Genomic DNA, 142412 nt, shown 5'->3' with positions numbered 1-142412 from the left:
CAGGCGGGACAGTTACTAAGCCTGATCTAAGCGTGATTATACTTTCTGAAACCCCTCCAAGAGTGTGCAAGGACAGACTTGGGAGGGGAGAGAGTTCCCTGGCCCCCAAAGGCACCTCTTCCTTGTTTAGGAGGCAATGTTCTGGTTGTGAACCCCAAGCTCTCCCTGGGAAGCCCCAGCTCCGAGGTGTGGGCGGCTGCCAGCCTGACACAGAAGGTACTTGTGGGGGTGGGTTCAGGGCTTGGAGGGAGGGGCAGGAGGGACAGAGAGAGAGAGACATAAGCATAGAGAAACAGAGTCAGAGCGAGGGAGGGAAAGAGAGAGAGGAAGAGGAAGGCGGCGAAAGAATATGCCAAAGGCATGCTAAGTCACTTCAGTCATGTCCGACTCTTTGTGACCCCATGGACTATAGCCCGCCAGGCTCATCTGTCCATGGGATTCTCCAGGCAAGAATACTGGAGTGTGTGGCCATGTACTCCTCCAGGGGGTCTTCCCAACCCAGGGATCGAACCCACGTCTCTTATGTCTCCTGCATCGGCAGGGGGGCTCTTTACCACTAGTCCCACCTGGGAAGCCCATGCCAAAGGCGCTTCCCACAACATAGCCCCTGTGACTCCAGAGTTTGTCCCTCCATCTGTTTCTCCGTCTGTCTGTCCACGTACAGGTGGTTTACGTCCTAATCACAGGAATTCCTGTCGCCTGAGGAAATCCCACAAGCCCCCTCTTACACCTGCCCTATCACAGGACCAGGAGCCCCAAACCCAGAGAAAGCTCAGCAGGTCCTTCTCCGTATTGGGTCCTATGAGGTCCTGAGCAAAGTCACATGGATGCAATGAATTGTCTCCTTCTGTCTAAGGTGCCTAGTCGGCCCTGCACGGCAGGGACCCAAGATACATGGTGGGCTTAGTTCACAGGAAGCAGCATTTCTGCAACGTGTGTCAAGCACGCGGGCTTTGAGGGGTGCATCGAGCGCAGAGGGACCAGGGCCCTCCCTGGGGACATGCAAGCACCCACGAGTGGAAGCCTCTGAGGCTTCGGCAATGCAGAAAGCCTCGCAGTCTTCTGCCCCAGGTTTCTCCAGCCTCTTGTGCCGTGGCAATCACTTTTTCCCACATCACAGGCACTAAAGTCACAGGGACGTGTCCCATGAACCCACTAGACACAGGCATGTGCAGAAAACACCAGGACCCTGCTTTGTGGTTGTTCAGAACCTGCCAGAGTGGTTCATGGTTGGAATTTCCCTCTTGGGAATGCCTGCCCACTCGGGTTGCCTAACTGCCTCCAAGTGAAAGCATAGAAAACCTCCCAAGAGTGTCCCCAAACACATCCCGCCTAACTCTGATCCTGGCGGACCACCCCTCTCCCTTGTGTGTCCGCTTCTCTTTGGGGCTGTTCAGCTTAGAAGAGAGGCTTGTATCCCAACCATGACTGATGCTTTCTCCAGGAAAAGCTGGGAGTGGTGACAGATAAAGGGGAATTTGAAATGACAACTTCATGTTACAAGAGCATATCACTGAATCCCCTGGTTTTTCTATTAAACTCACCTGTTCCTTATGTGGACTGTTTAACCTTGATGGTTTTTAATAATTTAAAGACACACACACACACCTCAGGAATATGCCATGTGTTGGTATTTAATGCCTACTGTTCTAAAGATGTTTGCAAAGATCTCTGAGAACATAAGAGAATACTCAGCATGTGATGGTGAGTCTAGATGGACTTGGGAGGATCTGGAACGCTTGCACAGGGAGCAGAGCTGACCCTATACCATCTGCTCCTGGGCCAGGCCCCCTGCCAGGGCTGGGCTCCCACCAGACACCCAGCTGTGCGCCCATCAGTCTCCGACTCAACTGGAAAGAAGCACGTAAGGCTACCATTTCCAGCAAATGCAAGCTAGGATTCCATTTAAAAAGTGGTTTGATAAGAGGTCTCTTTAGGTTATTGAATAAGAGTTTGCTTTTATTATTTTTTTTTCAATTTTTAAAATTGTATTTACTTTTGACTGTGCGGGATCTTCATTGCTGGGAGGGCTTTCCCTTAGTTGTGGTGAGTGGACGGCTAACTGCCTGGTTGAGGGACATGAGCTTCTCACTGTGGTGACGGGCTCTGGTTGTAGCAGCCAGGCTTAGCTGCTCTGCAGCATATGGGATCTTCCCAGAGCAGGGATGGAACCCGTGTCCCCGGCACTGGCAGGTGGACTCTCAACCACTGGACTGCCAAGGACGTCCTAGAGTTTGCTTTTGTTCTTTGTGTAATTTTATTTATGTATTTACTTTGGGCTGTGTTGGGTCTTCGTTGCTGCCCAGCTTTTTCTCTAGTTGCGGTGCACAGGCTTCTCATTGCAGTGGCTTCTCTTGCGGACCACGGACTCTAACACCCAAGGGCTTCAGTAGCTGTGGCCCACGGGCTGTAGAGCCAGACTCAGTAGTCGTGGTGCACGCACTTAGTCACCCTGCCCAGCATGTGGGATCTTCCTAGACTAGGAATCGAACTCATGTCCCCTCTCTTGGCATGTGGACTCTCAATCACTGAGCCACCAGGGAAGCCCATGAGTTTGCTTTTCTCATCACAAGAAGCCTTCTTTGGATAGCAGGACTTCTAAAGGGCTGCTAAAGGATTCAGTTCAGTTCAGTTCAGTCGCTCAGTCGTGTCCGACTCTGCGACCCCATGAATCGCAGCACGCCAGGCCTCCCTGTCCATCACCAACTCCTGGAGTTCACTCAGACTCACGTCCACCGAGTCCGTGATGCCATCCAGCCATCTCATCCTCTGTCGTCCCCTTCTCCTCCTGCCCCCAATCCCTCCCAGCATCAGAGTCTTTTCCAATGAGTCAGCTCTTCGCATGAGGATTACTATGTGTATTTTCTCCCTATCACTTCTTTTTTGATGCTGTTGCGGGGAGTACTTTTTCATGCTTTGTCTTTTGCCAGGTATTTAAATTTTTTGTTTAGTGACACTCTCCTCAAGACGTTTGGGTCTTACAGGAATTTTTGATCTGTGTATGTGTGGCTCTCTTTTCCATTTGGTCTGTGGCCCAGAATATTTGGACTGCTATGAGTTGAACTCAGCTCCCAAGAAGCTGTTCTGCATGCATCATTATTAAACACCTCTCCTTTCCCACCATTTTGAAACATCGCATTTATGATGGATCAGGCTTCTCTACGGGGCGCCCTGGTGACTCAGATGGTAAAGAATCCACCTGCATCACAGGAGACTCAGATTCAATCCCTGGGTGCGGAAGATCCCCTGGAGAAAGGAATGGCAACCCACTCCAGCATTTTGCCTGGAGAATTCCATTAACAGAGGAGCCTAGTGGGCTACAGTCCATGGGGTTGCAAAGAGTCGGACACAACTGAGCAACTAACACACAGACACACACACAGAGGCTTCTCTATACACTCGGATCCATTCCACTGATCTCTGCTGTATTAATCTCTTTCTCTCTTTCCTTTACCAGAGTATTATTTTGACAACAGCATTTATAGCAAGTGTCCATACATACAGATAAAGGATATACGCACTAGTTTCCCCTTTTCGGGAATGCATTAGCAGTTCTTACGTATTTTCCCATATGAACTTCAAAACGATTGGTTCTAACCTCCACCTTCCAAATGAAATTTGAACAAATGAGCAAAAAGCATTAGGATTACCTATGGGAATGGCAACAAGTTTATAGATTAATCTTAGAATACAGGGCATTTTTATGACATGAAGTCTTCCCACCCAGGGATATGTATAGCTCTCTGTTTATCCCAATCTTGAATTAAAAGTATAGTTTTGACTGTAGAGGCCCTGCATTTATTCTGTAAAGTTATTTCTGTAAATCTTCTACACCTTTATTCACGATTTCATCACCATTTGTCACTGGCTATTGCTAGTATTAGGAAAATTTATTCATTTTTGTACAGTTATCTAGCAACCTTAAAGTTTAAGTCTTTTTTTTTTTTTATCTTATGAAAGTAGAAAACTTGGGGAGGTTGTTTTATTTTTTATTTTTATTTATTTTTTTGGCTGTGCACTGAGGCATGTGGGATTCCTGTTGCGCAGCCAGCAACTGAACTCACTCCCTCTGCATTAGAAGTACTAGTGTGCACTGGAGGCACCGCACAGAGTCTTTCCCACTGGACTGCAGGGAAGTCCCTACTAAGTGACTCCAGCATCTCTTGTTTTTCTACACAAACATTGTCTGCAAATGAAAGTAACGATGGCCCTTCTGTTTTAATATGTGCACTGTCTGTCTTCTTCTTTTATGGTATGAGCTAGAACCTTCAAAAAATGTTGGAAACAGTGACAATAAATAGCAGACTTTTCTTGTCCCCGTCCCTGAGTTCAATGGGAATCTCAGCGGGGCTTGCAAGCATCATCATATTAAAGAAATTTTCTTTTCTTTTACTTAGAAGAGGAAGGGCTGCTGCATTTTCTCAAATGCTGTTGCACCTCAATTGATATGATTTCACGTATTTTCTATCTTACATTTTCAGTGGAATTAATCGCAAGGTCTCTTGCTAATGCGGAATGATCCTTGCATTCCTGGGGTAAAGCACACAGAGCTGTGGTTTGTTTTCCCCTAATTCCCTGAAAGTTCCACCCAGTCTCTCACTTGGAGCACTTGCTTTCTTCCTCATATCCCTCTCTTCTCAGGCAGCCCCTGGATGCAGAAGGCACAGCCTGTACCTCTGTGCTGAGCATCAGGCTGTATTTGCCGTAGCTAACCTGAAATCCTTACTCCCTCAACACCCCCAACCAGCGTCTCAAAGGCACTGTTCCAACGCTCCCCACTCAGAGCCGGCTCCATCCTGGGTGTCGGCCACTACCCCAGAATTCCTCCTTGGCACATCCCTCAGGAAGCCCCACTGAGTTTACCCTCAAACACTCCTGCCCGCCTGCCCCCCGCCTTCCTGGCCAGCCACCCTTGCCCCACAGTGCCACTGCCCAGCTGCCTCCTGCTCCCTCAGGACCTCCTGCACCCGCCCATAATGGCCGCTGCAGAACCCAGCCCTGGCCCGGCTGCTCCCCCTTCACAGCTCCCGGGATAAAGAGAACATCCAGGGTGTGGCCTTCAGGCCTGGGGTCCAGCCCTGCCAGCACCCAGCTGCAGTTTCACGTGTCCACATACACGCCATACATGTCCAGGGGGTGCCTCCTCCTCCCAGGGGCTGTTCCAGGTGGGCTGCTCCCCGGCACTCCCACCCGTCTCCTGCGCCTCCCTGGCCTGACTAACCCCTCTGGGGAAGCGCCCCTGCAGGAGCCACTTCTTCGGGTTCAGTCACTCATTTGGGTGACCCTTTGAATGCCATCTGAAGTTCCAGCACCCAGACCATGCCTCGTAGGGCTCAGCCTTGCATCTTAGCATTCAAAAATGCATAATCAGGGACTGCCCTGATGGTCCAGTGGTCAACAATCTGCCTTCCAATGCAGAAGACTTGGTTTGGTTCCTGGTCTGGGAACTAAGATCCCACGTGATGTGGAGCAACTAAGCTCCATGAAACAACTACTGAGCCTGCGCTCTAGAGCTGGCACAGCACAACTAGAGAGAAGCCATGCACTGCAACGAGAGGTCCCGTGTGCCACAGCTGAGGCCCCGCACAGCCAGACAAATAAATAAATTACACACACACACAAAAAAACGCTCCAGGTTCCCCGAAGCTCTCCCGGCAGCTCACTCCACCAACGCTCACCGAGCTTGATGCCCCCGTGGCTGGCTCTTCCACCACACACCAGACGCCCCCACGCAGATTCCTGCCCGACAACAGAGGTGCCAGGAGAACCTGCAGGAGGGCTCTCCCTCTGGGGACTTGGGGTCAGAGTCACGAAAAGGAGATATTTGAGCCTGTCCTCCACCACAGTTCAATTTCTCTGAAGGACCCTGACTACCTCAGCTAAAGGAGTGCTTCTAAATTTATCTTCAAGACACACCTGAGGGTAGAGAGCAGAGCAAAAGAGGAGGAAGGGGAAGAAGAAGAGGAGCTGAGAGGTGAGGGTACTGTATGCTGACCCCTGTGCCTACAGGACTGCTTTTATTATGCTTATAACCTGGGGTTCTGGGTCATGTCACTTTAGCGGGGGGGCAGAGTCTCCTATATTAAAATTTAAGACTAGAAACCACTGTGGCAGGGAATTTCAATGCGATGTATTAATGTGTGTCCAGATGGTGGGGTCTTTTCTCAGTGGGCACCTCTATTCCCCAAGTGGGTTACAGCACACTTTAGGCGCCTGTCTACTGTTCCCTGTACCGTCCTGCCCTGTAACAGCACCCATGAGCCTCTAAAAGACTCTGGTATAGACCTCGCCCAGACAAACCTGTCCAAGGGTTCAGTGCCACTCAGTGTCACATCTGCGGTTCATGGAGGCCCTGGAAGTTTTCCTTTGAAGGTTCTGGGCCAAGTTTGCTGGAAATGTGGGCCCTTCCAGGAGGAGGGCAGGCAGGAGGCTGTCACCAGGAGACTGCCCAGAGCAGCTGCTGAGTTTCTGACACCACAACCCCCTGCCCCAATCCCAAGTGATTTTTTTCTAGCAGCATGTTTCCTGCTGGAGCAGCCAACTTTGGGGCTTCCCAGGTGGCTTAGTGGCAAAGAACCTGCCTGCCAATGTGGGAGACGTGAGAGACCTGTATTCGATCCCTGGGTCGGGAAGATCCCCCAGAGAAGGGCACAGCAACCCACTCCAGGAGTCTTGCCTGGAGAATCTGGTGGGCAGAGGAGCCTGGTGGGTCACAGTCCTTGGGGTCACAAAGAGTCAGACATGAATGAAGTGACTCAGCACGTACACAGCCATCTCTGAAGTCTCCGCTCGGTATGTTGGGACCAAATGTGGGGAGGGGATTGGGGATGGTTAAGAAGGGAGTGTGAGCCTACCTTTCCCCCTCCAGCACGCTCTTGGCTCATTTCAAATACCACAAGCTGCATTAATTTAATCGTTCGAGTTAGTCTTACTAACCATATATAAAAAGGGAGCAGACACAAACGTGGCCAACCAGCCAGGGCTTCTGCTTTGTGCCACTTCCGGAGCTGCTGTGCTCCACAGACAGAACAGGGACACAGGGAACCTCGGCGCGTCTGCCCATGTAGGGCCCGGGGCACCAGGCTGCTTCCTCTCCCCGGTTCACCGGGTCTGTCATTTCCAGCTGGCAGGGGGCACCAGTCCCCACCTCCAGGCTGAGCCCATCCTTGCCACACAAAGCATGTTCTTAAAATTCTTTACAGATTAACCCACATTAATCTAAACCCGATAAAAGCACAGGTTTTCCCTTCTGCTTGGAGCTGCACTGTAATTTCCCCCAACAACCTGCTGAAAAGACCAAGAAAAACTTAGCAGCCAGCAGCAGGGCCTGGAGGGGGGCTGCAATTAGGGGTGTGAGGCCTGTGGGGGGGCAGCGGCACCCACTTCAAAGGCCGGGGTGGGGGCGGGAGCAGGCAGAGCTGTAATTAGCGGCCGATGAGGAGCAAGAAAGCCCCGCGCGAGCACACGCAGAGCGGCTGGAACAAAGGCCCCACTGTTTGATGTGAATCACCCCAGTACTGGAGGGAGGCAACACCTCCACCTCCTGCCCTGCACCCAGGGACCCCTCAGGCCTCCTCCCTCTGCTTGTTCCATGCAAACTCAGGGGTGGGTGCAACAGGCCAGGCTTTGGGGAGACCAGCAAGACTCATTTGCTCCCTATCAATGTCAGCTGGGCACCCCAAAGCTGGATGGAGTTGGGCGTGGTCTGCTACCCACACGTGGAGGGGCATCTTCAGGGACAGGGCCAATCTGGGCACCCGCCTGCACCCTGTCAGGGCCCCAGCCACCCTCAGATGTACAGCTCAGAGCCTCCCTTGGCTGGGTGTCCCGGGCACCTGAAAAGCAGGCGTCCCACCCTCCCTGCCATGGGGCCTGGCCATGGGGACCTGGGCACCTGGGTATCTGGGCACCTGGGGAGGGAAGTCATTTCGGGGAGGCCTCCAGAAGGACCTATTCAGGGAGAAGAAAGCTTAGGGTTCTGGGCAACCATCCACTGACCACTTGCCTGATGGGCAGTTGGCCCCAGACTGGCCCCAAATCAGGTTTTTTGGCCTCTGTGTTGGTGTCCTGTCCATGCTCCCTGATGATATTTTTTTGTTTTTCTTCCATTTTGATGAACACTTGATAAGGCACAAAATGCACCGTCTTCTCTGGGGAACATTGGGCGCCTTTCTTCTCCATCACGCAGCACATAAATCTCGAGGGCTTTGTGTTTCTTCAAGAAAGAGGAAAACTCAAGGGTCCTGAGGTGCAGGACTGCCCGGTTCTCCCCTCGCCCAGACCTCGGGAAGATGTAAATGCTACTGCTGGTGACAATTTTAAAATCATGCCCCCAGGAAGCAGGGTGTGCGGATGCTAGCCCTGGGGCACTGTGTGCTCAGGTTAAATGGCTTTAGGCCAGTGACAGGGAGGTTCTATGAGCAGTGAAGGCAGTTTTTTTTTTGGCTTCAGTAGAAATGGAGTTAGTGGTGTTTGTGGATTCTTAACCCTGCATCGAGATTTTTTTGGCAAGATTTTCTCAGTCCTCTTGGCTAGATGGGCATGGATGTCCTCTGCCTGGTCAGCGAGATGGTCGGGGTCATGACCCAGCCTGCTTCAGTGGGGGCGTCAGCATCCACGTGGTCTCACCATCACTACCACCAACGCCGCCGTCTTCAGCCTCTTTCCTCCCCATGCGCAGAGATCATGTGCTCTCCCAGGGGCTCTCTGCAACCTCCTTCTCCCTCAGCTGAGTGACCTCACTCCACCCCACCCCACGCCTGCCCCTTTGCACTGCACCTGGGGCCACATTCATGGGCACAGCAGCCCCTGGGTGTCCAGCCCCTCCTTCTCTCCACTGCCCTCGTTCCTGAGGGTCCCCTCCCTCCTAGCCCCACCACCTCCCCCTCGAAGGGCCATTCACTCTGTCTGCTAAGGAGCAGTTCTCAAAGCTGGTGCCTGGGAACCCTCAATTTGGGGTGCGGGTTCCCGCGAGGCTCCTCCTCCCCGCTGGAGAGTTCACCAGGGGCTTCTTCCTCCCCACCCCCTCATTCTCCCGTTTCTGCACCTGCCTCTTAGCACAGACCTTGAGCTCTTTCTCCCCTAAGTTCTGGCTCCTTGGCCCCCAGCCCCCAGCACCCAGGAGGGGCTCAGCAAGTGGGATGTGCGCCTCTGTGATGGAGATCACAGAGGTTGGTGGCTGGCAGAGGACTTCCTGTCACAAGACCCCCTGGGTTTTCCCCGAAATGCTTCAGCATGGGGTGCTTTCCAGCAGAGCCACTGATAACCTCCTGAATCACCCATTGTTCACATGCTCTGTAAACGCTGATGGAGGACCCACCTCACTTCAGCCACCAACCAGGCGCTGGGCTGTGGCAACGCTGAGGGCCCCGGCTGTCCTCCTATGGTACTCCTGGGGTTTCCCTAGAGGGTGTCTGGGTCCTAATCTCTTATCCTAAGTCTCATCGGATAAGGGCCACCTCTACGACCTGTAACCCTGGTGGCTCAGATGGTAAAGAATCTTTCCCTGCAATGCAGGAGACCTGAGTTTGATCCCTGGGTCAGGAAGATCCCCTGGAGGAGGAAATGGCAACCTACTCAAGCATTCTTGCCTGGGAAATTCCATGGGTAGAGGAGCCTGGTGAGCTATAGTCCACAGGGTCGCCAAGAGTTGGACATGACTGAAGCGACTAACACATGTGACCAGAACCACCTCCCAATACAACCACAAGCTCTGATACTCCAGGGGTTTGGGCTTCAACAGATGAGTCTCAGGGACACAACTTGGCCCACAAAACCATCATTACAAAAGAGACACATCCATCCTTATTTATTTAAAATAAAACGCATGGATGGCCTTAGTCCTTTTCTCAGTTCCAGGAACCAAATCAGCAGCACGATAACTGATGTTTGTCTCCATGGAGCGATGCTTTCTGTGGGGGATGCTGGCTCCGTGTTAATCATCCTTACACACCCAGACGTTAACTCATCACATGTTGGTCAAATTGTGACTTGAGTAGCTGCTTTTTCTCAGGTGGAATTCTGAAGTTACAACAAGTTCAAAGCACAGGTACTTCCTGTGCCCCTGACGCAGCCCCGCCTTGTTTGAAAGCACGTGCTCACGTCTTACTTGTGTGATTTGTTAGAATAACAGTGACAGAGGCCGATGAGCTTTTACAAGTTTATTCCCGCTGACAGATACGAGGGCGCCATTGGTGGGGACCTCCAGCAGTCGTCTGGACCGTTGTGGTCCATTACTCCCAGTAAATACGATATAGTGCTTGGACACACAAGCCTTTAAAAGTAACTGCTGTGTTTATCACAAGTAAAGATTGGTTCACTGTTGAAGCTTCGTCACGTTCTGCTGACAAAGAGAGGGAAGCGAACGTCTTCCACGATCCTGCTCCAAGGACCACCTTGTGCATGGCAGCTGGGACCCCTGGTGTGAACTGAAGCCTCTCTCTGCTGTCTGCTCTCAGCCGGCAATGAGCTGACACGTGAGCCACCAGATCACTGAAGCCATCCCCGTACCCCTTCCCTAAGGAGACCAGGGAAGGAGCCTCCCTCGTGCCCAGGGCCGGGCCCCCTCAGGTGACTGGGATGCTGGGGCAGCGGGTCTGCGTGAGCCAGGGCCCCAGGCAGCCCCCCTCCAGGGCAGACAGGCAGAGGGTCAGGGTTCTCCCTTGAAGGCTGCCTCCCCCAGGGTGTGGCTGTCTGCCACTTCCTCCTTCAGGACTCTGGACCTGCACTCCTGGGCGAGAGCTGGGGGCACACCCCTGACTTCACTGAGCTCCATTTATTGGCCTGTACACTGGCAGGGCCGCTGCCCTGCCTCCCGAAGTTGGGGCAAAGCAGATGAGCTGGGGGTCTGTGCCCAGCCCCTACCCTGGGCCAGAGACGTGCAATTACCAAGAACAAACAGATGGATCTGGGAGAATGAACTTCAGGAAATTCTCTGAGGCCTTGGTCCCGGGGCCTCCCAGCTGCCGTTCTGGCTCCCTAGCAAAAGGTAGACCTCAGGGGTCCTTCCTCAGGGTGGAGCGGCTCTGCCACCCAGGATTCTCTCTGTGTGGTTCAGTTCAGTCCAGTTGCTCAGGCGTGTCTGACTCTTTGTGACCCCATGAACCGCAGCACTCCAGGCCTCCCTGTCCATCACCAATTCCTGGAGTCTACCCAAACTCATGTCCATTGAGTTGGTGATGCCATCCAACCATCTCATTCTCTGTCGCCCCTTCTCTTCCTGCCCTCAGTCTTTCCCAGCATCAGGGTCTTTTCTAATGAGTCAGCTCTTTGCATCAGGTGGCCAAAGTATTGGAGTTTCAGCTTCAGCATCAGTCCTTCCAATGAACACCCCAGACTGATCTCCTTTAGGATGGACTGGTTGGATCTCCTTGCAGTCCAAGGGACTCTCAAGAGTCTTCTCCAACACCACAGTTCAAAAACATCAATTCTTTGGTGCTCAGTTTCTTTATAGTCCAACTCTCACATCCACACGTGACCACTGGAAAAACCATGCATTGACTAGACGGACCTTTGTTAGCAAAATAATGTCTCTGCTTTTTACTATGCTGTCTAGGTTGGTCACAACTTTCCTTCCAAGGAGTAAGCATCTTTTAAGACTTACTGCCTAAATGGAGGGCTTCTGACCCACACATCAGGTGTAGGGCGTGACCCAGATCTTCAGAACCCACACGTTTCATCCTTGTGCTTCCCCACGCTGGGTGATTTGCCAGAAAACACAGCCCGTGTGTGAAGGGCAGCCACGCCACCTGTGGATTCCTGCCCTGTCCTGCCCCCACTCCACACCAGGGCCAGCCCCTGGCCTCCTCTCTCTGAGCACAGACAGGCCCTCCCCTGTGGGTGGACTTCTTGTTCCCAGACCTGGCTGGGCCGAGCGGGCACATGGTCCCGGCTTTCCAGGCCCTTCCTGGCAGTAGGGGCCCGGGACCTGCCTTGGGTCCTCCAACCCGGGCACCAAAGGGCAAAGGAGCCCCTCCAGAGCTGAAGGGCTGTGCGGACCGTGGAGCAGAGGTGCACTGGGGGCAAGGTGGGGGCGCGGGGTGCTCATGTCCTGGGGGCCCATGAGCTCCGTGTGAGAGGCCGGAGGCACTGGGGTGCATCCGAGGGGAGTCAGGCAGCACATCCAGTCTGTGCTGGGCAAGCGCCCTTCCCAGGGTTTACTGAGCCGAGGCCCTGCCTCTGATCGCACTGTGACCTGGAAGGCAGGGGACTGAGCCTGGCTCTGGCTCTGCTGACCCAGGACAGCCAGTACGGTGGGGCCGGCAGAGCACCCTGCCTTGAGATGCCTCCCCACACCCCATCACCAAGGTGCTTGCTAGTTTGGGGTGCAGGCTGGGAGGGGAGAGGACACAGTCAAGTTCAGGGTCTCCACCCTTGGGGTCCTGTGGAGTCCAAGCTCTTGGTCACATCTCTGCCCCTCGTCCCAGGCTCCTCCCTGAGTCTGTCTTCTCTTGGCTCCACTCAGAGATGCCCACTGTTGGGTAGGGCCCGCCTGCTCCAGCCAGGAAGGTGGGCCAGCTGGTGCTGCCATCCTGGCCCAGAGACGCCCCGCCTTCCTTGGGAACAGCCACCCCTCTGACCCAGCAAGTTCCTTCGGGGACACTTCACAGACTTGCTCCCCATCAGCACAAGGAAAGAGAACAAGGCTCTTGGTAGCACCCGATGGAGGGGGGAGGTGTCCTGACCATCAGTCAGAGGGGAGCCTTGAGTGGGGTGGGCAGGAGCGTGGCAGGGGCTCACGGCGGGAGGAGCATGGAGGACACGTCTTCATGTCTCCCCCAGCTGTCCGCCACCCGGGAGCCAGGACAGCTTGAGGACAGCGAGTGCCAGGCCACCCCCAGGTGACCGCACACCACGCTGGCAGCTGCACAGCAGGCAAGGGAGCTCATCACCACCCAGGCCCCAGAACTGCCTCTGGCCACTGCCTCTTGTCCCTCTACAGGACCCAGCCTGTGACCCCGGAGGCCCGACCAGTCTCCCCTCCCCCGGCCCCTGAGGAGGACCTTCCTATACCCAAGCTGTCCCCTCTCACAGAGCCCAGCCCAACCCCTGCATGGTGTAGGCCCCAGGGCCAGTGGGCAGCTGTCTGTGGGGCAAAGGTGAGGAGTGTGCCAAGGCCATGCAGGGCCCCTTGGAGGAGGCAGCCAAGATCCCCAAATCAGTGCAGGTGGCCCCAGGGTGCAGGCCTGGAGGTTCAGAGGGTAGACCCATTCTCTCTCTCTCTCCCTACCCCCGCTCCCTCTCAGAGCCCAGCTGCCAGGTAAAATAATCCAGGCCACCCCACTGAAGAGGCCACATGGCAGGGCACCCAGCTGACAATCAGCAGGATGAGGCCAGCCCTTGTGGGCGTGGACCCTCCAATGGTGGAACCCGGCGGACACCTTGACACCAGCCCCATGGGGGGCCCGACCAAGCGGGACCACCCGGCCGAGCGGCTGCAGGCTCCTGACCCTCAGAGACAGACAGGTCTTAGAGCCTCTGAGTTTGGGTGATGTGTCACAGAGCAGGCCCTCAGCCCGTCCTCTGCTGCTCGGACACAGCCTCCCTGCCGTCCCCTGCCGCCATCTCACGCATCCATCCAGCCCCGCTGTGTACTGATCTGATTCCGACCAAACTGACAGCAATGAAGTGTCAACTCCAACTCTCATGAGACACTGCCTGGGCTTCTGAGCGGCCTGGGGCAATGTCATCAATTCAGTGTTAATGCCCATCAAGCCTTGTTTGATCCTGCCGCTGTGGTTAGTCACTCAGTCATGTCCAACTCTTTGCAACCCCGTGGACTATAGCCTGCCAGGCTCCTCTGTCCATGCGGATTCTCCAGGCAAGAATACTGGAGTGGGTTGCCATACCCTCCTCCAGGGGATCTTCCCGACCCAGGAATCAAATCGGGGTCTCCTGCATTGCAGGCGGATTCTTTATCGACTGAGCTACCAGGGAAGCGATAAGTGAAGCACAGAAAAACCCAGACACCCATCTGAGCAAGAGATGCATTTTCAAAACAAACAAAAATGCCCACTGTGGTTTTACATATTTTTCAAAAATATAATTATAATATGTGCAGTTTTGTGCATTTTGTACTAAGATTAATTCAAGGGAAAATCCAGAAAAATCTAAAAGAAACTATTGAACACTGAGGACCTGATGTTCACAGAACTCCCTAGATGTTAGTTTCGATTGGCATTTGTTGCAGAGAAGTGTGATAGGATGGCCCACAAGAGCCTTTCCCAATAAAACTATAGGACCTCGGTTAATCATAAGCATGGGCAGTGGAGCCTGCCTTCGAGAAACCGGGTCCCCGCCCCGTGCTGTCCTCTGGGTGTCAGGCAGACAAGCCTGCTCTCGGCTGTGCCTCACGCAGGCCCCGCTCTGCCAGGGCCTGGCCAGACCTGAGTTAGAGGCGGGCAGCACCTGCAGGTGAGGCTCCCGGTGCCCAGGGCGGGAGAGCAGCCCCAGGGGCATCACCTGGGTACTCGTTAGAAAGGCAAATTCCCGGGCCTCACCCAGGCTCCAGGGCCCAGCTTGATTCAACAAGCCCTCTGGGTGGTGCTGATGCTGGGAACAGCTGTGGGGAGGGGGAAGGAGGGGCCTGAGGCTGGAGCAGGAAGGCCGGGGACCCTCAGACCCTCAGTGCGGGAGGCGTGGACCCGGGGTGCTGCTCGGCAGTAGGCGTCATGGTGCCAGAACGTCGGCGGGGAGGACAGAAACAAGGCAGAGCCCCAGGTTTCCCGACGGCCGCCCAGAGGCCCTGCTGGGCACTGACTTCCCCCCAGGCAGCTGCACTGTGGCTGGACCTCAAAGCCCCACGCTCCGCGGAGGCAGCCAGCCCCCAGAACGGCGGCAAAGAGCGGATCCCTGGGTGCTAGCAGAGGGCAGGAAGGCAGTGACGGCTGATGGGTGTGGGGTCATCTGCGGGGTCATGGGCGTGTTCTGGAACTGGGCAGAGGGGGTGGCGGCATGATGATGTGAACATGTTACATGCTGCTGGACGGTCGCTTTAAAACCAGTGATTTTATGTCATGTGAATTTTATCTGAAAAAAAAAAAACAAAACCACTCGGGACCACAGCCTGATTCCATCTGTCATACGCCCACCCTTTCCTGTCACTTAGGTCATGAGCTGTTCGAGGTCCTTCTCAGTCAGCATAGCTGTCCCATGCAAGTGCCCAAAGACCTCGCTGGTGAGCGGGCCGAGCGCCCGGGCCAGCCCCAGAGCCGAGCACCGACACAGCAGTACGCTGCTGCTGGGCTGTGCCTGGCCCTGCGGCCCCTGGAGTGTCCTGGACACAGAGACCCTCCTAAGGCTTTGTGTGGGGTGGGGGGCTGCCGGCTTCTGGGACAGGGCACGCGTGCAGAGTCCCCATCAGGTTGCCCTGAGGCCAGGGGTGCTCGGCGTGCGCTTAGCTTGGAAGCCTGAGCGTCGGGCGCCCTCACCCACTGAACGCTGTCACCCATGTCTCGCATCGGCCACCGCCTGCCACCCTCAATGGGGAGCAGGAAAGGCAAGCGCCAGCGCTCAGTTGTTAGCCAGGTTTTGGGGATCAGGGTGCCCGGGTCCCCTTCAAGTTGGGTGAACCTGGCCAGGGGTCTCCAGACACAGGACACTCACCACTGACCCAGCTGACCCCTGACTCCTCCCCGGCGGGTCCCAGGAGCCCCCACGAGAAGCATGGCCGCCATCCCAGTCTCCATGTGATGGCCTGGCCGGCTCCATCCTGCAGGGTCTGTGCTTACCTGGCTCTTCCACCAATCAGTGTCCACATGACCCTTGGGTGAAACAGTCCTGAGGTGTGGGGTCTGGGCCTTCAGAGCCTGTGTCCAGAGATAACATGGGCCGTCCAGCCCCTGCCCATGGTGTGAAACACTTGGCCACATCGTTCTAAGATGTGTGCAGTGGCCTTGCACTTAGTTATTCCCAGCACCACCAGACTGAGCAGCACACAGGTTCATACCAAGTGAATGAATCAGTGAACTGAGTCCCTGCCCCACTGATGGCTCATTGAGGTCCTGGCAGACACCTGGGGTGGACGGCCTACCTGCAGTGGGGGTAGGCCTCCCCTAAGCCCCACAAGACCTGGCTGCAGCCTGTCGCACCCCTGCACCACCCCCCATCCAGGACTCAGACCCCAGACCGGGGCACTAGCCAGCCCTCACCACCTCTGAGCAGCAGAGGGGCCCCATCAGAGCTCTGACATTTCCGGCTGTGGACGCGGACACTGAGCTGTGCCCTCTCCACGCTCTGTACCCTACCCATCCATCAGGTGGTGAGCTGATGCTCTTGCTCACAAACCAACACAAGCGGCTGGTTTCCTGCTGCGAAGGAGTGGGTTTTGGCAGGGTTAACCCCTCCTCCTCGGGGCTGGTGTGTGTGTGCAACAGGCAGAATTAAACACCAGGCATGTGTGTGCCAGACAGTCAAGCTGCGTCCACCAAGCAGGAGGGGTGAGGGCACGGGTGAGGGGGGACAGTGCCCCCACAGAATTCAGCAGAACACACAGACCAATCACAGGCAAGCAGCGCGGGCAGGAACGTCCCCTTGGAAGCACGGCCCTTTCCGACCTCAGCCGTTTCACTCCTGGGATTTGTGCTTCCAACCTGCTGTCGACCCCAGAGCTTGGGATAGGACGAGTGTGTCTCATGGTGAATGTTTCAGAGGCCCTGGTGGTGGGCTCCTTGGGGACGGAAGTGGGTGGGGGCTCCAGGGTCACAAGACCACAGGACGTCCATCCAGAGAGGACCTGTTTGCTCAGGATGTGTCTGTCCCAGGACTCTTGGTTCAGGCTCCCACCACCGAGGCACAGTCCCAGTGGCTGAAGAGTGGGTCACAGGCTCCTGGTCCCAACCATTGCACTCAGTGGAGGGAAGCAAATCCCAAGGGTAAATGGGGCGTGTGTGTGCTCAGTTGTTAAGTCGGGTCTGACCCTGTGACCCCATGGGTTGTAGCCCATCAGGCTCCTCTGTCCACGGGATTCTCCAGGCAAGAACACTGGACTTGGCTGCCTGGCCCTCCTCCAGGGATGAGACCCAGAGATGGAACCTGGGTCTCCTATGTCTCCTGCATCATAGTCCAATTCTTTTCTGCTGAGAAACTGGGAATTGGGGTGGGGGTATTGCCAAACTAGGGGAGAAGGGCCCAGGCCCCAAAGAAACATCTCTCAGTTTACACTGCCCCAGCACCCCTATCTCTTGGCCGCCCGACTTCAGCCAGCAGCCTTAGTCCCTCGCCTCTGCTCCTCCTCAGACCCACAGCAAATCCCATTGGTTCTTCTCTGAAATCAACCTTGAGTGCATCCAGTCACCATCTTCAGGGCTGCCCTCAGCACGGCTTCCAGCTGACCGGCCTCCTTATCTCCCGCCAACCTGCTCCCCACTAGCAGGAGAGGCCTGTGAAGATGCCACTCCACATGGGAGGCTCCTGGAACCTCGATGGCCCACTGCCTGCAGAGGGACAGTCATGCTGGACACACTGCCCAGAGGGCGCCATCTGGGCTGCTCCATCCAGCCTCATGAGGAAGTCTGTTCCCAGCTGTCTCTGTGCATGTCTGCATGTGTGCACGTATGTATGCGATTGCCTGTGTGTGTATGTGCACACGCGTGTGTGGCCGTCTAACCAGTAGGTACAACAGTCCCACGAGATTCCGAGGTTTGTGCGTCACCTTCCGCTGCAGGTGATGCGTGCCGGGGGCAGGCCTGCAGCTTCAATAGGATCTGGGCCGACCAGGTGAGTGACTGTATCTCCAGGTGGCTGAAGGGAGGAGACTGGATAGGTTCCGAGCGGGACTGTCGCCCGTTGCCATCGCTAATGAGGGGCTGGCAACTCGTCTGGACACGTGGTGCACGTGTAGACAAGGAGGGTGAGGTTCCCGTGCAGGCGATGCTCTGTCTGCAGTAGGGGCAGTGGCGGGCAGTGGGGGACGCTGGAAGGCAACCTAGTAGAAGGTGCCTGTTACTCCCGGCTCCACCCTGGAGGACCCCAGGAGGTCAGTGGCAGCAATGGTGATAAGTGACACAACAGTCACTGGTCCTATTTACCACGAGCCCCTGAGCACCAGGCTCTAGCTCCCGTGAGTAGGATCCAGGCCCAAACTCAGGTCTGGCTGCCCCCTCAAGTCATCAGGCGGCCCCTGGACAAGGACACGGGGCCTGACCACTGGACGAGTCCTCCTGGGCCAGTGAAACTCAGCTTCCAGCCTGGCTGAGCCCTCACATCAGACGGTGGCACCCAGGCTCCTGAAATGAGGTGGGAGCACCCCCAGGGGCTACACTCTCTGCGAGACCTCAGTCCTGACTGCGGAAGTCCAGGAAAGTGGTTCTCGACAGAGCTGAGCCGGGGAACCCCATCCTAGAGGGGCGGAGACATGGCCGGTGTGCAGCCTCATCTCAATGGCTGCTGGGCGCTCAGAACCCAAACCCAGGTGGTGCAGGCAGTTAGAGGAGAAAGGCAGACCCTCGCCCGGGGAAACGCTGGGCTATAGTGCCGGGAGCACTGTGAGCTAGCGCCAGGCCGGCAGAGCAGAGGTGGGGGCCGCAGACCCTAGGAGTGAACAGTAGTGGGCTGCGTTAGAACTGCGCTGGCAGGTGGGAGGCCACGATCACCTCCTGATGCCACCGTCACCTCCTAATGCCACCAGACACAGAGGGCCGGCAGGTCCCGGCTGAGGGCTCCTGGCTCCTCCACCCCAGACCTGGACACCCTTCCAGGGAGAGTCCACCTGGCGTGCACTCCAGCTTCCTGGGCAGACTTAGAGGTGGCTGGAGCAGTCACACTTACTTGTGCATTTACAAAACTTAAAAGGTAAAAAGTGGTTGTTTTTTTTTTTTAATTAAACATACAGCTGAGGGAAATCTTGGCAGGTGGGCTCCTCCCCAGGAGACATCACAGGCCCCAGGTGAGTCCTTGGGGGCAGGGAGTGGCGCCCGGTGAGGGAGGTGAGAGGGGAGACCTGACCTGAGAGCTGTGCTGGGAAGCTGTGTGGACACGGCCACCCCCCAGTATGTCCAGGCCTGGGAGGCCCTGGCCTTGTCCTGAGCCCTGTGTGTGACTGTTTCTGCTAGCAGGTGGCGAGCAAGGTGACCGCATCCCAGAAGGGTGGGTGGCAGGGGTGGCCCCGGGTGGCTGCAGCCCACACATCAGGTGCCTGCAGGCCACACACAGAACAACACACTCGCTGAAGACTAAAGACAGGGAGGTGACACCCACGAGGAAACTGGCCCTGCCCAGCGCAGCCTGTCCACCCAGGCCCCAGGCTCAGGACCACTACCCGGGAAGGGCTGGACCTGCAGCTAGTGAGGCTGCAGAGCTGGGCCTGGGCCCCCGTTGGATGGGAGGAAGAGACCAGGTGAGCTCATCTGTTCAGTCCTGGCTGCAGGGCCGAGCAGGCCAGCTCCCCTCCTGATGGACGGGTGGTCTCAGAGTCCTTAGGCTATGTGGGTTTGCAGCCCTTGTGGCTAGAATCCAGCCATGTGGATCCAGCAGGACCCCTGGTGCCCCCTTCTACTCAGCACTCAGATGGCAAGCCACTCCTTCAAAGCACCGTCAGTAAGATCTAACTGCATTTCCTGAAGAATTAGTTTCAAAAGCTTAATTTAAAAATTTTTTATTTCCATGTTATACTCATTATTTTTGTTTTTTTTGTAAATTATCATAATTTGCCATTTTACTTGTAATATATACCTTTGAGTATCTTAGAACAACACTTCTTGAAAACACAGAAAAGTATTTTGTTTGTTTCTTATACTTTAAAAAATGTTTATTTGTTTGGCTACATCGGGTCTTCACTGCAGCATGTAGGATCTTCCGTGTGGTGCACGGACTCTCGCTGTGGTTCAGGTTCAGTCAGTGCAGTCACTCAGTCGTGTCCCACTCTTTGAGACCCCCTGGACTGCAGCACGCCAGGCTTCCCTGTCCATCACCAACTCCTGGAGCTGCGTGTGGGCTTAGTTACTACTCCAAGGCACGTGGGGTCTTAATTCCCTGACCAGGGATTATCTCCGGTATTCCAAGGGGGATTCTTAATCACTGGACCACCAGGCAAGTCCCTTGTTTTTTATTTAACTTTATTTTTTGATGGAAATGTATTCACATTTTGTAAACTTTGAATACAATTGCAGAGCAGCACTGTTAACAGACACCAATTTAACGAAAATTGAATATAATGTAAAAGTGATTCCTTCAAATAAGGGTAAGGAATATAAATTTTACCAGATAAATGTAAAACAATGAGTGACTAACACATCTGTCTTTGTTACATGTCTGATGCCACCGGGTCATCAACAGAGGCCCAGACCCAAGTGGCCACAGCTGAGTTTTCATACTTTGCTGTTGGGTGTGGACCCGCCAGAGATATCTTCGCCGAGACGGGGACAGACCTGTCATTTCAGTTTGTTGTTGTGTCTGTTCTTTCCAGGTACAGAGCCCCCTCCCCTCCTGGAGGGTTCCCTGCAGGTGAGGAGCCCATGGCCGATGGATGGGGACAGGGACAGAGCTCGAGGAGCAGGCACACCCCTCCTGGCCGTCCTGGAGCCCCACGGCCATCTGAGCACAGCATGAGCAGCCGCCAAGGCCAGATCTGCTGACCCCACTGGGTCCCCACCGGAGGACGACCCTGGCTGGAGTGCTGGACAGAGGGGCCAGCCAGTGCCCACGGGCTGCGGGCAGGAGCCCGTCTCGATCACTGAGGCCGCCTGGGGCATGAGGACGGCAGCGCTCAGGGACCTCCTTTGCCACCTATGGTTGTCAAGGTGGCAGCAGGTGGGTGATGTGGGGCGGGGGTCGGGGGCCCAAGTCCTCCGAGGAGGCTGGGGCTCCTCCCCTGCAGCGGGCAGCTGTCTGCCCCGCGGTGACGATCACCTGGAGCCAGGCGTGTGCAGGCTGGCAAATCACAGGTGATTCATGTGGCTAATTTATTTATGACAATCAGGCTAAATTTAGGTTAATTACTTTTTAATCATTCTCTCGAGGGTACATGAAAATACTTGAAGCCAACCCACAAGCGCAGAGCGCTGCCGGGTAGGGGCGCTATCTGATGGAGAGGATGCCAGCCGGGGGGGACTCGGAGCAGGGCGGGCCTCTGCCCTGCCCTGAGGGGCCTGGGGGCTCCTCGCGGGGCGTCCAGGCACTTAGACGTGAATGTGTGCTCCAGCACTGTCTGCCTGCCCAGCCGTGCGGCCCCTCCCATGATAAGCCTGGACACCATCCCCATAGTGGGGCTCCCACCCCTGCTCCTCTGTCCTGGCCCCTCATCCCACCACCCTTTTCCACTTAGCCCCACCACAGAACTTTCCAGAAGGTCAACCTAAAAAACCCTGGGGTGCAGAGCCCTGCAGTCTCCCAGCATCCCCCACAGTGGGACTCAAAGCCCCGGTTTAGAACATGCTGACGCTTCCCTCACCCCATCCAGCCCCTTCTCCTGGCTCCCTCCCTTGAGACTTCAGCCTCCTCTGACCCTCACCCCTAGCCAGAGCCCCACTCTGGGCCACCTGCTGGCTCAGCCATCACTCTGGAATTTCTGGCCCCTCCAGCTGAGCAGAAGTGGGGGTTGGGGCGGGAGAAGCTGCCTCCCGCTGCAGAGGAGCTCGGGGAACACAGTCAGACAGACAGCACCAGCCTCAGCTGGCTCTTTCCACCATCAACTCAAACCCTCCAGCAGCTGAGGTGCCCCCGCTGCCCCAGAGCCACCCACCTTGCTCTCCACACCGTTGTGGCAGGAAACCTTGTCCTGTTCCCACAGCCACAACTCCTGGGGGGCTGCCCACAGACAGCGGACACCCTGATGCCCAGAGTCTGTTGCCCACTATGCCGACGGCCCACAGGCTTGTGCACAGCACCGTGGCCTTGCTGGGCCTGGGGTTCTTGTTCTTGCTGCTCTGCGTCTTCAGATGGGCCTGACAACCAAGGTCTATGCGGGGCCCCCACACAGAGTGTGGGCTACACAGAGGATGCTAAAACCACAAATAATGTGAAATATTTAAATATTAAAATAATCTCCTGGTGTCCAGGGGAGAGAGAAGTTAGCACAGAAAAGTGACTGGAGCAAGGACGGCGGACAACCGCTTCGCTCAGGAAAACGCTCTAATATGCACACTCACAAACTGTGACACCCAATAGGACAAACTGAACGGGGGCCCAGGCCGGACACACCCTGGTGTGAGAACCAGAGACGGAGGTCGGAGCCTGGAAGCCATCAGGAGGAGGAGAGTTCGGGGGACAGCAGTTCCAGCCTTTATGGTTCCTCACTGGACACAGAGGCAACAGGCAGTGGGACGCTGCATCTAGTTTCCCACGTGGAGTGCGATGTCTCCAGGAACACGGGCAAAACCAACAGGCATGGATGAAAGAAAAGAGGATGTAGCGCCCACAGGAAGTTCTCAAGGCAATTGTCAACAGGGGACGAGGCCCCACAGGCAGGGGCAGAAAACAAACAGTGAGCAACTCCACAAGTATAATATACTGCTTGCCTCCTTCAAAAGCTGGCCTAAAACTCAACATTCAGAAAACTAAGATCAGGGCATCTGGTCCTATCACGTCATGGCAAATAGATGGAGAGACAATGCAAACAGTGACAGACGGTATTTTGGGGGGCTTCAAAATCACTGCAGAAGGTGACTGCAGCTATGAAATTAAAAGATGCTTTTTTATCATTTTAATTTTTAATTTTTTAAACCTATTATATTTCCCTACATTTATTCCTTTGTTTCCCTTTCCTACTGTTCTTTTCTCCTTGCAGTTAATCTTTAATGTATATAAATCTTCTGCATCTACCTCTATTTAACTTTCCATATCTATTCTTTCTTTTTTCCCTCTGAACATATTTGTTAGTTTTGTTTCCATTGCTTTATTCCCCAATTGGCACCTTGCTTTAGTTTTGCTTTCCAGTTTGTGCTTTAGTTAGTTTTGTTCTTAACTGGTAAATATAATTTTTGATTTCTTGTTTTCCAGGTCAATCTACTGTACTTTATTTCTGTTGGACTGTTTTGACTTTGCTCATGGGTGTATATGTGTATGCGTATATTCCTTTAATTATTATTTGCCTAGTTTTGTAACTGTCATTTGTCATTTGTTCACCTTTGGTTTCTCGTTTGGGGATATTTGTTTTAATCTCACTTAATGCCATAACAAACCACTTGTGGAATCTTCGTTCCTGACCAGAGATCAAGCACTGAGCCTTTGGAGTGGAAGCACTGACTCCAAGACCCTAGACTAGCAGAGAACTAACCCTAGGGAGTATCAAATAGTGAGAACTCACACAGAGGAAGCCACTTGAATACAAGACCCGGCATCACCCAACCACCAATAGCACCCTGTGCAGGATGCCTCATCTAAACAACAAACAAAAGAAATACAAACCCAATCATCAGCCGACAGGATCACCACCTCACTCAGCCTTGCCCATCAGAGGAGAAACAAACTAACAAACAGACAAAAACTCAGCACAGATCTCACCCTATGAGAAGCTCACACAAACCACTGGACCAACCTTAGAGGGCAGAAACCAAAAGGAAGAAAGAATTCAACCTTGAAGCCTGGGAAAAGGAGACCTCAAACACAGTAAGTTTAAAAAAGAATAATGAAAAGGCAGAGAAACACTACAGAAATGAAGGAACAAACTAGAAACACAGAAGTTCGAATAAATGAAGAGGAAATAGGCAAACTCCCTGAAAAAGAATTCAGCATAATGATAATAAAGATGATCAAAATCCTTGAGAACAAAGTGGAGAAAATGCAAGAATCAATTAACAAAGACATAGAAGAATTAAAGAATAAACATACAGAGACAAACAACACAATTACTGAAATTAAAAATACTCTAGAAGGAATCAATATCAGAATATCTGAAGCAGAAGAAGGAATCAGTGAGCTGGAAGATGAAATGGTGGAAATAACTTCTGAAGAGTAGAATAAAGTAAAAAGAATGAAAAGAACTGAGGATAGTCCCAGAAGAAACATACTAGACACACACTAATCAAACTAACAAAGACTAATCACAAAGAAAGAATATTAAAAGCAGCAAGGGAGAAGCAACAGTAAGATACAAGGGAAACCCCATACACTTAACAGTTGATCTTTCAGCAGAAACTCTCCAGGCCAGAAGGGAATGGCAGGATATATTTATACTCGGCAATGATCTCATTCACAATTGATGGAGAAATAAAAAGCTTTTCAGAAAAGCAAAAGTTAGGAGAATTCAGTACCATCAAAACAGCTTTACAACAAATGTTAAAGGGACTTACATAGTCAAGAAATACAACAGAAGAAAAAAGATCTACAAAATCAACCCTAAACAATTAAGAAAATGGCAATAGGAACATATATATCAATAATTACTTTAAATGTAAATGGATTAAATGCTCCAACCAAAAGACACAGACTGGCTGAATGGATACAAAGATAAGAGCCATATATATGCTGTCTACAAGAAACCCATTCAGACCTCAAGACACTTATAGACTGAAAGTAAGAGGATGGAAAAATATACTCCATGCAAATGGGAAGCAAAAGAAACCCGGAATAGCAATCCTCATATCAGACAAAATAGACCTGAAAATAAAGATTACAAGAGTTAAGGAAGGACACTACATAATGATCAAGGGATCAAGCCAAGAGGAAGACATAACAATTATATATATCTATGCACCCAACACAGGAGCACCTCAATACATAAGACAAACACTAACAGACACAAAAGGAGAAATTGACAGTAACACAATAATAGTAGGAGACTTTAACACCCCTCTCACACCAATGGACAGATCATCAAAACAGAAAATTAATAAGGAAACACAAGTCTTAAATGATACATTAGATGAGATGGATCTCATTGATATCTTCAGGACATTCCATCCAAATCCAGGAGAATACAACTTCTTCTCAAGTGCACATGGAACATTCTCCAGGGTAGACCACATCTTGGGTCACAAATCAAACCTCAGTAAATTTAAGAAAATTGAAACCATATCGAGCATCTTCTCCAACCACAAAGCTATGAGACTAAGATATCAATTACAAGAAAAAAACTGTAAGAAACACAAACACATGGAGATTAAACAACATGTTTCTAAATAACCAACAGGTTACTAAAGAAATCAAAAGGGAAATCAAAAAATGTCTAGAAACAAATGACAATGAAAACACAACCTATGGGATGCAGTGAAAGCAGTTCTAAGAGGGAAGTTTACACAACACAATCCTACCTCAAGAAACAAGAAAAACATTGAATAGACAACCTAACTTTACACCTAAAACAACTGGAAAAAGGAGAAAAAAAAAATTAGCAGAAGGAATGAAATCATAAAGATCCAAGCAGAAATAAATGAAAAATAATAGTAAAGATTAATAAAACTAAAAGCTAGTTCTTTCAGAAGATAAACAAAATTGACAAACCTTTAGCCAGACTCCTTAAGAAAAAAAGAGAGAAGAATCAAATCAACAAAATTTGAAATGAAAAAGAGGTTACAACAGACAATGCAGAAATATAAAGGATTATAAGTGACTATTATGACCAACTATTTGGCAATAAAATGGATAACCTGGAATAAATGGAAACATTCTCAGAAAAGTTCAATCTTCCAAGACTGAACCAGGAAGAAACAGAAATTATGAACAACCCAATTACAAGCACTGAAATTGAAGCTGTGATCAAACATCTCCCAAAAAACAAAAGCCCAGGACCAGATGGCTTCACAAGAGAATTTTATCAAACATTTAGAGAAGAGCTAAAACTATCCTTCTAAAACTCTTTCAAAAAAATTGCAAAGGAAGGAACACTTCCAAACTCATTCTACGAAGCCACCATCACCCTGATACCAAAACCAGACAAAGATAACACAAAAAAAGAAAACTACAGGTTAATATCACTGATGAACATAGATGCAAAATTCCTCAACAAAATTTTAGCAAACAGAATTCAGCAACATGTCAAAAAGCTCATACACCATGATCAAGTTGGGTTTATTCCAGGAATGCAAGGATTCTTCAATATATGCAAATCAATCAATGTGATACACCATATTAACAAATTGAAAGATAAAAACCATATGATAGCTCTTTTTCATGGCGCCTCGGAGGCTGTTGGCCACTTCAGAATGAAGCTGAACATCTCTTTCCCGGCCACTGGCTGCCAGAAGCTCATTGAAGTGGACGATGAATGAAAACTTCGTACCTTCTAGAGAAGTGTATGGCCACAGAAGTTGCTGCTGACGCTCTAGGTGAAGAATGGAAGGGTTATGTGGTCCGAATCGATGGCAGGAACGATAAGCAGGGTTTCCCCACGAGACAGGGTGTCTTGACTCATGGCTGAGTTTGCCTGCTACTGAGTAAGGGGCATTCCTGTTATAGACCAAGGAGGACTGGAGAGAGAAAGCACAAATCTGTACGGGGTTGCACTGTGGATGCCAACCTGAGTGTTCTCAATTTCGTCATCATGAAAAAAGGGGAGAAGGATATTCCTGGACTCACTGATATGACAGTACCTCGTCGCCTGGGTCCCAAAAGAGCTAGCAGAATCTGCAAACTTTTCAGTCTCTCTAAAGAAGATGATGTCCACCAATATGTTGTGCAAAAGCCCCTAAACAAAGGCAGTAAGAAACCTAGGACTAAAGCACCCAAGATTCAGCATCTCGTGACTCCACAAGTTCTGCAACACAAACGCCGGCGTATTGCTCTGAAGAAACAGCGTACTAAGAAAAATAAAGAAGTCTGTTCTATACATCTGTGTCTCTTTTGCTGTCTCACATACAGGGTTATCGTTACCATCTTTCTAAATTCCATATATATGTGTTAGTATACTGTATTGGTATTTTTCTTTCTGGCTTACTTCACTCTGTATAATCGGCTCCAGTTTCATCCACCTCATTAGAATGGATTGAAATGTATTCTTTTTAATGGCTGAGTAATACTCCATTGTGTATATATACCACAGTTTTCTTATCCATTCATCTGCTGATGGACATCTAGGTTGCTTCCATGTCCTGACTACTATAAACAGTGCTGCAATGAACACTGGGGTACATATGTCTCTTTCAATTCTGGTTTCCTCGGTGTGTATACCTGTGGCAGATTCATGTTGATGTATGGCAAAACCAATACAATATTGTAAAGTAATTAACCTCCAATTAAAATAAATAAATTTATATTTTTAAAAAGTCTACAAACAGTAAATGCTGGAGAGGGTGTGAAGAAAAGGGAATGCTCTTGCAGTGTTGATGGGAATGTAAATTGATACAGCCACTATGAAGACGGTATGGAGATTCCTTAAAATACTAGGAATAAAACCACCATATGACCCAGCAATCCCATTCCTAGTAGTATACCCTGAGGAAACCAAAATTTAAAAAGACACATGTATCCCATTGTTCATTGCAGCACTATTTACAATAGCTAGAACATGGAAGCAACCTAGATGTCCATCAACAGATGAATGGATAAAGAAGTTGTGGCGCATATACCCAATGGGATATTACTCAGCCATAAAAAGGAACACATTTGAGTCAGTTCTGAGGTGGATGAACCTAGAACCTATTATACAGAGTAAAGTGAGTCAGAAAGAGAAAGATAAATATCGTATTCTAACCCATATATACAGAATCTAGAAGAATGGTACCAAAGAACTTATTTACAGGGCGGCAGTGGAGGAGCAAGCCATAGAGAATAGACTTACGGACATGGGGAGAGGGGAGGAGAGGGTGAGATGTATGGAAAGAGTAACATGGAAACTTGCATTCAGTTCAGTTCAGTTCAGTTCAGTCACTCAGTCGTGTCCGACTCTTTGCGACCCCTTGAATCGCAGCACGCCAGGCCTCCCTGTCCATCCATCTCCCAGAGTTCACTCAGACTCACATCCATCGAGTCCGTGATGCCAACCAGCCATCTCATCCTCTGTCGTCCCCTTCTCCTCCTGCCCCCAATCCCTCCCAGCATCAGGGTCTTTTCCAATGAGTCACCTCTTCGCATGAGGTGGCCAAAGTACTGGAGTTTCAGCTTTAGCATCATTCCTTCCAAAGAAATCCCAGGGTTGATCTCCTTCAGAATGGACAGGTTGGATCTCCTTGCAGTCCAAGGGACTCTCAAGAGTCTTCTCCAACACCACAGTTCAAAAGCATCAATTCTTCGGCGCTCAGCCTTCTTCACAGTCCAACTCTCACATCCATACATGACCACAGGAAAAACCATAGCCTTGACTAGACGGACCTTAGTCGACAAAGTACTATCTCTGCTTTTGAATATACTATCTAGGTTGCTCATCACTTTTCTTTCAAGGAGTAAGCGTCTTTTAATTTCATGGCTGCAATCACCATCTGCAGTGATTTTGGAGCCCCCCAAAATAAAGTCTGACACTGTTTCCACTGTTTCCCCATCTAGTTCCCATGAAATGATGGGACCAGATGCCATGATCTTTGTTTTCTGAATGTTGAGCTTTAAGTCAACTTTTTCACTCTCCTCTTTCACTTTGATCAAGAGGCTTTTTAGCTCCTGTTCACTTTCTGCCATAAGGGTGGTGTCATCTGCATATCTGAGGTTACTGAGATTTCTCCCAGCAATCTTGATTCCAGCTGTGTTTCTTCCAGTCCAGCATTTCTCATGATGTACTCTGCATAGAAGGTAAATAAGCAGGGTGACAATATACACCCTTGACGTACTCCTTTTCCTATTTGGAACCAGTTTTTGTTCCATGCCCAGTTCTAACTGTTGCTTCCTGACCTGCATACACATTTCTCAAGAGGCAGGTTAGGTGGTCTGGTATTCCCATCTCTTTCAGAATTTTCCACAGTTTATTGTGATCCACAAAGTCACTAGGCTTTGGCATAGTCAAGAAAGCAGAAATTGATGTTTTTCTGGAACTCTCTTCCTTTTTCCATGATCCAGCGGATGTTGGCAATTTGATCTCTGGTTCCTCTGCCTTCTCTAAAACCAGCTTAAACATCAGGGAATTCACAGTTCACGTATTGCTGCAGTCTGGCTTGGAGAATTTTGAGCATTACTTTACTAGCATGTGAGATGAGTGCAATTGTGCAGTAGTTTGAGCATTCTTTTGCATTGCCTTCCTTTGGGATTGGAATGAAAACTGACCTTTTCCAGTCCTGTGGCCACTGCTGAGTTTTCCAAACTTGCTGGCATATTGAGTGCAGCATTTTCACAGCATCATCTTTCAGGATTTGAAACAGCTCAACTGGAATTCCATCACCTCCACTAGCTTTGTTCATAGTGATGCTTTCTAAGGCCCACTTGACCTCACATTCCAAGATGTCTGGCTCTAGATTAGTGATCACATCATGATTATCTGGATCGTGAAGATCTTTTTTGTACAGTTCTTCTGTGTATTCTTGCCACCTCTTCTTAATAAAATAGATAACCAACAGGAATTTGCTGTGTGGCTCAGGAAACTCAAACAGGGGCTCTGTATCAACCTAGAGGGGTGGGATAGGGCAGGAGATGGGAGGGAGGTTCAAAAGAGAGGGGATATATGTATACCTATGGCTGGTTCGTGTTGAAGTTTGACAGAAAACAACAAAATTCTATAAAGCAATTATCCTTCACTTAAAAAAAAATAGAAAAAAAGAAAAGAAAAGAAAGATGCTTGCTTCTTGGAAGAAAAGCTATGACCAACCTAGACAGCATATTAAAAAGCAGAGACAGTACTTTGCCAACAAAGTCCATCTAGTCAAAGCTATGGTTTTTCCAGTAGTCATGTATGGATGTTAGAGTTGGACTATGAAGAAAGCTGAGCACTGAAGAATTGATGCTTCTGAACTGTGGTGTTGGAGAAGACTCTTGAGAGTCCCTTGGACTGCAAGGAGATCCAACCAGTCCATCCTAAAGGAAATCAGTCCTGAATATTCATTGGAAGGACTGATGCTGAAGCTGACACTCCCAATACTTTGGCCACTTGATGTGAAGAACTGACTTCTTGGAAAAGACCCTGATGCTGAGAAAGATTGAAGGCAGGAGAAGGGGACGACAGAGGATGAGATGGTTGGATGGCATCACCAACTGGATGGAAATGAGTAAGCTCCAGGAGTTGGTGATGGACAGGGAAGCCTGGCGTACTGCAGTCCATGGGGTTTGGAGACAAACTTCAGTTGGACACAACTGAGCAACTGAACTGAACTGCCTCCTTCAAAGCCTTTAAATAACTGACTCTTGAAAGCAAAAGCTAGAACATCATCTGGGTGATCCCTGTGGGCATGTTACTCAGTGACGAACGGGGGGTCTTGAACGGCTATAGGATTCTGGGTGTCCCTTAAATATTAACTTTTGTTGTTGCTGTCCAGTCGCCAACTCGAGTCCAGCTCTTTGCAACCCCAAGTACTTTAGCATACCAGGCTCCCCTGTCCTTCACTATCTCCTGGAGCTTGCTCGAACTCATGTCCATTGAATCTGTGATGCCATCCAACTATCTCATCCTCTGTCATCCCCTTTCCTCTTGTCCCCAGTCTTTCCCAGCATCAGGGTCTTTCGCATCTAGTGACCAAAATATTGACACTTCAGCTTCAGCAACAGTCCTTCCAATGAAGATTCACAAAGTCAGGTATACCTAGAGCAATCACTAAAAGATAATACAATAAATCTTTACACAAATCACACAATACATATATTTCAAAAGCTAATAAACTAAATGGAATACTGAAAAAAGTTCAAATAACCCCAAACAAGGCAGGAAAACAGAAACAAATACCCCAGCCAGAGGAGCAGACAGAAAGCATATAAAGCTGTAGACAGATCCAAGCACCTCAATGATTGTATTAAATGGAAATACACTAATTATTACGAGAGATAATTAGAAATAATAATTAGAAGAGAGACTGTCACACTGGATAAAGATAGTAAAACCATAAAAACAAGATCCCAGGATGTGCTATCTATAAGAAATCCACTTTTCAAAAATCATTTTGCGTCAACTTTACTTTTATTTAAAAACATTTGGTTGGGCTTTTTTGCTGTGGCACTCAGGCTTCTCCAGTTGCCGCGCACTGCTCCAGACTGTGTGAGCTCAGTAGTCTGGAGCATATCGGATCTTAGTTCCCTGACCAGGGATCAAACCTGTGTCCCCTGCACTGGAAGGCAGATTCTTAACCACTGGACTGCCAGGGAAGTCCCAAGAAAACCATTTTACATACAACACTATACATAGCTTCCATGTTAAAAACAACAACAAAAAATCCCCAAAGAAAACAGCAGGTCCAAGTAGTTTAACAGGTGAGTTCTAACCAACTTCCAAGAAACTGGTGATCCAGTAAGGAAACAGAGTGGAGATTCTTCAAACGATCCTTGAGGCCTTGACTCTGGTGCCAAAACCAAGACATTGGGAGAAGCCCGCTCCATGGCCTCACGAGCGCTGCCAGGCTGGCAGAGCAGATAATTTCAGGAAGAACTGCACCACAGGCTGATGGGATTACCCACAAACACCGGATGGTGTAATTACAGAAAATCTGGAAATGCAACTCCCTTGAGGGATTAACATGTAAACAGTGCTCGTGGGTGCAGGTAGGTGGCAGGGCGGGGCAGGCATCCTCAGAGTGAAGTCTAAGCAGCGTCCTGAAGACGACCCAGAGTGGCGGGGGGGGGGGGGGGGGGCCCCGCAGCATGGGGTCGGAGGGGTGGTGCCAGGCTCTCCCGAGACGGCCTGTCCTCCACTGACCAGGAGCCCTTGGGCTTCACAGCACAGGAGCAGCAGGACTTGGCCTGTGCTTCAAAAGGCGAGGGATCTGGGGGCAATAATTATCTTCCGGCAATGACCAGCTGGCCCCCTTCGTGTGTCCCCTCGGCCCTGGGTGGCACTGATGAACACCCAGCCGGCACCTCACTTGGCTCGCCCACACGGATTCCGCATCCACAGCGGGCAGAGCTGATGTGACGGGGTGGCCTGGCTGAAGGCAGGAAGAGGAGACAGAGGTGCCGATGTGGGTGGCAAGGCAGGCCCTCTCCCAAGTGGTTCCAAAGACCCAGGGCCCTGGTTCGAGAGCGTGTCCACTCTCTCGACCACCTGCGGGCCCCAGCGCAGAAGGCTGGCCCCGAGGGCTCCCTGCGGCCCCAGCGTTGAGGGTGCTGTAGGCTGAGGCCTGGTCCACCGCCTCCTCCCGCCACTAACCTGGCTCAGGCCCTGCTTTCGGGGGCATCTGTGCCCTCCAGTTTGGGGCCTGGTTTGGCCGAGGGAAGACTCGGTGTTTCCCCCCAGTCTGGGGAAGTGTAGACAGAAGGGGATTCACCCCACCCTCTCCCAACGAGGGGCTCTGGTTGGCTGGGGCTGATCCTGGCTGGCAGGGATCACAATCCGGTGATCTCAGCTCCGTGCAGTAGGCCTGGGACTCCCTCCCTCCCTCGTCCCTGCAGCCCAGGCCCAATGGTCCTTGTCAGCCCTCTGGGCACTGGGCAGCGCCCAGGGGGTGCAGGGGGTGGGGGACGTGAAGGCCGAGCTCCATGCCCACCATGTCCCACAGGGCCGGACCTCAGGTGGTCTCCTCCTCCCTGGATACTGGAGGGTCTGGTGGGTGGGGGCTGGCACTCACCCTCCACCAGCCCTCAAGGCTTCTTGCCCCGAGGAGCCCATGTGTGCACACGTGTGTAGGGGGGCACCCGCCCTGAGCAGAAAGGGCCGGGCTGGGCGAGGTGGCGCCCGGGGTCTGCAGGTGGGACTCCCTCCCATGCCGGCACCCGCAAAGCTGCCCCAGGAGGAGAACCCCGCGAGAATCCCTGAGACTGCTCTGCCCCGAAGCGCCAAGTGTTTCATGTGGTTCCAGCTCGTCGAGTACATCACCCAGCATTTCAAAGAGCCACCAGGAAGGCAGTTCTCCGTCCCTCCTCTCCCTCCAAGCTGGTTCCAACGTCAGGTCCTCTGCCAGGAAGGTAAGCCCACACCCGCACACACATGCTCACACCAACTTGAAAGGAATGTGTCACCACCGCTCCCTGGAGCCAGCCCAAGCCACAGGGTCGTCCAGTCGCTCACACACAGCTCGGCTGAGCCCCATGGGGTGGGGACAGGCTGTGGGCACGCACCCCTGCAGCCTGGCAGCTCCTGGGCTGAGGTCCACAGGCCCGGGTGGCCCCACTGTGCTGCTGCCAGGGCCCCGCGGGAGCTGCTCCAATAAGGCCTTCCCCAGCCACAACGGCAGCAACCTGTGCAGAGGGACAGAGGTGGTCAGGTCTCACCCGACCTCTGCTCCCCTCCCCAAGCTGCGGCCCCACATCCCCACCACCCCACCCACCCCGCTCCCTGCGCCCCTTGGAGGGCGGAGCTGAGCTGCCCTCATCTGGGATCCTGATCAGAGGCGCAAGTCTCGAGACCCCTGGGGACTCACGGGAGGAGAATGTTTGAGCAGGACCAGCTGAAGCTGCCCAGTCACTCCGGAGCCCCTGCAAGATCCCCCCAGCATGAGGTCCACCATGATGGACGGGTGCAGCATGCCGGCCAGGGGGGCTGCACCCCTGCTGCTCTGAGGGTCGCTCAGCCCAGCGCCCCTCAGTGTCACACCACACACTCCCGTCCGGGAACCTCCACGCTCCGTGCGTTTCACATGTTCCTTCACCCGACAAGTCCAGTCAACAAAGAGGTGAGGCTGAGGACGCCCTGGTGTTTTGTGTCTAGAGGACGACCGCCCCAGAGGAGCTGTGTCTGTGGGCACAGGTGGAACCTGCCTGGCCACACCCACAGGGGCCACATCAGCCCAGTCAGCCCCTGTTCAGTTGAGGAACCCAGGGTGCCGGGGCCTGACCGGCTCACCCGCCTGCTGAGGGCTGCCTGCATGCAGTGGTGAGCCCCAGGGCCCCACCCCTGCCAGGAAGGAGGGGAGAAGCCAGAGGGGGACACAGCAGGGCTCCCTGAGGCAGGGGTGGAGCGGACCGCAGTGTGGAGTCAGTGCCCCAGGAGGGAAGGTGTTGGTGGAGAGGGAGCCTGGGGGTGACGGTGGGCCCAGGTAGATGGCCTCGACAGGACAGAGGCTGGAAGGGCTGCCTCGGAAGTTGGGCTTCACTCCAGGGGAGGGTGGGGGCCCCAAGGCAAGTCCACACCCAGGAACCCTGGCTCGTGGGTGGGGAAGGCAGACTGTCCTGTCCTCTACCGGGGTGGAACCAGGGGTTCGAGCCCTCTACAAAGGCTGGTCCAGCATCCTGCTGTGCTCTGAGGCGCTGGGAAGACACCCAGGGCCCGGGCATAGCCTCCTGGCCACGTCATCTGTGTTCAGGCCTTAGGGTGGGGGGGGCAGTAGCAGGGGAGCCTGGGGTTACCAAGGTGGGTTCTGTCCTCCTCCCAGGGCCCCTGACTGACACACACGAGGGGTGCAGACACCAGCACGACCTCAGAGCAACCTGACTCTATAAAACCAGACAGGAAGCAGCCATGGCCACACACGGGAGGGAGTGGGGAACGGACCCTGTGGGCTCTTTTCTTCCAGTCACCCGGGCCAGAGCCCACAGAGACGTCCTTCCCAGGACACACCCAGGACAAGGCAGCGAGTAGGCTTCCACGCCCACAGCTCTGCTCACCATCCCCGGCACCAGGCAAATAGAACAAGGGTGGGCACTCACCCCAAACATCCTAACACCTGCGGAAGCCCAGTGCCACAAGAGAGGGGCACCAAACCAATAGAATCGTTCACAGAGCAACCAAACGTCCTGAAACAACCTAACTAAAAGCCCCACCAGGAAAAGCTCAGGATATGTGCACAGCAGGCCCGGGACGCCATCCTCAGGCAGGAGGGAAAGTGTGGCGAGGCATCTCACACTGGGGCCTCAACCGTCTGCACAACCGTGAGGTGTGCGCTGCACACCTGGCTCTTGCTCGGCGACTGGGGCCTTGGTGTCAGGCAGAGGGTGCCCATGTGGGCATCCCCTGATAAACTCCCTCAGTGCTTGTCTCCCAGGAAGCCTGTGTCTGGTGCCCCCTGACCTCTCCCCAGGCCATGTTTCTGGAGGTGCTGGAGCCCCTGGGCCTTTCGCTCTAAGAGCTGGCAGCTGTGAGGCCTCCCGAGCACCCCCTGAACCCAGGGTGGCATTAAGGACCCACCTCACTATCCTGTCTGAGATCAAAATAGTACAAAGTGGGACGAAAGCCCCTCAGCAAAGGGCAGAACGAGCGCTGCTGGGAAAGGGGCCGAGCCCCGACCATACACACGTGGAGCCGGGGAGGAGGGTGCAGAAGGACGTCACGGGGCCACACGGGAACAGTATGGCGGGTGAGCAGCTGGCCTCTGCACCAACACAGCCCGAGACCAGACTCATGTCAGCAGCCGAGCCGAGACCCGCAGCTGTGACGGGTGTGAGATTTGAGGGCAGAAGAGTAGCACCGTCTCAGCGCCTGCTGGTCTCCCCTTGCCCAGTGAGGTTGGTGAAAACATCCACAGACCCTGACGCGGACACCGGGAATCAGGGGAGACCAGAGGGTGGGAGGAACAGGAAGCCAGTGGAACTCGCCGAAGCTCAGGCGTCTTGGGGAGATGGGGCAGTGGGGGTTCCAGTGCCCGTGCTCCCCAGGGGGCCGCTCCGCTGTTCCCATACAATTACATTACACCACGACAAAGGAAAACACTGTCAGAATAGGGGGAAAATAGAACTTTATTTTTACCATAGGAATTAGACTCTGTCACAGAATAAGGACACTAAGGGACTCTCTCGTCTCATTTAATACAAATGAATAAAGACATTCTGCAGAGGGACCGCCTCTGCGCCGTCTCTGGGCTCGCTGCCCTGTGGCCAGCGTGCCCCGCAGTGCCCGCCCCTCACACCCAGCCCACGGCCACTTTCTCCTCTCCACGAAGGCGTTGCAGCCCCACACCGGCCTGTGAGCACCACCAGGTGCGACACCTCCATTCCCACCCCTTTCCCAGGACCAGTCCTCAGACTGAACTTCAACCTGTAAATGACCCCTTTCTGAGGAGGAGGACTTGGGTTCCCACAAAAGCCTCTTAGCCAGAACTACTGAACATCAAGCATCAGTGAGCTCGCAGGAAGCAGAACCCTGCCCACAGCACGCTGAGCAGGGCCAAGGACAGCACGATGTCGAGTGTCCTGTGCGTCTCGTAGATTGTCCCTTATTTCAAAAATAAAACTCCTATTTAAATCGAACCTGTTTGCAACAGGCCAGATGTGTGATTCTGCACGCAACAGATCTGTTATTGCTTGAAACGTAACCCCCAGGGCTGAGCTGCCCATGCCGGGGCACGCAGACCATCTCGAAATCACGAACCACAGCTGAGCGCCTGCCCACAACAGGGATCCGGGACCCGCACCATGCTTTTCGAAGGCGCCAATCAGGTCCAGGTAAGGCACGCTCTGTGCTCTGCGCTGAGGGGAGCCCTTCCCTTCCTTCCCCTCCCAAGCTGCAAAGAATGGTTTTGTCCCAACAGTCATAGTTGCTGCCACAGCCACTGTGTACACACGCTCAGAACCTCCTAGCCTTCAGACTGGAAAAGAAAACCTCCTGCACACCCAAAAGGTGCCTGGACTACAGCCTTGGCTTCACATGCTCGCACTCCAGGAAACGTACTAGTACCCAAGACTCAAGGGTGAGCTGCAGTGAACACCAGCAGGGAAGATGCTGGGCCTTACAGCCAGCACGGGACTTTTCCATGCACCCCCTTTCCATTAACCCACATTTTAAAAAAGTATTTCTTTCCTGACAGTATTTCTAAATGTGACTATGTGTAACATACAACAAATGAAAAATATGACTGGACTGCAAGAAAAAAAACCTGCTTGGGAAACAAGGTACTGAAACAAAGTCGTGTGCTCCTTGCTGGGGACAAGGGGACCAAGAGGGGCCCCAGAGACATCCAGCTGTAGCCCTCCGCCTGGGCAACAAGGCCCCAGATCCTCAGGGGGAGAGTCAGCGGCTCTAGTCACGGGGCTAGCACGCCCCCTCAGCGCTCCCACTCCAGGCAGTGCAGGGTGCACAGGTGTGCCAGCGGGAGAGGCAGTGGTGACAGCGCGCCCGGCCCCCAAATCCCTCGTAGGGCGCCCCAGCTGCGCCTGGCCGCCATCATCCTACGGAAGCCCGCATTTCAGAGAGAAGCCTGCCTGGGGTGGGGAAGGTACACAAAACACAGATGCTGTGGTTCTGCAAGCTCGCCTTTTTTGGTACCAGCACAGAGTGTCCCTGTCACTGAGTGTCCCAGAGGAAACCCGGCAAACCGCCTGGCAGTGCGTCTGCGCGCGGCTGTGCACGGGCATGGGAGGCTCAGAGCCCCAGCGACTTCTGCACAATCTGCTTGGCAACCTTGTAGAACTGCTCCCGGTCGTCCCGCCACATCTTGGAGGCATCTACGTTGGCACCACTCTCGTCGTTGGGCTCTGAAAGAGGGAGAATCTCCAGGTGAAAGGGGCTTGGCCAGGAAAGGACCTGGCACGACCCCCCACGTCCCGTAAGGGCACTGGGCATCTCCCCACGGAGGGAACCAGGCAGACCAGAAGCTGTGGGAGGCTGTCAGTTCTCTGGGGGGAAGAGCCCCTCCTGAGGGGCAAGGCGGAAGAGTGGTGCAAGCTGCCCCCAGGCTTCTCCACCCAGAGCGACAGCTTCACTTTAACACCAGCTGGCAGGCTGAGCGGCCGCAGGGCCCAGCCTGTCTATTCTGTGGAGGCACTCCCCCCACGACCAGGGTTGCAGGCCACTCCTCCCTCGGTTCCTCTGAGCCCCCTGTGTCCTGCCTACAGGAGTCCCTCCAAGCTGTGTCCCCTCCTGCCTCCTCCAGAGACAGCCCTGTACCTCACCTCCATGGCCAGGCCTTGGAGAGCCCCCGTCAAGGGTGGACACCCAAACTCTGCTCTTCCCCAGATCCTGCTCCCTCTGGACTCCCATCCCAAAGACAACGTCCCTCCACCCAGCGTCAGGGCAGGAGCAGGAGCCCCCTCACACCAGGCACTGAGCCTCCAGGGTCTTCCCAGCCTTGCCCTCCTCTCGGCTGGGACCTTCCCCACCTGCTTCAAGCACTTGGGCTGCAAGCACGATTCTTCTTCGGCACTGCCGTATGGTCTAACAGCCCCATGAGAGTCAGGCTCTGGGAGAGCACTTGTCCACAGGGCAACCCCCCAGGCTGGGCTCCAGCCACACCCAGTCCTGACAGGGCCACCATGAGGCTCAGTGCTCACCCCAAATGCCCCACCCCCCTCACCTTGTTAACTCCTCTGTGTTCTAAGCTGACCTCAGGGAGGGGCCCAAGCGCCCCGTGTCCTCACCTCAGATCAACCACTGTGGCTGCACCACTGGTGGGTGTGAAAGTGCCCTAGACTGTGGGGCCTCAGGTCTGGGGTCAGTGTCGCCTGAGCTTCACACCTAGGACACGGTGTCTATAACACAGCAGGACCCCCAGGTCAGGGCACAGCTAACCACAGCCAATGGCATGGCAGACAGACACAAGACCATCTCCACATCCCCAGTTATGAAAAGTGAGCTTACGCTTGGAGAAGAGCATGTGACTAACGCTAAATAAGAAAGCAGAGAATATACATCAACTACTCAGGGAGGAGGTTCATGACACTGTACAGGAGGCAGTGATCAAAACCACCCCTCAGAAGAAGAAAGGCAAAAAGGAGGCCTTACAAATAGCTGAGAAAAGAAGAGAAGTGAAAGGCAAAGGAGAAAAGGAAAGATATACCCATCTGAATGCAGAGTTCCAAAGAGTAACAAGGAGAGATAAGAAAGCCTTTCTAAGTGAATAATGCAAAGAAGTAGAGGAAAACAACAGAACGGGAAAGACTAGAGATCTCTTCAAGAAAGTCAGATACCAAGGGAACATTTCATGCAAAGACGGGCACAATAAAGGACAGAATGGTAGGGAAGCAGAAGATATTCAGAAGAGACAGCAAGAACACACAAAAGAACTATACAAAAAAGATCTTCGTGACCCAGTTATCCACGATGGTGTGATCACTCACCTAGAGCCAGACATCTTGGCGTGCGAAGTCAAGTGAACCTTAGGATCACTATGAACAAAGCCAGTGGAGGGAATGTTGCCCTCAATATGCCTACAAATATGGAAAACTCAGCAGTGGCCACGGGACTGGAAAAGATCAGTTTTCATTCCAATCCCAAAGGACAAAGCCAAAGAATGTTCAAACTACTGCACAACTGTACTCATTTTACATGCTAACAAAGTAATGCTCAAAATTCTCCAAGCCAGGCTTCAACAGTACATGAACCAAGAACTTCCAGATGTTCAAGCTGGATTTAGAAAGAGTAGAGGAATTGGAGATCAAATTGCCAATATCCACTGGATCATAGAAAAAGCAGGAGAATTCTAGAAAAACTTCACTGACTATGCTAAAGCCTTTGATTGTATGGATCACAACAAAGTGGAAAATTCTGAAAGAGATAGGAATACCAAACCACCTTACTTGCCTCCTAAGAAACTTGTATGCAGGTCAAGAAACAACAGTTAGAACCGGACATGAAACAATGGACTGGTTCCAAATTGGGAAAGGAGTATGTCAAGGCTATATATTGTCACCCTGCTTATTTAACTTATATGCAGAGTACATCATGCAAAATGCCAGGCTTGATGAAGCACAAGCTGGAATCAAGACTGTCAGGAGAAATATCAACAACCTCAGATATGCAGATGACACCACCCTTATGGCAGAAAGTGAAGAAAAACTAAAGAGCCTCTTGATGAAAGTGTAAGAGAATGAAAAAGCTAGCTTAAAACTCAACATTCAAAAAACTAAGATCATAGCATATGGCCCCATCACTTCATGGCAAATAGATGGGGAAAAATTGGAAACAGTGACAGACTTTATTTTCTTGGGCTCCAAAATCACTGCAGATGGTGACTGCATCCACGAAATTAAAAGACACTTGCTCCTTGGATGAAAAGCTATGACAAACCTAGACAGTGTATTAAAAAGTAGAGACATTACATTGCCAACAAAGGTCTGTATAGTCAAAGCTATGGTTTTTCCAGTACTCATGTATGGATATGAGAGTTGGACCAAAAGAAGGCTGAATGAATAAGAATGATGCTTTTGAGCTGCGGTGTTGGAGAAGACTCTTGAGAGTCCCCTGGACCGCAAGGAGATGAAACCAGTCAATCCTAAAGGAAATCAATCCTGAATATTCATTAGAAGGATTAATGCTGAAGCTGAAGCCCCAATACTTTGGCTACCTGATGCAAAGAGTTGACACATTAGAAAAGACCCTGATGCTGGGAAAGGTTGAGGGCAGGAGAAGGGGACGACAGAGGATAAGATGGTGGGATGGCATCACAGACTCAATGGACATGAGTTTGAGCAAGCTCCGGGAGCTGGTGATGGATAGGGCAGCCTGGCGTGCTGCAGTCCATGGAGTTGGAAAGAGTCGGACACGACTGAGCGACTGAACACCACCACTCAGGAAGGACCAGCGAGCTGCAAGACAAGGGTTAGTGAAGAAAGAGAAGCAGGCCCCAGTGTCAAACCTCTTCTCTGGACAAGAAATGCTACCGTCTTGGGGTGGCGGGGCGGCGTTACCTGCCAGCATGCTCACCACCGACAGGAGGATCTTCTCCACGCTCTGCACGGGGCTCCAGCGCTCGGCGCTGCTCTCGTAGCCCATGGGGTCGTCACCAGGAGCGTGCAGGATGGAGATGCAGACTCTGCCATCTGGGTAGACTGCGGGGCAGGACACACACGGTTAGCCGAGGGAACGCTGGTGCCAGGCCCGACAGGGACCAGTCGGACCATGGAGAAGAGGCACGAGCAGTGGCCACTGAAGGGAGCTGTCTGCACCATGACACAACCGTGGCCTGGGTGCCACACTAACATCCACACCCCGCCCACAGGCCCAGCGCGCTCCCAGGGCACTGCTCGATCATGAACACGGTGCTGGGCCGGCCTGCACAGCCCTAGTCCCCGTAGGGTGGCTCCATTTTCACATGGACTTTACAGGTATTACATCCAAGGGAATAAATGAAAGGCCATCTGGTCGTCAGATATTCTACCTGTGCGTCTCACGTAGTTAGGATCTTCACAACACTCTCATTACGAGCTTCTCAGATACTCCTCATTCTGCCATTAAACCTCTGAACTGGACTGTGTAAAACACAGGTCCCCGTGACTAGGAAAAAGGCTACAGGAATTACTTAACTGTCCAGAAAAACACAGGTACTGAGATTTCTCCTGGTAACTTACTCTAACAGAAAATGACCGCCTGAATTCTCTGGAAATCAGCTGTGCTTGAATTGAAATCCATCTTCCATCAACAGCACCACCAACTAGACCCTCGAGATGCACCTGCCATTTTCCTTTCACAGCTCTCAGATGAATCAGTACATGCTCAGATACCCAGGGATCAACTCGTCAACCTGTAAGGCTATTCAGTGGTACCAGTAACAGGCAGTTTTAAATAAACTGGCTGACTTCACCTCCACCATCTTGTGACCCTCTAGCAGAGGGAGCAGCTCTAAACAGCCTTTCCTCCACACCTCGCCCCTGGACCCCAACATCCAGCTCCAGCAGCTGCTGCGTGCTCACTGAAGGGTTAGAAGACCAAGTGCCATCTGTCCTGGACACTGGGATGTCCGTCCGAGGTCCACACGCACGGGACCCAGGCACCCAGGACACTCTGAACAGCTCTTCCTGCCACGGACAGAGAGGATACGTCCAATTTTCAACTCCAGCGTCACTTCCTCAGAGTGCGAGGACCATGCGATGGCACTGCTGCCCCAGAAACATCGGTAAGTAGCTGTGTCCCTGCCCCAGCCCCCTGCAGCCATTAGTGTGACCTCCTAAAGCCCACCCCACCCCACCCCGGGCCCACCCCCACCCCCACCCCCACCCACAGGGCTCCGTCCCCAGCACCCACCCCTGGTGCCAGGCTGGCAGTCTCTCTCCTCCAGCCACAGCAGAGCCCCAGCCTGTGCACTCACTCTGCCCTCTGCACTGCACACCGTGGCCCTTCCAAGACCACACTGGTCATGCAGGCCTCTCCACCCCTCACACCCTCTCCCAGCCCCTCAGCGGACCTCCATTGCTCCTCAGACAAACATCAGAATCCTTAGTGTTGACTACAGAGGCTCTTAGTTGGAGGTTTGCCCCCGCACTCCCAACATGGGGCCTCTGCACGGGCCAGATTCCCTCCTTGCCCCACACAGACCCTGGCCACCCCTGCTGCTCCTCCCACAGGAGGGGGGCTCCACACCCACCTCGCAGGTGCCCTCCTGGCCCCCATGGGGCCTCTTATCTGTACAACCCCGTGATCAGCGCCCATCGATGCCCTCAGATGGGAGCTCCTGCCCATCAAGCCCCCACCTCTGACTATCTGCTCACTGCGGCACCCCAGCGACCCACGGCGAATCTGCTGGGTTGCCCTCAGTGTTTATGGACTGACCAATCTTCATGATATTGTCACACAGTTCTCTCAAAAACAACTAACAAAATAAAAGTGGCATGCATACTCACTCACTGTAAGGCTAAATTTTAAAACTGTACTGATTATCTGAACATCAAATATATTATCAGACTATTAGCACCCCCATAACTCAACAACTTATTGGTCACATGTGTCTTTAAACTACATCACAGGTGTCATTGTAAAGACTGTATTTATTTTCAATGTAATCTTATTTTTAATTACGCACAGTCGTCTTCACAGTTGCATTTTACTGTTAATCACCTTGAACTTGCTGACTTCTTCAGTTGCCTCTACCAACCACAGTGAATGTCTAAACGTTGTATTATGGGAAATTCCAAACACACAGCAGAACCGCGCCATGCGACGCATGCCCGCCTGCACGCACCTCCAGGCGTCCCTGGAGCCAGTACGCTACTTCAGAAGCACTTACTGTTGGGGTGAAACATCTCGCAGGTAAATCTCATCTTTGGGGGACTTAATGGGTAATCAAGTGGGAAACTCAGGATGGCAGGAAACACCCCAAACTCAAAACAGGTGTCTTCTGGGCCCCTGGAAGATACAGAAAGAGAAACAGAAACAGGTAGATTTTCTTCAAAGTCTATCACATTTTAGACATAAGTACAGGATACTTCTACTGCTTTACAAATAAATGTAGGTGAAAAGATGATCTAAATAACACAATGAACTGGCTCTGGATGGGAAGCACTGTGTCGCTGTCCCCTTCCAATCTGGCTTAAACCATGAAGGGTGGGCCAGGCAGTTTCACAATAGCAAGGGTAAGAGTGAGGCCGCAGCACCTGTCAGAGGAGCAGATCAGAGGAGAGAGCCAGAGCCGGCATGCGGGCGCCCAAGATCCTGTCTGCCTGCGCAGTACAACTACATGCTACGATAAAGACACACACCAAGGCAGGTGTAAGAGCAGGCTCCACTGTACTGAATGAACAAGCGGCCACCAGCTATTATCTCGAAGGCTAGTTGTAGCTTTTGAAAGTGCCTGAGAAGTGACTCTGTAACTTCCAAGGGGCAGACCCAGAGCACACAGAGATGGCTGGCTGATGAGGCTCGAGCGCACGTGTGAGCCGCGAGCCCTGACCTGCAGGCCTGGGCTCGCATCACATCCTGGGCCAGCAGTCCCCTGGGTCCTCGCTGTCACCAGGCACGTGCCTGCCTGCCTGGGTTCACGTCCTCCTCGTGTGGAAAATGGCAGAAACGGGCCAAACCACTTTCAAAGTCCTGTCAAATTTTAAAAACACTATTCTGAATAACAGACAAGATGGAAGGCCAGCAGAGAGAGCGGGGAGCCACCCCGCTCACAGTGTGTCAGGGAGGAACCTTCTCCCCTCACAGATACAAACATCTTATAAAACAGGCCTGACACCTGGACCAGCTTTCCTAAGCAAACGTTTGTAAGGAGGCAGAACTGACGAATAACAGCTACACACAGTGACACAGCGCAACATTGTGGGAAGAGCAGTCAGTCCAACAAGGAGGAGGGATCCTGTTCTCTTCACAGGAGCGGAGAGGGCCTGAGGCCAAGGTAACACGCGGGCCCCAAAGACGGCAGGAGAGACAGCCTGCGCTACAGCAGAGGCTCCCAGTGCAGAGACACTTGACTTCTGGTGGAGGCACCCAGCGCAGCAGAGCTGGCACCGCGCCACTGCTGGGGGTGCAGGTGGAAATGGTCAAAACGAGATCAAGGCGACAGGGTTTGGTGGAGCCGTGTTTTCTCAATGGAAGACACACACGTGGATTCTGAAAGCTGTGTCCCTGCTACTCTGGGGGAGACCAGAGGGAAAAGCTGGTCAGTGTGGTGCCTGAGTGTCCAAGGCAGCGGTACCAGAGTCTGGGACAGGACGGCCACATAGGGGGCGAGGATGGGGGGCTCCCCGACAGCTGTCCCAAGCCTCCCCCTCTGAACGGGTCTGCACCCCGCCCCCTTCTCCAGTTGAGAGCTCACAGCAGAGGATGAACACCACTGCGGGGCTCCCCACGCATCCTCCCAGGGGAGGTGCCAAGAAGGAGGGCTGTGGCCTTGGCTAGGGTCCCCCCACCTCGAGCCAGGTCCCAGATTGGGTGGCTGAGGGGGCGCGGCGCAGAGCACAGCCCAGGCTGCTGACCCAGGAGCCTGCAGAGCAGGCCACAGGCATGCCAGGAAGGCTCGCAGCGCCTCACTGTCCCTGGCAGCTCCAAGCCAGAACAGAAAAGAACATCTAGGTAGGTTGTGTTTTTGGACTGAGCCAACTAGTATTTGCTCAAGACTTTGATAACAGGTCTTTGTTTCTCATAACAGGGCTTTCTTTAAAAAAAAACAAAATCCACTGTGTCATCCACAGCTTCAGAAGCAAGATCAAACATTTCCTAAAGTGCTCCCACATCTGAAATATCAAAGCTACTTGCAAATGCTCTGGTTCGCTACTGGTTGAAATGGGGGCTTCCTCTCTTCCAGGACACCCGGCGCCTTGGCCCAGCACGCGGGTGTGCCCACATGCACGGTGGCATACCGGCTGACTTCACGGAAAATGCTATCGAGTAAATTCCTGAGCTAAGATGGGAGACATAATTAGTGTTGTTTTTGGACAGCTTTCTTGCCACACTTTAGGACAGCTTCGCTCCTCCTCCACTAAAGAGGGCCTCACCTCAAAACCATATTTATCTGAGGCAAACACAGATTCTTCAAAGCCTACGAGTTATTTTCTACTGTAATTGATTAAAATGATGGCCTCAATTACTGCAGAGCTCTGAGAGATTTATTTCATTTCCTTTCTGAGACCAGCATTCAGAGCAGAGCAGAGCGGCCTTGGTCTCCTCTGTAAAAGCAGCAGTCCACTCTGCTCTCCCGGCTACCGAGGAGCGAGAGGCTGGGGCCAGCACCGTGAGCGCAGCACCTACGTCCCCGCCCGACCAGGCCCAGCAAGGCTTGGTCCTCTTGTAGGACAGTGGTTGCGGTCACTTGTAGAGCCAATAAACACTGGAGACATGCGGGGTTAATCTTCCAACATCACCCTCAAGGGAAGAACTGTGCTTTGCTTCTCATCTCTAAAACTGTAACATGAGATAACACAAGAAGCCCACGGCTGCATTCCGAAGGCGATGAGGAGGCCAGGGCACTCCACTGTGGAACCTGGGTGTGTCTGGGCTCGGTGAGCCATCTGCCCGCCAGGCATGTTCCAGGACCGCAGCCTGCCCGTCACTCCAGCTGCAACAGGTGTGGAAGAAGCTGTTTTTATGCTGTTCTCTTTTTCAAGTTTGTCACAGCACACAGATAAGATGTCTCAAATGTACATACAAGGCTTGAAGTAATGGAGAGACTGTAAACCCGTTCACTAGCACGCCCTTGAACTGGATCACCTAGGGACAATTACTCTCCAAAGTCAGGACCATAAAAAGCATAAAAAAGCATATGAAAGCATAGAAAAGAAGGGTACACGGCTTCACTGACACTCTCAGTCAGGGGAGCGCACCGCCCTTGCCCACACAAGAACCTCAGGGAGCACCCAGCTGGCGGGCAGGCGGGCAGCTCCAAGGGGTGCCAGAGCAGGGGCACCACCTCCTTCCAGTACCCTTGGCTCTGCTCTCAGTCAAAGCTTCAAGCCAAAGCCCCTGCCTCCCCTGCCCACATGGGCTGCATACACAGCCCCCAGGAGCCAGGACTCCAGCTCTGGGGTGCCCTGCTATGCTTCAAGGGCCCCAAGTCACTGAAGGCATGCTTGCTGCATGAGGGCCACCTGGCCAGCTTACATCTGTGGGACAGACAGGACAGGCCACAGGGAGCTGTCACCCGGGGGCCAGTGGGAGCCTGGTGGTCTTAGCTGGACTGAGTGTCTACAACCCCCTGGGACCAGCCCTCCTCAGCACTGTCTCTGGGATGGGCCCAGACAGCCGTGTGCCTCTGTTGTTGTGTTCTCAGCACCCCAGGTCCTGACATAGAGAACCAGTGCTGGTCACTCTGAGGAAGAAAAGCACCAGGCTTCCATTTCAGAAAAGCATGGCAGTAGCACATACAGCTCCCTTCCGTATAATTATTTTCATGATTAAATCTCTCTAAAGGTAGCCTACACTTATCCCCTAACTTTTCCTGTAACAGAAATTTCTGAAAACTTTACATCAAATATATTTGAACTATAGTTAAAGCTCACAAAATAAGTCCATCAGTTACAAGAACGTCATAGCGAATGCTGACATGGACAACAGCATCGACAACATGAACTCTGACTCTAGAGAAAACAGGTCTGTTAGAAAACATGCAGACACAGCAGCACACAAAATAAATGCAGACGCTCCCCTCCTGACCCAGCTCTGAGGCAGCCACTGCGGAGGCCGCTCACCCTCCAGGAGTCCCTCCACACGCGTCCACTCACACCTTTACCCACAAAACGGGGTCACTTTTCGTTAACAAGTACCATGGCACCACCGAGAGGAGCTTTTTAAGACCTGAATAAGTGGAGAGACATTCCACGTGCATAGACTGGAGCGCTTGTCAATATGCCTCCAACTGATCTAAAGACTGAGCACAATCCTGATCAAATCCCAACAGCTTCTTCACAGAAGCTGACAAGCTGATCCCCAGCTTCCAGTGGAAACACAAGGGGCCCAGAACAGGTAAAACACCTTGAAAAAGGAGAACAGAACACTCCCCAAGTTCCAAACATACTATCAAACTGCAGTGACGGAGAATGTGTGGCACTCACGGAGGGTTAGACACAGGTCAAGAGGACAGAATTCAGAACCTTCACACCAAGGGTCAACTCATTCTGACAAAGGTCCAAAGTGATTCAATACAGGAAAGATTTTCTTTTCAACAAATGATGTAAGACAAAGGGACAGCCACATGCAAAAGAATGAAGGTGCCCCTACCCAATGCTAAACCCCCAAATTATCCATAACAGGCCCAAAATCTAAATTTAATAACTTTAAATATAAAACTTCTAAAGGAAAACATAAGAGAAAATCTTTGTTACCTTGGATATATGACACTAAAAGGATAACCTACACAGAAAAACTGCTAAACTGCACTTTCAGTTCAGTTCAGTTGCTCAGTCGCGTGCGACCCCATGAAACTGCACTTTATCAGCAATAAAAACCTTTGCGTTTCAAAAGACTCTCTTAAGAAATTGAAAAGAAGGGACTTCCCTGGTGGTCCAGTGGTTAAGACTCCCAATGCAGGGGGCACAGGTTTGACCCCTGGTTGGGGAACTAAGATCCCAAATCCCATATGCCATACAGCATGACCTAAAAAATTTAAAAATGGAAAGAAAATATGCAGACTGGGAAAAAATACCTGAAAATTATACATCTGATAAAGGACTTGCATCCAAAATATATAAAGAATTCTTAGGACTAAATAAAAGATAACCCAATTAAAACTGGGCAAAAGTTTCTAAGTTCACCAAGAAAGACACCTGAATGGCTCTTTAGTCCACGTAAAGATGCTCAACAGCATCGGTCACCAGGGCAACGTAGACCAAACCCACACTGAGACCCACATCACACTCACCAGGACAGCTGGCATCAGACGACACAGAGAGGGTGAGGAAGTAAAGAAGTGCACACTCAGCACTCAGGTGGGAACGTGAAACGGTGGCTCCGTGAGTCTACTCCTGGGCATTCAGCCCAGGGGACGGGACACCTGTCTGCACACTCAGATCCAAAGTTCACAGCTGCACCGTCACAAGAGCCCAAGAGGGGAGCAGCCAGACAGCTGCCAGCGGGTGAGGAGATCCCTGCACAGGGGGTAAAGCTCACAGGCCGGAGCCGCTGCCCCAGGCTGCAAGGAGGAACCTCGAAGGCACCACGCCCAGAGAAGGAGCCAGAGGCCCTGTCCTGTGACTCCACTTGTGGAAAAGTCCAGAAAAGGCCAGTCAACAATCAGAGAGCAGATCGATGGTGCCGGTGGCTGAGGGCAGGAGTGGGGACTGCGAGCAAATGGGCATGAGCACTTTTCTGGAAATGCTCTAAAAATGACTGCAAAACTCTCCTTATTTAATGTACTAAAAAATCACTGACTTGGCACACTTGATCCAGGTAAAACTCTGCGTGTAGATCCTTTCTCAATAAAGCTGCTCAATGTACTTGGCCACACCAGGGTCTCTCAACCTCAACACCATTGCCACCTCGGGCATCCTGGGCACTGTGGGGCACTCAGCACTCTCTCACCCAAGACAGGGCAAGAGCTTCCCCTGCCACCCGGGGGTGTCAGCCATGGTGTCTCCAGACATGGCCCAACATCCCACAGGAGAGGCCCTACTCAAGGACAACACTGGTCTAGACTTGCCTTCCAACATCTGCCCGATCCATGACCGTGCCGTCGGCATCCTGCTCACTGGATGTCCATAACTTGGGCTGGACAATGACGTTTCCACTTTTTTTTTATGACCACAGTGAATGTTGCAATGAACGTCCTCACACACAGGTCTTCACAACACCTTTCTTTTCCTCAGGTTTTGTTTTTGGCTACGCTGGGTCTTCGACACTGTGTGGGCTTTCTCTAGCTGCAGAGAGGGGGGCTCCTCTCTCGATGCAGTGCAGAGCTTCTCATCATGCTGGCTTCTCTTGAGGAGCATGGGTGCCAGGCCCGTGGGCTTCCGCAGGTGTGGCTCGAGGGCCCTACAGCACGCGGGCTCCCATGGGTGTGGTGCAAGGGCTTAGCTGTCCTGCAGCCTGTGGGATCTTCCGGATCAGGGATGGAACCCATGTCCCCTGCACTGGCAGGCAGGTTCTCACCCACTGGACCACCAGTAAGTCCTTTCTAACGCTTCTGATGAAGGACCCCCAAGCGGCGAACTGCTGGGCCAGAGGACATGCAGTACAAATCATTCCATGTGCTGTAACAGCTCAGGTCCATCTCAGCAGCCACAGCACTAATGGGAGCCAGCTTCCGGACTCATCATGAAAGCCTGGTATAGAGGGCGGCACCATGCCAGTGGCCTTGGCACTCAGCATGGGCCAAGCACAGCCTAGGAAGGGCCTCAGTCCAGGAACCTGAGCCGCGGCCTAGGAGGGGCCTCGATCGGGGAAGCCTAACCACAGCGGGTGTGAACCAGCTGGGACCCGAGTGTGCCGGCAGACACAGGGATGGAGTCAGCCAAGGGCCCAGCTATTCAGGAAGGGGGGTGGGCCTGCTCGTTTCACCACAGCCTCAGGGCCCTGACCTGGAGATGGGACAGCAGCTCGACCTCGGCAGCTGCTTTAAGAAGCCTGAGACAGGACAGAAATTAGGCAGCGAGACACCAAGGCCTCCACGTCTTGTCCTGACACAGAAGCTAAACTACCACCCTGCATGGCGGGGCTCCTCCTATCCGGCAAAAGCACGTGTCCGCTCCCCAACCACTGCCACACGGCAGCCAAGGCCACTGAGGTTGCACAGGCCAGAGACCCTGGAGCTGGACAAGGTGGACGTGAAGCCATCTGTCAACAAAGGTTTTGATCCAGAGAGGCAGAGCGACTGCCCAAGACCATGAAGCCACTCAGACACACACAGCCCAGGGACCCACAGGCCTCAGCAGGACTGACCGGAAGCCCCAGTCCTTGCCCCCTGGGCCACAGGCTCAAACTCTACCTTAAGCTGAGCCGAGAGTCACTGAGTTCCTGTCTCCTTTAGTCAAAGAACAGGCTGTGGCAACTTTATTACTGTTTCTTAATTTGCTGGGTTTCCCATCCTAGGCCCTTACCCTTGTTTTTTCAGGGCAGAGCTGTGGGGTTACCTGGGACACGTCTGTATCCTCAGACGAGGGCCCCATATGACTAGCTCTCAGTATTTGCTGCTGGGACATCTGAACAGACGTTTTCCTCGCTGCACAGCTGAGGCCTTGTAGGTAAGCACTACAGCAAAGCCCAACAGTACCGGGCTCCCAGAAACAGGCACAGCGCTTTTTAGAAGCACAAGGGGATGGAGGAAACTCTGGAAACAATTAAAGAATAAAAAGAGGAAAGAGAAAACCTATCACACCAAAGAGCAAAACTCAGCCGTCTGCCAGAACAGCAGAGTGAGACAAATCAATGGGAGGACAGTTAATTCCTTAATAGATGTTTTCAGCACATTTGTAAACGGCCTCTTGTTTGTGGAAGGATCTGGAACGGGACCAAAACCCACAATCTCAGCAGATCCCGGGGCCGGGGAATTCCACGCTAACGCAAAAGCCTATTCAAACACAAAAGTACTCTACCTAAAAGTAGTTCTAATCACTTTTTAAGATAAGTTTTCAAAATATTGGTTTAATTTTATACTATTTACCTATAATTAGTAATATTTACTCTAACAGATTCATAACAGTAAATCCTTTAAAAAAACACACGCACTGGAAGGCTCAAGTGTCCCAGAAGGGCTTCTTATGTCCTGTTAAGTACGCCTCAGCCATAGCTTGGGAAGGCTGAAGGGCCATCAGGAGCTCGCTGACCCCTGTGCACCCGCAGACGGGCTGCCCTGGGTGGGACAGAAAGAATGCACGTGACCTGGCAGATGGAAAGGATGTATTACAGACCAAGTTCACGGGATTCGATCTCCTGTTTCCCCAAAGATAAAAAGCTTCCGCTGACCCGAGTGCCTCAAACGCAGACATGCTGACCAGGAGACGCACCCTCCAGTTTGGACCTGCTTTAGGGGGTAAAAGACAGTACCTGTTAGATACAAACACAGACTGTGAAGTCATCCTGCCAAAAGCACTTCCCCACAGGAAAGAAATGGGCATCACAGGCCCAAGCCACCGGCTATAACAAACGATGAGGCAATGCTAGGTGTGACTTATTTTCTTTGGATAGTTTATTGATGATTTTTAAAACAATTTGCTTATCAAAAAACCTCACTTTCACACCAATTTTCATGTATTAATCTAAGCTCTACAGACAACACTCAGCAGCAGTTGGTCTCTCAGACTAAACCTGACATGAGCACTGAGCAAACGCAGAGTGTCTCCTGACCCTAAGTGCACTGCAGACCCAGGCGCACACCTGCCCCGGCAAACCTCACACACCTCCCGGGCCGGCCCCGCCAGAGCGCGCCTCGACCCAGCAAACCCACCTGAAGAAGACCTGCTGGCTAACTGGAAGGTCTCATTTCACTAACAAGAACACTGAAACCGATTTTAATTTCAACTTCCTAAATTCTACCTACCCACATTTTGTTTAAAATACCACCTAAGAATGGTCAAGAATCACACACCTAAGGTCGATAGAAAACAAGGGACTGGGTCCCAGGGCCAAAGAACACTCTGGAGTCAGAAGTCCACTGCTCTTTCCAAGAAGCAACACTTAACAGTGAAATATGACATCCAGGCAGGACCTTTCTAGAATGAAGTCAGGAACCACACTGCTCACCTTAGAACTAAGCCATGTCTCTAAGTCAAGAACAAGGGAAGGCCAGACAAGGTACACAGAAAAGGAGCGGCAGCAGGGGACCGGAAGGACTGGGAAGGCCGGGAGAAGGGAACCAGGAGAAGGGGAGGGGGAGATGGATCCAGGCTGCACCCACAGACCTGGGGCCGCGCCCGCACCCTGGGGGTCCTCCCCACCACCAGGGCCCCAGGCTCACAGGGACTCTTCAAAGCCTGAGCCCATTCTGTTTGAGGCTAACCCAGAGTCCAAACTTCATTATTCTGAAACTCTACAAATACAAATACTTAACTAAGCCTTTCACTGGCTTTAAGGAAACACTCATTCCCTTTGGATGAATGTTCCTGCTGTTTGTGTTTTTTTTTTCTTTTCAAACTTTTTATTTTATATTGGGGTATAACTGATTAACAATATGACAGTTTCAAGTGGACAACAAGGGGACTCAGTCATACATATACATGTATCCTTGTCTCCCGAACTCCAGTCCCATCCAGGTTGCCACATATCATTGAGCAGAGTTCCAGTGCTACAGAGCAGGTCCCTGTTGGTTATCCATTTTAAATATAGCACTGTGTACACATCCATCCCAAACTCCCTAACTACCCCTTCCCCCATCCATCCCCCCAGGCAATCATAAATTTATTCTCTGAGTCTGTGCAACAGTTTCTGTTTTGTAAATTAGTTCAAATGTTCGTGCCATTTCTGCTTTCAGATCAGCAGACAGAGAAAAACTCAACAAAAGCGGTGCACTTGGCCTTTCTCCATTGACGCCTCCAAGCAGTCACACTGCTGAACGTTAGGCACAGTTCTAATTTCCAGTAAAGGCTTAAAACCAAACAACACATATGATGAACTCACATGATCAATGCCTCCCATTCAAAAAAATTCTCTTCATTCATGGGGCCTGCAGGGAAAGAAGAAATTCCAGAACTTTAATTCTGTAGGAAACTTTGGCAGTTAGGAGTAAATGATAAAGACTGAACTTCACAGAACCTTACCTGCCACAATTCCTTCTGGAGGATTCAGCGTTAATTCTGTAAGATAAAAGGTAAGGCCATTACGAAAAAGAATGCATATTACCTTGCATTTTAACAAAAAACTGTAAAACATATATAAAGCTATTCATACATGACATAGCATACATAGTAGCGAATGGAAATTCTGCTTGTCCCAAGTGAATGCCGGCTGCACTGACACTTCAGATCAAGACTGTGAGTAGTTCTTTCTGCCAGCAAAAAGGGAACTTTCAGAACTGCCAACACTTCCACTTTACAATGAAGAAACAAACAAACAAACTGGCTTAACTTTCCAAAATACTCCTGCTGGTTATTCTGACTTAAGCTCACAAATCAAACATGATATATTATATCCCAAATGAATGGGAATTCCTGTCATGTTGACAGTGGTCGTCAAAATGATAATGCTGCACTACGGACCTGCGGTCTCCTGAGTCCTCCCTGGGAGAGGACCGCAAAGGGCCCCACCATGCCCAGCACCTGCCGGTGTGGTGACCCAACCACTCTGCTCCTACGGAGGAGCCAGTGACCATGAAGCCCCAAGAAACCCTGGTGCCTTGCTGAACTCTGTGGGCCAGTGAAGCCGGGCAGAGGCAGGGGTGCAACTGCACAGCCGACTTGAACCACAGCGAGGATGTGTGCTGCTGAGCTGGAAAATCCCGCCAGAGAAACAGGTTTCAGAAGGATGAAAACAGTCTAGTTCTGAAACATCAAGTTAAAGATGCTTGCAAGTCATCCAAGTACAGACTGTCAAGGGGGAAATTGGGCCTGTGACTAGAGCCCTGAAGAGTAGTCCAGGCTGGACACATAAATCAGGGGTCCTGAACACAGGATGGCGCCTGAAAACAGGAATGGAGTAAAATTAAATAAAATGTAAAACATATGTGCCCACAGACTCATACAGGAATGTTCCCGGCATAGGAACATCATAAACAGCCTCACGCAGGAAACAACCCAAATGTCTATTTATGGTAAATGAACAAGGTACGATCCATCTACACCAGGGACACTGCTCAGCCACAGACACGTACTCTTGCCTGGGAAATCCCATGGACAGAGGAGCCTGGTGGGCTACAGTCCATGGGACTGCAAAAGAGTTAGACACGACTTAGCAACTGAACAACAATAAACATGACCCAGAAAGTCATCTCCAGAGTGTAAATTCAGGTATGTGTGCACACGGGCACCAAGAGACACGCTGAAGAATTTTTTTAACTGCTGATGTCATGACTTGGAAGACTAGCATCAGAATCTAGGTAGCAACAAAGATGCTTCTGTGCAGAGCAACTTGTAACAAATTATAACCACCACCACTATAAATCCACTTCTAGAAAAATATGAGGAAGTAGCAGGTGAGAAGTCACTGGATGTGACTAAGCAGTTTTACACGGTAACACATAGCATGCTCCCAAAAGGGACAGAGAATGTACCCTGATCAAGCACAGTAACTAAGAGTAAGGAGACTCTCTGGAATCATTCCTTCCAATGAATATCCAGGGTTGATTTCCTTTGAAACCATCAGTTCTTGGGTGCTCAGCCTTCTTTATGGTCCAACTCTCACATTCGTACGTGACTACTGGGAAAACCATAGCTTTGACTAGATGGATCTTTGCCAGCAGAGTGATGCCTCTGCTTTTTAATATGCTAAGTTTCTCAAAGCTTTCCTTCCAAGGAGCAAGTGTCTTTGACTTTCATGGCTGCAGTCACTGTCCACAGTGATTTTGGAGCTCAAGAAGATAAAATCTGTCACTGCTTCAACTGATTAGGGTAGATGAACTACAAAGAGCTAAAGAGGGGTGCGGGATATAATGTCGGTGGGAAAGGGAGTGAGGTGCCTGGGCATGGGGAGGAACTTGCACCCAAAAGAGCTGGCCTTTTTCCTCCTGCATCTGGGAACTACCACCCAACCCCCTCAATGACACCCTCCCTTCAGGGAGGGGCAAGGTCTAAACTCTGCAGCTGGAGAACTGCTACCTCCAGCAGCCTGCCCACCCTCATCCTTGGTCAACAGCGGCATCTACTGGTCAGCAAAGAATTACAGCAACCCTAAGAACCCACCTGCCGATGCAGGAGATGCAGGTTCAATCCCTGGGTTGGGAAGATCCCCTGAGGAGGAAATGGCTACCCACTCTAATATTCTCTTGCCTGGGAAATCCCATGGACAGAGGAGCCTGGCAGGCTACAGGCCGTGGGACTGCAAAGAGTTGGACACGACTGGGCGACTAAATAACAAACAACGCTCTGTTTACTTGTTCTGTTTTGTTTTTAAAACACAAACACACAACCATATTGTTTCATGTTTAATGATAAAAACAACTTCAAAAAGAGAAACAAAATCTTAATATCAGAGAAATTTGCAATGCCCATCCTTTGCCACTGATTCCTTGAGAATGATAACTGGTTAATAAAAACATCGTTTTAAGTAGTGACTTAAGAAACAGATACTGCACAAAATAAAATATACACTTTGACCAGCAGTGCTATTTCTTGGAATTTATCCCCTGGACACAAGGGTAAAAATAAGAAAAGACATGTGGGTAAAGTTAGTTATTTCAAGGCTTTTTGTAATAGCAAACAAACAAAAAAGTTGGCAACAACCCAAATGTCTATCAATAGGGGACCAGTCATATTATGACACCCCTACTGATGGGACACCTCTGTGTCCTCATACAGGATGAACTCCAGGATGCAGTAAGTGGCATAAAATGGAGAGAAGTGCATAACTGGGATCTTTAAAAAAGAATTAAAATTAAATGAGGTCATGGGGGTGGGCCCTAATCCAATCTAACAGGTGTCCTTTTAAGGAGATTTAGGGCACAGGCATGCAGAGGGATGGACATGTGAGGACAAGGGAGGAGACAGCTGTTTCCACGCCCAGGAGACAGGCTTCGGGGACCAGTGCTACCGCAACTGGATGTCTGATGTAAGGAAGCGGTTTCCGTGGCTTAAGCTCCTCATCCTGCGGCACTTTGTTACAGAGGCTCAGGCAAACTAATGCAGCACTCAAAAACTCAGAGAGCCATTTGGAAATCATCTGCAAATAAACGCTGATCTTTATCCCATACCACACACAAAACCTTGACATGAATCACAGATTGAAATGTGGAGGTAACAGTATGAAGAAATCACAGGAGAAACCCTTAGTGAGCTTATGTTAGGCAATGATTTTTTAAACATAACACAGGAAGCAAAAAATGGTTTAAAAGTCAATCAACTGGATGTCACTGAAAATTTTAAAACCTTTGCTCTTTTAAAGGCACTGTTATGAAAATTACAAGGCAAGCCGCAGGCACCGTCATTCAAGGGACAGAGGGAAGCCAAGCGAAGGAGCTAGAGTCCTGCCAAACAGCCAGTGCGCACAGCTCACACCGCACGGTGCGCTCCAGATGCCAGCCGGGCAGCAGCATCTGCTTCACCGCAGGCTTAAAGAGGCAAGCCAGTCCAAGCAAAAACACTTTCAAAATGTCCAACAAAAGACCTGCACCAGCATCATACAAAGAACTCTTCGGGTGTAATAAGGAAACAACTCAATTAAAACCTGAGCAAAAGACTCAGGACACATTATCAATAAAGATACAGGGATGGCGTATAAAAACAGGAACTAAAACCATAATGAGACACCACTACACACCCAGCAGAATGACTAAAACTTTAAACCTCATCACACCAAGTGTCAGCAAGTTGGTGGGCCTCCTGACACCCTGCTGGTGGGGAGGTAAATGGTACAACTGCTTGGGAAAACAGTTTGGCTATTTCTTTAAAAATCAAACACACATCTCACATGTGACCCAGGAATTTACTCAAAAGAAACGAAAGCGTATGTCCACAGAAAGACAGGGAGCCAGATGTTCACAGCAGGTTTACCTGTAACAGCCAAGAAAACTAGAAACAACCCAAAGGTCCGCTGACAGGTGAATGCAGTGACAAGCCGTGGCGGGTCTGCCCACACAGAGGGACGTCCCTCTGCAAGGACAGGGAGCGACAACTGGCCAAAGCAGCAACCTTGAGGAACTGCAACATGACTGCAGAGTGAAAGACCTCTGACAAAGAAAGTACAAACAACTAGGAGAGTGATCAACGTGGACCAAAGGTGGATTAGTCATTGCCTGGGTGCTGGAGGTGCAGGAAAGATAGGGCCCAGAGGATTACAAAGAGGCAGGAGGAGGCTGGGGAGGTGGGATGGCTGCACATACACCAAAGTCATCAATGAACCCTTTATATACCAGCTTACTGCAGTTCAATTATACCTCAATAAAACTGTTTACAAAAGGGTGGCTAGGAAAACAGACATCACAAAGGTTGAAAGACAAAGCACAAACAGGGATAAAACTCTTGTAACATATAACCACTACTCAGCAGTGAAAATGGACACAGCTCTAATAAATGAATCTCAGAAACAGTGCTGAGCAAAAATTCAATTTGCAGAATACATACTGTGCAATCCCATCTCCACTAAGTATAAAACCAGGCAAAAGTCAGTAAAACGTGTAAGAGGATATTACAGGCTTCCCGGGTGGCACTAGTGTAAAGAGCCCGCCTGCCAAAGCAGAAGACAGAAGAGGCGCGGGTTCAGTCCCTGGGAGGGGAAGAGCCCCTGGAGGAGGAAATGGCAGCCCACTCCAGTACTCTCTCCTGGAGAATCCCAGGGACAGAGGAGCCTGGTGGGCTACTCTCCACTGGGTCATAAAGAGTCAGACACGCCTGAAGCGACTTGGCATGCGTGCACGCAGGAGGATATTAAGTGACAGAACTACAAAGAAAAGAACAAGTCACACAGAATTCGGTGGTCGTCACTCCTGGTGGGGCTGAGAAGGAACACACACCAGACTGCTCGGTTTCTGCTAACGTTCTCCTTCTTAAGCTGGTGTCATTTTACTATATCATCTGAATGTACACCTCCTATATTGTTTAAAATATAACATCTTTCACAATAAAAGCTTTAAAAAGATAAAAAGAGTTAAAGACAGGGAAGGACGACAGTAACGCGAAGGCCAGGGTGTCTGCTGTGTTCAGAGACGGCATTTCCAGGGAAGCAGGGCAGGGAAGGGCTGCCCATGGGGCTGAAGAGTCATACTGGGCAGACGGGTTGATGAGATCAGAGGCAGAAGGGCTGGGGCATGCAGAGGCTAAGAGGTCAGAGACTAAGAGGGCTTCTGGGCAGAGTGACCCGATCTGACTTTCTCCTGTGCTGGGAACAGAGCCTGGGCCAGCGTGGAACCCCAGATAGAGGAGAAAGTCTGAAAGTGGGTCAACAGACCATACGTGGATACAGAATAACGAATCAGCAAAGACAATTGAAGGCTTGCAGCCCAAACAACTGGAAGAACAAGGCCGAAGGGTATTATAGATGGACTTAGGGCTCCCGTAGCAATGCATCACAGTCGAGTGGGCTTAACACAAAAGAAATTTATTATGTCACAGTCTGGAGGCTAGAAATCCCAGCAAAGTGTTGGTGGGCCTCGTTCCTCTGAGGGCTCTAGGAAGGATCCTTCCTTGCCTCTCCCAGCCTCTGCGGATTGCTTCCAGCTGAGGCAGGGAAGGCTGGGGGGGGCAACAGGTGCAGGAGCACAGGGGCTCAGCTCTGCACACCTAAGTTTGGGGTTCCTACTGGCTTTAACTGGCTTTACCAGTGCCCCCGAGAGTCTGTGAAAGTAACCTTATTTGGAAACGGGAGCTGTGCAGAGGTAATCGAGTTAAAACAAGGATACGCCGGATTAGGATGGGTCCTAACGAATGACTGGCATCTTTATTAGAGGGAAGCCGGCCATGGGAAGCAATCCGTAGAAGCTGGGAGAGGCAAGGAAGGATCCTTCCTAGAGCCCTCAGAGGAATGAGGCCCACCAACACTTTGCTGGGATTTCTAGCCTCCAGACTGAGACATAATAAATTTCTTTTGTGTTAAGCCCACTCGATTGTGAAGAGTTGCTACGGGAGCTCTAAGTCCATCTATGACACCCCCAGAAAATCCCAAATGCATAAAGATAAAACATCAAGAAAAGAGGTCAGTTTAAGACACTTTGGTTCTTTCCCTGCCTCTCCTTTTTTCTGGCTGTAAGAACCTGGGCAAATCATTTTGTCTGTTACTCAATTCCCTGCAAAATCTGTAAAATCAGGAGGCTGAACAGACTCACACTCAAGATCCTACCACCTCAGAGTTTCTGCAGTTCTATGACTATTCAAGTACAAGACAGTGGGCCTACTGCTGCTGCTAAGTCGCTTCAGTCGTGTCCAACTCTGTGCGACCCCATAGATGGCAGCCCATCAGGCTCCCCCGTCCCAGGGATTCTCCAGGCAAGAATACTGGAGTGGGTTGCCATTTCCTTCTCCAATGCACGAAAGTGAAAAGTGCCGGGAGCCAGCACGAGGAAAGGGGTCCGACAGAAAAGTAAAAGTGAAGTCGCTCAGTCGAGTCTGACTCTTAGCGACCCCATGGACTGCAGCCTACCAGACTCCTCCATCCATGGGATTTTCCAGGCAAGAGTACTGGAGTGGGTTGCCACTGCCTTCTCCGAGTGGGCCTAAACCCCATCCAAATCTATCTAATCCCTCGTGCACAGAAGCTGCTTCTGGGGGGATACCTTCCCAAAGGATGCACCACCCTAAAATGCGGGAGGACAGCAAGCCGGGATGCTAAGGCACAAAAGACAAGAACCACTAAGTGGAATTTTGTCATGTTCCTGAGATACAGCATCAACAAGTAAGTAAGTGAAGCCACTCAGTGTGTCCCACTCTTTGCGAGCCCGTGGACTGTAGCCTATCAGGCTTCTCCGTCCATGGGATTCTTCAGGCAAGAATACTGGAGTGGGTTACCATTTCCTTCTCCAGGGGATCTTCCCGACCCAGGGATCGAACCCGGGTCTCCCGCATTGGAGGCAGACGGTTTAACCTCTGAGCCACCAGGATCAACAACAACCCCCCCCATAATACACTGTAGTCATTTTTTACAGCTGATGTGACAATGACCACAAACTCAGTGGCTGAAAACAACACCCACCGATGACCTCACAATTTTTGTGTTAGAGGCTGGGCACCCACAGGCCAGTTGGTTCTCTGCTGATACTCTCACAAGGCTGCCACCCAAGTTCACTAAGGGGCCTGGCAGGATCCCACTCCCGGCGGCTGCAGGACTGAAGCTCCAGGTCCTGGACCCCAAAAGGGGTCGTTCTCAGGTTCCAGAGACCACCATGTTCCTCCGGTCCTGGCCCAGCCCTGTCAGGGGGGTCCTTTTCCTGGGTCCCCGACCTCCCCTCCTGCCTCCTGATCTGTTTGGGGGCCTCGTGTGACGACTGGGTTCCACCCTAATAGCCCAGGACACACTCCCCACCTTAATGTCAGCTCCTTAGTTACCAACATCTCCAAAGTCCCTCACAGCGGTGCCCAGGTCAGTGTCTGATGGGTAACCAGGGTCTAGAGTCTTTGCGAGACACCTGTAGAGCTCTGTGCTATACACACTCCAAAATGTTGTGCATTTACACATTAAAACACACAAGATACGTTTCTGTGATACAGCTTTGAAAATCAACTGCTATTTACATTTTATTACTACAAACTGACAATATGGTTGAAATAGTTAATGAGCCTTTTGTAAGTATGGTAAAGAGACAACATGAGAAAATACAAGCTCAATGATGCAAAGACTAGACTGAAGCAGCCACCTAAATTCCCTGTGCAGGGGTTTTATAGTGTCTTCTACAAAAATAACACCTGCTGGCAGTCTACAAACAGGGTCAAACACACAAACAGACACAGCAACACACACTAGAATGGCAGGAGACGGCACGTGTCCCCAGACACCTGACTCCAGCCAGGTGTCCCACGAGGAGACAGAGGCAATGGCCCCTACCCCCAGTCTGTTCAGGGGGAACCGCATCTCCCCACTCTGCCCCCAAAAGTCTTTCCTAAATATACATTCTTACCTGAAAGAACACTGGATGGTGAGTACTGTTTAAACATTTAATAAGCCTCCACTTGCAACACTCTGGTTCCCTCCAGCCAAACACCAATACTCTCTGGGCAGGGCCACCAAGACGGTTTAGGGTGCGCGCAGGTTTACCAGTTCGCTTTATGACATTCATTACTATAGTTTATCTTCAAGTTTCTTCTGAAAGTGTCCCCAGTATAACAACTGTCACAGCGCACGCTCTAGACAGCCAGCTGTCAGGCACCTGGCTAAGCCCCATCCTCACAGATGGGGATGGGGGAAGGTGCAGGGCGAGGGCCAGGCCAAGGTCGGACTGCTGACCGGCAGGTCTGAACCGCACAAAGGCTGCCACTGTGTCCCAGCAAACACAAGAGCATTCGTCTCCCACTTATCATCGAGACTCCAAGGGCGCCTCCGCGGTAGAAGGCAGAAGACGGTTCTCGTTTTCCCCTTTGCCTTCAGCAAACATCAGAAAATCCTGCGGGCACTGAGCACTAAGGACGCTGTGTTGATACCACCCAGAAGAAAGGTAGGTGGCACCGCTCAAAAGCCCTTCGTTAAAGCGGAGCCCCGAGTCTGACCTCCGGCCCATCACAATGCGCTCCCCACTACCCCCAGGACGCTTCCTGGACCATCACAATGCGCTCCCCACTACCCCCAGGACGCTTCCTGGACTTCCCAGGAGGCCGGCGGGGCGCCCCGACCCGACCCGCGGGCGTCCGCGAGGCTGGGGCAGCGGGCCCTCCGTTACCGCAGAGCCGGCGTCTCCGGACCAGCGCCACGCCGGCCTCTCCCAGCCGGACGTCGCGGGCGGCCCCGGGCGGTCGCACGAACCCGTCCCGAGGCGCACCGACGGAGTCCACGCCTCGCACCGGAAGGCAGGCAAGGTGCAGTCTCGAACTCACGTTTGTACTCGGCCATCAGCCTCTTGAGCGCCGTCCCCGCCATCGTCCAGGCAACAGCTGCGCCGTCAGCCTCGCCTCCTCGGCTCTCTACCCTCCCGCCCGAGGCCGGGGCCACTTCCGGGTCGCCGTGAGGGCACAGGAGCGCTTCCGGGGCGCGGGGCGCCTGCGCGGTGTCCGGACCCCAGTCACTTTGTGCGATCAGCTCCGCCTCCGCGGATCCAGGTTCCAGTAGGAAAGTTAGCAGAAGATTTCGGAGCCCCGGGCTCCAGCAGAATGTGTTGAACCGCCTGTTCTGTCCTCGAGGCCTCCGGGGTTTCGGCGGAGGGGGGAGACGCCGAGGAGGGCGGATGGAAGGGCGGGTGGGCAGGAAGGGCAGATGGAAGGGCGGCTGGGTAGGGCGGCCTCTCGCGGGCCGTGTGAGCGGGTGTCGTTCAGATTGTTTATGGGGTGCACCTGGGACCGTGTTGGGGCTCCTGCGACGTCACCCGCGCAGTTCAGAGGCGGTGACTTTCAGGCGCAACTGCAATTCAGGCGAGAACATCCACGCGGAGAGCGGTTGGTGCTCGGTGACGACTCTCACACGGTTTTAGGTTTGAAAAAGTTAGATTGGCGATTGTGGCCGTTTTATGCTCTGTCAGTCTGGGTTCAGCTTGGCCTGGAGAGGAGCTTTGGAGACCGAGGAGGGAGCAGAGCAGCAGCCAGACACCCCCCCACCCCAGGGTGGACGGGCTTCCCGCACAACCGCAGCCCACCGCCCCACGCCCCGCACGCCCCAGGCAGCGGCCCCCTCGCTCTTCCCCTAGTCCTCTGCCTCAAGAAGTCACAATCCACCCCCTCTGCTCTGACTTCTCCACTGACTAATGTGTATCAGGTCACTAGATGAGTCCTTTTTTCATTAATATTCATTGTGGTTCTACAGCTGATTGGCCCATTGATCTATCTACTCCTCTATTGTACTTAGAACCCCATTCCTAAAAGTTTTTATCTTCACACTTATTCCAACATACTGTTGTGTAGAATTTACATTATGCCCTGTGTAGTTTTCTAGTATAACATATATATAACTTATTTGTCTCCTTTAACCGGAAACATGTCCCATGAGGGCAGGGAGTTTTTGGCTCCTGTGTTCCTGGATGTGGTAAGCATCTATTGAGTTGAATAAAACCGTGCAAATAAACCTCACAATGATGCATGTATGGCAGTAGAGGCATCAACAAAAATTCAGCCTGACACTGTCTTCTCAAATGACCATGATTTATATGAAAACACTACTTTTAAACAGTTACAAAAAGTAATGGGTTTGCAAATACTCCTAAGGTTTCCATCTCCCGTTCAAGTAGTTACCTTCTCTGTGATCCAGCTTACACCCCATCCCCCCATGCAGGTCAGGGGTCAGAGGGCAACTAAACAATTCTACTTGGAACGGGGCAGAAGTGCAGGTGATGAGTACTATGATCAACACGTGGCTCAGACAACAGCACCGATTAGATGCTGGGTGTTTTCTAACTGCACTCATGTCTGTCACTTGCTGTCTGAGGTCATCCTGTTGTAGCAGTGTGTGTTCACAGTTTGTTCAGCAGTGTGTACCAGGATTAGTTTCAAGTTTCAAAAACCCAAAATATGAGGTGCTTCCAGCTAGTCAAGGCTATGGTTTTTCCTGTGGTCACGTATGGATGTGAGAGTTGGACTGTGAAGAAGGCTGAGCGCCGAAGAATTGATGCTTTTGAACTGTGGTGTTGGAGAAGACTCTGGAGAGTCCCTTGGACTGCAAGGAGATCCAACCAGTCCATTCTGAAGCAGATCAGCCCTGGGATTTCTTTTGAAGGAATGATGCTAAAGCTGAAACTCCAGTACTTTGGCCACCTCATTCGAAGAGTTGACTCATTGGAAAAGACTGATGCTGGGAGGGATTGGAGGCAGGAGGAGAAGGGGATGACCCAGGATGAGATGGCTGGATGGCATCACTGACTCAATGGACGTGAGTCTGAGTGAACTCCGGGAGATGGTGATGGACAGGGAGGCCTGGCGTGCTGTGATTCAAGGGGTTGCAAAGAGTCGGACACGACTGAGCGACTGGACTGAACTGAACTGAACATAATGGAAGTCTCACCTCCCTGTGGCTGGTGGGTCAGGCTCACTTCAAGGATACTTACACTCCCCTCCATACATCCTTGCTGAGATTCAAGTTGAGACTAGGCATCCTGTGTTTTATTCGCTAAATCTGGCAATGCTCAGCTCAGGTCAGCTGGTCCTGGTGTCCGAAGGGTTCCAAGCACCCGATATGTGATACTTACAGTCTTTCACCCACTGGACAGGCCGGCAAGTTCAGAATGAACTAGTTTCTTTGGGAATTGAAGTTCTGAGGTATAAAAAGGGTCTGCTTTTTGCAGATTCTTTCCGTAAAAGCTGTGTCATGGAGCAGCTGAGATTAATGGGTGCACTCCCACCTGTGCTGTGCAGTGCAGCCAGGCCGGCACCACCCGTGTGCCTGGGGCCAAGGCGTCCTGGGGTGTGGAGTTTTGGTACTAAAACCGGGAAAGTGCCAGCTGGGACCCAGGGCACCCATAATAGAATCAGTAAAGACGAGCCTGTCTCCTACTGAAGCATCAGTTTAACCCAGTGATTCTAGGAGCTGGTTTTACCTAACTATTTTAATATATCAGCAGATCTGTTATTCTAAATACACCATCTGCACACATTTCTAAGATAAAAAGACAAACTCCAGGACACTGCCTGCTTCTCACTCAGATGCTGGGGGTAGGACTCAGGCAGCACTGCACTAGGGCTCCCCAGAAACTGACATGTGACCCTCCCCACGAGCACAGGGCCTGCTTTCCTGGGCTCCACAACCCCCTCCACACCTTCTCTGGGCCATGCTCTGCCCGCTGCTGCCGTAGGCAAGTCACGTGCTCGCTGCCCCTGAGCTTTCAGCCTGTGCTTACCTCCCCAACCACCCTGATACAGTATCACAGTGCAACACAGAAATTTCCAAAACAGTGTCAACACTTCCATTTCAAAACAAATGAGGGAGTAAATTATCAGCTGCACTGCACAAAGGAAAACAGTCTCACATTCAAACACGAAAAATATCAAGAAGCCCAGAGTCATGGTAACCCCTCCAGGAGCCCAAGAGAGGGAGGAGAGCTCTGCAGGGGAGGGGGCGGCCTTGGCAGGGATGTCACAGCCTGCAGGAGTACAGGAGGTGAGCCAGCCTTCAGACAGAAGTCGGAGTGGTCTTGCTGAATAGTCACTGCAAATACTGAACGTGACAGGATGTCCAATCTCCAAATGCAGTATAGAATATGAGCCGAGAGACAGAATACCAAACTATATTTACTGTTGACAGTAGTAAAGGACAACAAATAATGTACAAATTGGGGAATAAACACAACAGAGCTGCAGACACCCTGCCTGTGCCCGAACAGCAAGGTACAAAGGAAGTACAGACTTCTCCAGCAAGGTCTCAGGCGAGCAGGAGATGATGGTGGTTGTCCTGCCCAGGTGACCAAAACAGGCAGCCAGGGGCCATCAGACAGGAATGAGTCCACACGGAAGGGCAACAGGACAATCATTAGAGGTTAACCAAAACAGACCCCAAAATGCACAGAACTGAAATCACATGTAACGTGTAAGCTCCATACCAACTTGGGGAGCAGAGCACGGTCCTCGGGGAGAACCCGGGGGCATCTCTCACTTGTAGCCACACTCTGAAGCAGCTCTTTTACACAAAAACATACCAGCAAAATCAGCAATATTCTATCTTCCTTGTTTACATACAGACCATTGTTTCTCATCAGAAGCAAATACTGGAGGAAATCTGAGGCCCTGGCACTGTGACCACAGCAGACGTGTGGGACTTACTTTCTTCTCTGTTAAGAAATAGGGAAAAGCCCATTTTTGTTGTGTCCAAGCAGCGTCACCGGCAGTTAGTGGCAATGGGTCCAGGGCCCCAGACCCCGCCCAGGGCTGTGTTACTGACAAACTTCTTACCTTATAAGAAACATTCTGGTATTTTCCCTTCAACTTTTCTATGCTCTGGCAAAGCTTACGTTTTTAATATTTAGCATTAAAAAAACCTGTGCCCGCAAGAAATAGTAAGTGAAAGTGTATCTCCCATACCAACCATGACCCCAAAACTCGCCCCACAGAAACACCCCCAGAGTAGTGACGGTTCTCTCCATGATTGGAATGAGGGGGGTCAACACCTAGAGTGAGATCCCCGTCTAGACAGAAAGCAGGCATTCAGGCCACAAGCTTGGAGAAAATGTCATAGGAGGGAGAAAAAACAAAAAAGTAAAAACAAAGCCCAAGTCCCTCACCACACATTTTACCCAAACACAGCTACCAGGTGATGGGCCTAGGGAGGCTGGGGACTGTCACCACGATGGCACTCCAGTGCCTCAGAGCAGAGTCCTTCTGGGGAATGTCCTCGGTGTCCGAGCCTCCCTGCTGATGGGCTTGGCCACACGTCCACTGTTCAATAGCAAACACAGCACACTGCCACGAGGGGATGGGGGCTCTAGAGGCTGCTCCCCGAGAGGCAGCTGGCCACCCTGGAGCCCCCTGTCTGCTGCTGGAACACGTCGATGGTGTCCTCATCTTCCATCTCCAGCTGCAGGCACAGAAGCCGTGTCAGTGTTTTCTCGTGCTGGGGGGGGACCCGCCCCCATGCACCTGAGCCCACCCTCAAGTCGGTACATGAGGACAGAGGCTCAGCTATGGCTTTCCAGTTAGCCTGCTTCTTCCCCAAGTTCTCCTAACAGAATCCACAACACTAGGGCCTTGACTGACAGAGAAACTAAGTCCCGTTAAAAGTAAAGTGTCTCCAGTTTTACTGAGAAGTATACAAAATCAGATTTCAGCTAGGAGTGACCAGAAGTGATGAATCCTGGGGACCTCAGAGGTGAGGGGTGGAGTCCATACAGGTGCTGCCAAAGCCAACTCCGTCCCAAAGAAAGGGGTCCCTGCTGGCCTCCCCATCCCATCGAGTAGCATCCTGCTCAGAAATCAAGAGCAGTACCCCTGAGGGGGGTGAGAGGGCAGGGGGAGGACTCCTGTTGCAGACATGACCCAGCACGCGCATCAGCACAGAGGCTGGGGGAGCCCACGGCTGCCCCCTCCCTCTGTGTAAGGGGCATGCGGCTCCCCACAGGAGCAGAGATGAAACCTCTACAGAGCAGCCCTTTCACACTGAAGCCTGGCTGATTCTCCCCACACTCAACCCCGCAGTCGTCTGGCTGACAAGTGACAGGGGTGCAGCCTGGACCCCAGGCTCTCCCTCCACGAGGAGCGATGCGCGGACCCGACAGAGCCGCACGTGGTGGCTGATGCTGGAGGAGATGGAGCCCGCTGCAGCCCTCTCCACCCATGCCCCTTGGCGTCAGTGCTCAGAGGGCAGGAGATGGAGGTGGGAATGTAGCTGCAGACTAACACTGCAGGGCCAGTGTCCCAAAAACACGCAGCGGTGATCATATCTGCCCAGCTCACCTGGAGTAGAGGTGGGGGTGGGGTCAGGGGTGAGGACGCTGGGCCTCGGCCGTGACCCTGGACCACCTCAGCTGAGAACCCAGCCCCCCTGCTCCTTCTCCCAACACAGATGAGGCTGACAAAGTACATTTTTCTCATTTGAAAACTGAACCTCAAAATTACAAAATCTAATAATCTAAGCCGTTAAGAAAATGTAAGGGAATTCACTGGCCATCCAGTGGTTAGGATTCTGCGCTTCCACTGCAAGGGCATTAGTTCAATCCCTAGTCAGGAACTACAAGCCACGCAGCAGGCTACGAAAAAAAAAGGGAAAGAAAATGTACAGTGTTTTATATGAACAGTGATCAGTAACTCTCAAATGTGAGTGTTCCTGCTGGCAGCTGCCACACACAGGTCTGAAGTAGCCCTTGAGTGCCGACCTGCTGGGTGCCTACCTGTGCTGGGGTGTCTGTTTCATTAATTGGTTGTCCATCAAACCTGAATCGAATCTGTCTCATTGACAAGCCCTGAAAAGAAAAGCAGTTATCAGTGTGTAAGTATTTCCTGCTAACACATTAGTTCAAAAAGAATCACACATTCATCAAAACACCAGACTTGTGAATACACAGGTTTATGACCCAGTTGACTACAAAGTCTCACCAGTGGGCCTGAAGCTCTGAAGCAGCTAGAAAACAACAGAGAGTCCCCCCCGGAAAAGGGAGCCACAGGAAAACAGTAGAGAACAAGGACTTCTGAAAATCAGAAATCATGACAGACACAAGACCACCCAGAGAAAGTGGGAACACAAAGTCAGAAAACCTCCCAGAAAGGAGACCAACAGCAACAAACCCCATGCTCAGCTGGAGGAAACGACCCAGACGCACACACCCAGCACAGGTGACTAAATCGGATGGAGTCCCACTGCAGAGGGACACAGACTGTCACTGACTGACGGAAGGTCCAGGCCCTGAACTGAACTGAGCCTCTAGACCAAAAGGCCGAGAACGTGCCCGCAAGAGTCTTAAGACAAAACTGCCTACCTAAAAGCCCAAGAATAAAGTCCTGAAAGCTAACAGAGATAAAGCACATTACAACAAAGGACCGAGAATCAGAGCGTCACTGAACTTTTCACACAAATGGGGGAAACTAGAAGAATATGATGCAGGAACTCCAAAAGAGGAAAATGAATTTCAACTTAGAAATTTATGTGCAGTCAAATTACTCAAGTGTGAAGGTTTATAAAGCAAATCACGTTCAGAGAAGCCGTATTCTTCATATGCTTTCTGAGCAAGATACTGGAAGATATGCTTTATCAAGACAGGAAGATTAGTCCAGGACGGGGGCCGAGGACGGGGGCCGAGGACGTGGGCAGAAGGATTCCCGGGAGGCTCTGGGAGGACCGCAGAGAAGCAGCCCAGGTTGGGCAGGAGGGAGGGGCCCTACGCATGGCAGGAAACGCAGGGCATAAAGTCACGACGGGACACTCTGAAATCGACACACACAGCCACCACCAGACCAAGAACAACAGGACTCAGACAAGAGCCAGCAATAAGCACAGCCTGCTATGTGGCTGGGGTGGCTGCCTGGTCACAAAAGCAGCAGATTCCAGAGCAGGCTGGGTGCAGGGAGGGGGCTGTGTGCGGGGGCAGAGGCTGGCTGTGTGGACCATGGGTCAGAGCAGAAGTCCCACCTTTCACAGGTAAAATTAGTCTCCAAAATCCAAAATTTTACAAAACAGAAGCACAAGTATATTTACCAAGAAAAAGTGGGAAAAAAAAAAAAAAGCTGGAATTGACAGTGACCTCCTCTGAAGAGCAAAGCCTGAAAAGAGGAGAGAAAAAGAGGAAGGCATGGAGCTTTTTTAGGTGTTTTTAATAGTAAAAACAAACAGGCCAAGGCAAGGGTTATCAAAGCCAAGAGTGGAAACTAAGGTCAAGGATTTCCGAATCCCCCTCAGAGGACTGGCTCCTGTGGAGAGCACCAGGGGCCCCAGGGCACAGTCACACAGATATACACAGACACAGACACCAGGGCACAGTCACACACACACGCACACGCACGCACACGCACACACACACACGCACACGCACACACGCACACGCACACACGCAGGGTGTCAGTGTCTCTGATCACCATGGGAGGGCGCCAGTGAGGCGGCTTTGTCTTGTAAAGCAGTAAATAAAGGGAAGTGATGGATGTGAGAAGAGGACAATAAAGAAAGCTGAGCACCGAAGAATCGATGCTTTCGAACTGTGGTGTTGGAGACAACTCTTGAGAGTTCCTTGGACTGTAAGGAGATCCAACCAGTCCATCCTAAAGGAAATCAGTCCTGGGTGTTCAGTGGAAGGACTGACGTTGAATCTGAAGCTCCAATATTTTGGCCACCTGATGCGAAGAGCTGACTCATTTGAAAAGACCCTGATGCTGGAAAAGATCGAAGATAGGAGAAGGGGACAGAGGATGAGATGATTGGATGGTATCACCGACTCAATGGACACGGGTTTGGGTGGACTCCGGGAATTAGTGATGGACAGGGAGGCCTGGCGTGCTGCGGTTCATGGGGTCAAAAAGAGTCAGACACGACTGAGCGACTGAACTGAACTGAACTGATTAAGTGTGTCTGGAGCAAACTGCTAGGGCAGTGTCTCCACTGACACAGAGGAGGGATGGAATCCGTGAGAACCCACTGCTCAGATTCCAACAGCACCAAACAGCTGCCCCGCCCGGGGAAGCCTGGCCAGCCTGGCTGCACATGAGCACACACACAGGCCCCTGCACGCACATTCCACCACCCCTCCCCACACCTGGCGCTCGCAGTAGGCCTTCATCAGCTTGCTGAGCGGTGTATGTCTCTTGATCTTGAACTGGACCACGGAGCCGTCCTGCCCGGCCACCTTCAGGTTGATGTGGTCGTTCTCCGTCTTCACTCCCTCCTGCAAAGAGACATGCATCTGGACCTCCACCTGTCGCCCCACAACCACCACTGCTTCTTAAACGTCCCCAGCAATTTAGTCACTGGTATGTCTGTCATATTCCTATACCGAACTGATTTGTAACTTCTATTTGCTGAGTCAGGCAAATGCCCTGCCAACCTCGCATTTGTCACAAACGTCAGCTTAAGGGGAAAAAAGTCTGTGTAACACCAGAAAACAACAGAGAGAAGACCCGGCTTTGTTGTAAGGTTGCTCTCAGAGTGGAGCACACGTGACTTATATACTCAAGTGTGAGGGTGAGTCAGACACCAAAGACGTTTCTGGCCAGACCAGCAGGCTGCGCAGTGGCTCAGGGTCCAGACTGCCCGCGGTTTCCCCACTTGCCTCCCAGGGAGGGCCACCCTCAAGTGCATCCTGGGTCGCCAGTCCCACCTGAATGGGGTCATCGCCCTATCCTATCCTGACATGACCCATGGGATGCTCCAAGCTGCTGAGCAGTTAACAAGGTCTCTGGTCCTTGGAAACTACTGGAAGTTGATGCAAGAAGCTGGTGTTCTGAGAGCACACTGCTGGGGAAAAGAGGAGTCTCTGCTTTTTCACAAAATGATGAAGCTGACCTAAGTCAATCTGCATAGTCTGGATGGAGACCAAAGTGGGTTTGTGTGCTGTCCGGGCCAACTTCTCCTCTTCCTGGGGCTCTCCTTCCCCACCACTCCCCCGTCCAAGCCCTGGGACCTGATCCCCGCCACATGGAGGGGAAAGGAAAGGAGGCCCCTGGAGCCAGAGTAGGGGAGCTCAGACTGGCTCTGAGAAGTGGTCCCAGGAGGCGAGACTCTAGCAATGAGCCCCCATCTGATGAAGCTGGGGGTCCCATGATCAGCACCTCACCACTCCCCAAAAGCCAAGGATGCTTTTGCTTTTTCATCTTTTCAAATAAAGGTTTTATTTTTAAATAATCCCACATTTCCAAAAAAGTTGCCATACAGAGGCAGAGCACTCCTACACGCCCTACTGGGTCTCCTTGGTGTTAGCATCTCACGCGCTGCAGTGTGCCTCCTGCCCAAGAACGCAACGCTAGCACACCGCTAGCAACAGAACTGCAAGCTTTTTCGTATTTCACCAGATTTTCCACTAATACTCTTTCTCTGTTTTGTATTTCACAATTTTTCTCCACTAATACCATTTTTCTGTTCCAGAATCCAATCCAGGGTACCTCCTTGCATTTACAGATAAGATTTCCTATCCATTTATTCATTTCTTTGCTGCTTATTCATTGTGTTAAAATACACATAAAATTTACCATCTCAGCCATTTTTAAGTGTACAGTTTGTAGTATAAAATACAACCACCGCCACAATCCATCTCTACAACTCTTTTCATCTTATAAAACTGAAACTCTGTCCCCATGAAACCCTCACTCGTCCTCCCCCAGCCACTGGCAACCACCATTCTTCCGCTTCCATGAATCTGACTCCTCTAGGGACCTCCTGTAAGTGGAATTACAGTATATGTCCTCTTGTGACTGGCTTACATCAATCAGCATAATAATGTCTTCCAGGTTCATCCCTGACGTGCAAGGGTCGAGATTTCCTTCCTTTTTAAGCCTGAATAGACCAGGCCTGCCTGGTGGCTCAGGTGGTAAAGAATCTGCCTGCAATGCAGGAGACCTGGGTTCGATTCCTGGGTCGGGAAGATCCCCTGGAGACGGAAGTGGCTCCCACTCCAGTTATTCTTGCCTGGAGAATCCCATGGACGAGGAGCCTGGCGGGCTCTAGTCTGTGGGCTCGCCGAGTTGGACATCACTGAGCCAGTAACACTTCACCCAGCAGCAGAGCTGCTGGATCATATGGGAATTCTGCTTTTAATTCTTTGAGGAACCTCCATTCTCTCTTCCATGGCAGCTGCATCATTTGACATTCCCATCAACAATTCCAACTTCTCCACATCCTCTCCAGCACTTGCTGCTTTCTGTTCTGATTTTTTAAAGTAGCCATCCTAATGGGTGTCAGGCAGTATCTCACTGTAGTTCTATTTGCATTCCCGATGATCAGTGATATAAGCATCATTCCATGAGCTTCTTGGCTATTCATATGTCTTCTCTGGAGAAATGTCTATTCATGTTTTTTTGATCATTATTTTAATGAGGTCAGTTATTTTCTTGTTGAGTTTTAGGATTTCTCTATACAGTCTAAATATTGATCCTTTATGAGATATGCAATGTAGAAGGAAAATCAAAAGGGAGTCAGTGTTGCTCAGAGAGCCCCTCAGACAGAACCCAGAGACCACTGAGGACGGGACTCACGCTCATCTCAACCCGGATGAAATCTGACCTGTGGCCACGTCCTATCCTGACGAAGCATCCAGGATACCTGCCCAAAACTTGAGACGCCTGTGGGACCCTGACCCTGAAACAACTCGTGACAGCCACCCCTTCAGGACACACATTTCTTTTATGTCAGAGTTCAACCTTGTGACTCTTGCCTTTGTAAGCCCCTGATTCTTTCCCTTACCCAGAAAGCTCTTTGTTTTACCCAAATCTGTGTCTCCCAAATCACAATTCTTAACACCCCAAATTACTTTATTGGCAGTCTTCTGTGGGTTTCCTTGGGTTGATAGTGGTTTGAAGATATCATCTCCCTTTTCTGTGGGTGCATTTTTACCCTGTTCTTTTATCAGTGTCTTTTGATGTATAAAATTTTGTAATTTTCATAAGTCATTTTTTTTTCATGACACCTGTGTCTTTGGTGTCATAATCAAGAAATCACCACCAAGTCCAATGTCGTGGAGTTTTTGTCCTATGCTTTCACCTAAAAGTTATATTGTCTTAATTCTTACATTTAGGTCTTTGATCCATCTTGGCTTAATTTTCGCATTTAGTGTTGAGAAGGGTCCAACTTCATTCTTTTGCACATAGACAGATGATGCATTTACTTTAATGAAAAAATATGGGTGTGTTTAAAACAGAGAGATGCAGGAACCAGAACACAAACAGAAAGAGGGCGGTGGCTACAGATCAGGCAGAGGAAGGCCAGACCCGTGGTGAGTCCCTAATCATCAAAACTTGGGAAAAAGGAAAGGGAAGGAAGAAACCCTGAAAACCAGAGCAGGGTTCACCCCGGTCAGTCCCCTACCTGGACTCTCCAGGGGAGGCAAACTGTCTTCCCAACTGGTCCACAAGGTTTTCTCTGCACCAAGATGACCTGGGGTGTGCCTCCTACCCCTCCCCTCCAGGCCCCAAGGAGAGAGCATATCTGAGCCAGAGCAGCCGGGCAGGAACAGAGGGCACCGAAGACAAGGGTGGGGCGTGAGGCACAACCAGCTCGCTATCTTGGAAGTAGTTAAAACAAGTTAATTCTACTGAACTAGGCCTTGGACATTGAACACGTGGGAGTGTTACACCCAAAGGATCAGTATTGGGCGTATTTCACTATCTCACTGCATTTAAACTCAGGAAGAGGAGACCACCTAGAGGGCATAAGGAAAGGCAGTTACATCTGCTCCCACCCCCACCGGAAAAGCAAAGGCAGCTCCGAGGAGGCTCCAGGGCGGAAAGGGCCGCGTCCACCGGGTCCCCACCGTGGGATCCCGTCCAGGGGCTCCGTGCGGCTCTGCCTCCCGTACGCAATAGGGTGCGATCTCCAAGCAGCAGCAGCGGGGTAAGAGAGAGGCTGCGCGCAGAGCAAGAATGCAGACGAACAGCTCCAGAAAGCCATTTCCAAAACTAGGGTTCACGACCGCGGACCCTCGCGAGGACTGCCGTCCAGGGCACCAGACTGCAGAGCGCACACTCGGCAGCGGCGACGCGGGATGGGCGCACACCCAAGGGGCCGCAGTGGATCCAGACAAGTCAGGCCTCTCGGAGCCCCTGCCCAGCCTGCGCCCTCTCGGCGCTCCGCAGCGAGGACTGAGGAGGGGACCACGCGCACGAGGGGCAGTAGAGCCCAGGCTGGCCGGTCCCCGTGAGGGGCATAGTTAGGGAGGGTCCTGGCGAAGGAAGAGGTCCTGGGGAGGGACGACCCCAGAGAGGGTTTGGGGACGCGGGCGATGTCGGCGGATGGAGAGGGTCCAGACTAGAAGCTCCGGCTCTCCCAGACTCGGGCCAACGGGGCGGGGCTCCCCGCACGGCGGGCCGGGTTGGAGCCGGAGGGGTGGAGCTCGACCAGAGGACGCGGGAGCTGGGCGGAGTCGGAACGCGAGGGCGGAGTCTGGTAGGGGCGGGGTCTGGGGGCGGGGCCCGAGGGCGGGGTCTGGGTGGGGGCGGGGCCTGGAAGGAGGGCGGGGCGCGAGACCGGGCGGGGGGAGGGGAACCGAGCGGGGCAGGGCGGCGTGGGGGAGGGGTGAAGGGAGAAGGGGGGAGGGGAGGCCCAGCGGCGCGGCTCGGCACGGGTCCCAGCGGCCGGCGGCGGAGGGCGGCGGGGCCCGGGGCGCGGGCGCGGGGGCGGCGCGGGCGTGGGGGCTGAGTCCGGCCCGACCCCCACCCGCCGGCCCTTACCTTGGGCTTCTCCTCGGACATGGCTGCGCTCGGAGGGCAGCGGGACGGCAGGCAGCCCCGGGCGAGCGACTCACGCTCTCGGCCCGCCGCTCTCCCGCCGCAACTGCTCGCGGGGCCGCGCTTTGCCCCCAAATCCCTGCGCGCAGGTTGGCCGGCGAGGGTCACGTGGCAGTCGCGCGTGCACGAAGCGCGCTCCCGGACGTCGGGCGCGTGCCCGGTCGGCCAGGGTTCCTGGCTGTTGGAAATGCGTCACCGGGCGGGTCCTGCGCGGTCAGGCGTCTGGCCTTCGGGGGTGCTCCGGGCAGCGAGGCCTGGGGCCGCTGGAGGAGTAGGGGCGCGCTGCGACTCGGGGAGCCCACAGAGCAGCTAGGGTCGAGGTCAGGGGCGGTGCATAGGGCAGCTGGGGTGGCGAGGGGTAAGCTATGGGGCAGGGGGCGCTGGGACACAGAGGTGCCCGGGGCCGCGAGGGTCCGGGGAGCCGCTGGAAGGCGCGCGGGGACCCCGAGGGGGCGCACTGGGACCCCCAACGGTGCACAGAGATCCAAGCCATGAGGCCTGACACCCGACCCTGTAGCCTGAGAATGGCCTGTTCACCTCTTCAGTCCCCGTCTCCCGAACTGGCCACTCACCTACCGCAGCTCCACCAGCCAAACCCCATTGCACTCATTGACTCCCGTATAGTGCGTGCCTTTCTCAGAGGGAAACAAGGAAAATAAAGCCAGCCAGGAGAACCACCTCCACAGTGGCCCCAGGAGACCTGAGTGAAAGAGCTGCTCTGGAGGGGACCCCCCGCTACTAGGAAAGGCCAGCTAACCACTGAGGAGCCGAAGGTCAGGTCATGAGGAAGTGGGAATGAGGAATAATGCCTACCAGGCCGACCCACCTGGCAGCTCCGTCCACAAAGGACATATGGTGTGTTCATTCAGCAAGGCCACGCAGGCTCCAAAGTCCGCTGCCTCCACCCTGAGCTCCGGTTGAACAGAGGCATCATGGGGCCTTTCTAAGAGGGCCTCGGAGTGGTGGAAAGTCTCTACTTCCATCCGCTTTGCGATCTGTGCTCCCTGAATGTGTGTGGGTCCCTCTCCCCTTGTCCAGCCCCCTTCAGGGTCCTTGTGAGCCTGGCCAGTGGAAGCTGAGCACCTGGGGGGACAGTGATCTAGCCCATTGGGTTTAGCGCATTTCCTGTCAATATGAAAAGGCCATAAAGCCAAGTTTTCATGGACCTTAATTTAACCGTTTTTGACTCTTAAAAATTCACTTCTTGGGACTTCCCTGGTGGTCCAGTGGTTAAGAATCTGCCTTGCAATGCAGGCAATGCCGATTGCCTGGTTGGGGAAACTTAAGATCCTATTGGATGTGAGGCCGCATGAGGTGCCACGAAAGCTCCTGAGTGATGCAAAGAAGATGTGCCACAACTAAGACCTGATGCAGCCAGAATAATATTTTCTAATTATTTGAGAAAAGAGAACACTGACAAAACATTGTCAAAATCAACTTAAAAAAAAATTCACTTTTGTGGCTAGAGGCACCATTTGGGAGAGGGGGAAAGAGCACCCCAGAATGGAGCTGCCACATCACAGACTGCCTCTCAGTTGACAGGTGTGGTCAGACCTGAGCTCCCATCTCAGCCAGGTCCAAAAGTTTGGCCCCTGTCGTCCTGGAATGTGACCAGTGGTGTTCCAGAGGATCTTAGCACAGTGGCCAGCTCAAAGGGTGCTTCCTGGAGAAGGGAGTCTCTCGATCCTGCCCCTTCCAGGACAGAGGTTGACAACTGGGACCAGAATCACCCCCTGCTCCCAGACAACTGGCTGTGGTGTAGTTTCAGATAGGCAGTGTTCAGACCCATCAGTGACTCTTAAGACACCAGCAGCTATAAAACATGACATTGTTTCCTTTAACACAGACACATTAAACTATGCAGGTTACAGGTTAGAATTGATGAAATACAGTATGTAAATGTGTCACAAAAGGAATTAAACTACAGTTCATTCATATAATGAACAGCTATGCCACTATTAAATGTGTAAAAAAAAGTTGATAACAGGAAAAATATGTTCATATGTTGAGTTTTTTATGAAGCAAATTATAAAACTATTATGGTTTTGAACAACCAGTAAATGTGTATAAAAATATTTTAAAAATCTGAAGAGACCAGATAGCTGCCAAAACAGAAAAGACTTTTTCTGAGGGGTGAAGATCCCCGAAAGACAGGAAGTGGTTTTCCTTTTCAGGTATTTGATGATTGGTATGATGGCGTTACAGACAGACACGACTGAAGCAACTTAATTCGCATACACACACAATGTATCAGCTTCGCAGGTGATGCCAGTGGTAAAGAAACACCCTGCCCATGCAGGAAACAAGTGATGGGTTGGGAAAGATGCCCTGGATTAGGAAATGGCAACCCACTCCAGTACTCTTACCTGAAAAATTCTGTGGACAGAGGAGCCCGATGGGCTCAAGTCCATGAAGTTGCAAAGGGTCGGACATGACTGAGTGACTGAGCACCGTTTATATATTCTTACTATATTACATATTCTATTCTAGTTTCTCATTTTAGAGCTAGTATAATTTCCTTTGCTTTCATCCTTGCTCTGCTGCTTTTACTAACCAGGTAACCTTGGATGCAAAACTTGTGCCTCAACTTCCCTGTGAAATGGCTCAATAATGGTACCCAACCCCCTCCAGTATCCTTGCCTAGAAAATCTCATGGACAGAGGAGTCTGGTGGGCTGCAGTCCGTGGGGTCGCAAAGAGTCGGACACGACTGAGTGACTAACACTTACTTACCTCATTCCATTAATCTATATAAAGGTAGGAGAGTGCAAGTTATGTAAGTGCTACGTAAATATCTTCTGTTATTTTCTACTGTTTCCTTTTACCTGTTTTTATGACTATGTTAATTGGTTACATTTAGTTGATGTGTTGTTCTTGCAGTGGTTTGAAAGTTATTTCTCATTTTCTTGGGAAAATCCACTCCCTCTGCTTCTATTTTCTTCTAACCTAACTTCCAGTTCAGAATCATCTCTTCCACTGTGTCTAATCTGTCGTTAAACTCATCTAGTTTCAACAATTGCATTTTTGTTTACAAATTTCTATTTTTGTATAGATTTCACTTTTCGGCTGAAGATTTCCATCTCATAAACTATTTCCTTGAACATATTATTTAAAGTTATTTTTAAACCTATCTAATAATGTCAGTGGATTTATTATTAATATATACATATTTCTTTCCCCTTGGTTTTGATCATTTGATTTCTGGTTTTCTCCATGAATGTTCTATTCTGAATATTGTATATGAAGATATTTTAGTGAACTTGAGGCCCCCAGTAATGGTGTTCTGTTAATGGTTATTGACCTGCCACCTCATGTGCTGCGTGTGTGCTTAGATGCTCAGACATGTCTGACTCTTTGTGACTCCTTGGACTGTAGCCCACCAGGCTCCTCTGTCCATGGGGATTCTCCAGGCGAGAATACTGGAGTGGGTTGCCATTTCCTACTCTAGGGGATCTTCCCCAACCCAAGGATCAAACTCGCATCTCTTGTGTCTCCTGCATTGACAGACAGATTCTTTACCACTAGCACTACCTGAGAAACCCAAGAATAAATAACTACCAGTAATCACACTAGATATTAGTGGATTAAGTTGTTCCATTTAAAGACAGTTGCTTCCCAAATGTGTCAAAAAAGTACAACTATGTTTGTAAGAGATACAACTGAAGAGTAGAAGAAAAGGTAAAAATAAAAGGCAAATTCGCTATAGCTTATAACAACTTTTATATCAGATAAAATACATTTCAAATCACAAAGCATCAAATGGACAATGAGAGATACATTCAGTTCAGTTCAGTTGTTCAGTTGTGTCCAACTCTTTGTGACCCCATGGACTGCAGCATGCCAGGCTTCCCTGTCCATCACCATCTCCTAGACCTTGCTCAAACTCATGTCCATTGAGTTGGTGATGCCATCCAACCATCTCATCTTCTGTTGTCCGCTTCTCCTCCTGCCTTCAGTCTTTCCCAGCATCAGGGTCTTTTCCAATGAGTCAGTTCTTTGCATCAGGTGGCAAAAGTATTGGAGCTTCAACCTCAGCATCAAAGAGACACATTATCAATACATTAGTAACAGGTCCATTCCACCAAGAAGCAGGTAGGAAACTGCAAATAGGAGTCTGACTCTGTTTTTTTGTTTGTTTGTTTTTTGCTTGCTTGTTCTAGGTTATTCACTTTATTGACCGGAAGATCATCACAAAGAAAAAATTGGAATCCCTTTTTATCCATTAATATTTTTTTTCCATTAATATTTTTAATTTTTATTTTATATTGGAGTATAGCTGATTTACAATGTTGTATTAGTTTCAGGTATAAAGCAACTTGATTCAGTTTTACATACCCATATATCCATTCTTTTTCAGTTCTTCCCCATATAGGTTATTACAGAGTGCTGAGTAGAGTTCCTTGTGCACTGCAGTAGGCTGTTGTTGATTATTTTATTATTTTTAAATTTTTATTTATTATTGAAGTGTAATTCAGTTCAGTTCAGTCGCTCAGTCATGTCCAACTCTTTGCAACCCCATGGACTAAAGCACGCCAGGCCTCCCTGTCCATCACCAACTCCTGGAGTCCACCCTAACTCACGTCCACTGAGTCAGTGATGCCATCCAACCATCTCATCCTCTGTCTTCCCCTTCTCCTCCTGCCCTCAATCCTTCCCAACATCAGGGTCTTTTCCAATGAGTCAGCCCTTCACATCAGATGGCCAAAGTACTGAAGTTTCAGCTTCAGCATCAGTCCTTCCAGTGAACACCCAGGACTGATTTCCTTTAGGATGGACTGGTTGGATCTCCATGCAGCCCAAGGGACTCTCAAGAGACTTCTCCAACACCACAGTTCAAAAGCATCAATTCTTTGGCACTCAGCTTTCTTTATAGTCCAACTCTCACATCCAATCATGACTACTGGAAAAACCATAGCCTTGACTAGATGGACCTTTGTTTACAAAGTAATGTCTCTGCTTTTTAATATGCTATCTAGGTTGGTCATAACTTTCCTTCTAAGGAGCAAGCATCTTTTAATTTCATGGCTGCAATTACCACCATCTGCAGTGATTTTCGAGCCCCCCAAAATAAAATCAGCCACTGTTTCCTCTGTTTCCCCGTCTATTTGCCATGAAGTGATGGAACCAGATGCCATGATCTTAGTTTTCTGAATGTTGAGCTTTAAGCCAACCTTTTCACTCTCCTTTCACTTTCATCAAGAGGCTCTTTAGTTCTTCACTTTCTGCCATAAGAGTAGTGTCATCTGCATATCTGAGGTTATTGATATTTTTCTGTATTAGTTTCTGCTGTACAATGAAAGGAATCAGCTATATGTATAAATATATCCCCTCCCTCTAGGACCTCCCTCCCACCTCCCTGCATCCCAGCCCTCTAGGTAATTGCTGACATCTTTGAGTCTTTTCTTTCTCCCCTCATCTTAGCGGACAGAAAAGAAAGCCTGGACACTGCCTCCCTTGGTACAAGTGGGAAATTCAAACCATACAGGAGGCACCTGCCCGTGATGGAACCCTCACCAAGGCCCCACCCCTAACACAACAGAAGCCCAGGTGCATCTCCTTTCTTGGCTCTCAAGTCATGTTTAGACCAGCTTGAGGGGCCTGCACTGCTCACCCCAAAAGGCCTCCTTGTGTAAAGGATAAACATTTCCATACTTTCTTAGTGTGTATGTATTGTTATCAGTCTTGACGGCTGGACCAAAGTTTGTGTGAAAGTCCATCTTCTTTCTGAAAGATGTCACAGTGACAAAAACTAAGTAAGCATTTAGAAGATCTGAGTAACATAATAATCTTGCGATAATAAGCTTGCACCTTGTATTACAACATGGTGGAGTAGAAGGACATTCACTTATCTTCTCCTGTGAGAACTCCAAAACTGCAACTAATCGCTGAACAACCATCGACAGGAGAATGTTGGATCCCACCGAAAAAAGATTCCTCACGACTCAGTGCAAAGGAGAAGCCCCAACAAGACACTGGGAGGGTTGAAATCACATTTAGAATCAAACTTCATACCAGCCAGAGATGCTTGGAGGGTTCAAGCAAAATGTTGTGCACACCAGGACCCAGGGACCCCACAAGGGACTGAGCCAGACCCGCCTTTGAGTGTTTGGGCATCTCCTGAGGAGGCATGGGTCAGCAGTAGCCTGCTGCAGGGGCAAGGGCTTTGGCTGCAGCAGACCTGAGAGGCGTGTGAGCCCCACCATAGAGCCACCAAGCTGACAACCCATAAACTGGAGAACAATTATACCAAAGAAGTTCTCGCACTGTTGCAAAAGTGCTGGGGCCCACAACAGATTTCTCAACCTGGATCCAGCAAAAGGACTTAGAACCCCCAGGGAAATTGACTTTGAAGACCAGTGGGATTTGATTATTGAACTTCCACAGGACTGGGGAAACAGACTGTTGGAGGGCACAAACAAAACCTTGTGAGACCCAGGAGAAAGGAGCAGTGACCCCACAAGAGATTGAGCCACACTTGCCTGTGAGTGTCCAGAAGTCTCTGGCAGAGGCATGAGTCGAGAGTGGCATGCTGTGGGGTCAGGGCACTGAATACAACAGTCTTGGCATAAGTCCTTTTGAAGGAGGTTTCCATTACCCCTACCATAGTTTGGCCTCAGGCCAAACTACAGGGCACCCCAACCACTAATGCCTCCGGCCAACCAGTCCATCCTAAAGGAAATCAGTCCTGAATATTCACTGGAAAAACTGATGGTGAAGCTGAAACTCTAATACTTTGGCCACCTGGATATGAAGAACTGACTCATTGGAAAAGACCCTGATGCTGGGAAAGATTGAAGGCGAGAGGAGAAGGGGACGACAGAGGATCAGATGATTGGATGGCATCACCGACTCGATGGATGTGAATTTGAGTAAGTTCTGGGAGTTGGTGATAGACGGGAGGCCTGGTGTGCTGCAGTCCATGGGGTTGCAAAGAGTCAGACACCATTGAGTGACTGAACTGAACAGAAACTACAGGGAGGGAACACAACCCCACCTGTCAATAGAAAACTGGATTAAAGATTTACTGAGCATGGCCCCACACATCAGAGCAAGACCCAGATTCCTCCACAGCCAGTATCTCCCATCCAGGAAGCTTCCATAAGCCTCCTACCCTTATCCATCAGAGGGCAGACAAACAAGATGGAAACCACAATTACAGAAAACTAACCAAACTGATCACTTGAATCACAGCCTTGTCTAACTCAATGAAACTAGGAGCCATGCCGTGTGTAGGGCCACCCAAGATGGACAGGTCATTGTGGTGAGTTCTGACAAAACATGGTGTTCTGGAGAAGGGAATGGAAAACCACTTCAGTATTCTTGCCTTGAGAGCCCCATGAACAGTATGAAAAGGCAACAAGAGAGGACACTGAAAGATGAACTCCCCAGGTCGGTAGGTGCCCAATATGTGACTGGAAATCAGTGGAGAAGTAGCTCAGAGAAGAATGAAGAGGCTGAGCCAAAGAGAAAACAGTGCCCAGTTGTGGATGTGACTGGTGATGGAAGTAAAGTCCGATGCTATAAATGACAATATTGCATAGCAACCTGGAATGTTAGGTCCATGAATCAAGGTAAATTGGAAATAGTCACACAGGAGATGGCAAGAACGAACACTGACCGTTTAGGAATCAGTGAACTAAAATGAACTGGAATGAGTAAATTTAATTCAGATGACCATCTTATCTACTACTGTGGGCAAGAATCCCTTAGAAGAAATGGAGTAGCCTTCACAGTCAACAAGAGAGTCCAAAATGCAGTACTTGGGTGCAATCTCAAAAACAACAGAATGATCTCTGTTCGTTTCCAAGGCAAACCATTCAATATCACAGTAAATCCAAGTCTAGGCCCCAACCACCAATGCTGAAGAAGCTGAATGCTTCTATGAAAACCTACAAGACTTTCTAGAACTAACACCAAAAAAAAAAAAAAAGATGTCCTTTTCATCATAGGGGACTGGAATGCAAAAGTAGGAAGTCAAGAGAAAACTGGAGTAATGGGCAAGTTTTGCCTTGGAGTACAAAATGAAGCAGGGCAAAGGTTAACAGAGTCTTGCCAAGAGAATGCACTGGTCATAGCAAACATCCTCTTCCAACAACACAAAAGACAACTCTACACATGGACATCACCAGATGGTCAATACTGAAACCAGATTGATTATATTCTTTGGAGCCAAGAATGGAGAAACTATATAGTCAGCAAAAACAGAACTGGGAGCACTGAGGAAAGCAGGGAGAACCACTAGACCATTCAGGTATGACCTAAATCAAATCCCTTACAATTATACAGTGACAAATAGATTCAAGAGATTAGATCTGATAGAGTGCCTAAAGAACTATGGAGAGAGGTTTGTAACATTGTACAGGAGGTGGTGATCAAAACCATCCCCAAGAAGAAGAAATGCAAAGAGGTAAAATGATTGCCTAAGGAGGACTTACAAATAGCTGAGAAAAGAAGAGAAGTGAAAGGCAAAGAAGAAAAGGAAAGATACCCATCTGAATGCAGAGTTCCAAAGAATAGCAAGGAGAGATAAGAAAGCCTTCCTAAGTGATCAGTGCAAAGAAACAGAGGAAAACAGTAGAATGGGAAAGACTAGAGATCTCTTCAAGAAAATTAGAGATACCAAGGGAACATTTCATACAAAGATAGGCACAATAAGGAACAGAAATGATATGGACCTAACAGAAGCAGAAGATATTAAGAGGCGGCAAGAATACACAAAATAATGGTACAAAAAAAAAGATCTTAATGACCCAGATACTCATGACGGTGTGATCACTCACCTAGAGCCAGACATCCTGGAATGTGAAGTCAAGTGGGCCTTAGGAAGCATCACTACAACAAAGCTACTGGAGGTGATGGAATTCCAGTTGAGCTATTTCAAATCCTAGAAGATGATGCTGTGAAAGTGCTGCACTCAATATGTCAGCAAATTTGGAAAACTCAGTAGTGGCCATAGGACTGGAAAAGGTCAGTTTTCATTCCAATCCCAAAGAAAGGCAATGCCAAAGAATGCTCAAACTACCGCACAATTGCACTCATCTCACATGCTAGCAAAGTAATGCTCAAAATTCTCCAAGCTAGGCTTCAATAGTATATGAACTGAGAACTTCCAGATGTTCAAGCTGGATTTAGAAAAGGCAGAGGAACCAGAGATCAAATTGCCAACATCCATTGGATCATAGAAAAAGCAAGAGAATTCCAGAAAAAAAAACATCTACTTCTGCTTCATTGACTACACTAAAGCCTTTGACTGTGTGGATCATAACAAATGTAAAAAATTCTTAAAGATATCGGAATACCAGACCACCTTACCTGCCTCCTGAGAAATCTGTATACAGGTCAAGAAGCAACAGTTAGAACTGGACATGGAATAACAGACTGGTTCAAAACTGGGAAAGGAGTTCATGAAGGCTGTATTTTGTCATCTTGCTTATTTAACTTATATGCAGAATACATCATGCGAAATGCCAGGCTGGATGAATCACAAGTTGGAATCAAGACTGTCGAGAGAAATATCAATAACCTCAGATATGCAGATGACACCATCCTTATGGCAGAAAGCAAAGAGGAATTAAAGAGTCTCTTGATGAAGGTGAAAGAGGAGAGTGAAAAAGCTGGCTTAAAACTCAACATTCAAGATCGTGGCATCTGGTCCCATCACTTCATGGCAAACAGATGAGAAACAATGAAAACAGTGACAGACTTTCTTTTCTTGGGCTCCAAAATCACTGCAGATGGTGACTGTAGCCATGAAATGACACTTGCTTCTAGGAAAAAAAGCTATGACCAACCTAGACAGCATATTAAAAAGCAGAGACATTACTTTGCTGACAAAGGTCTGTCTAGTTAAAGCTATGGTTTTCCCAATAGTCATGTATGGATGTGAGAGCTGGACTATAAAGATAACTGACAGCTGAAGAATTGATGCTTTTTTTTTTTTCTCTTGAAATACAGAATTTTATTTAGAAACTGTTTAAAAATAGAAAAAAAACCCTGTCAAGAAAGACCAGGTGGAAAATGGGTTCCCAACAAAATGGAATTTTAGGGCAACAAAAGTCTAAAAGGCCACAAAAGAGAAATAGCACCACTGTTATTAGAACAATGGCTAGTTACTTGCATTTTTTGGCATTGTTAATCACTGAATCTGGGTTTTCCTCTGAATTCCACACAGAGCATGCACTACACAACAATTTTATCATCAAATACCTGCTTGCTACACACATTTCAGGACAAGCTACCACCAGAAACAAATCAATACACATACATCAGGGGCTGAACAGTCTCAGCAGTGGGTGACACACACGTCGCAGAACTCTGCCAAACAAAGGAACTGAGTCGGCTGTGAGCAAAGCAAATGAGGGGGTTAAGGAATGAAATATTTTAAATATTAATAATTAATTCAGACACGGTACTCTATTTTCTGCAAAAGAAAATTAACATTTAGTAACACGCTAACATCTTTATCTCCAAAGAGATTAGTGCACTGGCAAAGTATTGCGATAACAGTGGAGGGCTGTGGACAGCAGATACCGAAAACACCCAGCCTTGCAGATCCCAAGGGAGTGCTGGCCTTCACTGATCACTCCCTTTGCCAGAGGTCCAGAAAGAACTTGCAGTATGATCACCTGCCTGCTGAACTTCCACTCTAAGCAGCAAATTTTAAGGAGCCAAAGAGGAGTCCCCAGTGGGCAAGGGGAGCAGAGAAGAGGAACATGTTAAATGTAAACTTAAAAGACAGTAAAACAGGACACAGCCCCCATTCAAATCCCAGAGATGTGGGCAAGTCCCCAAAAGTAGTTGTTAGGTTTAAAAACTGGACACACCTCATTCAATAAAAAAAAAAAAAAAAACACGCACAGTACACAGAATTATCAGGGATAACTGGAAAAATCACCAGAGAAATGCTCAATGAAAATCAAGCTCTTTGACTCAGACGTCTCAGGCCTGAAACACACCCCCTATTCATCCAGGCAACAATGCCTCTTGCTTCTTAGCAGGCATGCTATTGGTCAAGGACATCAAAATGGCTTACAAAGTAACTTTTCAAATTTTGCTTTTGGGCCAACATCTGGGCTTATGAGGATCAAGCAGTCCTGTGAAGGCTGGGAACAGCAGGTCCCAAAGGCTCCAGGTTCCAGCCCTTCCTTCCCAGACACAATGTCAAACACACATCTTATATTTTGAAATATGGAAGCATCTTTTAAATACTCTTAAGGCATTTATTTATTAAAACGTTCTCTGCCAAGATTTCACATTAACTTAAAATTCAAATCAGTCTTTACATTTCTCTACTGAGGTCTCCACCTTCTCCAGCTATCAGTGCTACCAGCATCCACAAAGTGAGCCCCATGGTCAGCCTCTTTGTTCCCTGGGTGAACCAACTAGATGTTAATACTGCTCTGCTACAAGGTAAACGCTCCTAACTCAAACTTATTGGAAAAGGAGTGAAACTTCTGCAAAGTGCACTTTTAGAAGAGGTACTTTTGCTTATGAAAAGAAACCAGTGAGTCCTCTAAGAATAATAAAAGGGAGTATTTTACAGTTAAGCACATGATTTGGAGTGAAGAATTCAGATGTTGCTCGGCTGGTCCAGGCTATTAATACTCTTCCTGTTCCTCCTGTGGGCCCCCTTCATCAGGTATCACGAAGCCTTCGTCTGTGGCGTAGAGAATGTCCATGATCCTCTGCAGTACAGGGTTGTTCTCCCCCTCGTTCTCCTGGCAAATCAACTCAATGTTCCTCAGCTTTCCAAAATAGAAGTCTCTCTCCTTCTCCAAGTCTTCCACAGTAAGCTTCAATACATTGACCTGCTGCATCAATTCAGCTGCTTCGTCATCTCCATTCCCTACACCAGGATTCTTCCGCACCACACCCGGGCCAGCCTTAGGGGTTGCAGTAGTTCTGTGTGTTGCAATGGGCCTCTGTGGAGCTGCACTGCTAGAGCTGAGAGGTTTCTTCGGTTTGTTCAGAGCGGGAGCAACAAGGGAGGGGGCCACTGCAGTTTCTTGACCTCGTCTGGCAGCTACAGGGTCATACTCTTTTCCATCATAGTTTGCATCAAAAAACTTCTTGAACCACTGAACGAATTCAAAATTGTCCTGAAACTTTCCTTTTACTAATTTGTCCACAGGAATTATTTTGTCAACACCCATTCTCTTAAAACCTGCTTGTAGTATTTTGAAGTTCTGGATGTATTCATGTTCTAACTTAGCTTGGAATTTCACTTTCTTCAAGGCAATGGAGCCAGGGAACAACATGTCCATAAACTGACAATAGGCAGCCCCTGAGCACAACTGTTCGATCTTTGTCAGATTCAACTGCAGAGACTCATTGATCCAGGCCAGCATGTCATGTCGACTGAGGTTATCGCTGGTGACCGACGTTGAGTACACGTTCACTGCCATCTTCCGGCTCCGGTTCGGTCTTCGTCTCTTCAAACCGCCTGACCCTGCCCGCCCGCCCGCGCAATGACCTCCGAATTGATGCTTTTGAACTGTGGTGTTGGAGGAGACTCTTGTGAGGCCCTTGGACTGCAAAGAGATCAAACCAGTCCATCCTAAAGGAAATCAGTCCTAAATATTCATTGGAAGGACTGATGCTGAAGCTTAAGCTCCAACACTTTGGCCACATGATGCAAAGAACTGACTCACTGGAAAAGTCCCCGATGCTGGGAAAGATTGAAGGCTGGAGGAGAAGGGGACTTCAGAGGATGAGATGCTTGTATGTCATCACTGACTCAATGGACATGAGTTTGAGCAAGCACCAGGAGTTGGTGATAGACAGGGAAACCTGTAGTGCTTTAGTCCATGGGGTCGCAAAGAGTCAGACACGACTGAGTGACTGAACTGAACTGAACGCATAGAGAGAGAACTTGGAAGCCAAAGAAAGCTGTATGTAATATTTTTCATCACCTTGGAATATTTACAAAGCTTGAGCACATATTAGGTCTCTAAGAAAACTCAAGAAGCAAAATCCTGTGGAGGGTGAGTTCTGCCTAGGATGTGGAAAGCTGGGATGATCATTATCCTGGTCTACAAATGAGAAAAGTTGGACAACCTAAAAATTACAACTTTTCTTAAACCCATCAGAAAACCGGGATTTTGACTTTCCAGTGTTTAAGTTTAGGGTCCTCTCCCTAATCGGTCTGCTCTTACTTTCAGACTGAAGCTTTCAGGCTCCTCAGAGAGATGTTCACTTTGTCTTGTCTGCACCAGAAGTCTCTCAATATTAGAAGGACGGCTTTCTGGGTATAGAAGTCTGAGCCTAAAGTCTTTAAAGGTGTCACCTCACTGTCATTATTGTCAGAGTACATCCAGGCCCAGCCCCTTAGTGGTATTCTGTCTCTGGAGAGGAAACAGGGTCACTAAGTCCCACCCCAAAGTGCAAGGACATGAGATCTGCGTCCATGTGAACCTACATCACGGCAACAGTGAGCCCGACCCACCCCCCACCCCCCCCATTCCAGAGCAGTCAGTGCCCAGAAGCAAGCTGGAGGGTCCACCACACTGAGGGGAGTGAGCCTGGACAGAGGCCCTCCCCATGGTGCAGATGCGCAGGGCAGGCCTGGAGTTCCAGGCGGAGTGGGGACACTGAGAAAAACCTCCCAGCAAACCATCCTCCACCCTCAGCACGGGTGATGCTGAGGAATGTGAGGTCAGTGGGCACTAAAGGTAACCATGGCAACCACAAAACCCAGAGCCAGTCAGCCCCGTAGCTGCCTGACCCCTTCAATAGCAGCCAAACAGAAGAAAAATGTCCATTTCCAGATATAAATACTGTTAACCGCAGTCTCTATTGCCCTCCAGACAGTATCTTTCTCTCAGTCATTACAAAACACACAAAAAAGAAGGAAAAACTCCCACAATCAAGACACAAAATCACCAGAACCAGATTCAGATGTGACTCAAATGCTGGGGTTGTCAGACCGAATTGATATTAAGCCTCTAGAGGAAAGATAACGTGAAGAAAAGAGTGGAGACTGAGCACAGAGATGGACACAGAAGGGGCCCATGGAAATTCTGGAAATAAAAACAGGGGAACAGAGATGAAGGATCTTCAACAGTCTCATGAGGAGACTCAGTACAGACAAGGGGAAGAACCATGAGCTTTGAGATAAAACCATGGAAATAACCCAGACTAAACAGAGAGGAAAGATGGGCCTCACCCCCAACAGAACAGAGCAAACAAAAGCCTGCAATGATTTCAAATGGCCTAACATGGCAAGCCACTCCAGTATTCTTGCCTGGAGAATTCCACGGACAGTCCATGGGATCGCAAAGCGTTGGAAAAAACTGAGCCACTCACACATACAACATAAAATTGGCAACAACTGGAGTCACAGAAGGAGAAGCAAGAATGGGCAGGAGATACATTTGAAAAAAGTAATGGTTGGGAATTTTCTGTAAGTAAAGACACCATGGCACAGATTCAAATTCAGAAGGATTTAAATGTATACGGAGAAGATTAGCAGGCTGCAGTCCACAGGGTCGCACAGAGTCGAAAACAACTGAAGTGACAGATGCCTTTATACACCTGAAGCTCAGATCTCTACACCCGGCAAACCAGCCTCCCGAAGACTAGGAGAGACTTCCGGTGTGAGCAACCTGTGAAGACTCTGACAGGCTAGAACGAGGCAGGTTAGAGAGCAGACCCAAGAGACTCCATGCGGTGACTTGCCAAGGTGTTCTTCCTCTTTCATCTCCCAGTTCCCACCAGAGGGCGCCCCCAGTGTGGGGGTGACAGGCCAGTGCAGGTGGCAAAACCCCAAGAGAAATCCTGTCTCTCTAGCCAGAGAAAAGGAGACCGTGAGGACCGAAGGCTAATGGTGAACCCAGGTTTTGTGCTCTTTCACTCCTGGACAGATCCCAATCCTGGAGCAGCACGGTGGGGGCAGCACCCGTCCAAACCTTCGCAGAAAACCCCTCTTCCTGGCCACAGCGCCCGGGAAACGGCCCCGTGGTCCAGAAAAATCGTCAGCGATCCTTCATTTTATCCCTCTTCCCTCCCTGCTGGATCCGTGGGCAGCCTCTGGTCGCCTGACTCCACCTGGCCCTTCCTGCGGAGGTGGGGCCCCTTTGCCGACCACCTCCTGACCCAAAACGAGGATCTGCGTCCTCCCCAGCTGTCCTGGCGGGGTCTGGGCAACATCCTAGAAACAGGCCTCGCGCCTGTCAGACCTGGGAGGTCCTGCACAAGCCTGGGGCTAGCGGTGCAGCCGTGAGAGCAGGCCGGGGACGCAGGGCTAACAGGACGTCGGGCTTCACCGGGGTCATCCTCTTGCATCCCTGGACTGGCAGCATCCTCGCCTTCTGGGAACAGGCTGCAAGTACACAGGCTACATCAGAGACTCTGGGGCGGGGCCCAGCCATCCGGGTTTTTAGGGCCTTCCGGGGGATTCCGGGATTCCGACGCAGCTCCAGCTTGAGAGCCCTGGTGGGAGGTGCTCAGCCGGGACACTCCAAACTGTCAGGGCATCGGAGGAACACAGGCTCTGGTTTATCAGGCCCTGCGTGGGCACTGACGCTCTCCAAGCCAATCGAGCTCCCAGGTGACGCCAGGCTACTTAACCCGGACCACATCGCGCGGAGCAAGCCTCTGGGGCAATCGTTCTAAGCCTTGCTCTGCATTAAGATCACCTGGAGACCCTGGGGAAAAACCACCTCGAGCGTCCCTCCCTCCCCAAACCCAGGAGACCGGTGCGCCTGGAGGCGGGGCCAGGCTCGGGAGAGGGTAGTGGACGCGCTGGAGGCGGGGCCTGGCACAGGGGCGGGCAATGGACGTGCCTGGAGGCGGGGCCTGGCACAGGAGAGGGCAGTGGGCTGCCAAGGTAGGTTAGTTGCTGTGGAGCAAAGGTCTGGGCTCCTGGAAATGAGGCCGTTGGGGGGCCTAGTATGTGAGCCTGCGCCCTGCCCCTCCAGCCAAATTCAGGGCACTTCCTGCACCTGAACCTGCCGAAACCTGAGGATTCCTCTCCAGTGCTGACATGGATCTTGGGGTACTTCTGGAGTCTCCTCAGGGGAGTCAGTCCTCATCTCGAGTGGGGACATGCACGTCCACTTTCCTCCCGAGCTGTAGCAGCAGTGTCAGGCTTCCCGTCGCATTGATACAGGGATCTGTGGCTTTCCCTCGAGGCTTTCCCACAGGGCTGTCACACGTGCCACCATGGTGTGAGTCGATCCTCGGCGTGAAAGTCGAGGCAGTGCAGGGAAATCAGGTTCCTCTGGAGTGGACTGAGACATTTGGGGGACTTTGGGAATGGTGGCATGACCCCTTGAGTTCCTCTCAACTTTCCTGTTGAGAGCGCCTCCTCTTGAGATGCGACAGGAACCCCAGGAATCCTTTCCCGACAAAGCAGGGAAAGGAACCCTCATCTCTCGAGCTACGAGGCGGAAACGGAGCTCCTCTTGATGTTGGCGGGACCCTCGATGTTCCTCTCGAGTGGAGACGGGTATGTTGGGGAACTTCTTGAGTTGCAGCAAGGGTGTGAAGGACCCTTTCGAAGTTCAAGAGGGAAGGTGTGATTTGCACCAAGTTATGGAGAAATGCAGAGGCAATGCGCCTTCAGCGGCTGACCTCTGCAGACTGGAGAGTCTGCCATGGATCACCAAGGGGTCCTGGTGGGGTGGATACCAGGGGTCAGCACCAGAAGCTAGAGATAGACCAGGAGCAAATAATATGTCACCTGGAAGGCAGGAGAGGAATCGGAATTTTTTTGAGCCCCAGGAACTGTTAGGGGAGGGGCCCTGAGAATGAAACTGATGCATAGCTAAGGAAAATTCTAGGTCTTTTGGTCAAAGACTTCCTGAAGTCTGGCAAAGTCTTCCCCTGTGGCTGAGCTGGTGAAGAACCTGCCTACCAATGCAGGAGATGCAAGAGAAGCGAGTTTGATTCCTGGGTCTAGAAGATCCCCTGGAGAAGGAAATGGCAACCTAGTCCAGTATTCTTGCCTGGGAAATTCCATGGACAAGGGAGCCTGGTAGGCTACAGTCCATGGAGTCACAGAGTCAGACATGACTGAGTGTGCATATACATTCGGGCAAAACCCAGCTGTGACGGTAATGGAGACACCTGACTTTTCCCCAGTGGTCTCCAGGCTGGTGAGAAAGGACCTGTCATTCAGCCACAGGTGAGACCATGGAGTGGTTCTCAGGGCTTCTCCAGATGGACCTGTAGCCATTTTCAAGAGCCACTGTCCTGGAGCAAAGGAAATCCCTGACCCTCGGGAATTATTACCAGCTCTGTGGGGCTTCCCCCGTGGCTCAGATGATAAAGAAGTTGCCTCCCAATGCAAGAGACTGGGATTCAATCCCTGAGTCGGGAAGATCCCCTGGAGGAGAGAATGGCAACCCACTCCATTATTCTTGCCCGGAGAATGGCAAGGACAGAGGAGCCAGGTGGGCTACAGCCTGGGGGTCGCAGAGTCAGATATGACTGAATGGCTAACATTTTCTGTGGGGACCTGGCCAGCCACCAAGGTCTGCTGGCCAGAGTGGGGCCTGTGGAGGCCAGATGAGGATGGGCCCCACTCGAGTCTAGCTCACTGTGGGTCTGTGGGAACCAAGAGGCCCAGACATGTGTCAGGGATGAGCTCACTTGGTACCTCCCCACTGGTGCCTGGGACTGAAGGGAAGACTGCCCTATAGATAGGCCTGGGAAGCTGTGGAAGCCACCCCTACCGCTGAGATGGTGAGCAGAGCCCTGCACCCCAGAGCACGTGCCCCAGGCTACTGCACCCCAAGGGTCAAATGTGGGGCTCCCTGCGTGTGACGAGCTGGGTCGTGTCCCCCAGATTCACAAGCCAAAGCCCTAATCCCAGCACTCTGAATGTCAAGCTCTGGAGAGGGGATGGTTAATGAGGAAATGAAGTTAGAACGAAGTCGCTGGGTGAGCCCTAATCCCGTATGTCCGGATCCTTCCAAGGAGAGGACAGATATGCAGAGGGATGGCCGCATGCTCCCACAGGAGGGGCCATCTGAGATGCCCGGGCCCAGACTTTGAGACAGGAAATGTCTGTTATGCCTGCCTCGAGCCATTGGTCTCATCACAGTGGCTGGAGCAGAGACACTCCAAGATCCTCTGAGCCTCCCTCTGGCTGTTCCAGGGCAGGTGAGCCCCGAGGACCGGCTGGGGCCACAGGCCAAGCCCCAAAGGTCACAGCTGCCAGGGCCCCATGAGCAGGCGGCAGGGAGCCCAGATGCTCAGCCAGATCCTGTGCACCCCCAGACAGTGGGGGGAAGCGGCCTGATCAGGGCAGGTGGCCCGCCTGCGATCTGTGTGTTGGAAACACGCTACAATGTCCCCTGGAGGCCAGTTGCTGACTTGCTGATGACGACGGTGGGTGGCACACTTGGACAGTGCAGTAACAGATCATGGAGCCCACAAGGCTGCAGTCAGAGGCATGTGAAGAGGCTCCTGCTCATTCTGGTGTCTGGATCCCTGGGATTCAGTCACTGAGCAGGCAGGCTCCCTGTGGGCTGGCACAACCTCACTGTCCCTCAGCCAGCACTGGTGGGCAGTGACTGCCTGGAGCCTTCCTGGGAGGTGGGCCAGTTTCCCCAAGCAGCCATCTAGCCTGGCCCCCACTGTGGTTTCCCTTCCTGAGTTGCGTCCCGAGGGAGGCAGCAGAGCCCAGTTCCAGGTGTGAATAGGTCCAACCTCCTCTTGCAGTGCCTTGCCTTTCCATCCCTTCCAGTTGCCCTCAGCAACCCTGTAATTGAGACTAACCTCAGAGTTTGGAGCAACAAACGTTTACCGCAGGGCTGAGCAAAGAGACACGTGGCTTGTGCTCAAAAAACCCCAACTAAGCAGCAACTCAGAAGATGGAGGGGCCGGCCTCAGAGCAGGCAATGAGGCCCCGGGGCGGGGGGGGACGAGGCAAGAGGAGTCTACGCTGGCCACAGGTCTGAAGCAGGGGAGCTGCGGGAGCAATGAATGCCCGGCGAGGCAGGGCCCGGGGACCACTCACCTTGTGGTGTGGAGGCTCCCTACCGGCCTGGCATTAGGAGCAGGCTGCACACTCGTGCCAATGGGTCCTGAAGCCCGTCTTACACTCCAGCAGCCCTGCTGCCCTTGCTCCTCAAGCACTCATGTCCACAGCCCCCAGAAATGAAACACAAGGAACGCAAGGCATAGTCAACAAAAGCATGTATTAATCAACTGACTGGTAACTGGTTAAAGATTAAGGCACTCAGACTCGTGGTTTCCTTGAGGTTACAATCTCTGGCTGCTCTTGGTGCTGCTTCAGAAGAACGTGAGACTGCGGAGCCGCTCCCAGGAAGGCTCTGTGCTGTGTGGGAGGTGGCACGGTGTACAAGCAACCCCGCTCTAACAACCCATTTTATCTACAACCCGGCTCTGCTTTCAGCTCAGCAGCCTCAAGTCAAGAAAGTGATTCTACATCCATACTAACTACCATGTTAATACAAAGTTCATTAAAATCTACTACAAAGTTTATGAACAAACAGCATAAAGAAAATCTGCAGACTGTTACATTTAGGAATGTTTCATAATACTTTCATTGCTATCAAATGCCCAAGAAATCAGAGAAATAAGACAAAAGACTCTGTTAAAGGTTGTTTCTGGTCTGTGAAACGTGAGGGTGGAACTGTGAGGTCAAACACAGATCCATGTGGCTAACCAGGCACATGTGACCGTGTGACAATATGTCCTGCGACCCCTGGATCCACATGAACGCCCCTACCTATTGTGCAGGTTCACCTTCCTTCCCAAAGCTCAATGTTTTTCTCATTTAAAACAATCTGGAAACTAGGACTATTTTCAGTTTTTAAAGAAAGGCTGTTCACAATGACTTCACCATCTGCTGTCCCTGCCAGGAAGTGCAAGGGCTACTGACTGCAGGCACGCATCTTGACCTGGAAGAAAGGAACCCCAAAGGCGGCACCACGCGCACCCAGTGCCCCTCTGAGAAGCCGCCTCTGCGGGAGATTCCCAGGACAGGCTGAGACAGATGACGGGTAGGGAGCTAGGGTCAGTGGACAAGTGGGACAGCCGCCAGTGCCAACGTGCACAGATCCCATCGGCGGCCACCTCCTCTTGAGGGAGAGCCTGTGGTCATCTGCAAGCCCTGAGTGACCACCAGACACAGCAGGGAGGGTCTGACTCAGGAGACCCCGAGGCTGACCCCCAGTGGGGCTGAAGAGAAGGCAGGCAGAGCCTCAGGAGGCCCTCCCACCCCCAGGACACAATAGCACCTGACCGACGACTGCCCGTCAGAGGTTTTATAATTCAGATGAACCCTAGAAAAATATCCTGATGTACCAGTAAAGACACAAACTTGGAAAACCACCCCATAAGTGGTCTGAACTCTGACAACAAAGCTTTTTGGGAGAATCTTTTGGGTGGGAGAATAAAATCCAATAATTTAAAAAAAAAGGTTTATGGCTCAATGCTACTCGGTGTGGGTGGGGTCAGACTGCATCCTGGGCCCTAAGATGCAGGGAAATGGCAGGGGGTGCGGAGGTCCCAGGACAGACTGCAGCACTCTGCTTCCTGCACGTGGACTTCGCGGGCCTGGATGCAGGGCCATCTGCACTGGCTCACAGACGAGCAAAGGCCTGAGGTGTGCCGCTTCCTCCCCAAGTGGACAACAGAACAGAGAAGCCCTGACAGCCTTCGTGTCTCAAGTGATTAAATACAGAAATGAAAGAAGAGGAAACAGAAGCTCCCAGGCCTCCGCCCCAGGCAGCTTCCTTCCCCAGGGTGGGAGGCGCATGGGCGGCGGGGGTCCCTGCTGACTAGAGGCCTGGAGACTGCTCGCCGCGCCACCGAGTGAGTCTTAGTTGTTTTCGAATCTGGCATATGGGTTTTCTTCTTTAAACAAACCTGAAAACAAAACAAGCCTGATTAGAAATACACTCAGCCACAGGCAACGAGAGCCAGAAAATGGCACGTGAGGCTGTGTAAGAAGGTTTCCACAGAAGCCCATATGAAGGTTTCCTGAAGCCCCTTCTGAGAAAGTCACACCACTGGCGACTTTAAAACCAAAGTGAAATTTACTGGAAACAATACTTTTAAGAAAAATAGGTCCTAAGCAAAAAAGACTTGTTTGCTGATCCAGAAAGAAATAAGAAAGCCACTGTGTCATCCCTCCGTGGCTGGCTAAATTATATAGAAGAAAACAAAAGCACCATACTTGACATGCTCTATATAAATCCTGATTAATTTTCAGAATTAAGATCACAGGCAGAAGGTGACTTATCAGTTCGACAGTGAAGGAGCTAAACACCAGAAGACCAGGAGCTGCGTGTGTGAGAAGCGTACTCTCCCTCTCTTTAAACAGCTGGAGCCACTGAAAAACCCTCCGCCCCGCAGGGCTTGGGGCGTGGGGGATGATTGGGCCAGGTGGGGGCAGACGGAGGGTGCTGTCTGTCAAGGGAAGACGGTGAGCTCAGCTGGGGAGAAACGCACGGCTGGTTTGGGGTAGGAGACTATTATGTGCCAAGGACAAGTAGTACTGTTAAGGTCCTGCTGGAAAAAAAATACCCAAACCAGCTCCTGGCGCTACTTCTAGTTTAGAGGGAAAAACAGACGGAAGCTGCCTGGTGAGAAGGAAGCCAAAGGAGAGGGGGTTTCGTCCGCACTGTGTCTCCTGTGTCAATCAGGCTCAGCCCTGACCCCGCCCCAAATTCTTCCCATGGTTGAGAGGCTTTCTTTCCACGGTCCAGGCCATTCAGGGGGCTTCACACAAAAGCACACAAGTTAAGTCCATCAGTGCAATTACAGAGCAACTGATCAGCTCCTTGCAAGGAATACAGGGAATCTCGGACTCCTCCAGAAAAGGCCTTGAGCAGGCTGGGCACAGGTCCAGGTGCGCGTGTGTGTGTGTGTACACATGCATGCGAGCACATACCCACCTGTCTCTTTATTTACATTAATTTTAATCAGATGTCAAAAAGCTCCTTTCTACAATTTCCAATTTTGTAGGAAACCAAATGCAGAAAACACCAATGATCCTGGTGGTTTGAGAATCAGCACAGAACCAACTAAACACAGGAGCAGGTTCAATGCTCCTAACACCAAAGAACACAGTCCCCCCAGGAAAACCTCACCAAGCAAACACTGGAACGGCACAGGACACAGCTCCCAGGACAAGGCCTGAGTGTGGCCACTGCCGAGAGGGCAGAAGTCAGGCCAGAAGCAACTCCGGCATGAGGGCGGGGGACGCAGGGCCCCACAGCTCAGAAGCTCCCCCACTGGAAGGGGGATCAGAGCAGAAGGGAAGGGAGGCAGCACTTCACAGGCACACAGGTGCCGGGAAGGCCGACAGAGGCACAAACACGCGGGAGGACCAGTGGTCAACCGCATGCTCCTGGAGAGCCACCCCCCACACAGCAGAGACTGCCCGGCACTGAACGTGACCGGGAAGGCCGGGCCAGCCCCTGCCAACAGAAATGGGGAGCCCATTGTTCTTACCATATTTTTTTCTGATTTCATCATGTCTCAACTTCATCTCCACTCTCCTAAAACAGAGAAATCTGGTTTAGCACCAAACTACAGCGTAATTCTAACAGCTGTGCCTCTCACATCCTCTGGCCTGGAGCAGACCGGGCAGGACAGCTTGGCTGTGGCCACCCCAACCAGGACAGGCACGTGTTAAGCACGCACTCGAGGCTGCTCTGATGGCACATCATTCAACTCTTCCTTTCGATAAAACCAATTCCAGCGCCCCTTACTGTAATTTTAGAAAACGTTCTTTTCACATAAAAACAAATCAGCAAAGATCTTCTCCTTGGTTCTGAAGACAGTGAGGAGTACATGGGTTCTGGCCCCCAGTAGCCGCAGGCTGGCAGGTCAGCACCCCCAACCCTGGCCGTACTGCACATACTCGCCAAAGGGCTCCAGGACCAGGGACACATGGTCACCAGAGCACTGGCCACACAAGAGGCCCAGTTAGGCTCAGACGGACAGGAGACCTAGTTAAATGCCTTCCTTCCGCTGAGCCTCTGCTGGCTCAGGACTGGACGACTCCCTAGAGGCCATGCTGGCCCGGCCCCCACACTCAGCTTCCCACTCTCCATACCACCGTGAGAAAACCCTGCGGACACTCCACGTGGTCCTGCTCTTCAGACGTGGAGGAAGCTCGGGCAGCAGGAGCGCCCCACCCTGCTGCCCCCAGATCAGGCTGGGCCTTACCGCTCCTCCTGCCGGACCCGGCGCTCCTCACGCTCCCGGATGGCCTTCTCCTCGCTCTTGTCCGGTCGTCGGCTCCGGCTCCTCCTGCAGCAGCAGCAGCAACAGATGGCAACCCCCAGGAGAAGGGAGCCCCCGATCACCGACATGGCGATGATCAAGGCCTCAAAGTTCACTGCAAGTTCAAAGGCACAGAGTTAGGGCCCGAGTGCTCCCGGCAGCACCCCTCCCTGCGGGGTCTCCAGAACCGGGGACGGCCCTCCTCGTGGGGTCTCCAGAACAAGGGACATCCCTCCCCCAGGAGGTCTCCAGAACTGGGGACGCCCCTCCCCCATGGGGTCTCCAGAACTAGGGACGCCCCTCCCCCATGAGGTCTTCAGAACTAGGGAGGCCCCTCCCCCATGGGGTCTCCAGAACTAGGAGTGCCCCTCCCCCATGAGGTCTCCAGAACTAGAGGCACCCCTCCCCCATGGGGTCTCCAGAACTAGGGACGCCCCTCTTCCATGAGGTCTTCAGAACTAGGGGCGCCCCTCCCCCGTGGCGTCTCCAGAACCAGGAGTGTGGAGGCAATGCCCCACCTTTCTCCAGCCTGTTTCTGTGACTGAGTCACCTGTTTCCATCAACTTCAAGCAACAGGTAACTTTCCTCACCACCTGATGCTGGAGAGATGTTTCCAGCCTGAGAAAAGCTGACAAAACCAGGGAGACCAGCCCTGCTCTGACGGCCTGAGTCAAAGGCCAGCAGGGGGCATGTCCGCCTGTGCAGGCCAAGGGCCTGCCAGAGCCACAGCCCAGGCCAAGGGACACCCAGGGGCTGGAAAACGGCACTGCCGCCATCAGCTGACCATGGTTTCCTGTCCAGACCAAACACACTCAGGACAAGTTCCAATTCTTTCCAGCTTCTCTTGAGGGTTTACAAATTAAAACCAGCCGGTCAGTACTTTTCCACTCCATTCAACCAGAGCCTCTCACAGGACAGCCTGGCACCGTTCAGTCAGCCCGGCCCCGCCCTGTACTCCTGGACTGTGGTGGGACCCTCCCATGATAGCCCGCAGTCCTGGACTTGCCCCACGGAGCTGATAACCTTCGACCCTGCCGGGTTCTTGGCTAGGGGTGGGGGAGGCAGATGGCCACCACCCCGGCGCCCCCACCCCAGAGCCCCCTCAGGCTGCCAGCCTGACAGCACTGGCCGTGAATCTTGTGGTTTTTTCCTCCCCTGACCTATCCTGGAAATGCCAGAAACACAAGAAACAGAAGTAACACAAGACCCTCGCAGGCAGAGGATGTAACTTTTGCACTAGAGAACTCCCAAACAATCAACTTTAAAAACCAGTCAGACTGAGAAGACCGTGGCTCTAAGACACACCTGCCCCCACTGGAGCCTTTCTCGTCAGCAGCTAGACCGAGTTATAAAGCAGAAACAGAAACCTCACCATGATGGGGAACAGGACGTATCAGACCTGAGCAAAGAGACCCGGTCCTGGGCAAGGGGCCAAATGATAGAGACTTCGCTGTTCTCCAACTGAATGTATACATTTAAGGTTATCATAGTCACAAGCCCACACGATTATGCCTAGAACTGGATAAGATGCCCCCATGGACACCTCTAAGAATAGGAGGCACCTGGGGTGCAGGCCTGCATGAGAGCGAGGTGTGCTGCGACCAGGTGAACCGGCACTGTCTCCAGTGGCCCGACTGCAAGGCTCCCCTGGACAAGATCCCAGTTCCCTGCCTGCCCGAGGATGAGCCCAAGTCCAAACTGCGGGCACTCCACCCTCCTGTTATCACAAAGACTGTCCCCAGCACCCCCTCACCCAGTGCAAGCCTGCGTGGAGCACAGAGCCCCCTCCCCAAACTGCCCAGGGCGTCCTGTGTCCAGCCGCACTCACAGCCCCAGGGCGGGAACCTCACGTCACAGAAAAGGACTGACCAAGGCCCCACCCAGCCTGAAGCAGCGTCCACTGGGGCGGCCACTCCTGAGAAACGTGTGGCCGACAGGCTAAACTGCTGGTGTGAGCCAGCAGTCCCCTAAGGGCATGCCCAGAGCGGTAGGCGGCTGCGTTCAGCCCACACAGGAGCACATGGCAGCCCACATACAGCCCGATGTCCACCAGCACACCACAGCAGTCACCCGTGGGGTCCCAGGGGACAGCGCGCCACAGCAGCCGCCCGTGGGGTCCCAGGGGACAGGCAAGTACTGGATGTGGTCTGTGTGTCTTGCTGAGTGGCATTACCTGCAGGCTCCTGTGACAACCCACTGAGTACACACGTGTGTGTCTGTCCACACACATGTGCGTGCATGTGTGTTTGTCCTCTAGAGTACGAGTGTGTTTGCACACGCGTAGGTGCATGTGTGTGTGTCCACTAGAATACGAGTGTCTGTACACACACATGTATGTGCACACGCATGCGTGTACTCTAGAGCTCAGGCCTGGAGGGGTGAGGGCTCAAGTGTGCACTGTGTTAGGCGTCACGCTTCCAACTGTTGACAGCACTTTAATAGTTCGAGCCCGAGATGCCCACACTTCCCTGGAGCCAGAGCCACCCCTGCAGAACAGGTGGGAGGGAAGGTCCCAGGGAGACAGACACCAGGATGACACAGACGCTGGCGAGGCCCAGGGAGCCGTTCCGGAGCGAGGGTGGCCAGGAGGGCAGCCAGCTGTGTGGACATCAATAGGCACGTCTCTACGTGTACATGCACACACACACACACTCACATAGACACAAACTTCTGGGTCCCCGAGGTTTCAGCAGGTGAAATCAGAAGTGAGTTGTTCAGTTGAAAGCTGACAAATTCTGGGACAGAAATCGTTTAGAAAAAGGTAACAGAATAAATTGCAGATGAACCCAAGACGCAAACACACAAACGGGCCATCACAACTCCCTGAGAGAGCACCAGCTCCCTCAACCTGCAGCCCGGCGGGCCTCTGGAAGGCCCCAAACCTGAGCCACTAAGGAAAGGATTAATAGGCCCAGCTCATAAAAATGAGTTCCAGGTGGCAGCGCGTACCACCCACTAACTCATATGGCCACTAGAAACTAGCCTGGGTCTCACCGAGTGCGCGTCTCCCCAGGAGAAGCACCGCCACCGGGACAGGGGCTGACACCACCTGCACGGCCCTGGGACATGGGGAGGCGCCTGCAGAACCAAGGCCATGGCCGTCAAACCTGGGCCACCCCTCTCTCAGACACCAGCACTCTCCCTGGCCATCCCCACTTCGGTGTCTTCCCTTCATTGAGCACAACCAGTATGTTCAAAACGACACTGGTTTTGCAAGAAACCAAAGAAAGTGGCGACTTACCCCAGCACACGCCCCAGCGTGCGGAGCTTAGCTGGCAGAGGGAGCTGGGTGGCAGGACTTTGGTCACTGGGTAGTCCAAGCACATCTTGTTCGCATTGCACCAAAGGCACTGGAACAGATGATGACAGGATCTCAGACGTCAGACGGGCCAGGGTCTGCCCTGTGCCGCCCCCGCCACTGTTGTTCCCTCCTCAGCCCCCTCCCCAACACAGCAGCTCAACTCCACCCACCCACCAAGGCCCTCCTCACTCAAACCTCCTCCACCAGGCACCCCCAAGCCTCGTGGCTTCCTGCAGCACTGGCAGGAAGGCAGGCACCGTGTGCTTCCCCACGTCCATCATTGGAGGGTCTGCATCCCTTGCAGGAGGGACCAAGCCAGGCAGTTGAGTGGTGTCCACCTAAGGTTATTACCCCACAAAGACCCCACTTGACTGCTATAGCTCCACCGAGCGGTCCATTTTAAAGACGACGCAACTGAAGAGAAAGTGGAGCTAGTGAACCTGAAGGCGTGTTGCCCGTGTCCCTGAAACACATGGTGGGGACCTGGCTGGCACAGCAGGCAGGGGCCCAGAGCCGGGCACGTGCCGGCTCAGATGGGAGGTTTGAGCCACCTAACAAGCCCACTCAGGTTAGAACAGTCTGGGTATTTTTATGCTCGAAAGTAATGATTTCACTAAGTTGTTTTTCTTACAGGTTTTAACAGGATGGAAAACAATGTTATTTTTCCATCCCAGGTTAGGGTGAGAGTCTGTTACCAAAAAAATGTCACAGTGAAACCTGGGGTCCCAGGACCACCGAGGCAGTGTACATTCTGGCACCTCGTGTTCAAATGACAAACAGCAGCAAGGCCCTCTTCATTTTGGCCATTTGAGGATCCCTTCCATTTCAGTGATTCTTTCCTGAGTTAAAAATTGGGGGGAAATCCTCCATTTTAAAACCGTCAAGTTTTAAACATCTCATCTTCTGTTCTTCCCTTGCAGTTTTACCGAGAGCCCCTGGAGTGCACTGCGCCAAGTCCTCCTCCGTGGAGGTTCCGCCACCATCTCTCCCGTTTTTAGATAACGAGGAACAAGCACGTGGTGAACCACAAGGGGCGCTGGCAGGCTGCAGGGGCCTATGGAGCCTTCCAGCAGCTCTTGAGTTTCGAGGAGTCACACACTGAGGGCCTGGCTCTCCTCTGCACCCTTTACTCTTGGCTGCACTTTCCTCTGCACTCTTTACTCTTGGTCTTCACTGCTGCTCAGGCGTTTTCTCTAGTTGCAGCACGTGGGCTTCCCATTGTGGTGTCTTCTCTTGTCGCAGAGCACGGGCTCCAGAGCGCAGGCTCAGTACTTACAGCCAAGGGACTGAGTTGCTCCGAGGCACGTGGGATCTTCCCGGATCAGGGATCAAACCCATGTCTCCTGCACTGAGCAGGTGGATTCTTCACCACTGAGCCACCAGGGAAGCCCTCCCCTGCCTGGGTTCAGAGTGGGAGTCAAGCCTTCAGAGGACGTGTGCACCCACTGTCATCTGGGCAAACCCAACCACAGAGATGAGAAAGAACATGGGGCGCTCTGTCTCAAGGACCCCTCAGCAGGAGAGCTGACGCTCAGCACTGGGTGAGAATGGGGGGCTGGGAGGACCCCAGGCACACCGGCCATGTCTCAGGGCCCATGGGTAGACCAGTCCAGCCCCTGTCCCAACAGGCCTGCAAGGTGGAATGACACCCAGGAAGCCCTGGACACAGGTCAACAGTCACAGACTAGGGGCTAAACATGCCCCCCACTTTCAAGCACCTGCGCTCACCCAACACCACACCTGCAGGCCTTGGGGCTCATATGCATTCCTGGCCGTGAGCCAGTTACACGTTTGCTCTCAGGGGCTGAAGCAGCACGTTAATAACACTCGGTGGTGTGTGCAGCTCTCCTGACAGTCTAAATCCCCAAGAAAATCTGTTACTGACCGCCCTGCACCCCATACCATGCACACGGCGCCTGGAGTGAGAGCTGGCCAGTGTGCTTCTGGATCATGTGCTGACCACGTACCACTTACCGAGACGTTTTTCAGGCACTCTTCACAGGTTCTGCTTGTGTTCTGAGAACAACCTGCAGGGAAAGAATGAACATCACTGAGAATCCTGCAGTGTCAGCACCAGGAGGGCACAGCAAATCATGCTCAGAACCTCGAGAGGGACACCCAGCCTTCAAGGTGCATGGCTGACCTCTATAAGTGGAATCCTGTGGGGACACACCAGCAGCATGTGTGGTCCTGACCCCGGGGGTCTCCCGGGAGAGGGTCGCCTGCTTCTTGCCTAGGCACCAATGACGGGGCACCAATGACCAGCTCCTCAGCAGACGCTCTGGAGCCGAAGGCCACAGCAGCTCCAGGCTGGGCTTGAGCCAAGCCTCACCCCCTAGCCAGTTCCCCAGGCAGGAGGGAGAAGCTGTCCAACCCCGTGGAGCACCCCGCACACCCCTGCCTCTCGGGCATCTTCACGGGACAACCACTACAGGAAGGACTCAAAGCTGAGCAGCTAACAGCTCTGGAACTCAAGTCAGTCAGGGGAGAGCTGGTGTATGAACAAAGACTCTCCAACTCACCACCAAGCAGCTGCTCTTCACCCCAGGCTGCCTCGACATGTCCGCACACTCAGAAGAGGCCCTGAGCACAACCCTCGGCTACCAGGAAAGGCACAGGAGTCACCGTCAGGTCCCACTTCCCACCCACCAGAACTGAGGATGCAAAACCGCGGCAAGGATCAGGGGCTCTCAACATGTCAGTAGGTAGGCACAACGGCTCAGCCACTTGAAAATAAACAGATGCTGTCGGGGAGCATTTAACAGGAGGGTTCCTACGTGCTGCTTCTCACAAGTCCTTTGTTTCTCTTCACGCAGGGCAGCACGCTGCTCCCAGGAACTGAGGTCATCGTGTGACACAGGCTTCAATCTCCTTCAGTAAACATTCTCTTTACAACAAAACTGCTTAGTCTCGATCCCCTTTCTTGAGATATGGATGGTCTCCTGACCTTGTGACCATTATTAACCCCTTGTTCCCTTGGTAACGGTTGCTGTACATTTGGTTTCCTAATCTTCATCATTGTCGAAAGAAATTTCTTGTACAACAGCCCATATACTCACAGAAAGATCATTAAAGCACCTTTGCTCCATCAGAGCTTAGGTCCCCATGTTGTTTTTGTTTCTCTCCCTGCCCCCGCCCCACTCCAGCTAATTCTCTGGAGCATAGACACCCGTCGAGCTCACTCTCCTGCCCGGGCTTCTCAGACTCCCTCGAGAGGCCGCCTAGTGCCTTCGTGAGCGATGCAAGCTCGGTATCAAGAGCTTTACTGGTTATCTGCGTAAACCAGGGAACATCAATCAGCCTCTTTCTTTCACTTTCTTATCGCCGACTCCGGACCACCAGGTTCCAGTCCATTAAAGGACCCCAACAAGATGCTCCCCGAGACTCAGCAATTCCACTCTCAGTCTTATGTGTCCCAGCCACACCAGGACCCCTATGCACAGAAGGGCTGACAGCAAACTTTACATATGGTAACAGCCGAGAGCTGAACACGGCCAGGGGTCCAGGCACCATGCATGCCCCTCGGCCTCCCTGCAGGTCCAGAGAGCTACCAGGTGGCTCCTCCTGCCTAATGGGAGCATGCTCCCCTCCAGGCACCACCTTCTCTTCACACGCAATGCCTGGGGGGCAGGGGACAGAGGTGCCTGGCGAGTCCTGCAGTGGGACACTCTTCAGCCCCCAAAAGAAGCACGCCTGCACACAGATGACTCTACAGACCACGAGGGCCGGGAGAGGCCCCCACAAAGGCTCACAGCACAGGGTTCAGGACAGGTGAGACTCCACTGCAGGGGGCAGGTCCGACTGGGTGGGGTCCCAACCGCTGGAGATGCCTGTTCTGAGGCTAGAAAGAGGTCAGGGTCGCACAGGTGGAATGCACTCAACAGCACACGTAGGTCCCTGCATCTCACCGCACAAAGAATGAATGGATCTAAGAAAAGAGCAACACTGAGCTCTTGGTAATGACATGTGCAGGGAGGCGCAGGGGTGGGGGGAGTGCGGGTGTCTGTAATTTCAGAATGTGACAAACCTAGCAGTAGGCAGAGGAGTGCTCACCACCTGGGTCCCACAACTCCCTGGACTTTCTGAGATTCTCATGATAAAATGCAAGGAAAGGGAGCTTTAGGGCTAAGTCACAATCTCATTCATAACGTTTGCTGACCAGGACCTGTACTAAACTGCTACCTGATAGGGCTGGGGAGCACTTCTCTTCAACAGTGTAGCTCTTGTACATCCCACTTTCAAAAATAAAAGCCCGTTTTTGTCATGACATACCATTCTAAGCCAATCACTATTAAACAGCACCCTTCTCAAGAGGCCCCAGTGGCGTGCTGTTAGGTTTGTGCTGAAGCTGATTTTAGACTACTTTGACACATTCAGCCCAGGAGGGCAGAGAAAGCTAACAGCCCCCAAATGCCTCTCACAGCAGGGCCGAGAGGGCAGGGTTGCCACAGGTGTTTGGAGCCCCCCTACCCCTCAGCCTTGGATGGCAGGAGGCAGAACCCCATGGGGCTTCTGTGAGGATGGCTTTACCTGAAAGCTGAATTCTGAGTTCTGTCCACCAAGGAGCCAAGGGTAGATGATACTGTCCCCACTACAAGGCACCAGGCTCCGTGCAGAACAACAGCTGACCCCACAACTGGGGCAGAGATGACACTGTCACCTCGGACAGCCTGCTGCCTCTGAGAGTGGCACAAAGGCCCAGAAGCCAGTGTGGGGGGGGGGGGTCCTCCTTGCCAAACTGGCATGACTTTAACATGAGAGTGATGGACTCTCACCTCCTGAATGTTCATGATTTCACACTAGCATGGAATAAACAGAGGACAACCAGCCAAGAGTCTCCATCACAATGGACGCCAAGACCACTGAGCCATTTGTGGAGGGACAAGAGATTACATACAGTCTCAGGGCACCCCCACCCCGTTTAACTGTACTTAGGAAGAGAAAAGGCACCCAAAGAGTGATAAATGTACTGCCACGACAACCTATGACCACAAGACCACAGGACCAGTGGCAGAAGGTGCCTCCGATGGTGCAGGAAGGACAGTCACCCAGTGGCTGAACCCTCCCCACACGCACTCGAATCAGATCAGAGGAAACCGACGGGACGGCAAAGAGGCCTCTGAGCCCAAGACATGCTGAGGGGCTGCCCCAGTGGAAGAGAGACTAAGAGACATCACAGCCAAAAAGCAACACATGTGTGCCCGGGGTCAGCGGCCGGAGGATGCTACTGGGTAACTGGTGATCCGTGTACACGAGGTGTGTGTTAAACCAAGCGTTCAGTAGCATTCTAACGGTCACCATGCAGACCTGACTGTCACGTTCTGCTGATATCTTCCTTCTTAGGAGATACACCCTGGCGAACTTAGGGCAAATGGCCGCATCACAACTTGCTCTCATTGGTATGGGTAATCCAACTTTCCTGGCAGTCCAACGGATGGGACTTCGCACTCTCACTGCACTGGCCTGGGTTCAGTCCCTGGGTAGGGAAGTATAGTCCCACAAGCCACGTTTCACAGCCAAAATAAGCAAATAAGCCGTCCCAGGCAGACACAGACAGGAAGGCAGAGCACACGTGGCCCAGGCTGCAAGAACAGACAGGGATGCTGGAGATCACCGCATCACCTTTCCTTCAACTTTCTCTGCAGCTCTGAACTTTTTCTAATAAAACACTGGGCAAGGAGGCACGGTGGGGATCTATCTGCATGACGCCTAACACATTCACTCTCGATTCCTTCTGAAAAACTGAAGAAAGCCTGCACTTCCTTGTCGTCAATCTTAACAGAGGCCAAGAGAGCAACAGTAATGAAGCACAGGAGTTCTTCATGGAGAATTTCCAACACAGAAGCCTGTGTGACAACTGGTCCTGCAGGAACTAGCAAACCCGTCCAGCCCAGGGTCTCTAGGTCACGGGCCAACACAAGTCAACAGAGAGGCCAGGAGTGGCAGGCTAAGGGGACTGCCTCGCCCTCCTGCTCCTGGCATGCCCTGGAACCACCGGGCAGGTTCTCAGGGCAGAAACGCCAATGTTACACAGCCCTCACAAAGTCAGCGCAGAGCCCTTGAAAACACCAGGGCATAGTAAGAAGCGGCAACATGTTAACTATTTACATCTGATTCAGAGCCCGGGCACTCTTGGTCATTCGGGGCATTTTATCTCATCATAGATACAGGAAATCTGGAGCTAAAAACCCTGCCCAAGATCCTGAGCTCGAAGGGGCGATGTCACTGAGGCTGGGCTCTCCAGCTTGGACTCTGAGCCACTGACTAGAGAGCCTTAAGTCTTGTGCTCCCAGGAAAACTAAGCTAAAGAACAAGGGTTCTCAGGACACACCAGCTGTGGTACATGTGAGCTCTTTCCTACAGTTTCAGGGGAGTCCTGCTTAACCATGCAAGGACACACACTACGTGTGTGAAGAGGCATGTTTTCTAACAACAAAGAAACAAGTAAGCATATTGCCTGTGGAACATAACAGACCAGAGGGCTGCATTTGGCCATGCCGGGGGCAGTGGAAGGTCCCCAGAATCAGGCACTGTGGCCATGGCGCAGGGTGAAAGGACACGGGGGGCAGGGTGTGCTGCAGCTGCCAATTTCACAGAAGTGTGGTGGCAAGTTCATTTAGACAGAAAGTCCTGGCTATCTCACCACCTCGGCAGAAAAGGGGGAAGGAGAGTACAGAACAAGGCAAAGGCTCAGACCCGTGCAAGCGCCCACTGCCCTGTGGCCTGCTTGGGAGCCCCCTACCCCGCAGTTTTCAGCAGGAGGACCGCAGTGCTGCTGGACTGAAAGAGTGCTGAAGGAGCCCCACCTCCACCCCCACAGCTCCTCTGGACCCCTGTTTAGGACAACAGACCGAGGTCCTTTCAGGGGTCGCCTTCCCTCCGGATGTAAAGATGAAACTCAACTGGAGTCTGACCCCATACACAATTAAAGTGGGGTCCAAAACCCACAAAACTTATTCAGTTCAATGAATTTCTCTCCGAAGCTCTTCAACACCTTGTTGGTTCCTAATGCCTCCCCTCCACCCAAGCGCACAGCAGAGAAGACATGGCTGGTTCTGGACTGTTGTGATGGTCTTTGAGTTCACACACCTGTGGTGGTTAATATTATCTATCAATTGTCTGGGCTAAGGGATGCCGAGAGAGCTGGTAAAACACCATTTCTCTTTTCCTTTTTAAGAAGACTTTTTTCTTCTTCTTGGCCATACCTCATGGATTGCAGGATCTTAAGTTTTCCGAGCAGGGATGGAACCGGGGGCCCTGGCAGTGGAAACACCGAGTCCTAACCACTTGACTGCCAGGGAATTCCCAAAACAGTTCCGGTAGTATCTGTGAAAGTGTTTCCAGAAGAGATTAGCGTCTGAACCAGTGGACAGATGAAAGCACTAGCCCTCTCCAGGGAGGTGGGCATCTCCCAATCCACCGAGGCCCTGACAGAACAAAACGGCAAAGCAGCACAAATCTGCCGTGTGATCTGAGATGTCACCTCCTCTTGCCAGTGAGGCTTAGACTGCGCCGTGACTCCCTGGCTCCCTGCTGCCTGGCCTTGAGGTGTGGACTAGACCACACACCAGCTCTCCCTGGTTGAGCAGACAGTGGCTCATGGGGCTCCTCAGCCTCACGGTCCCGTGAGCCAGTCCGTCATGTGAAGTTAAGTCCCTCAGTCGTGTCCGACTCTTTGTGACCCCAGGAGCCCACCAGGCTCCTCCATCCATGGAATTATCTAGGCAAGAGTACTAGAGTGGGTTGCCATTTCCTTCTCCAGGGGATCTTCCCACCCCAGGGATCGAACCCGGGTTTCCTGCAATTACAGGCAGATGCTTTACCGTCTGAGCCAAATAACTCTACATACATCCTGCTGGTTCTGTTTCTTTAGGGTAATTTTTCCTGACTAATATGCACAGCATCCTTGCAAGGAATGAAAAGTATCATAGATGGTGTAGTCACATTCCTACGGCATGACAAGCAGTAAAATCACACAGCAAGCCCAGCCTCTGTGGGAAAGGGGCACCTCAGTGCTCAGTGTGGCTAGAAAAACGGCGTCTTTTCTCCTGAAATACTATGCCTGGTTTCATTCCCAAACTGTCACAGGACCCGCCCACTCAGCTCACAGGGGTGTCTGGCGGCTTCAGAAATCCCGGGCCAAGCCAGCATGAAAAGCAAGCAGCCAAACACACTGGGGGCGTTTCCTGACACACCTACTCTAACAATGCAAGAGCGCAGGCCCTTCAGCCACCCAGGAGAGGCCCTCAGGTGATAGCAGATTTGGCTCTCATCCAGCCTGTTTAGTTAAAAGCACTCCCAGGTCAAACAGACCAGCTCACAAGGCTCCTTGGACCCACGGTCATGGGAGCCAGGTCTTCGAAACAACTCTTTCTCTACAGCTACATATATCCTGTTGTGCTGAAAATTCATATTTGTGCTGAAAAGTCAATTTCAACCAAAAGTTCCCTATTCTGTGCAACTGCACTGCTGCACTGAGAGATAATGTCACAAGTGTGCACACGTGCATGTTCAGGAGACTGAAGAGACTCACGCAGTGCTGCATGCAGACACCCGCTCAGGCCGCACAGAGGAAAGGTGCCTTGCAGTGCTAAACAGAGTTGATGCAGCTACAGCTGACCAGAGCTGAGAAACGCCCCGGCCCCTCAGGCTGGCCCAGGTGGGTGAGGTCACCAGCCAGAGGCTCTGTTTTCCACACTGGTGATTACCCCCCACCCCTCGCATGCCACACACAGCTCCATCACACCGTCCAAGATCCCCACCCACCTGCAGACCACCCACAGGATGCTGCCCTCCAGCAGCCCCTTTTCTGGAGCTTCTGAGCTCTTAGGTCATGCACTCTCCTCACCCCTCTAACTGCTATTTCCAGGTCAGGCAGCCCAGGAACTCAGCGCCTCCATCAGCCAGTCACCATGTGGGCTCAGCACCTGGCACAAGTGGTTACTGAGAAGTGGTGGGATAAACAAGGAGGGCCACCCACCTACCCAAGTAGGGAAGGTCTGGAGAGCCTAGAAACTGCCCTGGCAGGGCAGGCCAAGTTCAAGCACTGGCCGCTGTCCCTGGAGCTCCTCAGAGGGGTCTACTCTGCACAGTGGGCATCGGTGAAAGGGCTGCACACAGCTCTCCTGGAGGGGAGCAAAGCCCCCCAACACACCAGCCGTGCCCACACAAGGGCCAGGCCCCTGGACTCCAGCCGCTGACCTGCTGTGGGTCAGGCAAGCCCTCCAGCTCTGCTTCCGACCCCGAGTCCACACTCGACAGCTCTTTCCCAGGGTAGCGGAGCCATTAGAGGGGACACCGCGCTCGGCCAGGCCGCCCCCGCGGTCCCGCACCACCTCGAATGCTGAGCCAGGACAAAGGGCCGACCCAGGCCACCGACGGACACTCGGGTGGCCCCTGGCCGTCCCCGCAAACCGCGCGGGACTGGAGCAGCGACCCTGAGCGGCTGCGACCCCGGCCCTCCGCCCTCCTTGACCCCGACCCTGCTCCCCTTGTCCTCACCTCGCCTGGTCCCCTCGATCCCTTGACCCTATGCCCCCCGACCGCCCTCACCCTGCGCGGCGGCCGCCGGGAAGAGCAGCAGGAACAGCGCAGCGCCGCCGAGTGTCGGTCCCCAGCGCGGCGTCGGCCCGCGGACTCCGCTGGACGCCATGGTCGCTGCAGCCTTAACGGTCGATCGCCGTCTCCTCCGTCGTCTGGACGAATCCCACCTCGGACCCAGGCCAGGCGCCTTCGCCCGGAAGAGCCGCACGCCGGAAGTGGGCGGGGCGACGGCCAAGCCACCGCGCAACAGGGGCCCCGCCCATCGCCCTCCGGCCTGCTCCCAGCTGTTCGCGATCCGGCCTCCCGGTGCGCGGCTCAGTGCGCCTGCGCGGCGGGAAGGCGGCAGGCCGCGGGATCCGTGCGACCCAGTGCGCCTGCGCGATAACGAGGGCTTGTTCGGCTGCTGCTTCCCCGCAGCCTTGGCCCACAAGGGGTGCAAAAGCTCTCCAGGAGTCAGGGAGTGGCGCTGCTTCCTGGATTGGTCTCGCAGACGGTGCAGAACCAGTGCGCTAGGCCCCCATTCCCGCCCCGACACCCAGATCCTCGCACGCCGCTTACCTCCCCGGGGCTCAGCTGGGCTGGCCCTCTCCTGGGAGGTCTGTAGGCTGCAGCTCCGGCCCCGACGGCCTCAAGAAATGATAAAAAATATGTATTGCAAGAGTCCAGTTGCTTTCTTGTGTTTGATTGTGTTTGAAAAAGTACAATGTGGCTTCGGGGATGGTACAGGGAAGCCAGAGACCCATCTCCTAAGCTTCCGGGGTCCATCTCCCCTGGTAGAAGCAGTGCTGATAGGGGTGGAGCTTCTGTCACGGGGTGGGGTGGGGGGTGGGGTGGGGTCTCTGTGAAAGAAAGAAAGTGAAAAATCGCTCAGTCGTGTCCGATTGTTTGACTCGAGAGGCCTGAATACTGGAGTGGGTTCAGTTCAGTTCAGTTCAGTCGCTCAGTCGTGTCTCTTTGCGACCCCATGAATCGCAGCACGCCAGGGCTCCCTGTCCATCACCAACTCCCGGAGTTCACCCAAACTCATGTCCATCGAGTTGGTGATGCCATCCAGCCATCTCATCCTCTGTCGTCCCCTTCTCCTGCCCCCAATCCCTCCCAGCATCAGAGTCTTTTCCAATGAGTCAACTCTTCGCATGAGGTGGCCAAAGTATTGGAGTTTCAGCTTTAGCATCAGTCCTTCCAAAGAACACCCAGGACTGATCTCCTTTAGAATGGACTGGTTGGATCTCCTGGCAGTCCAAGGGACTCTCAAGAGTCTTCTCCAACACCACAGTTCAAAAGCATCAATTCTTCGAGTGGGTAGCTGTTCCCTTCTCCAGGGGATCTTCCCAACCCAGGGATTGAGCCCAGGCCTCCCACACTGGAGGCAGATTCTTTACCAGCTGAGTCACCAGGGTAGCCCAAGAATACTGGAGTGGGTAGTCTATCCCTTCTCCAGCAACTCTTCCCATCCCAGGGATTGAACCAAAGGTCTCCTGCATTGCAGGCAGATTCTTTACCAGCTGAGCTACCAGGGAAGCCCAGGGTCTCTGTGATCTTTGATCCAATTCAGGATCCAAGCATAGCTTACTGGGTCGTGTTCCACCACTGTCCCACAGCTACCTCAACCCTGACTATTGCTGTGAAATCTGGGGCAGGGGCTTTGTAGTCCAGCATGGAATCTAGCTGACACTGGGGAAATAGGTGGGATGCAGACAGATGGCCTGCTACCATTTGAAGCAGGGTATATCTGTTCCCTGCCAAAGACAGAAATGGAGCCAGGGAAGGAGGGAGCGCTGAGTCCTAGCCACTAGACCACCAGGGACAGCAACCAGTGACAAGGCTTTCGCCCAGCAGCTGTGTAAAAGGAATTTCCACATAGAAACAGAAAGTAGTGAAACAAGTCTTTATTAGAAGGAAAAAGAGTATATGTGGATGGACACACAGGCAGGCTCAGAGGAGATTTGTGGCCTCGAGGTAGCTTGAATCACTTTTATGAGTGTTACTTCCTGAATTTCCTTTGGCCAATCATCTTGCTTTGCCTGCTGCTGAGTCCATATTGGGTATATCTCAGGGTGCTCCCATGTGTGCACACCTCTTAACCAAGATGGATTCCAGCAAAGAGGCCTGTGGGTAGTTGACATCACACGCTGTGGGGTGGCACCCCCTCCCTTTTTGACCTCCAACGAGCCTTTCTGTGCATGTCTAGTGGGAGAATTCTTAACTTTGAGAATGAGAAATATGTGATCATTTATCTTGTCCTCCATCATCCTGCTGTTTTGCCAAAAGCTTCAACTTCCATTTGGTTCAAAGGATTTGTTAACCAAAGAAACTCGTTATACACAAATAAACAAATTAAATATTTAATAGAGAATTATCTAACTTACTTTCAATATACTGTTGACCAAAAAGATGCACAACATGAGAGTTATGAATTAAGTTTTATTTGGGATAAAATGAGGACTGTAGCCTGGAAGACAGCACCTCAGACTGCTCCAAAGAGGTAGTTGGGGAAGTTCAGTACATAAGATTTTGGTGAAGGAGGAGTTCAATGTAATCAAGTGCCTACTTTACAAAAGGTTTTCTACTAGACACAAGGAGCCAATGTCACCATGAAAGGATTCAGTGCTTTTCTAAATATGAAGAGAGTCAAGGACTGGGATCATGAAATCAGTTTCTGAAAATACCTCACTATCTAAAGACCTGTTCCACCAATTTCCCTGGAGCCAGAGTGTCTCACTCTCCACTGTAATACCCTTCAGAGGGTGTTGAAGGTCAGCAGCTGCAGCAGCCCAGGGTTCAATCCCTGCAGAGGCAGATGGCAAATGCCCTCATTGTTATCGTTGTTGCTCAGTTATGGCAAGTGATCTTGGCAAGTGCCAATTTGTAATTGACAGGGCTGTCTCATGGTCATGCTGCTGCTGCTGCTAAGTCGCATCAGTCGTGTCCGACTGTGTGCGACCCCACAGACAGCAGCCCACCAGGCTCCTCTGTCCCTGGGATTCTCCAGGCAAGAACACTGGAGTGGGTTGCCGTTGCCTTCTCCAATGCATGAAAGTGAAAAGAAAGTGAAGTCACTCAGTCGTGCCCAACTCTTCTCGACCCCATGGACTGCAGCCCACCAGGCTCCTCCATCCATGGAATTCTCCAGGCAAGAGTACTGGAGTGGGGTGCCATGGCCTTCTCCGTCTCATGGTCAAAAATTAGACCATACTTTGGGAGGTATTTAATGATCATTTCATCCCCACGTTGCTAGAAAGGCTCATTCCTAGTTCTGGAGAAGATTTTGCCGACAGGCCACTCAGTGTGCTTTTACTGGACTAGGTTTTAATAGTCAAAGATCTCTGGACACCTGTCTTCTAGTTATGGTCCAGGAAAGTATACCTTCTCTGCATCTTCCCATATTGAGAGTTACACTATTACCATCACTGATCATATGTGTGAACCGTGAATTTCCAGATGTTCCAGCTGGTTTTAGAAAAGGCAGAGGAACAAGAGATCAAATTGCCAACATCCACTGGATCGTGGAAAAAGCAAGAGAGTTCCAGAAAAACATCTATTTCTGCTTTATTGACTATGCCAAAGCCTTTGACTGTGTGGATCACAATAAATTGGAAAATTCTGAAAGAGATGGGAATACCAGACCACCTGACCTGCCTCTTGAGAAATGTGTATGCAGGTCAGGAAGCAACAGTTAGAAATGGACATGGAACAACAGACTGGTTCCAAATAGGAAAAGGAGTATGTCAAGGCTGTATATTGTCACCCTGCTTATTTACCTTCTATGCAGAGTACATCAAGAGAAATGCTGGGCTGGAGGAAGCACAAGCTGGAATCAAGATTGCCGGGAGAAATCTCAATAACCTCAAATATGCAGATGACACCACCCTTATGGCAGAAAGTGAAGAAAAACTAAAGACCCTCTTGATGAAAGCAAAAGAAGAGAATGAAAAAGTTGGCTTACAGCTTAGCATTCAGAAAACTAAAATCATGACATCCAGTCCCATCATTTCATGGCAAACAGATGGGGAAACAGTGGAAACAGTGGCTGATTTTTCTGGGCTCCAAAATCACTGTGGATGGTGATTGCAGCCGTGAAATTAAAAGATGCTTGCTCCTTGGAAGGAAAGTTATGAGCAACCTAGACAGCATATTAAAGCAGAGACATTACTTTTCCAACAAAGGTCCATCTAGTCAAGGCTGTGGTTTTTCCAGTGGTCATGTATGGATGTGAGAGTTGGACTGTGAAGAAGGCTGAGCGCTGAAGAATTGATGCTTTTGAACTGTGGTGTTGGAGAAGACTCTTGCGAGTCCCTTGGACTGCAAGGAGATCCAACCAGCCCAGCCTAAAGGAGATCAGTCCTGGGTGTTCATTGGAGGGACTGATGCTGAAGCTGAAACTCCAAAACTTTGGCCACCTGATGTGGAGAGATGACTCATTTGAAAAGACCCTGATGCTGGGAAAGATTGAGGGCAGGAGGAGAAGGGACGACAGAGGATGATATGGTTGGATGGCATCACCAACACAATGGACATGGGTTTGGGTGGACTCTGGGAGTTGGTGATGGACAGGGAGGCCTGGCGTGCTGTGGTTCATGGGGTCCCAAAGAGTCGGACACGACTGAGCGACTGAACTGGTCACATACCGAGTTACACATTTGATCAGCTGCTTCAAGTCTAGTCCTCATTATTTTCATTTGTGGCTCAGTCATACACTTGGTAATACAAGAAAAAATAATCTTTTAAAACAGGAAAAATACAAATAATATAGCTAATAACATTAGTGGAATTGTAAGTGAATATTTTAGCCATGAATCTCCCACACCGAACCTGTCATTTTGCTAATCTTTGTGAAGCCGTCAGGTAGCCCATTAAAATATTTATCCAAAAGTCCTTTCTATAAATCTTCTTGAAGAGAAAGCATTTTTGTAAAAATTGGTTACCACTGTGACAGCACTTTAAGATAATAACTAGAATTATGACTGAGAAAAGCAAAGGAGAAAAGGAAAGATATAAGCATCTGAATGCAGAGTTCCAAAGAATAGCAAGAAGAGATAAGAAAGACTTCTTCAGCAATCAATGCAAAGAAATAGAGGAAAACAACAGAATGGGAAAGACTAGAGATCTCTTCAAGAAAATTAGAGATACCAAGGGAACATTTCATGCAAAGATGGGCTTGATAAAGGACAGAAATGTATGGACCTAACAGAAGCAGAAGATATTAAGAAGAGGTGGCTCATGACCCAGATAATCATGATGATGTGATCACTCATCTAGAGCCAGACATCCTGGAATGTGAAGTCAAGTGGGCCTTAGAAAGCATCACTATGAACAAAGCTAGTGGAGGTGATGGAATTCCAGTTGAGCTCTTTCAAATCTTGAAAGATGATGCTGTGAAAGTGCTGCACTCAATATGCCAGCAAATTTGGAAAACTCAGCAGTGGCCACAGGACTGGAAAAGAGCAGTTTTCATTCCAATTCCAAAGAAAGGCAATGCAAAACAATGCCCAAACTACTGCATAACTGCACTCATCTCATATGCTAGTAAAGTCATGCTCAAAATTCTCCAAGCCAGGCTTCAGCAATACGTGAACCGTGAACTCCGATGTTCAAGCTGGTTTTAGAAAAGGCAGAGGAACCAGAGATCAAATTGCCAACATCCACTGGATCATGGAAAAAGCAAGAGAGTTCCAAAAAAAACATCTTTTTCTGCTTTATTGACTATGCCAAAGCCTTTGACTGTGTGGATCACAATAAACTGGAAAATTCTGAAAGAGTTGGGAATACCAGACCACCTGACCTGCCTCTTGAGAAATGTGTATGCAGGTCAGGAAGCAACAGTTAGAAATGGACATGGAACAACAGACTGGTTCCAAATAGGAAAAGGAGTATGTCAAGGCTGTATATTGTCACCCTGCTTATTTAACTTCTATGCAGAGTACATCATGAGAAACGCTGGACTGGAAGAAACACAAGCTGGAATCAAGATTGCCGGGAGAAATATCAATAACCTCAGATACACAGATGACACCACCCTTATGGCAGAAAGTGAAGAGGAGCTAAAAAGCCTCTTGATGAAAGTGAAAGTGGAGAGTAAAAAGTTGGCTTAAAGCTCAACATTCAGAAAACGAAGATCATGGCATCCGGTCCCATTACTTCATGGGAATATAGATGGGGAAAGAGTGGAAACAGTGTCAGACTTTATTCTTTTGGGCTCCAAAATCACTGCAGATGGTGATTGTAGCCATGAAATTAAAAGACGCTTACTCCTTGGAAGAAAAGTGATGAGCAACCTAGATAGTATATTGAAAAGCAGAGATATTACTTTGCCAACTAAGGTCCGTTTAGTCAAGGCTATAGTTTTTCCTGTGGTCATGTATGGATGTGAGAGTTGGACTGTGAAGAAGGCTGAGTGCTGAAGAATTGATGCTTTTGAACTGTGGTGTTGGAGAAGACTCTTGAGAGTCCCTTGAACTGCCAGGAGATCCAACCAGTCCATTCTGAAGGAGATCAACCCTGGGATTTCTTTGGAAGGAATGATGCTAAAGCTGAAACTCCAGTACTTTGGCCACCTCATGAGAAGAGTTGACTCATTGTAAAAGACTGATGATGGGAGGGATTGGGGGCAGGAGGAGAAGGGGACGACCGAGGATGAGATGGTTGGATGGCATCACGGACTCGATGGACGTGAGTCTGAGTGAACTCTGGGAGATGGTGATGAACAGGGAGGCCTGGCGTGCTGCGATTCATGGAGTCACAAAGAGTCGGACACGACTGAGCGACTGAACTGAACTGAACTGAATCCGAATTTTAGAAACTAGGACTTCCCAGATGGTGCTAGTGGTAAAGAGCCCACTTGTCAATGCAGGTAGGTGTAAGAGATGTGGGTTTCATCCTGGGTCAGGAAGATCCCCTGGAGGAGGGCATGGCAACCCACTCCAGTATTCTTGCCTGGAGAATCCCACGAACAGAGGAGCCCAGCGGGCTATAGTCCATGGGGTCGCGCAGAGTCAGATACGACCAAAGCGACTGAGCAGGCACATAATTTCTAGGATATTTGTATTAATAATATTTACCACACCTGAGGAGATTTATTGCTCATTTGACAATACTTCCCATATAATTTGACATACCAAATGAACTTAATTAGTTTAATAGCTCTCTTTGGGATGTTTCAGGGGCCCTCTGAAGCATCCTAAAGTTAGCAAGAAGTCAAAAGTGTTTCATTAGTTTTTGATTTAGGAAGTGTTGTCAATAAATATCAAAAGAGTTTAGAACATTCGGTCAGATGGGATCATAGGTCATGGTGACAATAGCTATTTACTTAGCCAAAGTAACCAAGAAGGGTTTCAAAGGCAAATAAAGAACAGATTATTTAAGAGGTAAAGAAACTTAAATCTGTTATCAAAGGCAGTTCAACATCTGAAGAAAGCATATCCTCTTAACGGAGAGAAGAGTCAAATTCAAGTTTTTACACCAACTTACTTTTAAATTCATTTAAAAGTAAACTGAATTAAATTTATCTTAAACTTAGTCTGTCCTGACCCTGCCCAAAACTCTGTGTTCAGGGTCCACTAACCACAAACCTTCGTATCATTTTCAGTATACATTGATTGTTCTGACATCCTGAAACAGCCACTTGTAAGTCAGACATACTTCCTTTTCCCTTCATAAAATACAATCCATTCCTCATACCTTCTTTATCAAAAACACACAACCTACTTTCCTTAAGCAACCCAAAACTGACCTTAATATTAGCATTCTATAGATTGGTGAGCATAAATGTTGTTGTTCAGTTGCTCTGTCTTGCCCAACTCTTTGCAACCCCATGGACTGCAGCACACCAGGCTTCCCTGTCCTCCACTGTCTCCAGGAGTGAGTTCAAACTCATGTCTATTGATTCAGTAATGCCATCCAACCACTTCATCCTGTATTGCCACCTTCTCCTCCTGCCTTCAATCTTTCCCAGCATCAGGGTCTTTTATAATGAGGTGGCTCTTTGCATCAGATGACCAAATTATTGGAGCTTAAGCTTCAGCATCAGTCCTTCCAATGAATATTCAGGCTTGATTTCCTTTAGGATTGACTGATTTAACCTCCTTGCTGTCCAACAAACTCTCAAGAGTCTTCTCCAGCACCACAGTTCAAAAGCATCAATTCTTCGGTGCTCAGGCTTCTTGATGGTACAACTCTCACATCCACACATGACTACTGGAAAAAGCATAGTTTGATTGTACAGATCTTTGTCGGTAAAGTGATGTCTTTGTTTTTCAATACATTGTCTAGGTTTCTCATTGCTTTTTTTCCAAGGAGCAAAGGCTTTTAATTTCATGTCTGCAGTGATTTTGGAGTTCAAGAAAATAAAATCTTCCACCGTTTCCACTTTCCCCCATCTACTTGCCACGAAGTGATGGGAGCAGATGCCATGATCTTAGTTTTTTGAATGCTGAGTTTTAAGCCAGCTTTTTCACTCTCTTCTTTCACCCTCATCAAGAGGTTCTTTAGTTCCTCTTCACTTTCTCCCATTAGGGTGGTATCGTCTATATATCTGAGGTTGTTGATATTTCTCCCTGCAATCTTGATTACCGCTTGTGTTTCATACAACCTGGCATTTTGCATGATGTACTCTGCATATAAATGAAATAAGCAGGGTGACAATATACAGCCTTGATATACTCCTTTCCCAATTTGGAACCAGTCCTTTTTTCCATGTCCAGTTCTAACTGTTGCTTTTTGTCCTTAATACAGACTTCTTAGGAGGCAGTTAAGGTGGTCTTGTATTCCTATCTCTTTAATTTGTTGTAATCCACACAGTCAAAGATTTTAGCGTAGTCAATGAAACAGAAGTAGACTTTTTTTTTAATTCCCTTGCTTTTTCTATGATCCAGCGCGGCAATTAGATCTCTGGTTCCTCTGACTTTTGTAAATCCAGCTTGTACATCTTGAAGTTCTCAGTTCACTTACTGTTGAAGACTGTCTTGGAGAACTTTGAGCATGACCTTGCTAGCATGTGAAAAGAGTGCAGTTGTGCGGTAGTTTGAACATTCTTTGGCATTGTCCTTCTTTGGTATTGGAATGAAAATGGAACTTTTCCAGTCCTGTGGCCACTGCTGAGTTTTCCAAATTTGCTGGCATATTGAGTGCAGCACTTTCACAGCATCATCTTTTAGGATTTGAAATAGATAAGCTGGAATTCCGTCACCTCCACTAGCTTTGTTCCTAGTGATGCTTCCTAAGGCCCACTTGACTTCACACTCCAGGATGTCTGGCTCTAGGTGAGTGATCACACCATCATCATTATCTGGTTCATTAAGATCCTTTTTGTACAGTTATTTTGTGTATTCCTGACACCTCTTCTTAATATCTTCTGCTTCTGTTAGGTCCATACCTTTTCTGTCCTTTATTGTGCCCATCTTTGTATGAAATGTTCCCTTAGGAACATTTTCTTGAAGAGATCTCTAGTCTTTCCCATTCTACTGTTTTCCTCTATTTGTTTGCATTGATCACGGAGGAAGGCTTTCTTATCTCTCCTTGCTATTCTTTGAAGCTCTGCATTCAGATGCGTAAATCTTTCCTTTTCTCTTTTTGCCTTTTGCTTCTCTTCTTTTCTCAGCTATTTGTAAGGCCTCCTCAGACAACCATTTTGCCCTTTGCATTTCTTTTTCTTGGGGTTGGTTTTGATCACCACCTCCTGTACAATGTTACAAACCTCTGTCCATAGTTCTTTAGGCACTCTCTCTGTCAGATTAATCCCTTGAATCTATTTGTCACTTCCACTGTATAATTCTAAGGGATTTGATTTAGGTCATACCTGAATGGTCTAGTGGTTCTCCCTACTTTCTTCAGTTTAAGTTTGAATTTTGCAATAAGGAGTTCATGATCTGAGCCACAGTCAGCTCCCAGTCTTGTTTTTGCTGGCTGTATAAATGCTAGTGATAATTTCTAAAAAACCTTTGCTTTCTTATAGAAAGCATCTCAGGATGGCACCAAGCATTTTTCATCAATAGCCCAAAGTTGCTTTGTAAGAGGAAATTAGTTTTCAAGAATCAGTGTTTCAGAATCTTATTTTATTTGGAAATGACCTAGGTATTCAATAAGCTTTTATCATTCAGTTTAGCATAACCCTAGAAATTCAGGTTACCAAAATCTGCAAAGACCATTTTAGACAGATATTCCTAAAGTATAATTATTCTTAATAGAGTTTATCTAAAAGCTCCTATCTCGTTTACATTCTTTCCTGAGAGGTTTCTTTACTTGAGTTACTTTCTTTGTTGATAAACTTGTAACAGATATAATAATATTTAACTTATATTAAACCTAGGCACGATGAAAATATTGTGCTTAAAGTTAATGACTCTTAGACATGTCTGTATTAGTTAGATCAGCAAACATTGACACCGGGTATTAACTTAATACTGAATATTTCCCAGTTCACACGGACCTGAAATTCATTTAGGTTGATTTCTCTTGTATTTAGAATTGTTCGATTTGTAAGTGCTTACTTTTCTTTCTGCCGATTAGATTATAGCTCATTTACAAACTAACCTCAGCAATCACCAATATTATCCAAAGACAAAGACACGTACCGAGACACATGTACATCCAAACAGACACAAGAGATCTCATAGCTTTGTTTTCCAAACTTAGCTATGAATCAGATATCACAATATAAAATTCACTACTTGTAAATAGCAGTTGGAATAAGAAAATTTTAAAAAGGCTTCATTTCCTTTTTTTCCCTTCAATTTCAGGAATTAGAGATAGTCTAGATAAGCGATCCAGAGAGCTCTGGTCTCAAGGCATAATAAGTGTTATTTCCTCAAGGCAAGGATTCTAAAGAGATAATTTTCCCTTTAAACTTTCTCTGGAGGCTAAAGAATATTGTGACCACACTGTCAAAAAGCATATTTATTTTTTTGTAGTCATAGTTTCAGAGCCAAATTTTAGGCCAGAGAGTGCTCAAATTGGCCCTAACTGGCTGATAAAATGTCTGTCCCAGAAGGGATTGTCCCTCTGAGAGGTGGGGGGTCTTAGTTAGATCAGCTCCAGGCTGTTGAATACAGGAGAAAAGTCTTACACATAAGGGAACTTCAGTCTATTTTCCCATCCTACGGCAATAAAGATCTAATATTGTTAGGCCATGCTTCTTTGTCATTGGATCATAATGTATGGGGTGATCAGTCATTTCAAATCTTTCCCAAAAGGCTCCTAGGTGAGAGGTAGGCTTCCAGTTTTAGCTTGAGCCGTTTGTACCAGATGTCTGTGTGCTCAGACCAAACCAAACCAGAAGCTTACCAACCAGAAGTCACACTTCAAATAAAACAAAAGGCAAAGAGATGCCCAAGAAGTCAATAGCCAAATGGCATAAATGTCAAGTGTGACTTCCCAGTCCCATTAGACCTGTGACCTGGCAGAGTCAGGGCTAGGTGGCATTTTTTAGTTTCGATATAATTTCAAGCAATTTCATTTGATTTTCTGCAAAGAAGTTACTCTGTCATTTCCTCTTTTAGAACCTTCTAAATACTAAAGAAAGTATTCCATTTAGTCTGTTTGATCTTATGGCCAGCATTTTCTAAGTGTGAGCAAAAATATCAATTTTAGAATATCAAAAGAACTCTAATTTGGACATTTTTGTTGAGAGGTCCCTTAGTATAATTTCTCCGATTAACTACATCTGTTAGTTACCCAGTCACGTCCAACTCTTTGTGACCCCGTAGACTGTAGCTCTCCAGGCTCCTCTGTCCATGGAATTCTCCAGGCAAGAATACTGGAATGGGTTGCCATTCTCTTCTCCAGGGAGTCTTCCTGACCCATGGATCAAACCTGGGTCTCCTGCACTGCAGGCAGATTCTTTACCATCTGAGTCACCAGGGAAGTTCAGTTAACTAGGTACTTGTAAATATATAAGTATATAGGTTCAGTTAACTAGATACTTGCAAGTATATAAGTCTGTATATATTGTACATAAATCTAGTTGGAATGTTAATCAGAAGTTGACTCTCTGATGCCCTTCATTTCTGTTTTTGAGATACTGTTTCCCATTTTAAGTTGAATTTGTCAGGGACAAAAATCACTAGGGAAATTGTGTGGTGGGCCTGTGTGCTGATTGTTAGCTTAACTCCTCCAGGAGTCATCCCAAAATTGTTTCAGCTCATCTTACTTGCCTCAGATTCTGCCTCTGGCAATCCAAGACGACTGTGGCTGCTCAGGTCGCTAAATGGCCAATTGTTATTGTGACCGCTGGATGAGCAAGTGTTTTAATTAATGAATGGGTTTCCCTAAGGGACCACTGCGTGGTGTGAGGACTGGGCCTCCACCACTTCTGTCAATTTCTCAGTCACCTGAGAAGCCTGGAACCAGCTGGGAGGAGACTGGCCCCTTTTCTTCATTCTCCTCATTTTTATCCCGACAAATTCTATAAAGGCAGCAGAACTGAGGAAAAGTGACAGGTCAGCCTCTCACCTAACCACTCAGTCCTCTGCAGCAGAGCGACGTTGGTAACTTTCAGCCAAGCCCTCAATATTCCTGAAATGTTTTCAGTTGAGCCCCCTGACCCAGTAACTTTCCACTGGGTGGGTATTCCCATGGTATCTTTCAACCAAGCCCCACACAGTGTCTGGACTATGAGTGGGTATTGTTCTTGTTCAGTTGCTAAGTCATGTCTGACTCTTTGCAATCCCATGAACCACAGCACACCAGGCTTCCCTGTCCTTCACCATCTCCCAGAGTTTGCTCAAATTCATGTCCATTGAGTCGGCGATTCCATCCAACCATCTCATCCTCTGTCGTCCCCTTCTCCTCCTGCCTTCAATCTTTCCCAGGATCAGGGTCTTTTCCAGTGAGGTGGCTCTTTGCATCAGATGCCCAAAGCACTGGAGTTTCAGCTTCAGCATCAGTCTTTCCAATGAATATTCAGGGTTGATTTTCTTTAGGATTGACTGGTTTCATCTCCTTGCAGTCCAAGGGACTCTCGAGAGTCTTCTCCAGCAACCCAATTCAAAAGCATCAATTTTTTGGGTGTTCAGCCTTCTTAATGGTCCAGTTCTCACATCCATACATGAATACTGGAAAAACCATAGCTTTGACTATATAGACCTTTGGTGGCAAAGCGAATGTCTCTGATTTTTAATACACGTCTGGGTTTATCATAGCTCTCCTTCCAAGGAGTGAGGGTCTTTTAATTTTGTGGTGGCAGTCATTGTCCACAGTGATTTGGGGTATTAGTGGATGTGCCTCAGCATATTTCAACTCCCCTCCCTCAGTATCTTTCAGCTGGGAGGGGGGGCAGGTAACCTGCTCCACCACCAAAGAAAACTCACGGTCTCAACCAATGCAGGTTATCTGAGAACCGGGAGAGTTCCCATCTGCACTCCCCAAGGAGGCGGACGGGCACAAGGGTCCCAGCCGCTGCCGGGACCAAAGCTCCAATTCCTCAGGAAGTTCAGGCAAAGGAGGGAAGTCGACTTAGGTCACTTGATTGGCCACCATAACTGTTGACTGAAAAGGTGCACAATGTGAGCGCTGCAAGGTGAGTTTTACTGGGGATAAAAAGAGGGCTGCAGCCCAGGAGACATTACCTCAGATAGTTCTGAGAGACTGCTCCAAAGAGGTAGTAGGGGATGTAAATATTTAAGATTTTGGTGAAGGAGGGATTCATTGTAATCGAGTGCTTACTTTACAAAAGGTTCTCTGCTAGTCATGAGGAGCTGATGTTACTTTGAAGGGATTTAAGGATTCTCCAGACATGAAGAGACACAAGGATTGGGATCGTGAAATCAGTTCCTGAAAATAATCTAACTATCCAAAGACCTGTTACAGGTGCAGATTCTCTGGAGCACAGAGTGCCTCACTCTCCACCCTGATCTCCCTCAAGAGGTGTGGAAGGTTGGCGGCCAAAGCAGGAAAGGCTTCAGTCTCCACAGAGGTAGACGGGAAATGCGCTTGTTGCTCTTCAGTTGCTGGCAAAAGCTCTTGGCAAATGCCAATTTGTGGTTGACAATACCATCATTGGAAAAGACCCTGATGCTGGGAAAGATTGAAGACAGGAAGCGAAGGGGGCTACAGAGGATAAGATGGTTGGATGGCATCATCAACTTGATGGACATGAATCTGAGCAAGCTCCTGGAATTGGTGATGGACAGGGAAGCCTGGCGTGCTGCGGTCCATGGGGTCACAAAGAATCAGACATGACTGAGCAGCTGAACTGATACAAACATTTAAAAAAAGAGAGACACTGTAGAGGAGAGTAACAGCACATATATCACCAAGCTGTGCCAACCAACATCCAGACTCAAACAGTGTGGGAAGCCCCATGTAGTAGCAATCTGGAGTCCCAGTTGGGAAAGTTCTTCCACCCCACGGGTGAGACTTGAAAGCTGTAATTTAGGGGCTTCCGATTATAATCCCAGGCCACAAACAGATCAACAGTTTGCAAGCAGAAATGTAGCTCTGGTTTCATGTTAATCTTTTTACAATGCTATTTTTCTTTTATCTTGTAAGTGATAAGATTGCTAGACCATGGGGGATTGGCCAGATTCAGGGGCTCAAGAGAATTCCAGGACTCACTCCCAATCTTATCTACAGTGCCCCTGGCTTACAGGTAACAACTGGTGCCCTCAGGAGCAGACAGATAGTCAGGGTAGTGTCCAGGCAGGCCGGCAGCAAGGTTGGAGGCCTGCTCTGCTTCCTTGCTTCTGAAGCCTGAACAAGACTACTTCCATTAAATTCCCCTAATACCTGATTTTATGGAGTTTCTGCTATTAGGGTGTTTTTAATTGTTCAGAAATTGTTCAGCCAGGGGCCCATCTATCTCTTGCCTCAGAGGCATCTCCCCAGCACCCCAGCATGCTAGGACTCAGCAGCCTGGCCTTTAAAATCTTCCACATGCTCTCCCCAAGCCAGGAGAACAGCGCATCAGGGCTGTGAGCTGACATCCCAAACCCACCAGTTCCTGCCTCCGTGACCTCAGCTGCCATGAGCTTTAGTGCCACAGCTCAGTGCACTGCTGACATCACAAGGTCACAGGGTCACATACTGAAAGGACCTGAGGGCCACAGGTCAGAGCCCAGAGTTCATATCCCTGCCCTTCTCTTTCAGGGCAGCCCCGAGCGAGCCTGGGTCCTGCTGCTGTTGCTCTGTGGTGCCAGGAAGGAGCCGGCCCTCCTGCGCACAGAGACCACAGGTCTCTGAGGTCACATCAGTGTGACTGTCAAATGTTTTAACAAGACTGTCTTCAACTTTGCTCTGGCTCTTTGTAGAGGGACAAGGTTCCTTTCTGCCCACGTCAGGCAGCAAAAGGCCCTTGACTGCAGTAAGCTGTGTCTGCCCCACCTTTTCCAGTTGTCGACTTAAAGAAGATGCACAATGTGAGAGTTGCAAGTTAAGTTTTATCTGGGGCAAAATGAGGACTGCAGCCCAGGAGGCTGCCGGAGATTGTGTTGCCAAAATCTTGGCTCTCTGTGCATCGGTGCCAAACAGAAATATGGAGACAGAGTTATGGAGGAGAAGGAGAGACTAGCTTTATAAATTTGCCAGGCAAAGGGGGAACAGAGTAGGCTAGTGCCTCAAGAACTATGCCCTCCTTCCTGGTGAGCAGAGAGAGGTTATATAGTCAGGCAGGAGTATGTGATAAGAATCAAGACAGTAACAGGCTATTCATTCTGCAAGATTTCAGGGGCTTCCCTGGTGGCTCAGATGGTCAAGAATACACTTGCAATGTAGGAGACCTGGGTTCAGTCCCTGGGTGGGGAAGATCCCATGGAGGAGGGAATGGCTACCCACTTCAGTATTCTTGCCTGGCGAATTCCATGGACAGAGGAGCTGGATGGGCTACAGTCCATGGGGTCACACAGAGTTGGATGCGACTGAGTACAGCACAGGAGAGTTTAGAAAGGGCAATGTTGCTGACAAGATGACGGGTGTGCAGGGTCTCAGGTGGTCTGTCTCCTGATCTTGATGAATCTCTCTGGCCCTTCAGTCTGGCCTCAGGTGGTTCATTGCTGATCCTCCTTTGATTAAGAACTGCTCTGCCTCTTGGAACTGAGAGGCCACGGAGGCTCAAGTCTTACCTATAGGAAATGCAGGACAAAAAGGCCTCTGTGTCCAGGAGTACCACAAGGCACTGCTTTGCATCAATAACTAAGAGAAACTGCTCCAAAGAGGTAGATGGGAAGGTCAATATATGTGATTTTGGTAAAGGAGTAATTCATTGCAATCAAGCTCTTTACAAAAGGTTTTCTGCTAGTCACAAGGAGGTGATGTCACCATGAAGGGACTTAGCACTTTTCTAGATATGAGCAACGGAATTCCAGAAAAACATTTACTTCTGCTTCATTGACTACATTAAAGCCTTTGACTGTATGAACCAAAACAAACTGTGGAAAATCCTTAAAGAGATGTGAATACCAGACCACCTGGCCTGCCTTCTGAGAAACCTGTATGCAGGTCAAGAAGCAACACTTAGAACCAGACATGGAACTGGTTCCAAATTGGGAAAGGAATGTGTCAAGGCTGTATATTGTCACCCTGCTTATTTAACTTATATGCAGAGTACACCATGAGAAACGCTGGGCTGGAAGAAGCAGAAGCCGGAATCAAGATTGCTGGGAGAAATATCAATGACCTCAGATATGCAGATGACATCATCCTTATGGCAGAAAGTGAAGAGGAACTAAAGAGCCTCTTGATGAAAGTGAAAGAGGAAAGGGAAAAAGCTGGCTTAAAGCTCAACATTCAGAAAACTAAGATCATGGCATTCAGTTTCATCACTTCATGGCAAATAGATGGCGGAAACAGTGACTAACTATTTTCTTGGGCTCCAAAATCACTGCAGGTAGTGATTACAGCCATGAAATGAAAAGGCCCTTGCTCCTTGGAAGAAAAGCTATGACAAACCAAGACAACATATTAAAAAGCAGAGACATCACTTTGCCGACAAAGGTCCATCTAGTCAAAGCAATGGTTTTTCCAGTAGTCATGTATGGATGTGAGTTGGACCATAAAGAAAGCTGAGCACTGAAGAATTGATGCCTTTAAACTGTGGTGTTAGAGAAGACTCTTGAGAATCCCTTGGACTGCAAGAAGATCCAACCAGTCAATCCTAAAGGAAATCAATCCTGAATATTCATTGGAAGGACTGACGCTGAAGCCAAAACTCCAATACTTTGGCCATCTCATGCAAAGAATGGACTCACTGGAAAAGACCCTGATGCTGGGAAATATTGAAGGCAGGAAAATATTGAAGGCAGGAGGAGAAGAGGACAACAGAGGATGAGATGGTTGGATGGCATCAGACTCAACGGACAAGAGTTTGAGCAGGCTCCGGGAGTTGGTGATAGACAGGGAATCCTGGCGTTCTGCAATCCATGGGGTCGAAAGAATCAGACATTACTGAGGAAATGAACTCAGCTGAACTGATGCAGAGTATATCTTGTAAAATGCAGGACTGGATGAAGCTGAAGCTGGAATCAAGATTGCCAAGAGAAATACCGATAACCTCAGATATGCAGATGACACCACCCTTATGGCAGAGAGTGAAGAGGAACTAAAGAGCCTATTGATGAACGTGAAAGAGAAGAGTGAAAAAGCTGGCTTATAACTGAACATTCAAAAAACTAAAGTAATGGCATCCTGTCAACATTCAAAAAACTAAGATCATGGCATCTGGTCCCATCACTTCATGGCAAATAGATGGGGGACAGGAAGGAAACAGTGACAGACTTTATTTTCTTGTGCTCCAAAATCATTGTGGACAGTGACTAGCCATGAAATTAAGACGCTTGCTCCTTGGAAGAAAAACATGATAAACCTAGATAGTGTATTAAAAAGCAGAGACATCACTTTGAAGCTCCAGCACTTTGGCCACCTGATGCAAAGAGCCAACTCACTGGAAAAGACCCTGATTCTGGGAAAGATTGAAGGCAGGAGGAGAAGAGGACAACAGAGGATGAGATGGATGGAAGGCATCACCAACTCAATGGACATGAATCTGAGCAAGCTCCAGGAGATGGTAAAGGCTGGTGTGCTGCAGACCATGGGGTTGCAAAGAATTGGACACAGCTGAGCAACTGAACAAAATATGAGCACCTCTGCATTCAGATGGGTATATCTTTCCTTTTCTCCTTCGTCTTGCACTTCTCTTCTTTTTGCAGCACTTTGTAAGGCCTCCTCAGACAGCCATTTTGCCTTATTGCATTTCTTTTGCTTGGGAATGGTTTTGGTCACCGCTTCCTGTAGAATGTTACAAACCTCCGTCCATAGTCCTTCAGGCACTCTACCAGATCTAATCCTTTGAATCTATTTGTCACTTCCACTGTATAATCATAAGGCATTTGATTTAGGTCATACCTGAATGGCCTAGTGGTTTTCCCTACTTTCTTCAATTTAAGTCTGAATTTTGCAATAACAGTCAGCTCCAGGTCTTCCTACTGCTGACTGTATAGCGCTTCTCCATCTTTGGCTACAAAGAATATAATCAATCCGATTTCAGTATTGAGTATCTGGTGATGTCCATAAGTAGAGTTCTCTCTTGTGTTGTTGGAAGAGGGTGTTTGCTATGACCAGTGTATTCTCTTGGCAGAACTCTGTTAGCCTTTGCCCTACGTCATTTTGTACTCTAAGCCCAAACTTGCCTGTTACTCCCAGTCAAGTTACTCTTGACTTCTTGACTTTTGCATTCCAGTCCCCTATGATGAAAAGGACATCTTTTTTTCCCCCTGTTAATTCTAGAAGGTATTATAGGTCTTCATAGAACAGAAGTAGAAGATATTAAGAGGTGGCAAGAAGACACAGAACTATACAAAAAAGATCTTCATGACCCAGATAATCACGATGGTGTGATAACTCATCTAGACGCAGACATCCTGGAATGCAAAGTCAAGTGGGCCTCAGGAAGTATCACTACAAACAAAGCTAGTGGAGGTGATGGAATCCCAGTTGAGCTATTTCAAATCCTAAAAGATGGCCCCGGGCGGGGGAGGGGGCGGTCCTAAGATGGTGGAGGAATAGGACAGGGAGACCACTTTCTCCCCAACAAATTCATCAAAAGAACATTTCAACACTGAGTAAATTCCACAAAACAACTTCTGAATGCCAGCAGAGGACATCAGACACCCAGAAAAGCAGCCCATTGTCTTCGAAAGGAGGTAGGAAAAAATATGAAAGACAAAAAAAGAGACAAAAGAGGGAGGGATGGAGCTCCGTCCCAGGAAGGGAGTCTTAAAAAGAGAGAAGTTTCCAAACACCAGGAAACACTCTCGCAGCCTTGGAAGCATAGAGGGCAACATAACAGGGAGGAAAAATAAATAAATAATTAAAACCCACAGATTATGAGCCCAATGGTAACTCCCCCAGCGGAGAAACAGCGCAGATGCCTGCATCTGCCACTAGCAAGCGGGCGGTGGGCTGGAGGCACTGGCTGAATTGCTTTTTAAGGATTGGGCCGAATGCCCCGAGGGTAACCAGCGCGAACTAACTTGGGCTAGCAAACCAGACTGTGGGATAGCTACCACACAAAAATCTCTAACATAGACACCACCAGGACCGCGCACAGAACAGAGGATGGAACAGAATTAGCCGGCTGCAGACCATCCCCCTCTGGTGACAGGCAGCCAGAGCTGGGAGGACAGGAAGGGGGCAATCGCAGCCCCAGAGAGACATTAACTACCAAACTGCAAACAGGCTTCTTTGCTAACTAAGACTTCTTGTAGTCCTGGACAGTCATCATCCGCCTGAGAAGGTGCACCAGTTGTACACACAGAAAATTGAGCAGCAGAGACGGGAGAGGCGGTAAGTTGCAGCGACCACACTCTGAGCTACTCGGACCTGGGGAGGGCACAAAACGCAGACCCAGCCGAGTCTGTGCCTCTGAGGACTACCTGAGTGCCTGAGCCTGAGCGGCTTACACCTGGGAGGTGCATGCAGCCCAGGGCCAGCCTCAGATGGTTCCCGGTGGAGCAACCTAGAGCCTGAGTGTGAGCAGGGGCAGGCCCAGTGTGGCTGAGACACTGCGAGCACATGCCAGTGTTATTTGTTTGCATCGTCCCTCCCTCCCCACAGTGTGACTGAATAAGTGAGCCTAAAAAAAGTGTCCACCACCGCCCCCCTTGTGTCAGGGCAGAAATCAGACACTGAAGAGACCAGCAAACAGAAGAAGCTAAAACAGAGGGAACCGCCTTGGAAGTGACAGGTGCAATAGATTAAAACCCTGTTGTTAGTACCGACTATATAGGAAGGGGCCTATAGAACTTGAGAAATATAAGCCGGACCAAGGAACTATCCTAAAATGAACTGACTCCACACTGCCCACAACAACACCAGAGAAAGTCCTAGATATATCTTTACTATTTTTATGATCATTCTTTTTTTTCTTTTTTCTTCTTTTTTTTAACCTTTTTAAAATTTTAAGTCCTCTATTACTCCTTTAATTTTCATTTTTATAACCTACTATTACTTTTCAAAAAAAGACCCTATTTTTAAAGCAAACTTCATATATATTTTTTTAAAATAATTCTTGTGACTTTGTTTTTTTCTTCTTCTTCTTTTCTTTAATATTATATTTTTGAAAATCCAACCTCTACTCTAGATTTTTAATCTTTGCTTTTGGTATTTGTTATCAATTTCGTACCTTCAAAAACCCAATCTTCAGTACCCATTTTTACTTGAGAGTGAGATTACTGGCTTGACTGCTCTCTCCCCCTCTGGACTCTCCTTTTTCTCCACCAGGTCGCCTCTGTCTCCTCCCTCCCCCTTCTCTTCTCTACCCAACTCTATGAATCTCTGTGTGTTCCAGATGGTGGAGAACACTTAGGGAACTGATTACTGGCTGGATCTGTCTCTCTCCTTTTCATTCCCCCCTTGTATCCTCCTGGCCACCTCTGTCTCCTTCCTCCCTCTCCTCTTCCCTGTATAACTCTGTGAACATCTCTGAGTGGTCCAGACTGTGGAGCGCACATAAGGAAGTGATTACTGGCTAGCTTGCTCTCTTCACTTTTGATTCCACCTCATCTCATTCGGGTCACCTCTAACTCTCTCCTCCCTCTTCTCTTCTCCATGTAACTCTGTGAACCTCTCTGGGCGTCCCTCAATGTGGAGAAACTTTTCATCTTTAACCTAGATGTTTTATCAATGGTGTGGTATAGAAGGAGAAGCCTTGAGACTACTGTAAAAATAAGACTGAAAACCAGAAGCAGGAGGCTTAAGTCCAAATCCTGAGAACATCAGAGAACTCCTGACTCCAGGGAACATTAATCGATAGGAGCTCATCAAATGCCTCCATACCTACCCTGAAACCAAGCACCACCCAAGGGCCAACAAGTTCCAGAGCAAGACATACCACGCAAATTCTCCAGCAACACAGGAACACAGCCCTGAGCTTCAATATACAGGCTGCCCAAAGTTACTCCAAAACCATTGGCATCTCATAACTCATTACTGGCCACTTCATTGCACTCCAGAGAGAAGAAGTCCAGCACCACCCACCAGAACACCGACACAAGCTTCCCTAACCAAGAAACCTTGACAAGCCACCCATACAACCCCACCCACAGCAAAGAAACTCCACAATAAAGAGAACTCCACAAACTGCCAGAATACAGAAAGGCCACCCCAAACACAGCAATATAAACAAGATGAAGAGACAGAGGAATATCCAGCAGGTAAAGGAACAGGATAAATGCCCACCAAATCAAAGAAAAGAGGAAGAGATGGGGAATCTACCTGATAAAGAATTCCGAATAATGATAGTGAAAATGATCAAAAATCTTGAAATCAAAATGGAATCATAGATAAATAGCATGGAAACAAGGATTGAGAAGATGCAAGAAAGGTTTAACAAGGACCTAGAATAAATAAAAAAGAGTCAATATATAATGAATAATGCAATAAATGAGATCAAAACACTCTGGAGGCAACAAATAGCAGAATAATGGAGACATAAGATAGGATTAGGGAAGTAGAAGATAGAATGGTAGAAATAAATGAATCAGAGAGGAAAGAAGAAAAACGAATTAAAAGAAATGAGGACAATCTCAGAGACCTCCAGGACAATATGAAATGCTCCAACATTCGAATTATAGGAGTCCCAGAAGAAGAAGACAAAAAGAAAGACCAGGAGAAAATACTTGAGGAGATAATAGCTGAAAACTTCCCTAAAATGGGGGAGGAAATAATCACCCAAGTCCAAGAAACCCAGAGAGTCCCAAACAGGATAAACCCAAGGTGAAACACCCCAAAATACATATTAATCAAATTAACAAAGATCAAACACAAAGAACAAATATTAAAAGCAGCAAGGGAAAAATAACAAACACACAAGAGGATTCCCATAAGGATAACAGCTGATCTTTCAATAGAAACTCTGCAGGCAAGGAGGGAATGGCAAGACATACTTAAAGTGATGAAAGAAAATAACCTATAGCCCAGATTACTGTACCCAGCAAGGATCTCATTCAAACATGAAGGAGAAATCAAAAGCTTTACAGACAAGCAAAAGCTGAGAGAATTCAGCACCACCAAACCAGCTCTTCAACAAGTGTTAAAGGATCCTCTCTAGACAGGAAACACAAAAAGGGTGTATAAACCAGAACCCAAAACAATAAAGTAAATGGCAATGGGATCATACTTATCAATAATTACCTTAAACATAAATGGGTTGAATGCCCCAACCAAAAGACAAAGACTGGCTGAATGGATACAAAAACAAGACCCCTATATATGTTGTCTACAAGAGACCCACCTCAAAACAAGGGACACATACAGACTGAAAGTGAAGGGCTGGAAAAAGATATTCCACGCAAATAGAGACCAAAAGAAGGCAGGAGTAGCAGGATTCTCTATGACTCACCTCCCTTTTATTTTGGAAATAAAAGCAAAAATAAACAAATGGGATCTAATTAAAAGCTTCTGCATAACAAAGGAAACTACAAGCAAGATGAAAAGACATCCTTCTGAATGGGAGAAAATAATAGCAAATGAAGCAACTGACAAACAACTAATCTCAAAAATATACAAGCAACTCCTGTAGCTCAATTCCGGAAAAAATAAATGACCCAATCAAAAAATGGGCCAAAGAACTAAATAGACATTTCTCGCAGATGGCTAACTAACACATGAAAAGATGCTCAACATCACTCATTATCAGAGAAATGCAAATCAAAACCACTATGAGGTACCATTTCACACCAGTCAGAATGGCTGTGATCCAAAAGTCTACAAGCAATAAATGCTGGAGAGGGTGTGGAGAGAAGGGAACCCTCTTACACTGTTGGTGGGAATGCAAACTAATACAGCCACTATGGAGAACAGTGTGGAGATTCTTTAAAAAACTGGAAATAGAACTGCCTTATGACCCAGCAATCCCACTGCTGGGCATACACACTGAGGAAACCAGAATTGAAAGAGACACATGTACCCCAATGTTCATGGCAGCACTGTTTATAATAGCCAGGACATGGAAACAACCTAGATGTCCATCAGCAGATGAATGGATAAGAAAGCTGTGGTACATATACACAATAGAGTATTACTCGGCCATTAAAAAGAATACATTTGAATCAGTTCTAATGAGGTGGATGAACCTGGAGCCGATTATACAGAGTGAAGTAAGCCAGAAAGAAAAACACCAATACAGTATACTAACACATATATATGGAATTTAGAAAGATGGTAATGATAACCCTGTATGTGAGACAGCAAAAGAGACACAGATGTATAGAACAGTCTTTTGGACTCTGTGGGAGAGGGTGAGGGTGGGATGATTTGGGAGAATGGCATTGAAACATGTATACTATCAGGTAAGAAGCGAATCGCCAGTCTAGGTTCGATGCAGGATACAGGATGCTTGGGGCTGGTGCACTGGGATGACTCAGAGAGATGGTATGGGGAGGGAGGTGGAAGGGGGGTTCAGGATTGGGAACACGTGTACACCCATGGCAGATTCATGTTGATGTATGGCAAAACCAATACAGCATTGTAAAGTAAAATAAAGTAAAATTAAAAAAAAAAATCCTAAAAGATGATGCTGTGAAAATGCTGCATCAATATGCCAGCAAATTTGGAAAACTCAGCAGTGGCCACAGGACTGGAAAAGATCAATTTTCATTTCACTCCCAACAAAAGGCAATGCAAAAGAATGCTCAAACTACAGCACAATTGCAGTCATCTCACACACTAGTAAAGTAATGCTCAAAATTCTCCAAGCCAGGCTTCAACAGTATGTGAACTGTGAACTTCGAGATGTTCAAGCTGGATTCAGAAAAGGCAGAGGAACCAGAGATCAAATTGCCAACATCCGCTGGATCATTGAAAAAGCCAGAGAGTTCCAGAAAGACATCTATTTCTGCTTTATTGACTATGCCAAAGACTTTGACCATGTGGATCACAACAAACTGTGGAAAATTCTTCAAAAGATTGGAATACCAGACCACCACCTCACCTGCCTCCTGAGAAATCTGTATTGCTCGATCTGTATTGCTCTAACTGTTGCTCAAGAAGCAAGGGACTGGTTCCAAAGTGGGAAAGGAGTATATCAAGGCTGTATACTGTCACCCTACTTATTTAACTTATATGCAGAGTACATCATGCGAAATGCCAGGCTAGATGAGGCACAAGCCAGAATCAAGATTCTCAGGAGAAATATCAATAACCTCAGGTTTGCAGATGACAAGACCTTTATGGCAGAAAGTGAAGAGGAATCAAAGAATCTGTTGATGAAGGTGAAAGAGAAGAGTGAAAAAGCTGGCTTAAAACTCAACATTCAGAAAACTAAGATCATGGCATCTGGTCCTATCACTTCATGACAAATAGATGGGGAAACAGTGGAAACAGTGACAGACTTTATTTTCTTCGGCTCCAAAATCACTACAGATGGTGACTGTGGCCATGAAATGAAAAGATGCTTGCTCCTTGGGGGAAAAACTATGACGAACCAAGACAGCATATTAAAAAGCAGGACATTAGTTTACTGACAAAGTTGCTTTACTGTCTAGTTAAAAGTATGGTTTTTCTAGTAGTCATGTATGGATGTGAGAGCTGAACCATTAAGAAGGCTGAGCACCGAAGAATTGATGCTTTTGAACTGTGGTGTTGGAGAAGACCCTTGAGAGTCCCTTGGACTGCAAGGAGATCTAACCAGCCAATCCTAAAGGAAATCAATGCTGAATATTCATTGGAAGGACTGATGCTGAAGCTGAAGCTCCAATATTTTGGCCACCTGATGCGAAGAACTGACTCATTGGAAAAGACCCTGATGCTGGGAAAAAGTGAAGGCAGGAGGAGAAGGGAATAACAGAGGATGAGATGGTTGAATGGCATCACCAACTCAATGAACCTGAGTTTGAACAGGCTCAGTGAGTTGGTGGTGGACAGGGAAGCCTGGTGTGCTCCAATCCATGGGATTGCAAAGAGTTCGACATGACTGAGCAACTGAACTGAACTAACTTCCAATAAAAAATTTTAAAAGCCACATTTGCATTCGTAGTAGAGTAAGTACCATCCTTGGCTTAGAACTATGTCCCCAGATAGCAACATTTTAAAAAAAACTTATTTTATATTTTTGGCTGCACTGGGTGTTCATTGTGTCAGCAATAGATTGCCAGCGCTTGCCAAGGGCACTTCGCATCTGCCTCTGTGGTTTACTGAACCCTGAGCTACTGAAGCTGCTGACACCCTCTGAAGGGAGTTTGAGGTAGAGTGAGGCACTCTGTGCTCAGGAAACTGGTGGAATGCGTCTTTAGATAGTTAGATATTTTCAGGAACTGATTTCATGATCCCAATCCTTGCACCTCTTCATATCCAGAAAAGCACTAAATCCCTTCGTGGTGACGCCGGCTCCTCATGACCAGCAGAGAAACTTTTGTAAGATAAGTGCTTGATTGCATGTGCTCCCTTTTCACCAAAATCACACATATTGGCCCCCCCCCCCAACCTCTTTGGAGCAGTCTCTCATAACCATCTGAGGTGCTGTCTCCTGGGCTGCGGTCCTCATCTTTTTAAGTCGACAGTTGCTGCATGTGGATTTTCTCTAGTTGCGTTGAGCGGGGCCTCTCTCTAGTTGTGGTGCTCAGGCTTCTTCTTGTGCTAACTTCTCTTGTTGTGGAGCCTGGGCTCTAGACTCCTGGGTTCAGTAATTGTGGCACATGGGCTTAGTTGCTCCTTGGCATGTGGGGGTCTTCCTGGACCAAGGATCAAACTGGTGTCCTCTACATTGGCAGGTGGATTCTTAGCCACTGGACCACCAGGGAAGTCCAGAAGGCAACATTTTTTTCATCCTAACAACCACAGGACAACCATGTGCTGGCTCTTGAAGGACACTGGGCATTTGTCACATTAACCAAGACACAGTGTTCATGGCTGCATCTCAAACGCTGCCCTCAGCAAAGGCATTTAAAATCCAACTGAAGTTTTGGGATAATTAGATAAAGAGGAAGTTTAAAAATTAGTAACTAGAGCCCACGTCCCTGTTTGAAAAGGCGGAGGTGGGGACAGCATTATTAAACTTGATGCATTCAATTGTCAGAGAGCTTCAAGCCGATGAGAAACATGAAATACAGCACTTTCTGGAGAAACTGATTGTTGTTTGCAATGTGGAATTTGTTTTTGCAAGAACAATGGTTAAGGAATGGTTAAGGACACAATCACAGTGGAGTCAACTTGGGAGAAATAATTGCAGCATCCCAGCAGGATGGAGCAGGCTGTCCACAGACAGAGCAGACCAGTCCCAGTGGGCTGCAGCCCAAGCCCTGGTGGCTCTGGAGCTCCAAGGCCCCCTCCCCAGGAGGTGCAGGTGGGAGTCACACAAGTTAGGCATTTTCACCTGAATTTGTTGCAGGAAAGGGGACCCTTCAGGGCCTGAGAGTGGGCAACACTCGGAAATGAATTGTCCAAGTAAACAATTGCTACTGACAAAGCAAGAGACTGGGTTGAGAAGGGGCACTTGGGCAGAAGCAGCAGGGTAAGGGAACCCAGGAGGACCGCTCTGCCATGTGGCTCAAAGACTCAGGTTTAATGGTGATGGGATTAGTTTCCAGCTTGTCTCTGGCCAATCATTTTGATTCAGGGTCCTTCCTGGTGGTGCACACTCACTCAGCCAAGACGGTACCAGCGAGGAGAATTCTGGGAGACTGGTAGGACATGTGGGCTTGTGTGTCCTCTCTCCTTTTGACCTTTCCCGAATCCTTCCAGTTGGTGGTAGCTTGTTGGTTCCGAGCTCCTTATCAGGAGCTCCTGTTGTAATATAAGTCACGCAAGTGGTTACTATCAGGCCTGGTCAGGACAGGCGACTTCCATCAGTGGTTCCCGTAACATGTTGTTTTTATTAGGTGGTCGAGCGTGCCATTTGATTTTTTTCATCATTATTAGTATATTCTACAGAAAGTTAAAGAATGACTTCCAGAAAGGCTGTGTGAAAAGATGGAAGCTTCTACCCAGACAGGTCACATTTTAACCCCTGGGGTTATTTTCAGTTCAGCTGAGGACAAGGGAACCCTTGAGCACTGGGAGGGATCTGGGAAGGTCTGTGGGGCTCTTAGATAGGCAGGGGTCATTGGGAGGGATGGACAGAGGCAGAAGACTGTGCTGAGTGTCCGGAGCCCATTTTCCACTGTTGGGTTGAGAGACGGTACGGACCATGCATGCACCCCCAGGTATGAGGCTGGCTCCAAGGAGGGCTGCAGGCAGGAAGGCTCCCCAGGCCCTGGCAGGTCGGGCCTCTCAGGGCCCCAGGATTTGTCCTGGACCAAAGCAGGGGTACTCTGCCACCCATCTCTTCCCACGTGGACAGTCGTGATCCTTAAAGCACTTCCTCTCAGGGACAGGAAGGCAGCGCTATGGACCCCTCCACCAGTACCTCTTTCTTTTTTAATTGAAAAAAATTAGAGGGCCAGGCTATGTGGCCTGCACATGGAACTTCTCTGGCCAGGGATGGAACCCAAGCCCCTGCATTGGAAGTGTGGAGTCTTAACCCCTGGACTGCCAGGGAAGTCTTCCACCTGCACTTTGACAAGACTGAAAACAACTTTTATCCAGGTCACACCACGGGAGGCAGGTTGGGCCTGAACCTCAGGGTTCACCCCGGGGGTCCACTCTCCATCCTGGGGTCTCCATCTTACCAGGAGAAGGTGGAAACATTTCAAAAGGATTATTCGGAAACTAACCGGAATAAGTCACAAAAGGAGGAAATGGACTGAGTGCAGCTGAGTCTACTATTCATATTCCTTCAGGCTCCTGATCCTAGCCACTAGACCAGTGGTCAGTGACCAGGGTCCTGGCCCTTTAGCTTTGCTGAGAAGAATTCCCATAGAGATGGAAAGAGGTGAAGTAAGTATTTACTAAGAGGAAAAAGAGTGCAGTATGGGGGTAGACACACAGAGTTCTGTATGTGTGGGTGGACACAGGAGTGTGATACGTGTGGACAGACACACAGGATACAGTTCAGGTGGACAGACACACAGGCTGACTCAGAGGGAGAGCCCTTGAGATGCAGGCTTGCACCCTCGTGGCAGATTGGATTGCTTTTATGAGGCATTTCTTCTGGGTTTCTTCTGACCAGTCATTCTGGTTTCCCTAGTTCAGTTCTTTTCTGGTATATCTCAGGGCCCTCCCATGTGTGCACACATCTCTCAGCCAAGATGGATTCTATCACAAAGGCCTATGGGTAGAACATCCCATGACATCACTCCCCTTTGACCTCCAAGGAGCCTTTCTGAGTGTATGTGGTCAGGGAGGTCTCCTGACTTCAGGAGTGAGAAATTTGTGGTCTGGGCAGGGCTCAGCTTCCTCTTTTAATTGTCCTGCTATTCTCATCCTGAAGTTTCAGTCTACAGGGAAAGAATGTTCAATGGCTTTACCCTGGTTGGTGGGGGGGTGGTGATCTACCTCCTGCCTCAAAGGCATCCACTATTCTAGCTCCTCACCTGCCCACGTCCCAGGTCTCAAAAGTAAGAGGCCCTCAGCAGTTAGAGTTTAAAATAAAAGTAGGTGAGTCAATGGACCTGAGTTTGAGTAAACTCAGGGAGATGGTGAAGGACAGGGAAGCCTGGCGTGCTTCTTGGGTTTGCAAAGACTTGAACACGACTTTGCAACTGAGCAAAAGGGACTGAAAGCCAGTTGCCCTCTACATGTGTCCCTTTGCAGGTCTGTTTGGGACCCTGAGGATTCTGTGATACTGTGATATAATAAGAAATATATGTTTGTTCAAGGCACAGAGCTCCTAGAACTCTTGGAATTTCCTGAGTGATGAGTGATAAAATGTGTGTCTTGGTTACTCACAACAATCCCCTTTCAACCGCATCAGAGTTTGTTCATGCTGTGACCTTTGGAAAGTAGCTGTGGATGGGAGCCGGTTGCCAGGAGAATTTCCAGTCCCCTTGGCAGTCCGACCTCCAGGGAGGGGAGAGGGGCCAGAGTGATATGATCAACCATGCCTAGGCCTATGTAATGGAAATATTATGGGAATCACCAATCAAAACTGCCTGCCCTGGCCAGAACTGAGAGTGTGAGTTATCTTACAACATTATCTTACAACGGGAGGTCCTAGTAAGGAATGCAGAACTAACAAGCGACCACCAATCAGAAGAATTTAGGAAGATCAAAAGGAGAGAGGAGTCACTAGCCCACATGCCCTATCAATCTGCCAGAATTCTCCTCACTGGTACCGTCTTGGCTGAGCCATGCGTGGGCCACTAAGAAGGACTCTGAGTCAGAATGACTGGTCAGAGGCAACCCGGAAACTAGTCCCATCACCATAAAACCCGAGACTTCAAGCCACATGGCAGACCAGTCCTCCTGGTTTCCCTTCACCTGCTGCTCTCTGGCTGGGTGTCCTTTCTCAATAAAGGCTCTTGCTTTGTCAGCACGTGCGTCTCCTCAGAAAATTCATTTCTGAGGGTTACACAAGCAGGCCCCTCTTCCTGCAACAGAACCTCCACAGAAACCCAAAAAGGATAGGGTTCGGGAGGCTTGCAGGGCGAGGAGAGTGGGCTCAGAGAGCGCGGAAACCCTGCGGCCCTTCTGGCTGTTCATTCATTACAAAAATAAACTGGTAATCTAGTGAGTAAATTGTTTTCCAGTTCTGTGAGCCCCTCTGGCAAGGTAACCAGATCTCTGAGCGATAGCTGGTCCATCCAAAGCACAGGTCCATCCCAAAGCACTGGGATGGGCAATGATGGGGGCGGTCTGGTGGCACTGAGCCCTTATATCTGTGAGATCTCCAGGCAGATGGAATCAGAATTGAGTAAAATTTGTGGGACGCTGGTCAGTGTCCTCAGGGAACTGAGTTAATTGCTTGGTTGTGTGGGAGAGTGCAGATAGCAGAAGTTGCCATGGTCCAAACTTGCCCAGACTGCAGGATTTCCCAGGATAAGGAAAATTGAAGGTTAAACAGGGACATCCCTTGGGACTTCCCTGGCAGTTCAGTGGTTGGGACCCCATACTTCCACTCCAGGGCACTCAGGTTCGTCCCTGGTTGGGGAACTAAGCTCCCACATGCCATGTGGCTCAGCCAAAAAAAAAAAAAAAAAACCCGGGGCATTCCAGGCCACACTGAATAGTTGGTCACTGGGCGGGGCTATGAACCATGCTCCCACATCATTCTGATACCCTCCCTCCCCCCTTTTCTCCTCCCCCCCACCCCGTGTGTGCCACCTGCCGAGGGTTGCCACCTGCCGAGGGTTACGACCTGCCTGTATGGGAACCCAGTCCTGAATTCTCCATGTGGGCTGTGTGCTTGCTCTGCCATGGTTCAGAGCTTTTCATAACACAACCCCCTGGTGGGGGCAAGGGGGCAGAGGTTGAGGGAGGGTCCCCCTGACCTGTGGCCCTAGTAGCATCTAGCTCCTTCCCAGGTGGTATCGGTGCTGGGATGGACCGGGCTAAGGAGACAGGATGGTGCATGATGGAGGTGTCATTGTTAAAGGGTAAAACAAACCCACAAAATTAGCTTGCTGAAATGCACCCACAGTCTAGAAACAAACATCTGAAAGGTTGTTGCTGAATGAAATGACGGCCAGGATTCTTGGCCTCCAGAGGAGAAGAATTCAATCCAGGGCCAGAGACGAGGCTTGATCGCTCAGAACTTTGTGTAATAAAGATTTATTAAAGTATAAAGGAGATAGAGAAAGCTTCTGACATAGGCATCAGAAGGGGGCAGAAAGAGTACCCCCCTGCTAGTCTTCAGCAGTCTGTTAATGAAAGAAAGAGTGAAAGTGAAGTCACTCAGTCGTGTCCGACTCTTTGTGATCCCATGGACTGTAGTCCACCAGGCTCCTCTGTCCATGGGATTTTCTGGGCAAGAATACTGGAGTGGGTTGCCATTTCCTTCTTCAGGAGATCTTCCTGACTCAGGGATTGAACCCGGGTCTCCAGCATTGTAGGCAGACACTTTATCGTCTGAGCCACCAGGGAAGATAGGAATGTCTTAAAACTCAGAATGGCACCAGGCCCCTCACCCATAAGATGCATTTTGGGATAATCTTGGCACCAAATGGTTCATCCTGGGCCATAAAACGATTAACTTGAATCTTGTAGAAGGACAGATCACCATACAAATAGTTTCGTTTACACAGATGAGGGGAACAATGTCTGAGTATAACATACTGGTTTGTCAAGTAGGTTCTGAGCCATTAGGCAGAAACGACTTGAAGACAGAGTTTGGGGTAAATGCATAGAATATTAACATAGCTTAAGACAAACATTGCCATAAGAAAAAGGCATTGGTTATCTCAAGGTTTGAGAATAGTTAACTTCAGGTGATCAGTTAACTCCCAAATCACTGCAGATGGTGACTGCAGCCATGAAATTAAAAGACGCTTACTCCTTGGAAAAAGAGTTATGACCAACCTAGATAGCATATTGAAAAGCAGAGACATTACTTGGCCAACAAAGGTCCGTCTAGTCAAGGCTATGGTTTTTCCAGTGGTCATGTATGGATGTGAGAGTTGGACTGTGAAGAAGGCTGAGCGAGGAAGAAT

At 50.1% G+C, this 142412-nt stretch overlaps 4 protein-coding genes and 1 pseudogene across 5 annotated transcripts; 1 reads left to right on the top strand and 4 right to left on the bottom strand.

The window, feature by feature from the left end:
- The first annotated feature begins 26032 nt into the window (after positions 1-26032).
- LOC120868382 lies at positions 26033-35163 on the top strand (annotated as a pseudogene).
- A 357-nt stretch (positions 35164-35520) lies between these two features.
- Positions 35521-61584, bottom strand: UBE2G2 (ubiquitin conjugating enzyme E2 G2). 2 transcript variants are annotated; one of them, XM_040265059.1, is made up of 6 exons: positions 61471-61584; positions 52627-52662; positions 52487-52532; positions 42735-42853; positions 40439-40563; positions 35521-37272 (listed from the first exon to the last, which is right to left on the bottom strand). In XM_040265059.1, the coding sequence occupies exons 1-6, from the start codon at positions 61511-61513 to the stop codon at positions 37243-37245; spliced, it is 399 nt and encodes a 132-aa protein (XP_040120993.1). In that variant the 5' UTR covers positions 61514-61584; the 3' UTR covers positions 35521-37242. The 2 variants fall into 2 exon arrangements, with proteins under 2 accessions (XP_040120993.1, XP_040120984.1); XM_040265050.1 differs by having other exon boundaries at positions 40423-40563; positions 61471-61583.
- Positions 61585-64783: 3199 nt separating this feature from the next.
- On the bottom strand, positions 64784-74541 carry SUMO3 (small ubiquitin like modifier 3). The gene is made up of 4 exons (XM_040265037.1): positions 74362-74541; positions 69741-69869; positions 67392-67463; positions 64784-66082 (listed from the first exon to the last, which is right to left on the bottom strand). The coding sequence occupies exons 1-4, from the start codon at positions 74380-74382 to the stop codon at positions 65990-65992; spliced, it is 315 nt and encodes a 104-aa protein (XP_040120971.1). The 5' UTR covers positions 74383-74541; the 3' UTR covers positions 64784-65989.
- Positions 74542-84358: 9817 nt separating this feature from the next.
- LOC120881359 (microtubule-associated protein RP/EB family member 1-like) lies at positions 84359-86874 on the bottom strand. Its single transcript, XM_040265025.1, has one exon. It carries the CDS (start codon positions 86819-86821, stop codon positions 86015-86017), a length of 807 nt encoding a protein of 268 aa, XP_040120959.1. The 5' UTR covers positions 86822-86874; the 3' UTR covers positions 84359-86014.
- A 6663-nt stretch (positions 86875-93537) lies between these two features.
- LOC120881350 (PTTG1 interacting protein) lies at positions 93538-110765 on the bottom strand. Its single transcript, XM_040265013.1, has 6 exons — positions 110479-110765; positions 102901-102953; positions 100867-100975; positions 97569-97740; positions 96849-96895; positions 93538-95258 (listed from the first exon to the last, which is right to left on the bottom strand). Exons 1-6 carry the CDS (start codon positions 110576-110578, stop codon positions 95212-95214), a joined length of 528 nt encoding a protein of 175 aa, XP_040120947.1. The 5' UTR covers positions 110579-110765; the 3' UTR covers positions 93538-95211.
- Positions 110766-142412: the final 31647 nt, after the last annotated feature.

Source organism: Oryx dammah, unplaced genomic scaffold (genome assembly GCF_014754425.2).
Source record: "Oryx dammah isolate SB20612 unplaced genomic scaffold, SCBI_Odam_1.1 HiC_scaffold_2, whole genome shotgun sequence".
Taxonomy (NCBI): domain Eukaryota; kingdom Metazoa; phylum Chordata; class Mammalia; order Artiodactyla; family Bovidae; genus Oryx; species Oryx dammah.
Note: the sequence above shows the minus strand (reverse complement) of the source record. Positions and strands in the feature narration are given on the sequence as shown.

What these genes read in the sequence shown, in the direction of transcription:
- UBE2G2 (XM_040265050.1), bottom strand. Translation starts at nt 61,513, where the DNA reads ATGGCGGGGACGGCGCTCAAGAGGCTGATGGCCGAGTACAAAC. An exon ending in TCCAGAAGGAATTGTGGCAG is followed by an intron (nt 52,533 to 52,626) that starts GTAAGGTTCTGT and finishes CTTTCCCTGCAG; the next exon opens with GCCCCATGAATGAAGAGAAT. An exon ending in GAATGGGAGGCATTGATCAT is followed by an intron (nt 42,854 to 52,486) that starts GTGAGTTCATCA and finishes TGTATCTTCCAG; the next exon opens with GGGCCCAGAAGACACCTGTT.
- LOC120881350 (XM_040265013.1), bottom strand. Translation starts at nt 110,578, where the DNA reads ATGGCGTCCAGCGGAGTCCGCGGGCCGACGCCGCGCTGGGGACCGACA. An exon ending in AGTGCCTGAAAAACGTCTCG is followed by an intron (nt 100,976 to 102,900) that starts GTAAGTGGTACG and finishes CATCTGTTCCAG; the next exon opens with TGCCTTTGGTGCAATGCGAA. An exon ending in ACGCTGGGGCGTGTGCTGGG is followed by an intron (nt 97,741 to 100,866) that starts GTAAGTCGCCAC and finishes TTGAACTTGCAG; the next exon opens with TGAACTTTGAGGCCTTGATC.
- LOC120881359 (XM_040265025.1), bottom strand. Translation starts at nt 86,821, where the DNA reads ATGGCAGTGAACGTGTACTCAACGTCGGTCACCAGCGATAACCTCAGT.
- SUMO3 (XM_040265037.1), bottom strand. Translation starts at nt 74,382, where the DNA reads ATGTCCGAGGAGAAGCCCAAG. An exon ending in AGGCCTACTGCGAGCGCCAG is followed by an intron (nt 67,464 to 69,740) that starts GTGTGGGGAGGG and finishes TTTTCTTTTCAG; the next exon opens with GGCTTGTCAATGAGACAGAT. An exon ending in AAACAGACACCCCAGCACAG is followed by an intron (nt 66,083 to 67,391) that starts GTAGGCACCCAG and finishes CTGTGCCTGCAG; the next exon opens with CTGGAGATGGAAGATGAGGA.